Source organism: Pavona decussata, unplaced genomic scaffold (genome assembly GCF_977016875.1).
Source record: "Pavona decussata unplaced genomic scaffold, jaPavDecu1.1 SCAFFOLD_912, whole genome shotgun sequence".
Taxonomy (NCBI): Eukaryota; Metazoa; Cnidaria; class Anthozoa; order Scleractinia; family Agariciidae; genus Pavona; species Pavona decussata.
Genome location: NW_028145943.1, coordinates 890,345 through 1,033,936, shown reverse-complemented (window position 1 = coordinate 1,033,936; position 143,592 = coordinate 890,345). Strand labels below are relative to the sequence as shown.

General features: G+C 38.8%; 10 protein-coding genes across 20 annotated transcripts in view; 4 read left to right on the top strand and 6 right to left on the bottom strand.

Moving 5' to 3' along the window:
• LOC146448538 (uncharacterized) overlaps positions 1 to 5,300 on the bottom strand; it is an 11,406-nt gene extending 6,106 nt beyond the window's left edge. Inside the window, exon 1 of one of the 2 annotated variants that reach the window (XM_085102489.1) lies at positions 5,163 to 5,300. The gene's annotated coding sequence lies outside the window, so the exon portion shown is untranslated. Of the gene's footprint in view, positions 1 to 1,557; positions 1,872 to 5,162 lie in introns of those variants that run through there. The other variant, XM_085102487.1, reaches the window with a different exon arrangement.
• Positions 5,301 to 10,009: 4,709 nt separating this feature from the next.
• Positions 10,010 to 13,019, bottom strand: LOC146448537 (uncharacterized). The gene has a single exon (XM_085102457.1). It carries the CDS (start codon positions 11,611 to 11,613, stop codon positions 10,510 to 10,512), a length of 1,104 nt encoding a protein of 367 aa, XP_084958583.1. The 5' UTR covers positions 11,614 to 13,019; the 3' UTR covers positions 10,010 to 10,509.
• On the top strand, positions 11,295 to 38,310 carry LOC146448534 (uncharacterized). Of its 3 annotated transcripts, none has more exons than XM_085102455.1 (10): positions 11,295 to 11,411; positions 28,133 to 28,377; positions 29,523 to 29,715; positions 30,363 to 30,482; positions 31,167 to 31,229; positions 31,958 to 32,055; positions 32,573 to 32,770; positions 33,159 to 33,412; positions 34,526 to 34,719; positions 36,224 to 38,310. In XM_085102455.1, exons 3-10 carry the CDS (start codon positions 29,532 to 29,534, stop codon positions 36,454 to 36,456), a joined length of 1,344 nt encoding a protein of 447 aa, XP_084958581.1. In that variant the 5' UTR covers positions 11,295 to 11,411; positions 28,133 to 28,377; positions 29,523 to 29,531; the 3' UTR covers positions 36,457 to 38,310. The 3 variants fall into 3 exon arrangements, with proteins under 3 accessions (XP_084958581.1, XP_084958580.1, XP_084958582.1); XM_085102454.1 differs by lacking the exon at positions 11,295 to 11,411 and adding an exon at positions 24,074 to 24,214; XM_085102456.1 differs by lacking the exons at positions 11,295 to 11,411; positions 34,526 to 34,719 and adding an exon at positions 24,074 to 24,214 and having other exon boundaries at positions 36,224 to 36,385.
• On the top strand, positions 15,161 to 17,432 carry LOC146448536 (uncharacterized). Its single transcript, XM_085102569.1, has 3 exons — positions 15,161 to 15,253; positions 15,666 to 15,896; positions 16,559 to 17,432. The coding sequence occupies exons 1-3, from the start codon at positions 15,161 to 15,163 to the stop codon at positions 17,051 to 17,053; spliced, it is 819 nt and encodes a 272-aa protein (XP_084958695.1). The 3' UTR covers positions 17,054 to 17,432.
• LOC146448535 (uncharacterized) lies at positions 17,587 to 23,861 on the bottom strand. The gene is made up of 10 exons (XM_085102453.1): positions 23,503 to 23,861; positions 23,260 to 23,362; positions 22,355 to 22,525; positions 22,071 to 22,157; positions 20,611 to 21,551; positions 20,107 to 20,192; positions 19,549 to 19,656; positions 19,277 to 19,473; positions 19,019 to 19,087; positions 17,587 to 18,378 (listed from the first exon to the last, which is right to left on the bottom strand). The coding sequence occupies exons 1-10, from the start codon at positions 23,747 to 23,749 to the stop codon at positions 18,039 to 18,041; spliced, it is 2,349 nt and encodes a 782-aa protein (XP_084958579.1). The 5' UTR covers positions 23,750 to 23,861; the 3' UTR covers positions 17,587 to 18,038.
• Positions 38,311 to 46,986: 8,676 nt separating the features above from the next.
• Positions 46,987 to 76,608, top strand: LOC146448533 (uncharacterized). Of its 7 annotated transcripts, none has more exons than XM_085102491.1 (3): positions 46,987 to 47,140; positions 63,472 to 63,547; positions 73,599 to 76,608. In XM_085102491.1, the coding sequence occupies exons 1-3, from the start codon at positions 47,072 to 47,074 to the stop codon at positions 76,460 to 76,462; spliced, it is 3,009 nt and encodes a 1,002-aa protein (XP_084958617.1). In that variant the 5' UTR covers positions 46,987 to 47,071; the 3' UTR covers positions 76,463 to 76,608. The 7 variants fall into 7 exon arrangements, with proteins under 7 accessions (XP_084958617.1, XP_084958618.1, XP_084958622.1 ...); XM_085102492.1 differs by lacking the exon at positions 46,987 to 47,140 and adding an exon at positions 47,945 to 48,068; XM_085102496.1 differs by lacking the exon at positions 46,987 to 47,140 and adding an exon at positions 57,242 to 57,359.
• Positions 76,609 to 78,708: 2,100 nt separating this feature from the next.
• On the bottom strand, positions 78,709 to 97,201 carry LOC146448532 (activin receptor type-1-like). Of its 2 annotated transcripts, XR_014861042.1 has the most exons (6): positions 96,963 to 97,201; positions 88,447 to 88,761; positions 84,825 to 85,748; positions 82,973 to 83,106; positions 81,162 to 82,605; positions 78,709 to 81,098 (listed from the first exon to the last, which is right to left on the bottom strand). XR_014861042.1 is itself a non-coding variant. In XM_085102458.1 (5 exons), the coding sequence occupies exons 1-5, from the start codon at positions 97,027 to 97,029 to the stop codon at positions 82,381 to 82,383; spliced, it is 1,665 nt and encodes a 554-aa protein (XP_084958584.1). In that variant the 5' UTR covers positions 97,030 to 97,201; the 3' UTR covers positions 78,709 to 82,380. The 2 variants fall into 2 exon arrangements, 1 of the variants encoding a protein (XP_084958584.1); XM_085102458.1 differs by having other exon boundaries at positions 78,709 to 82,605.
• Positions 97,202 to 98,533: 1,332 nt separating this feature from the next.
• On the bottom strand, positions 98,534 to 109,899 carry LOC146448531 (bone morphogenetic protein receptor type-1B-like). Its single transcript, XM_085102541.1, has 7 exons — positions 109,620 to 109,899; positions 107,673 to 107,933; positions 106,440 to 106,554; positions 105,316 to 105,427; positions 102,910 to 103,576; positions 101,230 to 101,366; positions 98,534 to 99,515 (listed from the first exon to the last, which is right to left on the bottom strand). Exons 1-7 carry the CDS (start codon positions 109,675 to 109,677, stop codon positions 99,330 to 99,332), a joined length of 1,536 nt encoding a protein of 511 aa, XP_084958667.1. The 5' UTR covers positions 109,678 to 109,899; the 3' UTR covers positions 98,534 to 99,329.
• Positions 109,900 to 112,356: 2,457 nt separating this feature from the next.
• Positions 112,357 to 125,255, bottom strand: LOC146448530 (bone morphogenetic protein receptor type-1B-like). Its single transcript, XM_085102542.1, has 7 exons — positions 125,140 to 125,255; positions 121,768 to 122,031; positions 120,220 to 120,334; positions 119,817 to 119,892; positions 116,767 to 117,433; positions 114,555 to 114,691; positions 112,357 to 113,504 (listed from the first exon to the last, which is right to left on the bottom strand). The coding sequence occupies exons 1-7, from the start codon at positions 125,195 to 125,197 to the stop codon at positions 113,319 to 113,321; spliced, it is 1,503 nt and encodes a 500-aa protein (XP_084958668.1). The 5' UTR covers positions 125,198 to 125,255; the 3' UTR covers positions 112,357 to 113,318.
• Positions 125,256 to 126,015: 760 nt separating this feature from the next.
• Positions 126,016 to 141,252, top strand: LOC146448529 (uncharacterized). Its single transcript, XM_085102546.1, has 8 exons — positions 126,016 to 126,315; positions 129,175 to 129,318; positions 130,521 to 130,592; positions 132,352 to 132,451; positions 133,476 to 133,662; positions 135,301 to 135,495; positions 137,132 to 137,362; positions 140,875 to 141,252. The coding sequence occupies exons 1-8, from the start codon at positions 126,138 to 126,140 to the stop codon at positions 141,046 to 141,048; spliced, it is 1,281 nt and encodes a 426-aa protein (XP_084958672.1). The 5' UTR covers positions 126,016 to 126,137; the 3' UTR covers positions 141,049 to 141,252.
• The last annotated feature ends 2,340 nt before the right edge of the window (positions 141,253 to 143,592 follow it).

Here is a 143,592-nt window from a genome sequence, read left to right as displayed (position 1 = left end):
GTTATGCAAATTTTAAAAGGTTTTCAATGATTAGTCTTGAGCACTGTATACTGTATACTGACGAAAGCTGACACGAAAACTTTCTGTGCTATAAACAATAGTAAATTCTGCGAAGTCATGTCTTTTTAGCTGGATCTGGGAAGGAAGTTTGGCATGCTCGGCTGACTTATCTCCGAATTAATGCTGTACAGATACACAACGATTGGAAGCAAATAAAAACAAAACAATCTTATGAATCTATGAAATGCAAATAGGTGGCGGGTATTCTACGCTTCTGGTAACAAAAAAAAAATCATTACAGAAGCGTGTGCCTTTACTAACATCTGCCTGTATATAAACAGTTTTTAAAAAGATATAGGAATGAATTGAGAATACGTTGTGAGTGTTGCATTTGAAGACCAAATTTGCATCCGACATTCGCAGTCTATTTCCGCATTCAAGTAAAACCCAATTGGTGTTGATTCGTTTCATCCTTGAAAGCAAAATAAATTCACTAACAGGCCAGGCAAGCAAACAACTTAATCAACTAATGTTTGGAACAAGGCAAATTGGATTCTGAACTTTTTTTTTCTCTGGAAGGTGCTAAAATACAAGGCTAGTAATTTTTTTTCTTATTTCGAATAAATTTTGATGCTAAACCAAAATAAACCAGCGTACAAAAATTACAGAACAAATAAACAGTACTACAGGAAAATACAGTTCGATATCGGCTTCAGAATATCACAAATTTAAGGGATTTATTTTGAACAAATTCGTTCAGTGTTAAAAATAAACCAATTGTCACATAAAACACTAGTACTCATTTGAATGGTCGACATCACCAAAAGCAAGAACCACTTTGGTTAACCGAAGTATGACCAAGGGCACTGGCGTATAAATTAACTAAATGCTACAATAGTACCCTCAAAACGGTTCTCATTTTTTAATCACGTACTGTCAACATAACAAACTTGGCCATTGAATTACGTTCTCTAGAAGCATAAGGCACCACAGGAAATAACTGACTCAACAAACGGCCTCACACTATAATACGGAATTAATGCAGAGGATTTGAGCCTTTCAATTCACTTTTTAACAACCTCCCATCAGCGAGCGATGTCGATCAATTAGTCCGTGTAGAATTCTCCTTTTTCGGCCATGAACATTGGATTCTTGTGCTAAAATTATACTTTAACTTGAAAATTTCTGTTATAACCTTATAGATATTTTATTTGCGAGCGAGCAAATGGATGGCCAAACTACATAACTGTATCTTTCCGGCGTCCATCCGAGCTGTTGTACTTGAAAGAGTTCCGGCTTTTGTAATGTTAACAGCCGCAAAACGAGATACATTTATACCATAACAGAAAACAAATGTCAGTGCTGGATTATATTTCTAGATTTCCCAGGTTAAAAAAGACTGAGATATTAGTTCATCCATAATCGTGTACCTCAAACAAGCGACTTAAATGAAACTGTAGGATGAATTAACAACGCCACTCCATACTGAATTCGCTTTGAAGATTGCTGAAATGAGTTGGCCAGGAAATTTACGTTTCCACGTTTTTGAAAACATACCTTGTTGTTTGAGGGATACGGTTTCAGTCGAAAGCTCTCTTCACTCGCCGCCTCCTTAACTTACTGTCAGCTCTTTGACGAACATTTCGGCGTTTTTTGAATATGAATAAGTTAACGCGTTTTTATTGTTTTGTTTTATTGGCAGAAAGTAAGTGCTTCCTTTTGAAGGACAATATAATCTATTTTTTGCGCGCGATCTTAATGAGATAAAGTTGGGCTCGAAAACTTAATATTCCGAATTAAACTCACAGCATTGGCAAGATAAACGGAACCAGGAATGCATGACTCAAATTGAGAATGTATCTACAACAAAATTTATAACAGTTTAAATGATGTTTTTTGGACCTTTTAACATCGTACAAGTCGCTGCTATTCATTTGTCGGTCAATAAATTCGCAATACATAGTACCTTTTATATTTTAATCCGCAATAAAACATACCATTGGTAGCTTATACAAAGGCGAAACAAACGCTATGTTTACAGTTATTAGTATCCTATAGACCTTTAATGAACCTTGCTATTGAAATCGCTGTCGATGCTTCGTGAATAGTGCCAGTTCAGTGTTCAAAACACTCTGCCGAAGCCGTGAGGTAAATTAAATGTCGCAACTTTGACATGCTGGTTTCGTAGAACAGGAAAGACCTTAATATCGTCAGACTGTACTTTAAACATCTGCCCACGACTTTGCGAGACATCCTTGTTCTGCCAAAATGTATCAAGTCCCCTGATGGGGGGTGGGTGGTTATTTGTTGCTAAAAAAAATAATCTGACAGCCGTGGGAAGGGATAGAGTTTGAGATCGAACATTTCATTAACAATTTTTCTCAGTCTTATTTCGTTACTTTGGTTTTGGACTTAAAAGTCACTACCTTGTAGAAGAAAATGCTAAATACATGATTCGATACTTTGAGGAGTATACCGGGCCTCCGTGACATCATTATTCATTAACATATCCTAATTACAACCTTTGGAAAGATACTTTAGTTTATTTTTGAGCGATTGGCAGTTCATAGAACACTAGAGACTATGGAACATAAATAATTACTGTCGAGTACCACGTCCAATTCTCGCCGGACCGTCCCACTCTGATTGGCTGAATCACCCTTCGATAACAGCAATTACACTTCCCTTAAGCACTAATTCATATTGATGAATGTAACACAAGTCGATCCAGCCAACATTTTTTAAAATAATCTCATTTTAGAGTGATGGCTTTCGTGTGTCGAAAGTAATTACGTTTGCTTTACTTCGCTCTGTGATTGGTTAAGAAATCTCGCGCCACTTTTTCAACCAATGAAAAACAAAACAAAACCGAAACTAATTGCCGCTTGCTCGCCCACGATTTCCCGCGCTTTTAGCGCCAGTGACATGTATTTGCTTCGAGTTCTAATAGGCTCATTGCGCCGTTTGCGTCTGTAGTGATTGGCCGGAGTAATTACTTTAATTTAGTGTTAGATTTACGATACTCAATTAAAAATTTAGCTCCTCCAAACAAGTTATTTATTTGCAAATCAGGGACATCCAAGGAGAAATACTAAAAATTATCTCCTGTGTTTCTAGGTCGTTTTGTGTCCTTTCAAAAACGTATCTGTGTCAGTTTCACCTGTTCGGATACATATCAGCTGAAAATTGAACTTACGGTACACAAAGTTTTAGAGAATGAAAACCTGTTCCCCGAATGTATTGAGCTTTTATTGGCTTTAAGAAAATGCTAGCTGACCTTTCCTCAATAGCATTTGTAATGAAATATTTGCCCCTTCGAAAACGAAAGGAAATTTTTTTTTTCGGTGTTACGAAGTTTTGAGCTGATCATGACATTTTACCGAAGAAAAGGCTTTCCATTTTCTTTAAACTAAATCTGAATTTCTTCTAAACAGATATCGACCAAAATGAACCGCTATTTGAAACATACAAGTTATGTTGTCCCTTGACCAAATTTCATATGACATACAGAAATGAAATTTCCGCCGTGGTAAAACGACAGATGAGATATTCAAATTTTTCAAGGTATATTTATTTATACCAGTTTTCCTGTTTCATGTTTTATTCAATGTTATAACCTCACAGACCCACACATTTCCTTTCTTATGTTAATTTTCTTCCCGTTTTATAATTTTAACCATTTTTTCTTTTCTTTACGAAAGTGTTTGTTAAAGTCAATTTAGTTCTTAAAAGTAATGTCAATAACTAGTAAGGAAAAGATTGGTCATTTTCTTTTTGAAGGTTTGAGCGAGTTGGCGTTGCAATTTTGTAATATTTGCCATCAAGGTATAAAATAGTCTTCGTCATCAACAGAATTGATGTGATATGATTCCTATAAAACAAGGTTAGCATACTTTGTGAAAATATTGTTCGCCGGCGAGCCTTAAAACTCAGTCAGATTCTTTCTGCGATCACTTTCTCAAAACCAATGAAATTTGTCAATAGGACATTTTAGGTAATTTACTTTTGAGGGATTCAAGAGTGTAAATGTTTATACAGACAATTCAATAGGGAAAGATATTAAGTCTCGCTGTTATATTTTTAAATTTAAAAAACCCGCGCCAAACGGTTCCGATTACAGCGAATACTGCATGTTTAGCTCTATATTTTTGTCTATATATTGAATGTGATAATTCGACATGAGATCGCTGCAAGGTGTTTCCTTGGTGAAATCTCACCTCAAAACCTCGTACGTATCACTGATAATAATAATTGCTTTGTTTTCCGGTTGCGGAACAGAATGGCGTTAAGGGTGCGAGATAAACCCAGCTAGAAATTTCGGAAAGCTAACCATAGCTCCGAAATTCAGGACATAATAGATTTGGTTCGCTAAAATTTTTCTGCATCTTGAATATGCAGCTACGTAAATAATTCAAATTCACCTGTTAATTTGTTCAAATAACCCTCATAAAGATACTACAACGATCTTGAAGGCCAAGACCGGCATATTAGCTATTCTGATTACATCTCTTCGGGTAGATCTTAGAAAAAACAGTTTAAATTCAGGAATTGTTTAATTTTGTAATTTTGAATTAACTTCAGAGCCCCGGATCTCGAGAAGCCATCCAACTAGTCCATTAGCGTCCGTTGTTCACAATGCCTTCATTTTTCAAAATTAGACTTTCGATTTATCCTTTTTTACCGCAAATTCGTTTAAACAGGTAAACTGTGGCTGCGGTCAGCTTTAGCCCTTAGTCCGAAGCCACAAAACCCAATACAATCGAAATGACAGGTTTTTCAAAATTCGTAACGCCATCAAAACGTGTATTACCTATTAAAAACTACATGTCATTATCTTTTTTAAACTCGCAATTTATCAGTTACTATGCTACTACTTCGATTCGACCACTTTAAACTGAATCAATACAGATCACGTATAGAATAACTATATCTCTTCATTTAGTGCAGCCTTCAGCTTCGGTTAGACATTTCATGTACCTAGATAGAACTTCCATTTTTAATTGCGTTATTTGCTGATATGATGCGATATCAGTCTCATATATCAATTGAGACAGTTTATGTTGAGTTTGTTTTCAGTTATACTTCCATCATAATACAGTCATCGTATGAGAGAACTAGATATGTTGTTTATCATATAAAAAGTGTGAAGCGCGATTCCTTACCTTCGGTACCAACGAGCTCGAGATGGCTTAAACGATCCAAACCAATTCTACCAATTTTCAGTGTGAAGTGTTGCAAATATTGATTCTTTTCTCCGTCTTGAACCTTCGACAAACAATTAACATAAGTCTTTCATAAGCTGGGATATCATACTATTAATAGATAAAGGTTCGTTTCCTTTCATAACTGAGCTGGGATATCATACTATTAATAGATAAAGGTTCGTTTCCTTTCATAAGCTGGGATATCATACTATTGATAGATAAAGGTTCGTTTTTTTTTTCCAGCGGAAATGTGAGAGCTTAGCATCCGCACCTTTCGTAAGTGATATTTTTGTGTAAACGCTTTAAACTATAAAACATTTTTAATTATCCCCAACCAGAAATAGGCGGCGATAATTAGATTCCTTTGTTTGAAGAAAGGAAATTTCAGATTAAAAGCGAATCTGTCAAACAACATTTATAGACATTAATTTGGTTTGTGGCTTTTTGTAGGAATATTTACCGACTTGTGAAATGAAGAAGAAAACTTTACAACTTGAATGCAATTAGGCCATGTGTCATGTCTCCACAGAGGACGCCGAGTTTACCTTTTGAATTGTATGAAAAAACAAGCATGTTTAATAAGGAACTGTTTTCATAAGTCGAAGCTCAGTAAACTCACACGAACTATTTACTTTGACCTTATCCCCGGAGGAGATGGAGGGAGGGGGGGGGGGGGGGGGAGAAGAGGTACTCGATCAAGTTTTATGCAAGAAGGCTCTGCCCAGATGATTAATCTTTTCCTCTTTCGCATACCAACTTTCACGAAATTTTACCTTTTTTTACTTAAATAAAAGAAAACACACTTGTGCACCTACTTCTACGGAAAAGCAAAGACAGCGGAATAGAAATGAATGGTTAGTTTTTGCAACCGTTCGGTTCACCATTTATTTGGCGACCCTGTAAAATACTAGCTAAATTTTCAATTTTTGGATCCCGCAGGAACACTATACGTATAGTATTTCATCCGGGACCTTATACGGTTGTTCTTCGATCATAACACAGTCATCGTATTAGAGAAAATAAATATGTTGTTTATCATTAAAGAGAGTCCCTTTTGCCGTAGTTGGACCACTGGCTATTTGGATATATTATTTCTTACCTTTGATAGCAAACGAGATGGCTTTATATTAGAATGTGTCGCAAATACCCAAACTAACTCAACCAATTTACCAATATTTACCGACTTGTGAATGAAGAAGAAAACTTGAATGGAATTCAGTCAAGTGTCATGTTTTCCCGGAAAAGTTTCTCATTTTTCAGCTGTAGACCAAAAGTAATTAGTGAGAGTAGTCTCTATTTTCTTTTAGACTAGACAAAACAAAAGTGACACAGAGTTTACGTTTTTTATGATAAACAAGGAAAAAGCAACTGTTTTCGTACATAAGGTCAAAACGTCGCCTCCCATCGCTTGATTTTGGAACCCATGCTGCGTCGGCCACTTTTCTATAAGACCCTCTACATGATAATGACCCTTTAATGGTAACACAGCTGTAAACAGAAAAACGGTTCAATGAAGTCACAGCGATAAACAATCACACACCACCTACTGCCTTCAATTAAGAGAGTCGAAAATTCAAAAAAAAAGTTGGTTGGCGTCAGTCAAAGAAATGCTGTGGAAATTATTTACAAATCTGCCGACAAAATTTCAAGATAAGAGAGCCAAGAAATATGACAATTCTACCCACCAATAAAGAGAAATTAACTAGGCTGTTTTCCGAGACACTTGAAGCGAAGAGAAAAGGTTTTTTTTTTTTTTTAATTAATAATACAGTATCTTCTAAACGATGCCCTATCTGTTAGACAAACTGGCTTGGAAATCAACTTTGATAGAGTTTGATAAAGTCAGCAACGGATAAATTTGGCGCGGACGTCTTGGCAGTTTTTGTTGATCATAATTTTTTTCCGATTTCAAAATAATTTTGACGATTTTCTTTGACGTTCACCAAAACGCACCTTTATCTAACTCTCAGTGTGAAGATAGTAGGTGACGTTTTATTGTAAAAAACGCAAACAACGAGCGCCATAGCCGCCATCTTGGATTTTAATAGCAGAGGAACATTGGGGAGAGTCGAAAGTCTGACCAAGAGGGTGGGTATCCCAGCTCCCTGAGATTTTGAAAATCCAACATGGCGTTTACGATTAACCAAGATTCTGACACTCTCGCGTCCCCTGAAAAAAGGACTGCATTGCAGGCTAGAAAACAACTTTCGAAACAAATTCCTAAACTGGTTGTGTTATCCCATACTACGGTACAGTAATATTAGAAGGGTGGTCATTAACAAAAAAAGGTGTTCTTTCTTTCAGTTTTAATTTCCTAGTAATAAGCCATAGATTTTTCTTAATGAAGAACTCATTCTGTTTCAGTATTTATTACACCCATTTTGGAATCACTGGTGGTCCTTGCAATCTGATTGGCTCACAACAGTGCGATTTATTCACGAATCGCACTATTTTTTGCCCTAAATTGAATACCTTTTTTAGCCCATCAAAATAAAAAATGAAATAATAATAACCAATCAGATTTAATGGCTCACATGTACTAGCCAACTGTGTGCTTTCAAAATGGATGTAATAAAATGGTAATTGTACTTCGTGTCGTGCAGTTTTGGGCTGAAATGATACTTGTGAAATTAAAATCTCGCGTACGATTTCAGACCAAACTGCACTCCACTCAGCTCAATTACCATTACAAGTAATTTAATTCTTGACACCGCTTTTCAGTATTTCTGACCCAATCAATGCAAGAAAGGCCATCGCAGTCATGAACGCGACGCGACTAAGGGAGAAAGCGTTAAAAAAATCAAGCTTTCAACAATTCATCCTCCACAGGTATATTACAAACTCACAAAACGACGAGGGTAAGTGTTGAAGCCCTCTTTCCAGTTCAGTGACGCTCTGTTTGATATCTCGCCCTTTCAGCAACTACGAGATCAGACTTGGCCGTTAACCCGTCCCCAAAGCTGGTATTGAAAACAGGCGTGACAGGAATCAAGCACAATTGACATTTTGATAGGCACGGATACTTTTTACCTCTGTTAATGACCCTGGTCGATAGCACAATCGAGGAAATGAACATAAGTTCCCAGCACTTCAAGCAATATTTCTGTAGGACCAATTCAATTAACCCTTTAAGCCCCAGTAGCGATCAGCATGTTATTTCCCCCTACAATATCACTAATTGATGAAGCACACGGGTCATGAGAATAAAAGAAATGATCACAAAGATAAACTGCCGTGATTGTTAAACAAACTCTCCCAAGTAATCCTATAAGAATATGGAGAGAACAGTATGAAAAATGTGCACGTTGATACTGGTAATTTAAGGGTTAAGTTCACTTGTCTGTAGCTAACTGGGCCTTTGTACTGTTATACACGCACATGCAAACTCATTAATTATTTTAAAAATGAGTTCGACACTGTCTTAAACGAGTATTATTGAAATTACTTTTGAACAGTTTTACCGTGTTCTTGTTTTGTGTGTGCATACCAAATCAAGGGCCCCGCTTGTAAACTACAAGTATAAATTTTTAAAAGGTTTTCTTCAATTGTCCCCTGGAATCTCTTTGCATTACACAGGACGAAATCTGTATATTGGTGAAAGTATTCAGTTTTATTATTATTTCAATTGTTGTACCTTTCTCACGCTGTAGACTCACACGAACTTATCATAACAAAAATAAAGATAACATACAAACAGCGGTAACAAACATAATAAAACTTGCGCTGTCAGTTGCGCATTTTATGTAACTTGACGTTTCGGGTTTTTTTTAATTTCTGATAAAGCTACGATGACTCAAGAACAGAAATCTTTATAAAAAAAATAAAGATACTCTGTAATATTATAACGCTAATGTCTGTTTGTTTGCTTGGGAGTGGGGCTGATAATTACCTAAAGTTTAGGCTCCGCCTGGATAATTAAACCTTTCCCCTTCCACAAGCCAATTTTAACCAAAATAGAAGCCCTTTTACGTAAATAAAACAAAAAATTGTCCAGTCACATTTATGATAGCTCCATGGCAAAGCCAAAAACATAGTAATATATTACCTATCGTTACTGGTACGGTATAGAACGTCAGAAATTTACGCTTAGTTTTTGCGACCCTTCATAAGGGCGCGTGCTTTGACCTCTTCTGGAATGAGAATGAACACAGGACCTCACACAGTGGGAATGATCAGAATTATTGGAATTTAAACCAATAAACGACCGCGACCATTCCGAAGCATTTCGGAGCGTCTCCTCTTTTAGAATATTTCCAAGAAATGAAATTTTTAGATAAACGTGTTCTTATTTTACCGGTAAACGTTTCCGGGTTATTTTCAATTTTCAGTTAAGTATTTCTTTATGTATTTATTCAGTGCATCTCTGAAAACCTGAGCCAGTGACGAAAACACCCTGACTAACTACCATTTATAACACAATTCAAACGGATTCTGTTCTTTCTGGAATGTCATGGAGTAACCATTCTACGACTGATTTAGGAATGACAATTAGTATTTCAAACAACCACGCACAAATGCTATTCGTATTATCGCCTGCTAAACGCAAATGGTTCCCAAAAATACTTGCCTTAATTATTACCCTTTGGTCCCCAGCCTATTTCACTAACCTTTCTAATTTCGTAAAAAAAAACGCCCCCTCCCCCCAAATAAAAACAACCAATAACAACGTTCCTGCAAATCGTTTGCTGAAGGAAAAATCGTGTACACTAATACAAAGCTTTTGGTTAAGACAAAAACAATCGGGCACCTCCCCCACCCCCCCCCCCCCCCACCCCCACCGCCCCTTAAAAATGGTCCATCCCTTAGTTGCATAACACAGTAAAGAGGCTTTGTTATGTATCACGGTATTAAGAGCATCATGGGTAATCGGGGCGATCATCTGACATAGAAAACAAAAAGAAATAATTAAACTCCGTTATTTTTTCTCTTGCATTTTACGGCCATACATTCCCTGTAATGAAAATTACAGAAATATATGGGAAAAAGACCTTTGGGAATTCAGTAACTATTTTCTTCGCTGAAATTGAGTCTATCCTTTCTTTGAACGTGTGTTTTATGTTTGGACCGGAGAACGTTACAAAAACATACCTTCGAGAGATTTTTGGCTTTCAGTTCTCACACAAACCTTAACATTTTCCGCCATATTGTCTCGATTACCCATGACGCTTTTAACACCGTGATTGAGGTCTATTTCCTGCACTTTGAGTTTTCGGTGGCAAGCTACTAAGTGTTCACGCATTTTATCAGCACTGTAAACGGCAATCGTTATTTGCCGCTCAATTAGTTCACATCGGTAAAAAGCACATTAGTCATGCTTATACCACAAGATATCACCCGAATTATCAACGTAACGACAGTATCTCCCGGTCAACCACATAGCCTTGAAAATCGGGGTGTCGTCCCTGTAATAAAACTCACCCAAAGCTTTTTTCAAATACTCTGTAGCTTCGACCGCGTGATAATGAGGCATATATGAGAAGAGATGGTGAGCGATGTGAGTGTCTCCGATATGATGAAACACGTGATTCAGGATACCATAGTTACGATCCACAGTACAAAGGGCGCCTTTCAACCAGTTCCATTGCTTACCTCTGTAATGAGGAACAGCAGCGTCGGAATGCTGCAAATCAGTTATAAAGACCAGCCAGAAGTTAACAATGAGATACGGGATGATATAGACCTTCAACAACCACGTGAAGGAGTTGAGATACACCATGTATCCAAGAAAACCAATCCAAACCACCAGCGCAATGTCACTGATAACTACATCTCTGTATTCCCTGTCGCTGAATATAGGACTATTGGGATTGAAGTGGTCCGTGTGAGTGTGGTATTTTCTTCCCGTGACGTGAAACAGCAGATACGCAGGCCAGCCAAACAAGGACAATTTCAACAGACATAAGACGTTCCAAGCGGGTGAAAGGGCAGTTAGGGCTCCTTCGTTAAACTCGGCTTTCGTACTGGGTACAAAGACTTCGTCACGGTCCATGTCGTTAGTACCGCGGTGGTGCTTTGCGTGACTTATTCGCCACGAATGGTAAGGCACTAGGAGAGGCGTATGTAACACAAGTCCGGTCACGTCACAGACCGTTTTACTATCGGAGAACGAGTAATGGCCACACTCGTGAGCTAACACCCAAATCCCGGTACACACGCAGCCTTGACAGATCCAGTACAGCGGCCACAATATGTAGCAAGCCCATGATGGTAAGTAAGGATGGTTGAAATAACCTGTGCAGAGAAACAGCAACCAAGCCACGCTTACATCCAAAGCGACGTACGAAAACGATTTCAAGGTTGAACGCTCAAAACAGTGAGCTGGTATGGCGGCTTTTAATTCCTTCAAGGTGAACGGCGGGTCGACGGTGGGCCGAGGCTCCTTCTTAAGTGTCTCGTAACTCGCAGGCATTTTTGCGTCAAAACAGATTCTTACCTAAATCAGTGAAAAGACCGCGTCTTCGCCGGTGAGAATAAATTAAAGACGACTTTAGTCTGTGTTATAATGTCAGGTGGCTGCCCACTGTGGTCGCTTTTTTCATAAACTTTCCTATTCACGACATGTTAGCCAATCAGAATCGAGAAACTGCCCGCGTGTTTCTGAAGGTCGCGTGCATCAAGGTCGTTCAAGGTGAATCGTACGGCGAATAACCGAAAGGAATCGAGGTTATTTAAATTTAGTAATACTATGGAATAAAAGCGGCGAGAATAAGGTAACTAGCACACAAACATATTGATTTGAGCGTTGTAGTTTACGATATTCAGAAGTATTACATGAAACAAATAAATGAATGAATATTGATATTTTGCATTGCGTAACGAGCTGACAAGTGATTAGTGCGTGATTATTCAAGTCGCATCAGCATCACTGACAGCACTCGTTAACGTTTCGATCTGCCGTCGCTCTTAACCTTTTGGGTCAAGAGTTGTGGAAACAAAACGAAACGAAAACTAGGTAAAACACGAAAACTCAAGGAGCACCACTATGAGCTTCATTTAAAAAGTCAAACCGACGGATTAAATCCAAAGACTGAAAAGCTAAAAGCCATCTCGGCTCCGCGGCTGTAGAAAATTTTGGAATTCAGCATTACAACTATAGGACTATAGAGTCTCATTAACTGACTCAAGGGTTGAATGATTCCGTAGACATCGTTGGACTTCATCCGAAAACGCAACAATCAGGAATGATATCACAAAATTCATTGAAGATTCACGGTGTAGCTTTGAAAGAGCGAGGGTTTATATTTTGTCCGCTAAATGTGTGAAGTCTTAGTGGGCCACCTTTGCAAAACCAGGAATCGTTATCCACCCGATATGTTTTTGTTTTTTGTATGTGTTACCCACTAGAAACGGAAATAGCTTCTTGCCGTTCTTAGACTAAAAGTGTATTTTAAAAAGTAAATTTTCAAATTCTGTCAGTTCACTCATGGTTTGAGCTTCAATGCATTTGTCTGGTGGCGTTATTGTTGTTCACGTGTTCATCACGCCTACATGTAAAGCGCTTGATTATCCTATTCAACACAGCAAAGACGAAGATTAGTGAAAATCTTGGAAAGAGGCTACTTGACGGGAATTGTAAGGCATCGTCTAAGTGGTAGTTCTTTTCATCTCTCATTGTATTGAATTAAATAATGCCGTCATCACCTGATTTCGGCCGAAAATTCGTCCAATTTTACCGCTCAGATTGATGCTCCCGCGTGATAAGGGAATAGTTATCGCTTGATTATTTTATTGTTCTCAATACATAATTGATGCAATCCTTTCAACAGTGCAGGCTCTATCGTACGTAGTAGAGAGCATTAGGGTTAGAGCGAAAACAAAGGTCAGCGAACCCCTAAAAGAAAGGCAAAAAGAAAGGCGCTCCCTTTTCAGGGAGTGTCATGAAAGTTTGTTTTGTATTGTATAGATAGGGGGAGGGGAGGGGAGGGGAGGGGGAGGGGCCCTTTCAGCTTCCCAGTGTTCGAAGTTTCCACTGGCAGAAGCCCGCGAAAAATTAAGGAGGGGGGGTGGTGAGGAAAGGGTCCGCTTCACCCTGTGCAATCAGAGTGCCTGGTGAAAGGTTAATTTAAAGTAACCCTGATAAGAGACTGTGCAATAATTATCAGGAGGGGGGGGGGGGGGGGGCTGAAAAACGAGAGGGGGGGCATTACCTAAAATTGCTGCCAAGATAGGGGGGCTCAAGAGTAAAATCACTCATTTGAGTCAGGGGGGGCCTTAAGTTTTATTCGAAATGTAAATAAAGTTAAACGCAATAAAAGATTCTCAATACAGGCCTCATGATACTGACTGTAACAAATATCAATACGAACAGCTGTTAAACGATTATTGAAAAAATTCCATCAAAATGAAAAGATAACTAATTAATTTTAACCCTTCTTCTATTTAATTAAGCTGACCCTATGTAAAGCAAAAATCATGCACTTGTTTTTCAGCATCCCCGGCCCCCGTAAAACAATGGGAATCAAACGGATCTCGTAGACAGGCGTTGTCGGTTTTTGATGTGAATAAAAGTAATGTTTCTTCATCGACTGAATCGATTTGCTGAATTCCATACATCTCTGGCTCATAACAAAGTTCAACAGGCTCTCCTCCCAAGGATCTAAATATAATGCAAGCCCTTTTTCGTCCGTTATTTGAAGCGTTCAATCTCCTGTTCTTTGATTTTTTTTTTCTCTGCTCCTTTCTCTTTCTGGCTTCAGAAGTTTTGGATTTTGAGCCAATGTGGTAAGCACCCCGGTACTTAGCAAATGCTTTGTCTAAATCTTCAATCAAGCGGTCAACATCCTTCTCGATACCAGATGTTACATAATAACGTTTGTCATTATTGTAGCATGACAATATACAGTATATTACAGTATCATGACAATATAAAAGGTATGTACTTAAACGCATCTATGGTAATGGTGGCGGCGAGGAGTGAGTGCGTGTGTGTGTGTGTTAGTGGGGGGGGGGGGGGGTGCGACGTTATTTTTAACATAACAGAGGGGGGCTTAGAACTAATTTTTTAGTTTTGGAAGGGGGGGGGGGGTACTGTCTAAGTTTTTGCTAGATAACTCTGGGTTTACAGCCCCCCCTCCTCCTGATAATTATTGCACAGTCCCTAATCAGCTAATCCACCTTCGTTTTTCTTTCTTTCTTAATTTCCTTTTTTATTTGTTTATTTTTATTTACTTTTTTTTTACGCATGAGTCTGGCCGGGTTTGCGATCGCAATCCGTACAAACAAGATCACAAGCTGTCAGTAAACTGAACAAGTAACTTTTTAAGGATCATGAGACCGGTGGAGAACACCTTCATAATTCTTCAGTCTAATGTCGTTAAAAGTTTCATATTCAAAAGATTCAAAAGTACTCGTAAATGGTCGACAAGTCTTTCATAAAATTAAATTCAAGGCTGATCGGACAGCTAAAATAATTTTATTGCCCAATATACATAAAGGAGGCTTCAAATACATGAAATGAAAGAAACACATACGTTTATATATTGTTTATACGACTGCTTACGGTACTCCACCAAATATAAACACATGCAAAGATAATTTTACAACATCATAATGTCGGCGTGACAGAAACTTCCGTTATTCTTGCCAGAAAACTCAGTAAAATTTTAATCAGGTCAATGATTATAAAGACAAAAACCTGGAATGCTAACAATACAGAATATGACAGATCTTTTCGGCGAGTAAACACAATTAGCGACACAGCTGACAGTTCAGTTGGTATAAATAAAAGGGAAATTCCCTATCATAGCCTCGCATGCCGTAATTGGGCAAATTAAAACCGGAAGCGAATTAAAGGGTCCCTCCCAACCAGTGTGCTTTGCGGGCGATTGTTGTTGTTTTTATCCGGGACATTGATAAGAATGATAGAGAGTGAGCCGACATCTTATCGCGCTATAATTTCATCGCGTCGAATTCGAGTCGAATGATACACGTATAAACTCTAGGTTGAGAATTGAAGCATGTCCTCAATTCAAGGAAGACCATTGAATAGGTATGGTTCGATTATTCGAGAGGAATCCGATGACGAGATGCCACAACAAGATGATCTGGCTGTTAAGCCCGCCGCACACGAGAGGAAACGGCTGAGCTATCTGCCTCGCGAGGCATTTTGCTCAGCTCTTTCCTCACGTGTGCGGCGGGCTTTAGCGTCGAAACCCGCATGGTAAGTAGAAACTCGTTTTTTTTCTTCCTCGTGTGAGAACCCGCTTTTATGAGGAAAATATTGTGATTATAGTTCCATTTTATAGAGAAAAAAAGCCGTAATCCTTGTAGGTGACAATAACTGCAATTTAACTATGTATGCATGATGTATTGGTATGCTTGTTCTGCTGGAACGTTTCACCATTCAAGACTTTCGAAAGCAAATACTGTATTCACGTATCTCTACACATGCATGTGACTTGGTCTCTGAAATTTGTAGGCGTTTATTTTTGGAGATGTTTATTAATGCTTGTTCGCATGTAGACATGTCACTGCAAGAATACTTGCAGAAGAAAGTCTGGAAGGACAAGAGGTTGTGTTTGCCGTGACAACGGTTTGCCCTGTTCTGCGAACTGCGATTGTGGTCCAGAAGGAAAACCTTGCTCGAACAGGAGAGAGATCTCTTCCAATGCTCCAGCAGCTGTTGCTCGACTTCCTAGCAGTGCTTTTGACAGACATCAAGCCGCAGCAGCCAAGTCTAGAGAAGAAATTGGGGTAAGAAATGCTGCCGAGACAATGTTCATGATTGCTGTGAATAACAATGTTTCTCAACCTCAAATTTCTTCGCGAATTGTCAACAGTGGATGAATTTCTCTATAACTGTTCCCAAGGTTGCAATTCTTCCATTACGTTTAATCATTGCTTCAATCGTAAGCAGTGCATGTACGCAGTATGTATTCTGCTTTCCTCAGTAGTAGAAGTAACACTAAAAAACTATGAAAGACTTACTATTTTTTCAAGTGTATTGTTCCGTTTACTTTTTGAAGCCCTTTTTACTTCCTTCGTGTATTTGTTTTTGTTTTGTTTTTCTCTCATACCGAGAACGTATAATACTGCTTCTGTGTTCACAATGGAATGGTATATTTTTGGCCTATCAAAGTTTGTAGTGTGTTTTGGCACCACCAAAGGTAACACTTGGGGTCTTCAACTGGTAAATGAATCTTCACACTGAAACTCAGTTCGCTCAGTATGCTATGTTATATCTTGAAGCAGGTGACATGATCAAAAATGGGCTTTTCAATTGTAAGTTTCTTGCTTTGCTTGCAAAACTTCACTCACAAAATACTGGTAGCTGATTCCCTTCAATAGTTTAGACCCCACAATCATCCCCTCACTCGCAAAAGATAAACATCAATTTATTTTGATTATTTTTAAAGGTCTTCATTAGAACAATCACCCCAGAGGAAAAGGACCGTTTGCTTCTTGAGTTGCTGAGCAATGGACGAGGCAGTTTGGATTATGCAAAGAATTTGATTGCGGGAGATACAGCTCACCCCAACCCTGAAGGTCCACCCGAGAGTGAACCACCAGAGTGGTGTCTCTGTGGGGTGTGCAGACTTATGCCAACACCAGAAGAAAACAAATGTTGTGGAAAACGCACATGTGTGACCTCTTATGAACTGTTTCAGAACATTTGTATAGACAGGGAAGTGTTAACAGTTGCAATACGTGCAAGATGTGACATAAGGGTAGAGGAACCCGATTACGCATCTAATAGCTTTCCAAAAGCTGCATACCGCCAGTTTATTTTATGGCGTTTTGGTAAACTGGGCCGGGGAAACAGAAAAGTTTGCCCAGCTTGCACAGTTAGGATTGTAAGAGAAGCATACCAAGCTTTAGATGGACAGTATTTAGGATTTAGAAGATCATAGTATTGTTTAAGGACAGTGCCTACTAATACAGAAGTATTTTTGCACGGTTTATGACTATGAGGGAAAAGCAGATTTTAGCAAGGGCTATTGGAATCCAAATTGAAAATTGAGCATGGTTCCCCCAATTTTCTTTTTGGATACCAAGAGCACTTTCTAAGTTGTGTTTTCTCTGCATAGTTTTAAGCCACAGAAAAATATCCCTGTATTAGAAGGCACCACCCAAAGGAAACCCCAAGTATCTTGAGATGCGCAGAACGTGTGCACAGTACTAAAAGTTGGCACCGTCCTTAAAATTGCTTCCTTAGAGGACTGCCAGTTTTCACTTGAGTGTCCTGACATGAAATCCAAAAGTTGAAGTTGCTTATATCTACTACAAAGTTAGAGTATTTTAGGGTGCAATCATGGAAACCAACGATGACAAATACAATTTTTATCAGTTTCCAATCAAATCAATTATTGTTGTGTCTACTCTTGTTATTAATTATTGATAGTCTTCAAACTATACAAATAACTGATGTTCAGCAAACGCAGGATCACTTTCAGTCACATTTTATTGGAAAGCCATGTTCGTTCATCTTTTGGAATAAAATAAGTATAAAATTATAGTGTATGTACATATATTTTCATGGAACACACTAAGCTAAGGCAGAAAACCAAAGTTAGGGAACTAAAGCTATTAAATTTTAAAAACAAAAGATTAAGATACATGTACTAGGTCGAACAGATAAGGAGGTTAGGGTCTCTCTAGGGAAACTGTGATGCTATGTCAGTGGGGTGTAAAAACAAATGTTTTATCATTGGAATTGATAACTTAAGGTAAATTGGCCACTGTAAAGGGATTTGAGTGTTGATGTTTTGAGGTTGAGCCTTTCCTCACGCTCAAAACAACAGCACTTAAATCACTGGTGGCCCAATTTACCTTTAGTTGTCAACTCTTTTGATACACCAAACACCTGTCATGAATGTAAACGTTGCAGGCACACAATTATTCCTTAGATTTAAATCTTGAAAGCTTGGCCTCCACTAAGTCTTTTGTAGCAGGGGGTTCACGCATGGCTATCGTAGGAGCAAGGTTCTGTGGGTTGGTGGGAGAGACTTCTACATGACGAGCTATAGAGTTGTTGTCATCTGCACGGGCCTGGAGAATTTTGGAGAGGAGAATGTCCCAGTATTTATACTGTTTCTCCTCTTTCACGGGCACAACATGCCAATTCTTTGAACGCTTGCTGTAAACTCTCTTGTATCTTCCCTCGACCAACTCTCGAAAAGCATGGAAGTTATGGTCCAGTGCTGCAAGGAGGATTCTGTACAGGAAAATCTCATATCTACACAATAAATAACAATAGTTTCATTATTGATTTAAAAGGACACTCTAATCCTTCCTGCACATGAAAGTTGTTCAAAAATAAGGGACAGAGTATACCCCAATCCTTTCTGAAAAATATCTGTGCACATATTAGGGACTGTAGCACAAAATAATACATTGAATGATCTCCCTTTCTGTACATGACTTAAGGCTGGTAACAGATAGAGGTTTATTCTGACAGTAATGTAGAAATAAATCTATACTTATAACAGCCAATGTCATGTAACAATGTAATTTTCAGCTCTTAAAAGTTGTGGATTAAGAACAATACAGTTTTTAGAATATTCCTCACAAAAATGCAGAAGTACATCATATGAACAAAAATTATAAATGTCTAAAGTAATATGTACTGTTGGCAATTATAACAAAATTATATAGATTGATGTCATCAGTACTAGCCAGACACCAATAATGTCCAAATGGTAAAAATGTTGACTTCCACAAGCACTACAACACCATGATGATAATATAAATACATGTAGCATTCAGACCCAAAAACCCTTATAGAAAGTTTTCACTCTTTCATGTGCAAGCCCTGAAATTAGAGCTGTGTCAATGCTACAAAGTTTATACATATATAGCGTAATTATAGAACTTACGCAAATCCTATCCGTTTTGGAGCATACTTTAGGACCATGGAATTGAAGCTTTCTAACTTGCTTGTATGCCTGCAATTAAACCACAGTAAATACATTTTTTTAGCCCACCCCAACCACAGAGATCAACTCAAAGTTAAATCATTATCTTGGTGACGGCAGCATAAAAGAACCCAGTATTGTGCAGCTGAGGTTTCAAAATTAAATTCCTTCATAGGAAAAAAGATAAACAGATGTATACTCAACAAAAACCTTGATTACCTGAAATAGACATAAAACTTCAATGTCTTGAGCCACTGAGGGTCATAAATGACATCTCTCATAGCTTGTGCAGCTTTTGATTCCTTTGAGAGATACTCTTTTCCTTCCTCCAGTGGTGTCAGGGGCCCATGGCTGCACTGTCCATCAACCCATTCATGCTCATTACACACGTGATGCATAACTCCTAACCACATGTCCTACAACAAACACTCAAAAATAAATCATCTAAAAATAAAATTTCAGGGACAATTGCTACAGTCAATTGACCCTACCTTTAAGACTGTCTCATCTCCATTACAATTTTCAGCACAATGCCAGAAATGATTGCGAACTGGCTCAATCCATTGCTTTATCCCTTCACATCCTCTTGTCTTAGCTGCCTAAAATAAGCAAATCAAAGAAAGAAACAACTCTAGTATGGGTAAAATAGCCATGTATTCAGCAATAACTAGAAATACGTGACTCGCAAAACGTCACGAAGCTAGGGGTGGGTGGACAGTTGATTTCTACCTTGGTTGTACAGCAATCATTATTGTTATGAAACACCAACATTGGATCTGTTACTGTATCATATGAAAAGTAAATAACAAGCTGATCAAGTTACTAATAATAACATCTATTAAATACATGTTGTGGCTGAAATTTTCCCTGGTTTGAAAAATTTCAAACCAGTTTTAGTTTCATTTCTCCTCATCTTGTATTCATTATAATAATATTATTTTGGAACAAAGGAAAAATCTGAAAATCAATCTGGTTTGACCAAATCTTAAACAGCAAAAATGTGAACCACAACATACACATACAAATGGAGAAAGATATAATAATCTTACAGAACTCAACTTGGCTGTGAGCTTGCAAGACTTGTGCCAGATATCCAGAGAGTGAAAAAATTCTGACATGGATTCTGGATTCTGATCTAGAAAGAATAATAAAAATAAATTCCTGTCACCTTATAATCTTTTTACCCATTTCTCTACTAATAAGACAAGTGTCACCATTCAAGGATAGGCTGTAATAGGCATCTTGCCCTTCCCCCGTCCCCCTACCCCCTTCCTAATTAATTCTTGATTGGGACCTGAACCTTTCTACAGGCTTTTTGTCAATAAACCATTGCTTACATGGAAATAAATTGTTCAGCTTAAAGTATTTTTCCATGTCAGCCAGTTGAATTAATGACTGTCCCACACATTACTATTACTATTATTATTATTATTATTATTATTATTATTGTTTATGTTGAGAGTCATTGCTCCTTTGCAATTCAGATAATGTAGACAGAATATGTTTGCATGCAATACAATAATTTCATTAATTAAAATTGGTTTTTAACTAACCCTTCATGTCTCTCAGCAATTTTATTATTGTACTTGATGCATCTGTGACCACTTCCTTTATCTTTAATTTCTCAATGATCCTTTCCATCCGCCACTTTAGAGCCATCTTCTCCATCACTGTTGATGTACCCCCTGCCTCGCGTTTGTCAACAATCTCCAAATCGGTTATTATATCCAAGTACTGGTCCATTAATATGTATGCACAATACTTGGCAGAAAACCCAGGTGAGTCCATTCGTGCATCACCGCACAACACAAGATCCTCGTCTTGAAATGTCTGCCAAATTTGTTCTTTCATTTTCTCCCACAGCTCTTTGACAGCTGGTACAGCATGAAATGTTTGTATTCGGTTAAATGTAGAACTTGACACAAAGGCCAACCTCAACATTTTGGCCATCAGCTCAACCTTGTCAAAATTATTTCCTGTTAGAAGAACTGCTGATGACAGCAATACAGATGTAACAAACACCTTTTGGCCCCTCTTCTCAGTGAGGACTGAGGAGGAGTGCCAAACACCTGCATGTCCCTCTGAACATCTGTAGGAAACTGAGAGCACTCCTCCCTCAACACTATGTCTTATAATCTTCCTTTCACCACAGCATTTCTCCACTTGGCACTTCCCATTGAAAAGGTCAAGCACTTTAGTTGTCTCTACTATTACCCTTTCCTCATTTGCCATTTCAACATACTTGGCCAATTCATCATCGCACTTAATGACCTCCGCAAAAAGCTCTGATAATTCTTTTTGTAGCCTAGCATGAACATCCTCGTGACCTTGCATTTCGGTTGCCTCTTCTTGTGGTTCTCCACTTGGCTCTCCACTGTCACTTTGCACAGGGGCTGTCAATGAAGAATGCGCTGCTTGACTTTGGTTGGATGAGCTGTTATCAGCAAATTCTAGAAATGTATCAAAGGCGGTTTTTGTATGGCTGTCATCATATCTGTAAGAGGTTGACATGAACAGGTCTTAAAATTTTAAAGAGTAATGATAGCACACTATTTGTCATTCAGGACTTGGACTTGTAATGATGCAAGATAATGAATTTCTAAGACCAAGTCCTCTTAAATTTTGCAGTCAATTTTTTTTACTCATGTCACATTTGAAGGACAACAGTAATTATTATTCTGCAAATATATACTGCTGATTTTTTATACTTTTTACAGTCCTTTTGAATTGACCACAGAGAAAAAAGTTTAAAGGAAGTCTTCAAGTTCCAACAGAAACCCACAAGGGATGAATGAAAAAATGCACTCATAGCTTTTGAGTAAATTCAGTACACTTCTCCAAAAACAACACCAATGTAAGGACAAGACTTATTTCGACTGTAACTTCAATAAAAGAATACATACTTATAACCAAGTATCATAATTGGAAAAGTATCCCTCCGGAAAGGAAGAAGTCTCTACCCCTTATCGGTTTCTGATTCTATGAAAGCCCAAAAATATGATTCAAGACTCACACAGACATTGTTTCTTCATCACTTCTATAACCGTAACTTTCATTAGAAGTCTCATCAGCACTGTCATCAGAGGAATCTGTACTGGAACTGCAATCAGATATAAAATATGATAACAATACCACATTTCATAATTAACACATATTAACATTACATATTGGCTCTATGCAGCATCAGCCTCTTAGAAAGTACCAACCAAGTCTTCCATGTGTTCATGATGCATTTACACTTTTCCTAGAATGATAATGTAATTACAGCAGATGATGACAGTAATATTTAAAACCCACCTATCTGAACTCATATCTATCCCCTGGCCTTCGAATGGTTGACCCAATATGGTAGCGTATAAAGGATTAACTTTATTTAGAGCTTGGCTGATAACTGAAGTTTCCATTACATCCTCCTTGTGTGTCGACATAGATGCATCATTGCCATCATCAATCATAGTGGACGTCAAGCTACAAAAAACAAACCAAGAGCAAATAAACAAAGAGAATGCCTCTTGAAACTCAGGATACCAATGTATACAAAAGTTTGGTACAGTGAATCTTCTTTGACAGGTAGTTACAAATGAAGACACTGGTGCGTGACTGGAACATCTAATTTGGTGAGACTAGAGTGATGTTTACACAGGTGTGCTTGTCAACTTTGAAGCCCAGGGAGGTACTCCCTAAAATTTTCATGGCATCTCCGGCACATTTCTTGAAACCCTAACCCTGTTTCAGACAAAAAGATGTGATTTTTGAACCCATTTTCTGACCTGACCCAAAAATCAACAAGTGGTTTCAGACCTTCAAGATTAGTTGTGTCTCTAGTACAAAAGGTCAGCAACCCAGGAATGGCTTCTGTTTGTGTAAACATTGAGAAGTGCTTCAAATTCCCGATTTCAAACAGAGAAAATTAATTAGTATTATCTAAACAACATACCCAACTCTAGGACACACTGCACAAACCATTCCCTATTTATGACTAAAACTAGTCAATTTCCATACTTTAAGGCCAAAACATCTCAAAAACTAGAACCATGGGTGCCATACATACCTGTATAGCTTATATAAGTCAGTTTGCAAGAATATGCGGGGGGGGGGGGGGGGGTGCTTTGAAGCTACAAGTAAGAACATTTGGCAAAGATTTCTCAAGACTAGATCACTACAATGTATATATGTACTATTGATTATAAGGCAAAGTGTACCTTTCATTTGCTACGTTGCTTGCTACAACAGGAGACAAGGAAAGGCTAGTCATTGCTGCCATTTCAGCTTTTGCTGGTGTTGAATGGATAAGTGATCTCCTGCCTGAAACGCGGTATTGAAATAAGCTGATATATCCAAGACTCCGCACTCGAAATAATCTCCAACAATATTATAATTGTAAATAAATGACACAAAGGAAAAGCAATGCTAAATATACTTTCAACGCGAAACAAACTACTTACTGTTCGCTGCAGTTCTGTTCTTCTTGACCTCAGCTCCATCATCCATCCTCATACTTTCTTGTTCAAATTGCTTACGTTGGACCAAACTATGTAAAAGAAACTCCGCAAATTCGCTGTTGGTGTTTCCCTGAAAACCAAGATCAATCTTCTTTTGGTTCCAGAGATTGAACGTGCTCTGTCGCAACAGAATGGTCTTGTTTTTTTCATTCCTTGGCGGCCTACCACGTTTTGGCGGAGATCGCGACATTTGGCCCGACGTGCGACCACAACAAAATCGGGTTTTTTTGGCACAAATTAAATTCAATAGAAAAAAAATATATATATATATGTAGAAACTCTATAATGTAATGATGATCGGACCGTAAATCGTTCAAATAGCGCAGAAAACTGCCAACAATATATATGTAAAATGTAGAAAGCCTATTGATTATATAAAGATTGGGGCAAAAATAAAAATGAGAATGAGAAATGAATATAAGCGAAAATGGCCGCCACACGACTCAACGCCCGCAAAGCACAGTGGTTGGGAGTGACCTTTTAATGCGTGGCCACGTTGTCAGTCGTTTGTCAGCGTGGTCATCCACGGTCGACCTGAAATGGTTTAATAAGAAGTTTTAGGAAGTTTCCATTGGTGGGTTTCCGAAAAAAAAATCAATGGCTGCCGCAGAAAACGACCGTCATTGTAATTTCAGTGTTGAAGAATCCATTCATGGTGAGTTCTTGTAACACACGTATATTTGTTTTGAACATTGACCTGATCTCATTTAAAACGGTAGAAACTTTTGCACATTTTATTTTAGAACCAATATGTATTAAACTGCAAGTCAACGACCCTCAAAACATGTGTTCTACACTAGATATTTTTTGATATTGCAGAAAACGTTTATATTACAAACATGAAATTATAGACATTCGGTGTAATCTATACGCGAGAAAGCCGATCACGCCACACCAACGTTCATGACGAGTCATAATTTTTTCAATATTCCCAACTTTAGTTCTTTCTTCTTAGCAAATTTAGTGGATTCTGGAAGTGAATCGTTCGACCTTCTAATATTTGCTGAGTTCTAACCCCTAAGTTTTTAATTCGATAGGGAAAATGGTCTGATTCAGTAGTGTCTGTAAAACCACAGGTCACCAAAGCGTATGTGACACAGGTTACCATGCAAGCGTGATTTAAGAGTTTGTATGGAGTTAAAATTAAATCGAAATTTAGACAACAATATTCCCACAAAACTCACCAAAAATATAGTTAAGTATGAAAAACCTTACCCGGTGTGTTTTGCTGTGTTTTCAATGCTTCTCAGTGCTGCTAAACGCTGTTTAGAGCGGTTTATCTCTCAGCAGCTGTTCCACGTGCATCACTGTATTATGTTAATGACAAGGTAGGAAACTAAAAGTCGAATTTGAATAAAATTTGGCCCGTCATTTGAGGAGAGCACTTCGAAAACCTCGCTAAAATTTGCTTGAAACTTAAGCACTCGCCTAACTGTCTCTCCATGTGGCAAGAAGGATGATGTGCAGTCCTACCTGGGCAGATAATTTTCGGCGAAGTTTATTTATTGAGACACAGGCCTTCGTTGAAAACAAAGTTCATTTCAAATTGGGTGCCATTTTTGCCGCCGACAGAGCCGTGTCGCTGGAATGTTGGAACAAACTCAAGGTCAAACCTAGGCACGAGTACTAAAATGTGCCCAGCCGGGGAAATCCACGGGAAGCCTTTGGCACGTAACAAACCACACAAACCCCCTCCCGGCTAAGTGCAGTTCTGTACCAGCCAGCCGTGCTAGGCGTGACAGCAAGAAACGCCTCTCCTCCAACATTCCAGCGACACGGCTCTGTCGGCGGCAAAAATGGCACCCAATTTGAAATGAACTTTGTTTTCAACGAAGGCCTGTGTCTCAATAAATAAACTTCGCCGAAAATTATCTGCCCAGGTAGGACCGCACATCATCCTTCTTGCCATATGGAGAGACAGTTAGGCGAGTGCTTAAGTTTCAAGCAAATTTAAGCGAGGTTTTCGAAGTGCTCTCCTCAAATGACGGGCCAAATTATATTCAAATTCGACTTTTAGTTTCCTACCTTGTCATTAACATAATACAGTGATGCACGTGGAACAGCTGCTGAGAGATAAACCGCTCTAAACAGCGTTTAGCAGCACTGAGAAGCATTGAAAACACAGCAAAACACACCGGGTAAGGTTTTTCAGACTTAACTTTATTTTTGGTGAGTTTTGTGGGAATATTGTTGTCTAAATTTCGATTTAATTTTAACTCCATACAAACTCTTAAATCACGCTTGCATGGTAACCTGTGTCACATACGCTTTGGTGACCTGTGGTAAAACACAGACGATGTTTTGATTCGCGTGACTGGTTCGGCGGGAACTGAAGATGGGAGCTCGAGCCTCTCTTCCTGTAATCTACTTCCTTTTGTTGTGTGTGTTCTGTAGAATATTGTGACATCGTTGAATTCTTACACCTATTCCTTTGTCAGCTTAGCATAAGGTCATTTTCGTATTCTATTATTGCATCGGAATTAAAATGTATTTCTTAAACAACGCTGTGAAGTTAATTGAATTTGCATTTTCTTTCATAATATGGTAATTTTTTACGCAGCTCTGAAAAACAAATAGACGCGCCAAATATATTTTTGGAGCATGATTTAGTGGTATTTTTGCGTTTAAAAACAGAGATGATGTAGTTCGGAAAGCCTTGATCAATAATGAAATGTATGTTTTTCTTAACACAAAAGCCTAGAAAAACCAAGAACTAAAACTGAAATGAAATGCTTTCCTTTCAAACACAAACGGAACTTCATGTAACGGCGGCTTCCCGTCTGTAGGTTTCAGGCCAAGTGAACGCCTTGAACGTACGGTGTACATTTTAAAACTTTTTTCACTTACTTACATGCGAGTAAATTTATGCAAGTTACAGTTCAGATACAGTATCAGACATATTAAACAGGTCAATAAATTTCTCGGAAGGCCGGTCGCGGAGCTCAACAGGAAAACACCGTAATTTGCAATGTTTTCCGAGACATTTTTAGTACGGACCCGGCTTACGCCAGTAATGTGTAAATGAGCAGTTTTCGCTCACTTTTTCTCGTTTTACTTTTTATCAACAAATTGCACATTTTCGGCTTTTCCCAGCCTTTAATAGTATCTCTGCAGCAAACTGAGTGGAGTGAGAACACAGTAATATCTGATTTTAAAAAGTTTACAGTTTTTCGCGGCCGTTCTAACCTGGTGTGTTAGCGGCACGAAAACACACGCATATACTCATCCTTTCTATGGCTCATTTGAAAAATCAGGTCTGAAATTCAACAATTTTAAGTTACAAAGGAAGCCGAAGGATTTCGTTACCTATCGTTTAAACAGCCAGTTTTGTTATTTAAATGACTCAATTTTCGGGCATTCCCTTCGTTATGACGCATGCAACTTAATATTTACTCACTACTATGTTTGTTCAGTTAATTTGTTTTCTTGAATAAGAATGCCTGGATAGTAGACTTTGAAATTCTTTTTTTTTTAAAGATGAAAGGTCGCCGCATTTATGTACTTAACAGTTCAAAAGCAGTTGTGTGAAGAACGCCGACCTGAACAAGAAAAATCACCGGCTTCAGCGGGATTCAAACCATGGCGACCAACCGCTGGCTAAAAAGCCTGAGGACTTACGGACAAGATATTAACAATGGCCCTTTCCCGAAGTTATTGACTTGTACTAGTAATAATCAAAGATTAGGTAGATGCGTTCTATCGTTTTTTTTTTTTTTTTTTTTCGTCGATGGTTTTGTATTGACAAGAGGAACTGCGAGGAAAGGACCGAACAGCGATGAGGAACTGCGAACAGCTAAAGGCACATGGAGTGAGATCCGGGAATTCCGTGCCTTCATTACCATGCCAACAGTGACGGCTGCTCAATGTCGCGGCTTGCCGTGTGAGATCGAGGCCAAGTGTGCCAGCCACAACAAAATGGCGCCCAAACCCTGAAATCGCGTGGCATCACGGACCATCACGATCGATACCCTCGGGGAATTTGAAACGACTGGAATAGTATGCGTTCTCCTGATTGTCGAACGCAATAATTGAATTACTTTTTTCGTGAAAAGATTATAACGACGACAATTTTATCGCCATCTCTTCTTTGATCGGGTATATGAACTTGAAGTGTTCCAAGGTCCCCAGGGACCCGTTCTAAAAACAAATATTTCCGGGAAAGGATTGACTCCTAAGCCTGAGTACGAGAGAGATTAGGGCTCTGGGTCATGAGCTCCTGATACGGCATTTTTGGAAAAACCTTACAGAGATATATTGCATGGATGCGGGGTCTGAGTTATCTAGCATCAGAGGGAGGATGTTTTTAAAGACCATAAATGAATGGGCTACGGGAAAAACTGTAAACTTGCATGAACGGGGTAAAATGTATATTAATCAATCACCCATACTTTTCTGGTTGGTAATTTACTCTAAGGAGATTGGATTGTCTGTACTATATTTTAGAAGAGATGGTAGGATCATAACAGCCGTTCCTAAAAGCTGAAAACAAAAAATTGATACCGACCTAACTGGGCCCACTACTTCTGAAGCTTGAGTTCTGCTTCATCGTTTGTTTGTTTGTTTCTTTTTTAAGCTCCACATCCAACAACGAGCACATTCAGGCCAAACCGTGCCCGCATCGAGATCCTGCATCAGTGTCGACAGCTGTCAGACGACATTCAGTTTGGCCAGTCAAATGGATACCCACTCAACCCCTGTGTGATCCAGGTGCCCTTCCCCTACCTGGTAGTGCAGTTTGTCGTGGCTGTTAAGGACGAAGACACCGGAGAACTTTGGGACTGTAATTCGACACCGGAGATAACACAGCTATACCTTACGGTAAGTTTTGCAATACCTGTATCTACTGAAATCAAGGTATGAGCTAGAATCAAGCAGTGGGGACAGCAGAAAATGAGAACCTCTTGGATTTTATATGTATGTGAACACCTAATCACTGTTAATTTTTTCTAACTCCCCCCCCCCCCCCCCTCCCACTTTCCTGGCATTTTACTTAAGTTTGAGTGTATATTTCTTAAGCCCCATTCACACCAACAAAACATGCTTAATTAAACCGGGTTTAACAAAATGAAAATTGGTAACAGAAAGCTGAACCATTGGCTTTGACATAGGATTCAAGTAAACGTCAACTTATGCTTTCATTTGTGCTAAATCTGCAGTCTACAAAAATCCGAAAGCAGCTTTTATGAAGGAAAAAAATTTAATCTGTGTTTAACTAAACAGCTTTTAAACGTGTTTAAGCCTTGGTGTGAATGGGGCATTAGACATATAAAACTGTTTTGCACAACTTTAGTACTACAAAGACTGTAAATATTATTAGTATTGTAACACAAGATTGCAAGTATATTGTACTGTGACAAGCGAGGATCCTCTCTTGATTGTGAGCATTGTAGGTATTATTAGATGTAAATATAGCATGTATACTGTTAGTATAGTAACTATTGTAAGTATTATAAGTAGGGCTTTGTATTGTAATTATTGTATTGTGTGTCATATGAGGTTAATAAAAATCGTTACAAAAAAAAGTTGGTGAAGGTTGGGTTAACCACGCTTTTAAGAGATACGAAAAGGGGGAGGACAAGCAGAAAGGTACAAACATAATACTTTAGATTCAAATTTCCCACCCTACTCAGGTAAAGTTCAAATCTCCTTCCCCCCCCCCCCCCCCCCTTCCCCTCCACCCTCTGGAAGACCTTTCGCGTCAAAAGGCCTACTCCCCATGCACGGGAAATGTACAAATTCCCGGGGTTTGCCCGGGGGAGAGGCGGGGGAGGGTTGAAGCTTCGAAATGATCAGTGCATTAATTATCCAGTGATACTAATGTTTAGGGTGCCATTTTTCCGTCCCAACTGAGTCGATCCGAAATTCGAATTTCCGGCTGAGCCAACAAAGACCTTCCCAATAGACAATCATCCGTGATGATCCGTAAGGTATCCCTGTTCATCTTGCCCTTTGTTTTTCACCAGAGGGACGGAATGTTCAGGATTGTACCAGTAGTAGGTACTTGGATGTTATCACGGAAAGTGGATTGTAGAAACAAGGAGCTTCCACCCTATGCGGGCAATTTGGCTTTCATGTTGCCTTTCAAACGTGAAAAGCCCTCACACCACGCAGTTAGAATCAAACTGTGCAAGGGAACCACTGATTATGATTGTGAAGGTATTTACACTCAGTCTGATCTGCTCTTAAAGGGAACTTCAAACTTACATCAAATTAACATTAATGTGTGGGATTTAGTGTCCCTGTTTTTCAAAGCTTAGTTGATAAGTGGAGTTATAAAAACTGGATTCTATTTTCGCATATTCGCTTTTAAATTATGGCGCCGCCATTTTGGACTCCATGAAGTCATAGGTTGCCCAGTAATTCTAGACAAAAGAACTTGTTTATTTATTGTCAAAACTTCCACCCTCACTAATTTTAAAACATTTAAAATGAAGTTAATACAGTAGATAAAAAAAATCATAGTAAAATTAAAATAAGGATAGTGAGGGACTGCACAACTGAGGGCCCAGTTGTTCAACGCCCGATAAAGTTAATCCTGGATCAACGTGAACTTTCATTCGAGTTTAATTACTAATCGGTAAAGATTCTTCCAAAAGATTTTTCCTTTATCTTAAAATTAGGCTTTAAAACCACTTTTAAAGAGCGAGATGAAAACCTTGATTAACTTTTAATCGTAGATTAACGTTAATCGGCTTTCGAACAACCTGGCCCAGAGCTGGGCTCCATATTAAGTGCATCCATTTGTAATCGTTATTCACCGTCTGTGAGGCGTTGTTACTGTTGTTGTTTTGATTTCTCTATAGTCCTCCATGCAGTTCAGTTCATTATTAGTTCACACAAGAGGGGAACAAACCCATCCGACTTTCAGAGTGGAAGAACAATCACTGAGGTGGAAAAGCCGGTACGAAAGATACAAATGCAAGGTATCGTATTTGAAGATCGTTTGTTCACGCCCCAGCATCGCCAAAAGATTTCCTTTGGCTTCTGGTAATCTAGTACAGGGATTCCCCATATGAACTATGAAGAAAAGTATAGTAAAATAAGGATATGATTAAATTGGTCAAGCAGCGGCCATTTTGAATAACAATTACCCTTGGGCGCCTATCGCGAGGAATGGGACTAAAGTACATGTATAAGGTTCGTACTTATATTTGGAAATTTCCGACCGCTAGCCAAAAATAATTAATTGACGAGTTTCCGAGTGGTTTTTGAAGGAAACTCGATCCCAATCCTCACATTGGTCGACCGTGCGTAAATTATCCAAAATGATCACCGCTCGCATGAAAGACACCAACTTTGTTGTTGTATATTTTTAGTTTTATTTTCAGAATTGATATTACGACTCCCTTTGAGCTATAGCTAGTAGGTGTTCAAGTCATGTGACCTTATTTCCAGCTCTCTGTCATTCAGTTTAAAACAATTACCATAACAGAATGTTAATAGTGACTCCTGCAGTGATCAGCTGAAATCTCCACATTATACATGTTAAAGTTTTCTCTTTCAACTCAAGATAAATTGTTTGAGACTGCCTGATATTAACCGTGCAGAGTAAATGAAATTCAGAACAGCAGTCTAACTTGTTCCGTTGCACCTCTTTTCTGATTCAGGCGTGTTGGCAGGTGAACGTGGTCGAGCTATCAGAATGCATTTTCAAAATCTCGGCGATAACGGTTTGTACATGGATTTTCAAGTTGCTTTAAGGTTAAAGAAAATTAACACCCAAAATGAAATATGACACGAGAGCAAGAGAAAGGCTCTAATTATTACAATATTATATTGAGAATGATGTATTATTCAGTGAATGACACAGGCATACTCGGAAAAAGGAAATCCGAGTGCTCCTATCAGCAGTCGAACCTAAGATTACCTGTTCGGATGCTCTACAAAGCTATACCGCTAAGCCACAGGAGACTCGTGGGAGCTAAGGCCATTAAACTAGGTTCATGGGACAAACATCCTACATACTGCTAGTACTGGAATGTCAATGTGTGGCATATTCGCAATTAAATAAATATGATGGAATATTTTTAGCCTGGTAAATAAATGAGAATGATGTTTTTATTATTCAGCAGGCATCCTCGGAATTCGGAAATCCGAGGGCTCCTATCAGGAGTCGAACCTAAGAACTTCCGATTACTAGTTCGGATGCTCTACCACTGAGCTACAGGAGACTCGTAGGAGCTAAGGCCATTAAACTAGGTTCATTGGACAAATATCCTGCATACTGCTAAGATTGGAATGTCACGTGTGGCATATGCGCAATGGAATAAATGTGATGGAATATTTTGAGCCTGTTTTTTTAGTTGGTGTAAGGCAATTCATGCATGGTGTAGAACGTTCCAAAAGCCAAACTCGTTCTTGCAGAGCGAGTAATCGATATTACTATTTGTTTTCTCAGGTCTCTATGATCAATTTCTGAGAGATAAACAAAAGCTTGCTGATCGTCTGAACGGAATGGCGATCTTTCAAGACCTTCTGTTGGCTGTTCGACTGGAGGTAAGGAGCAGTATATATTAGTCAACTCAATGAGTTCCTTTAACCCTGTAAGCCCTAACAGTGATCAACATCAAATTTCACCTTGTAATACCATTGCTTATTCAACCCTTGAGGTCATGAGAATTACGGGTGACTATGTCATGCAGCTGAAGCACATGCGCAGTAGAGTCCGGTTGAGACTAATTTGCATACAACTCGTCGCGGGATTTTTGCTTTTCAAAACTATCGCAACAAACTGAGCTTATGTGATTACTGCAGAACGTTTGTAGATAAAATAAATCAGCTAACTTTCCGAAGATGGACGTAATTTAAACAGCTGAAAACAGCTTCTTTAAAAACTTGATCCAACGATTTCAAAGTGCTCCTCATCAACGAGCGCATGCGCCTGGGGTGGCAGAGTCCCTTTAAGTCGATAGACGCAGGCCTTATTAACTAGATGCAAATGTATTATGAATCGTTATTTATTTATTTATTTATTTATTTATTTATTTGTTTATTTCGTTATTGTCTCTTAAAGGAAGCAATTATATACTTTGGACAAAACAAAATGGAGGACTGTCTGGCCGCATGTAGAGACGTCTGCGCACGCGCAACACGTCATAACTCAGGCAACTGGCCATTTCTTACGGCAAAGGCATTTTACATCATCTCAGCTGTATACAGACAAGCCAAGGAATTTGAGCAGGCGAAAGAGTACATGGAGAAGTCCTCTGAGGTATTTCATTACCTATATACACCTATGCCCCCATCATTTACTGGTAAAACGTTAATAATTATTGTTAAGATGCAATTTTTCCACGAACTCCAGCCGTATGTGAACTCACACAGACAACGACGCAAGCAGCTTCGATTCACGAATTAATAACAACAGATTTGATAGGTCCATCAAACTGGCAACACAGCACTTCCTCTATATTACTGAATCATTTTGTCGCGGCGTGCCAATCGCATCCAAAATCTTGAAATCAACGGGTGCTACAAGTGACGAAAAGTCTACAAATTCGAAACGCGATCGTAGAAATATCACTTCAATATTGACTAAGAATCACATTCCATATTCTTAACATTAATTATTAAGTATTAATTTCGTTTTAATTTTCCAGTGCCTAGAACCTGCTTTCCTGAATGAGGAAACCGCGGTGAATAGGTACAACGTGGCAGCCCTGTTGGCAGAGAAATCAGCTGCCGTTGGCATAACAATCGATGAAGGATTTGAAGCGGAGCGACTCTTTAAAGAAGTGGCGGAAATTTGGAGGCAACAGAAAGAAAATGAGAGCATGCGCGACGTCATTAGGAGCTACAACAGAATGATCACGTTTTTTCTACAGACATCCCGAACGAAATTTCCAGATCTAAGGTATGTACAAAACTTCACAACAAAAGTATGGATATTCCGACCTAGACTGCGAGCGGGCGTTATTTTTCTTATAAGATCGGAGAGGGGCCCACGACCAGAATTGAGAATGGCAAGCAGAGACTGGAGCGAGGAGAAATAAACGAGAAGAGACTCTCCCCCAGTCTCATTTTAGGCTGCGAGAGCATCGAGTGTACATATAGCAGAAAGCCGCTACTGGTAAAGATGGCGTATACTCACCTTCGAGGAAGAAAAACTGACCATGTCATTCTCAATTTAGTCTAATCATGCGCCCGACTACCAATGCAGCTGCATTGTTTTTAAGGACTTAGAGTGCCCATAACCCCCCAAAATTTTTTCGCTTAAATAAATCTTTGCACCTGTTCGAAACGCATTGAGCCTTTTTGCGCCTTTTTTGCAACTAAATCTTGACTTTTTATAAGCTGTAAAAGTTACGAAATCTAGCCATCATCTGTCCCATGACCGAGCTGGTAAGGAGCATGGGTCTATTCCTTACATGACGTCACAAACTGCTTTGCATGCATTTTCACAAAGACTTAATACAATGCAAATCAGTTTGTGACGTCAATTCAGGAATAGACCCATGCCCCTTACTAGCTCGGTCATGGGACAGATGATGGCTAGATTTCGTAACTTTTACAGCCTATAAAAAGTCAAGATTTGGTTGAAAAAAGGCGCAAAAAGGCTCAATGCGTTTCGAACAGGTGCAAAGATTTATTTAAGCGAAAAATGTTTTGGGGGTTATGGGCACTTTAAGTGCTGGGAACATGGTTCTGTTGTTCGTTCTTTTATCCTCTCGACCAACCATGCTGCATGTAAGACTTAACGAACGGTGCAGGTCGTCCCACGCAGTTACCAGTGAGCACTATGACACTGTCTTTGACGGCTCTTTATAATTAGTTTGAATCAAAGTGCCAGGCTTTCCATGCGAATCAATCCTCGTCAATCTTGTTTCAGTCATGCAAAGAAAACATTTGGCAGCTTCCTTGCCCAACTGAAACATTTTTTTTCCGCGGAGCTAGTGTTTTAAATGAACTCGAGTCATTTGTTCTCATAGCATTATTGTCTTGTCTTGTCTTGCCTTCCCTTTAACAGTAAAGACGTCTCTGAAGTTAATATTACTAAAGCGGGCGACGCCATCAAAGAAGTTGAGAAGAACTTACTTTCTCAGTGTCCCAAGAGACTGAAAGCTACTTTTTTGATTGGCAAAGCCGACTACTACATTCGAAAAGCCACAAGGAAGGGAAACGACATAACGGATCATGAGAGAATCAGAGAATTCAATGAAGGTAACATTTATGAAAATTTCTGTTACTTCATACATTAAACCCCAGACATACTGTATGCATTAAACCTCGGACGCTTTTAATTTCGGACAAAACTTTGTCCGAAAATAAACCCGTGCAAAAGTTTTTGTTGTCCGAAATTTTTAACGTCCGAAAATTTCATTCACGGCGCTACATAAAGTTAAGATTTCGAAATTGTGGATTTGTTAGTCTACATTCGTGCAGTAGAGTAACATTGGTGCAGTAGTAAGGCCCATTTAACATCTCCACATTTTACACATTACTGAAAAATTAACTCTGAAAGCAGAAAAAAAAATTCAGCCATTAATGTTTCTCAGCTTCCTTCATACAATCATCAGTCACAACAATGCCCACGTTATCTTCACTGTTGTCATGTTGATGTCTAGCTAAACACTTTCAGAAAGGAACATTTTACGAGTGGTACGCCGAGGAAATTGCCAAACAAGTTGACCAAGGGATGGATGTCTACGCTATTGGTGTCAACAATAAATTGTCAGTGCGTGATGAAGCCAATACATGCCAAGTGGCATTTTGGCTTATACGAGCTGACGAAAAAAACAGAGACAGTAAGAAAAGGTTTCGAGTTGGCTGAAATCAAGGAAGAAATTAACGCGGTGAAGCTGAAGATTCCTTTGAGGATCGAGATTAATGCAGTTTACATCTCTCATTTTATGCATCTTTGTTTACCTTTTAAAAATTGTATTATAGTGTCCGAAATTTTGTCCGGAATTCATAAAAGTCAATCTGAAAATTGTCCATCTGAAGTAAAACGTCTGGAATTAAACGCGTCCGAAATTTTTGGGGTTTAATGTATTACTATTCAAGTTGACAACATTGTAACACTGCCCAAAAATGGTCATGGTGCACTCTATTCGTCGTCCGTACACATCAGACATCCTGCGATATACGTAATTTCGTGTGTCGGGGAGAAAATGGCAAAATAAAGATCGTCTCCTGCTGTTCTATTCTGCAATACGGACTGTTCTTTAATGTTAATCAATGTGTTGAATAATAAAACAATTATCCTGCTCAATCTGATTGATCAACAACAACAACAACACTTTATTAAAACAGACAGTTACAAGCTGGTTATATACCTACCCGCAAATAGCTAAGGCTAGTCGAGGCGGGTAGGTATGTCTATACTAAACTAAATACAAATAAATCAAAAAGTGTCAAAAAGATTTCAATATGTCAAAGGAAGGTGATGTTATGTTTTAAGCCTTGTGAATAAAGGATAGATGGTCTGGAGCATCTGAACTAGTAATCATAGGTTTGACTCCAGTTGGGAGAACTGGGATTACCTTTTTTCCGGGAATGCCTACAGGTGTTACTGACTGAAAAAAAAAACGTGTATCAAAATTTCAGTAGTTGTTACAAACTATCTAGCTAATAAGAAACTTTGTCAAGTTGCAGTTGTACAGTAAGCACGTAGCACTGTAAGAGACGTACTCCAGGAATCTGATGTTAGTTTATTTATCCACAGCCATTGCTGTTCTTAATGATGCAATGGAGATCTCCCAAGAGCTCAGGATGCAAAAGGAGATTGAGGGAATTGATGACCGGAAGCGTACTATTCGACTTCTTCAGTCTGCACGCGGACTTCAGCGATTGAACGAACGATCTCCCCCGGCTCCAGCTGTGCGCAATGCACCGGTGGAGGGAAACATTGATGATCTGGAAGAATTATTACGAATCTTGTTTCTTGGTGACAACTAGAAAAACAGATGACGGGAAGGACAATATACTGAGTAGTAAGATAGAGTGGTCACTCGCTTAGGACAGCTGTCTACTCAAGGTGTCTCACAACGATTTCAACATTTCTCAGCATTTATTTAATAAATCGACGGCACTGTAGTCTATACTCTTATAGACCATGAAATAATGTCATAAAATACTCAAAACTCAAGTGGAACCAAGAGCGGTGGGCAAGTTGTTTAACTGCCATGTTTTGAACATTTTGTGGCGTCATCATGGGTAAAGGCCGTAGAAAACACACACTGTAGGAAAAGGGCTCAGAACCACCTTAAATTGTCGAACCTTTAAGGTTAAAAGAGTAGTGTTTTTGATGCTGGAACCGTTGCTAATGAACGAAACCATTAAGGAGATCTAGATTGTCTAAACATTCATAGTAAAGAAAAAAAGAAAAAGAAAGAAAAACGCACACACACACACACTTCCATAGTTTCAGGTGTGGCTGGAACGAGAACCAAGTATCCATTCAGGAGAAGTATCCACTGATGAGGGGTTCAAAGTGTAAATTTTGTGTCTGGCTGGGACCATTATTGAGTGTACTTCACTTATGCATGTTTGAAAATGCAGTGTTTACGTATAAATGAAAACCGACTGTCAACTGTACAGACGGGGTTCACTTATAAGTGGCTATGCCGTCTTTGCGCGTGACCGATTCATGGCAGATTCCTGTTTTGGATCAACAAAAAATAACTTTCTTCCCTTAAATATCACGTTTTTTATATTATTTCCGTGCTTTCTTTTCATTTTGATCATTTTGATCATTTTGATTTTTCCAAGATGGCTGATCCAAGATGGCCGCCATTTAAAATCGTGTCGTAATTCCGGTGCCATATGACGTCACCACTTCCTGTTTTGGACCTTGGAGAAAACATCTTTGAAAGTTCTATCTATCCTTTAAGTTTCATTGTCATAACTGTTATACTTGCGAAGTTATGGAAGGGGTGCAAAATGCGTCCCAAGACAGGAAGTTTCTGTGTTTGTTGTTTTTGTGGCCTGTTCCAGGCGTTTAAATTGAAGAAAAGCAAGAGTTTTTGTGAAAACTGTTAGTAAAGATATTATTTCATGATCCTATCATTTTATAACAGTTTAAAAAAGTTCGTCTTCTCAGATCTAAAAGTCCGTTAAAGCACACAAGCTTTCGGTTCCATTACGGATAGTCGATCGAGCGATTGAAGTTGAAAATTGTCACGTGACATGTAATGATGAAGGTCACGCGACAAAATGTCCCTTTAGGGAGCTTGTAAAAAATCGTCGTAATCTATTATTTTTTATTATTCTTATTACTATTCTTAGTATGGATTAGTACGAAGATGTAAAATTTGTACGTTGTTGTTAACTTGTTATCGTTAGTCACTCATCTTGTATGTTTGTATTTCAGTAACGTAGTTTCGTCTATAATAATATATATTATGAAGGAAATAAAGGGAGATGTAAAGAATCGACCATAAGAGGACACAGAAAAAATCTGAGCCCCAGATGGGATTCGAACCCACGACCCTCCGGGTTCTTTGATCTAGAACACGGAGGGTCGTGGGTTCGAATCCCATCTGGAGCTCAGACTTTTTTTGTCCTCTTATGGTTGATTCTTTACATCTTCCTTTATTTCCTTTATAATATTAATAATGCATACTCTTTATAAATTAAATTTATATTACTTAAGTCAAATATTCGAAACTGTGTTTTCTAAAATTCTTAACGAACAAGATATATTTATAGTTTTGAAGCTACGAGTATAATGCTATTTCTAAAGATTACGCAGTAATTTTCTATCATAAGTTACAGAAGGTGTTTGGTGCCATCTGCTGTTGTCGTGGACAGCTTTAAGGACGGTGCCTTCTATTGTTACTGCGCATACGTTATGCGCATCGCGAGATACTCGGGTTTCCTATAGGTGGTGCCTACTAATACAGGAATATTTTTGCGCACCTTAAAACTATACGGAGAAAGCAGAACTTACCAAATGCTTTTGGTATCTCAAAAGAAATTTGGGGGTAACCATGCATTTTTCAGAGATAATTAGGCTTCAATTTAGGAAAAAATCCCATACATTGCTTTATATTTTGGCGTTTTTTAGAGATACTAATGTTTAATTATCTCTGAAAAATGCGTGGTTACCCCCAATTTTCTTTTTGGATTCCAATAAGCCTTGCTAAGATCTGCTTTTCCCGCATAGTAATAAGCCGCACAAAAATACTTCGGTATTAATAGGCACCGTCCTCAAATTTACGATAAAGCAAAGGAAAAAAAAAGGCATTTAAACCTACAGAAACGTAGTCAAAATTAATGTTCCTTCAAGGGAATGTGTGTTTTAAGTAACATGTCAACACGAGAAAGCGTGTTTCATCAGATATCCAAACACTGAGAAGTAGGTTGAAAAAACGAGGCGTGGCCGAGTTTTTTTTTTTTAACGTCTTCGAGGTGTTTGGATATCTGATGAAACACACTTTAAAGTGTTTGATCTGCCTTCTCAAATGATCGATAATGCTTGGAGAAATTCAAGGCTGAAGTAAGCAAAATTTTATGGTAATTAGGAACACATATCCAAATCACAGTCACAGAGGTGATTTTCTTTGTTTTCTTTTAATTAATTATTAATAAGTTTGATTTGTTGTTAAACGTAACTTGACGTTTTATCGCTGGATATATATTTAATGGGGCTCAGACCCCATTAAGCTTAAGTATGACGAAAAAAAAGTTAATAAAAAATTTCATTTACCATTACTGTAGAAGCCTAAAACATGTTGCGTAACTGAAGTTTATTAGAATTATCAATTCTAGTGAAGAGAGTTTCCTTTATAAAGAATTGTTTTCCTTTATTAAGAATGGTCTGTAGAAAATTGCAGTGCAACTTTAAAGAGTAGAGTCTACTTTGTCAAGTTATTCCCTTGTTTCTTTAATAAAATCAATAAAAGTTGATTGTCTTTTCTTGTTTTTTCATGATTGTCTGAAAATTTTATTTCATAGTCTCGCTTGATGGTCTGTAAGTATTTTTTTTTTTGTGCGAGTAGGTAATTGTTTCGCCTGAAAACAGGGGTGCGACCCTACACATATATATTTTCCACTACAGTCAACTCTCGCCTTGCGGACACCTCGCTATTACGAACACCCCGATAATACGGACAGCAGCTCAATCCCCGGCAAAAATAAATTACAGACGTTTGACTGAAATATATTCCGGCTATTATGGACTCTCGCTATTAAGGACACTAACTCGCGGTCCCGAGGGTGTCCGCAATCAAGGGAGTTGACTGTACTACACTTTATTTTAGGACGATGAATCCCTTTGCTACTGCGATACGTTCTGCGCATCTTAGAATGGTCCGAAAAGTTCTGATTTCTTAAGGTAGATGCTTACTAATTCAAAGGTATTTTGGCGCGGTTTCTCCAATTTGGAAAAAATTGCCATGTAGTACAATGTATGTTAACGCTTCAGTTTTGGATCGAATTATTGTTGCTTAATTATTTCTCTAAAATGCGTGGTTAACACTAATTTTATTTTTGGATTCAAATAGTTCCTGTCGAGATCTCTTTTTCAGCATAGTGATGAGCCGAGCAAAAATACCTCGATATAAGGCACCATCCTTAAGTACAGGTTGATATGTTGCGACGTGGCAGAATTTAAGTTCAAAGAAAAGGAGATACTGATTAATGTTATTTGTTTATTCTGCTGTCAGTAAAGAGAATAGAGTCAGGTAAAATAATGAAACCGACAACAATGTTACTTCAACGCAACTACATTTTGAAGTAATTTAGTCTCCCTCCGAGCCATTCTGTGTCTCGTCACACAACTCTCCTCCCCAAAAACGACTGCTCATACTCGAACCATATTCCTTTCCCATTTGTTTTAGCGGTCTATTGAAGGGGCGGCGAAGACTAAAAGTAATTATGCAAGTGGCTAAAATGCCATTCTTGCATGATTCAGCTAATTTAAGACAGGCCGTTTTGAACCACATTCCTTTCCCAGTAGTAATAGTTGATCAGCTTTTTACTTAAACTCGGTTAAAAATCTTCAGTAATGACAAATGTATTTTAATTACAAAAATTTGCAAAAATTAAAATAGCTATATAAAAAACTAATTTACAAGATGCCCAAGTGGAAATCGAATGTTTCAAGTGCGCGGTTGATTTCCTTCTTAAACTGTCCAATTGATCTGATCGCCCTAATACTATCAGGAAGAGAATTCCACAGTAAGGCATGCACCGCTATAGTTAAAGCTACCATTCAAATAGTTAGTAGGCGGCTTTGGTAAGTTTAACTTATTTTAAGAATCACGCAAGTCATAGTCTGTGTGTCGTTCAATGAATAATTCATGCCGGTACATTGTTTTTTGCGGTCTATAGAAGGGGCGAGTGAGCTTAGAAGTAATTATGCAAGTGCTTAAAATGCAAGTCTTGTATGATTCAGCTATTTTAAGACAGGCCGGGTTAAGTGTTCCAATACATCTGTAGAATAAAAATTACATTCACAAACATGATAAAAAAAACTCGTTCTGGCTGTTACTAAAGTAATCACGAGTTTTGAAAGAACTGAGAACTGGACTTTTTTTAAATACTACTGTTCATAATAATATATTGATGTTTGTGTTGTTCATTGCTCCATTTTCATTTTCATAATATATATTTCATAGAAACCTTAGGTAAAGACGGACAGCTGGCGTAAAAGGCAGTCGTTAGTTCAATGCCTCCTTCTGGCACAGTATTGTCTTGCTGCATTTGTATTGCACACCAAAAAGAGTATCCCAGTCCTTGGGAAGAAGCAAAATCGAGAGAACATTTGGCTTTTTGTTGCCGTCTGTCAGGCTCACAAATATCCTGACATGTATAAGCAATGCCACGCAACCTGCTGAGGGTAACAAGAGTTTGATGTGCCATTTCACGAATTTAATATCATTAATTTGTCATTGGTATGATGGTCATTAGCTATCAAAAGCTAAACTCTAACGGAGTTAAATGACTCTATGCAAAAGTGGTTAACGGAATTGAGAAAAAAGAAAAGAAAGTTGAAAGAATCAAACTAATAATCATTCGTTGGTCACTCTTTCTTCAAATTCTGGCAGCATTTGAAATGAACTTTTGAACTAACATAGTTATGAAAAATAATGCCATTCAAATATGAATCAAGAAAGAATGCTGTGATAACAAGCCAGTGCAGTAACGTGCAATAGCCTCTGATCAAGTAGTATACCCTCCATAAAGACAAAGAAACTAAAGAAAAAGATTTAGAGAGCAACAAAGGGCCTTTTACTCGTACCATAGTCCAAGATCACTTGTTAGTTAAGTATATCTGCTCTAACTAATTGCGAGGAGACAGTTTAGACTGAAATATCAACTTCTATTTTCAATCTGATGTCACTCGAGGCAAGTCGATTGGCAAAACGTTGTAAGATATACTGACTATTTTTACAAAGTATACTATCACTAATATATAATAAATATATCACACAATATAAGATTTCGTACAGCAAAGAAAACTCTCACGCAACAAGCCGCCGTAGATAAGTTATCATTAACATTATCAAAAGGAAATAGTGACAATACAATTATAACAAGCAATGCGGTTACCGTGCGTTCGATAATAAATGGCTTAGTAGCTTTGTACCGCTAAACTTGGTACACTGTTCACTTCGACAAATGTTCCCGGCTTTCAAGTCTGGTTCTTCTCATTTAAACTCTGCCAACATGGTTCACAATGTTTGTGATCGTGCAATTTGTTATGATTTGCATGATCTTGTAACCGATTGATAAAAAAATACAAAAGATTTACACGGAAGCGAAATATATATAATGGCCAATAGCGAGAGAACGTGTTTCATCAACTGAGGGTGCTTAATTTTGCGCTCTAAACAACATTTTTGTACCTCTCAAAATGAAGGCATTACTGTTTCTATCAGCTACGAAGGTTTGGGGTGAAATCTCACCAACAAAACTATCGATCAACTTGTTTCTCCTAGTGCTTCTGGGGCCATACGAACAAATATTCTAAGGAAACAAACCATAGGGTCCCCTCGACAATGTCATGATCAAGAGTCAGACTTCCTTGGTGTTCTAAATTTTCAGTCTGTGGAGGAAACCGCAAAGTGTTACTATTAGAATGAAACGTGTTTAGCAGTGAGTATTTATAGCAGGAAACAAGTTATAAATTGTAAAGAAAAACACGACACGAAAAACGCAATTACTGCGGTTGTAACGGCCTAAACATGTTTCTAAAATTGGAAAGTGTTGTGTTTTTCTTTAAAGTTATTTAGCAGTAGTATTAATTATAGCCTGCGAACGCAGACGTATTTCCGGCTGTCGCTTCTCTCGGCGGAGGAAAGCGACAGCCGGAAATACTTCTGCGTTCGCAGGCTATTTTAGCGCCCTTTTTATTTATTTATTTATTTATTTATTTATTTTTTTTTTTTTTTTTTTTTTTTTTTGGCAATGTGTGCATTTTCCCTCCTTCTTGCGTGCACAGGTCTAGCGTTTATAATGTGTAATTTTTTTCTCTGTCTTTTTTTTCTCCGTTATTTCATCTGTTAGTTTAATCGACCACAAGCTTCTTAAATTAGTTCTAGGCTTGGTTGCTATACTGTTGCTGCAAACGACAAACGGAACCAGTATAAAGTCAATATTCCATATGCATCACGCATCAAACCAAAGCTATTAATACTTTCGGCCCAGTTTATATATAGAACCAGCTGTTTCCTTAGACTAAAAACGCGATTAATTTGGCCACGAAACTTGGGGAAGTTAAAGAATTCTCGTGAAATTGTCTCCAGCAAATCCATATTGATCGTTTCAAAAGGTATGCATGTTTCAGAGAAAATGTAAGACGAATGAGATAAAAAATATTAGTGAAGTAACATACTTGCACGTTTTCGCTGCAATGACTCTGCCGTTTCGCATTTTCCATGCACTCCGTTACAGACCTTGTGCAGAAATGGCTGACATTTTAATATTCTTTTGTCTGCATTAAAATCAGCCCTACTAACCTCGTTAAAGGTAAACTATTCTTTTGATTTTTGAACTCAAGAACGAGATTTGAATACAAACAAAAGAATATTAAAATTCAGTCATTTTTGCAAAGGGTCTACATCGCTTACTTTTTGTTTTGTTTTCTTCATGTTCAAAGATAACCACGAAAAATTGTAAGATAATCCATGTATGTTACTGAAGTCGAAATGTCTATAGATTACGACACTGATCATTATATTAAACATTTCGGGTATCAAGCCAGGTATAATTTCTATATTTAAGAACAATAAACAGCAATAAAAGAGTTATTGTTTGTCCTTACTTTAGCGTTTGTTGGCAACTGACAAGAAGTACATAAGAAGTTCCTTACCGAAACTTCGGGAAAAAGAGAAGACTTCTTATTCGTGAAAACAAAAAAAGCTAAGTTTTTTAAGCTGTAGAACTAGATCTTTATTCTCAGTCCCAAATTTTCACATTCCAGTTAATTTATGAAACCACAAAACAGTGTTATTGTTTTCCTAAATTCAAACAGTACATAAGTAAAATGATGGGAAAGTTAAATGGAAATGGTATGGTAAATGGCCCTTGCATGGAAAATCCACAGAGTGGCTCTTATGTTCACTGTAGATCAGCTCAACGATCATTTCTCGGTCAGATGAAATTGGAAGTTGAAAATGTTGGGTATTGTGTGTGTGACGAGCGGAAAACGAGAGGACCCCAATAAAGACCCTCGAAGTAAGAACATGCCAACTCACTCACTCACTCACTCACTCATTCTCATCGCGCCCGGTGAGGCATAAGCTCGCAAACATCTTGTGCCATCGCTCTCAATCTCTCTTTCTGCCTTAATTCGCAGCTTCGCCCCTCGTGAGGCCCATCTCTCGCAGTTATAGGATGCGACAGTTCTCCGTTGTGTTGTTTTTGCCCTGGCTCCCTGGTTTTCTATTCCTTATGGGTGGTCACCTTTATGGCTTTATGAGATATGCGTTCCTGAGGCATTCTTATAGAACGTGGCCTGGCCAGCACGTCCTGTGCTTCTTTATTCCATAACTACAATGTGGCTTCCTGTCATGTTCAAGGAAATGACATACCAAAGACCGGGCTCAACACAAAAGTGACGCCGAGTCCGGGAATTGAGCCAAAGCCACATTGGTTAGAGGCGAGTCCTCTAACCACTGCGCCATCCCTGCTCGCCTTAAGGGCGCGGTGTCTCCTTTTGCTACTGTTATACGTTTTGTGCATCTCAGTGGTCTGAAAAATACAAGTCATTTCACGAACAGCACTCAAGTTTCGTTGTTCACCTTTTCAAAAATTCAGGTAGATGTATACAGTTACGTAACGCTCCAGATGGTTTCCTTTGCGCTAACTAATAATAACCAGTTGATCCAGCCTCTAAATAGGTTTTGATGTTCTATGCGTTTTCTATTTGCGAACTAGCCCTAGTTGTTCAAAGAGCGGACAACTTTATCGGCTGCGAAACAGTCGCCATCCGGTTATTGAAACGTGTAAAAACTTTACGTACAATATGATCGTGAATAAAACAAGAGTGCATATGAAATCATGTAAGTATAGTTCTGTGTGGAATCTTTATAAGTGTATTGTCTAGGGTATATTTGCTGGGTTGAACTGAGCAACTTGTCCACGAAATAAAGTCATAATTCACTGTTTAAACAACTCGGACCAGGGGCCCGTTTCTCCGTATTTCCAATACTGAACTTACCGGGCCCGATAAGTATATTTTTAAATGCTTTTTTGCTGACTACAGGCATGGTACTTAGCCAATGTTTTCATGGAATTTATAAAGATTTTAAAATTTGGCATTCAAAGCTAATAAAAATTGACTTCTGTTGAGAAACATTTATCACCAAAGACACTTTTCGGGCCCGGTGAGTTACCGGGACTTTCGAGAAACGGTGGACCCCTTGACGGAAATAAGGTATGTATGTATTGCATGTTGGCATGGATCACTGTGCTATACGGGAATAAAATGTTCAGGAGTGAGTTCCCGTTGCAAGGGAGGCTGTGAAAAGGATATTTTTTGAACGTACGATAAGGCCTGAGTTCTCCGTAACACCACACCTACGGGTGTTTTAATCACAACTAGCTGATTGCCTTTGAAGAGCCACTTTACCGCGCGGGACAGTGCTTTCTAATACATAGATATTCAGATTTGCGCGGTATATGAATCGCGCGGCGGGAAAAGCAGACCTTTGCAAGAGTAATTGAAATTAAATCTAAAATGAAAATTGGGGTAAGTCATGCACCCATGTTTCAAAGATATTTAAGCAACAGTAATTCTAAACAGCTTTTAAAGACAAAACAAATTATGAATTTAAAATAAGAGAAAAGAAGCTTAATTATTTCTGAAAAGTGCGTTCACTTAATTTTCTGTTTGGATTCCAATACCACTTGGAATGCTAAGACCTACTTTTCGCACTTAGTCATTACAAGTAACCGCAAAATACCTTGTATTACTAGGCACCATCAGTATGGTTCAGAGAGAGAAAAAAAGACTATGAAACTGGCTTTTTTTCGCGGTAAATTGGCAACTTTGGAGAATAAGCATGGCTTGAGCGGGCTCATTCTCAAAACTCCGGGTAGACATGTTTCCAGGAGTAACAAAAGGGCCAAACCCCATCCCGGCAGCAATTAACGTTTTTTGTAGAGCACGGGATGGTGACCTTGCATTGTTTTTATTTTGACCTGTTACCAAATATCAGGTCATTTAATTTGTGATATTGAAACAGAAAAAGGTACTGAGCTTCTCCTAAACCACAACCTTGCACGGCCGACTAAGTTGTCGGCTTAAAGTTAAATTAATGCTAACAATTCATCATCAAGTGTCCGTACATTAAACCAGCCAGGCTGCTTCCAACTAACTGACTGACTACCTTATTTGATCAGAAACAGTTCACGATGTAATGAGATCCCTCACGTTCTTAAATTTGTACGTGAACGGAAATCCAGCGCGTGTTATGCAACATTCTTTTCAGTGCCGTCTAACGAACCAATCAGATATGGTTATTTAGGCAACACGTGCGCGTGGTCGGACAAAATATTGGCGGGAATTGCGTAGGTAGTGAACGTACAAAGCTGCGCCGGTGTCGACTTTTCCCGCGCATTCCAGTAGATTGCGATCACCATTACTCTAAACGTTTCTCAAGAGCTGAATATTTTGGCAAGAGAAACATCAGTTATAAATAGAATATTGAGAATTCATTTAATGGTTTGGCAGATTGAGATTCCGTGTTGCTAAGTATGAGGAATATTTATTAATAAACCTTTGCCCCGGACACAATTTGCGTTCAGCTAAGTTAGACCGTAGGCTTGATTTAATTAAAATAAACCACAACGGCAGGCCGACCGTAAAATACAAGTCTCCGTTTGAAACAATAGTTGGCAAAAAACATTTCTATTGTCAGGAGCTACGGGGCTTGAATATAAGTATTGGCTTTCATCAAGTGCGCGATCAAAGGGAATGCTAAACACGCGGTTTACGGCTGCAGGGCAATATCAACAAGGATGCTTCTTATGCATCCAAACTTCGTTAAAATCATTGACACTGAGCTTTGACGAAAGAGCGCATTGAGTCGTGTTCACTGGTGTCAAGATTGAAAAGTTCAAGATGAGGACCTGGTTTCGAGGTCCGCTGCTTCCGAGCAAAGCGAGTTTCAAACTCAGCCGAAAACAAAAGGTAGGTCTCAAACGATTATTTTGAATTTCGTGCGAAAAAGAGGAAAACTCAAGCGTGAATTGTAATGTTTACAGTTTGTCGTTCATGTACTCGACACGTTCGAATTTGAAATCACGTTTTTGTGACCTCGTGTCGCAGAAAAAAAAAACAAATTAATGGATAATACAATTTAATTTAGATTAAACACAGACAAGGTGACGATGTTTGAGATCGTAGAATCTGTTTTAGGCGCGCCGTGTTGGTGAGAGCCGAGCGGATTAGCTACCGTCAGAAGTCATAATATGTTAGATATTGTTAGCTTGAGATTATTACGAGGTACATATCAAATCGCAAATGCTATAAAAGCGCGATCGATGATAAGTCTAGCAATTTCTAGCATATCTTCTCGCGCACGGATTTACTCCAACTGTAAACAATTTAGCTAATGGAGGAGTAAAAAAATCACTTCCTTTTTTATCTACACTTTCATGGTATCATCAAAGACTGACAGTACTTTGTAAGTTTTTCTTTCTTTCACATGAAACTAACCATTAATTTGAAATTGGCTCCGTTGGTTTTGGAACGACCGTACAAACTTTACTTTGCAAAGAAGTCGTTGTCGACTTCCTTTCTTTGTACATCTTTCAAGGAAGGAATTGTAAGATTCGAGCTTGAATCGCGGCCGTCTTGGCTGACTGCTAATAATTGTTCTTTTAATTCCTTCACAATAATCCTTTTTCCTCTCAAGTTTCAATCCGATTAAGACAAAACGCCCACACATTTCGTGAAATAATCAAACAAAAATGCTCGTCCGTTTTTCATGTAAAAGTCGTGTAGTGGTTAAAATGGTCGGAAGCATTGATTTTATGGAGCGCAAGTCTAAACTGCAAGTAAAATTATGAGAACTGTGATTCACAAAATGGGGTGGCTGACATTTTGCCTAAGCCAGGTAAATTCCCTTTTTTATATTTGACATAATATTTTTATATTAGAAATACATAAATAATCATTTCACGGTTTATTTTCCACAAAACATGTTCATAAATAAGCAAATTCCACAAGAATCTTTAATTGCTGTTTTTCTAGTGTATCTTTGTACTACTGTATCTCATTTTGCATTTTACACGACAAAAGCATAATTTGCCTTTTTAAATTTAGTTAGGTAATATTCTGAAACAAAACATCAGAATGAAATATCGTACATTCATTAACTGATCTGGATCTTTGCTGTTAGTCTATTTTTATCAGTCTATGGTAAGAAATATTCGGAACATTTCAGTATTTGCGAAAACTCAATACAGACTACACTTAAGAAAGCTGAAAAGCGCTGTGACTTTAGTAACTCAACGCTTCGTTGGTCACAGCCAGAGGTAGGCTCCTGATAAATCGACTGCTGTTTCGTGAAATCGCATATAATTCATGTTTCTTTCATGAAAGACGAAGTAGTTGTGAAAAGCTCTCGGCCACTAATGTAATATCTTTGCAAGAATGATTAACGTTTTCCTATCGAGAAAAACATGCTTGAAAATTTCAAGTTTAGGAATGTATTTATCAGCGGATCTAACCGATAAAAGCTCTCTATATAGGTTTTACATCAAGGTCACCCTTAATGATATTACTCTTTGTTTTCCCCTGTTACCAAGGTTACCCTTAATCAAAGCATTTCCGAATTCCTTCGGTCATAAATGCGGTGCCCGAAAAATGTTCCCAAATTAATCAAAAAAGAAACATTTTCGGGCCAAAACTTCTTTGAAGAACCAAGATCGGCAAAATTGTGGTAAAAATTGAGTGCAAAACAATACAGGCAATTAGTGTTGGAGTTATATTTGGGTTATTTTCTGTTTATTTTGAGGATCAATTCATAATTGCTTTCTTTATGGACGTTTGCAACATCTGTGGTTTGCTGACAAAAATACAACAGGGATTTAAAAAAGACTTGCTTTGTTTAGTCGATTTTATCTCATTCTAAGCTAGTTTAAACTAAACACAAGAATGCGAAATAGTAATAATTGCAATTCGAGATCAATAGCTATTATCAACATTTTTTTTACGATATCTTTTATTGAAAGCATTTTAAAGTAAGTGTGACCGTGTTTAATTAATTACCCATTAATTTCAAATTCTAATAGAAAAACCTCTCAAGCCTAAAGTTCAGAAATCTTAGCGATGTCAGAAATGAAGTTCTATAGCCATTAACCTTAAGACATATACGTGCTTAATTGATATTCAAGTCCGTGAAACGTGCCAAGGCAATCATTCAGCTCTCAAAAAGTGCCTTTTTTAGGCCACCAAAGTAGTTTCGTTTCAGCTTTTCAGGATGTTGTGGACGAAACCCTCAAAAGGGCAATTTCACGGAGATTCTTGTCAAATCTTCACAAATACTTGACAAAGTATCTTCCTTCAAACATAACGTTACTCTTAGAACACTGGGAACAAATGCTAAGTGATTTTCATAAGGATTGAACAAACGATTCTCGGTTTTTAGCTATTTCTCCAAACTATATGGTCAGAATTGGCCAATTTTTTAAAGTTGCAACCTATTTCCATCTTAGACAGCCATTTACTAGCCGGGTAATCGTTTACAAAACTGAACCATTCTTCCATCGACTCAAGCCGGTATGTTTTTGGCCATTCAATGCGACCCTAAAAAGAGATGACATTTCCCTAAAATTAAGATATGAATCCAAAAGGAAGCTAACTGAGCTGTGTAATTCCTAATGTACGTAAACAAGTTGCCGAGGTGGTTCCAGCTCTTGAGCCTGCATGAGACAGGATTATAAAATCTTATCTTTCAAGTGTTATGACCCTTAAATAAGAGTGGAAAATGGCAAGATTAAGAATGCAAGACATATTTCTGCGATCCTGAGACTTTCTGAGCCTTCGAAAGAATCCAAGACTCCGAAGAATGAGAGATACCGAACAGTTCCTTTCAATGTTACAACTTATAATGCAGGAACCAGGAAATTGTGACTATCAAAATGAAAGCTACCGCTAGTAATTCTGTACAGTGGCGCTGGAAAAATACAAGTTGGGAATATTTTCTCCATTTTTAAACTTTAACCTTCGAGTCGAAGTGAAATAATTAACTTGACGAATGTCGATCAGTTCAGATGGTTGCCGGATGCGTACCTCAATTAAAAAACCAAGCGGAAAGCTATTTTAATTGTCCAAGTAATTATTTTACTTTCTTGGCACCAGCGATCCTAGCAGAACCGCAGTATAATTTACCGCAGCCGCGTGTCACGAGTTTAGCCTCTAGCTTGAAATTCCTGAGAAATAAATGTTAAAACTCCGTCAATGGTTTATCTACGACTAAAAAAGCTTGCAGCTGAATTAAAAAGTATTTATGTAAACAGACCATCACACGTGAAACTAGTATGTGTCGCAGAGGACGTAAAAGCTTGGACCATTTTCTGTCTTGCAGAATTTTCTTCCGTAATTTAGCTTTAACCCAAACATTTAAGAAAGCAAATTGCCGACTAATTATATTTAGAACAATGGCCGCTGCTATTTTCGTGTTAAAAACAAGATATAAATAAAAAGCTGTTTAGAAGAAACAATAACAATTAAATTCTTGAACCAGAACGTACTGATTACCCTTCGCTCTCAGTACAATTATAGAATTCAATTAAATTTGAAGTATATCTGGACAATTATTCAAAGCAGCGTTCATGACACGCAAAGGCCGAAGAACCTAAACTTAAACCTTAGTTTCCTCAACCATTCATTCGGAAGCTTTAACCGTCAATACCTTTACAGATACATTGACTTCGATATTAATCTCTGTTATGTTGAAAAAGTTCTTTATTATCTTCACCTGTATAATTGACAAGATAATCGCATTGGGAAAACGTAAACTCGTTGTTGATATCTATAAGAAACGAATGCAGAGTGGGGTGAAGGTAATCGTATTTTGCCCCGATTTCTGTTGACTTTTAGATATATTTCCCCTTTATCTGTCTACCGTGAAGGAACGTGTTGGAGGAAAGAGGTCACCGTTAGTCACGCTAGGTCACGTAGCTTAACATCAGAGGAAGCCCCTAATCGGTCATAATTTGAATGAAGGAACCTGCTTAGCAGCACGATGGACTGAAAAATAATCAATATTGAAGGAGTGATATTGAATTTAGCATTTACGGAAGACGAAACATGTAATTTTACAGTATCAAAATCCGGACACGCGACATGATAATTATGAATTTTGTTCACGTTCAGGTTAGAAAATACCTTAAATTAAAACTTGATTAAAACCTCCATTAACCCATCAGGAGGTATTTATTTAAAGGCCTCGAGATCTTCTAAAATTTATATTTTTAAACTTCTTGCAAAACCCAGAAAAACAAAACATGCTTGCACTATAAAGTAACCTTGAAAGAAAAGAAAAAATGATTTTTTATGAGAGTTGAGTTATTTTTTATCGTCTAGGCTGATTATTTCCGTCATGGATCGAAATACAACTGAAATATTTGTCTCAAAAATTCGCCAAACAAAATAAGCAGCTAATTTGTAAAAAAATTATCTTTGCAAGTTCTTTTTTAAAAAATAGGATTCCTAAACCACCCACAATGTTCCATGCAAACCCACAAATGTCCCCCTTTGATAAAGACTTAGTTCTCACAAAGCCACAAAATATATATTTTTTGCATTTTATTAACTCGTTTTTGTTACCATGGTGACTGGACAAATCAGGCATAAACAACACTTAAAGTTTTCCTTAAACTTTAACTTTCCCTAGCTGCCAGAGCTTGAACCAGACTCTTTGTGCCAGTATCTCAGACAGTGGTTGTGCTCTAGTATTGAGACAGACTTGAAATAGAAAGACGATATTTTTAGTTAGGGATCTCTTAATTTAGTAGGAACAATTATGATGACACTTTCAATCTCTAGTGAATGACCAACTTAAATACCTGGAAAAGTGATCACTTAAATATAATGAAGACTGACCTCGTTTATTGGACAAGTGATCGGCTCTACAGAAAGGTACTCGCGTAGGAAGATTCAACTGTATTCCAGCTTTGTTTTGTTGTGTTTGCTTGATTACCAGATAACCAACTAATAGAGAATTGTAAATTCCTATTTGTCACTTTCTTTTACTAGAAAGAAAAACAAAAGAATATGTTGAAAAAGACCTGGTATATTGAACAAATGATCTCTTAAAAGAAAAGTAGTCACTTCTAAGGGAAATTCAACTCTTTGATCTAATATAGAATCAATACCTTCCTCTGTTTTGTACTTTCTTTTACTAAAACTAACGAAAAACTGAAGAAAAGAATTGGTACTTACATAAGTGACAGCTTTCGAAAGGTGGTTCCCAAGGAAGATTCAACTATATTCAAGTATCGTGTAATCATGTTTGCATGGTTTCAAGGGAATCAACTAATATAGAATCAACACCTTCTTCTGTTTTGTAATTTCTTTTATTAATTTAACGAAAAACTGGAGAGCGAAAAAAATGGTATATTGGACTGAAGTGATCGCTTACGAAATGTAGTCTTGTAGAAAGATTCAACTGTATTCAAGTTTCGCTTAATCATGTTTGCATGGATACTAGATAATCAACTAATATAGACTCAAAAACTTCCAGTGTTTGTACTTTCTTTTAATAAATTTAACGAAAAATTGAAGAAAAAATGGTATATTGGACAAGTGACCGCTTACGAAAGGTCAGTCCCGTAGGAAGATTCAACTATATTCAAGTCAGTTCGTTTAATCATGTTTCCATGGCTACTAGGTAATCAACTCAGTACTATAGAATCAAAGTCTTTTGATTTGTACTTTCGTTTACTAAATGTAACGAAAAACTGAAGAAATAAATGGTATATTAATGTTGAACAAGTGACCACGTACGAAAGTTTGTCGCTTACGAAGGTACAACCGTACTCAAGTTTCGTTTTAAAATCCCGTTTGCATGGTTACTGGATAATCAACTAATATAGAAGAAAAACTCCCAGTGTTTTGTACTTTCTTTTAATAAATTTAACGAAAAACTGAAGAAAAAATTAAGTGGTATAAGTAGGAAGATTCAACTCAGTTTATCCAAGTCTTGTTTTGCTCTGCGTGTTTGCATGGTTACTAGGTAATCAACTAATACAGAATAAAAAACTTTGTTTCGCATTTTCTTTCAATAAATTTAACGAACAACTGAAGAAAAAGATTGGTATATTGGACAAGTGACCGCTTACGAAAGGTTGTCGAGTAGGAAGATTCCACTGTATTCAAGTTTTGTTTTGTTATGTTGTGTTTGCATGGTTACCAGAAAGCCAACTAATATAGAATCGAAATCTCCTGTTTTGTGGTTTCCTTTGCTAAACTTAAAGAAGGACTGATGAAAAAAAAAACTTTACGTTGGTATATCGGAAAGAGATTATTTGAGAAAGGCACTCACGTAGTACGATTCAACTGTCACAAGGTTTTGTTTAATTGGGTTTGTATGGTTACCAGACAATTATAATCAGCTAATATCGAATCGAAATCTCCTCTTTTGTACTTTAGTATACTAAAATTAAAAGAAACTAAAGAGAAACTTGGTATATCAGAAAAGCGATCACTTGAGAAAGGCACTCGCTTAGGGAAATTTGTTAAACATGTTTACTTGTTTACTGGCTTAAATCAGCTGAGAGTTTTCTTGTTTCGATCGAAAAACTGCTTTGCTTTTATTGCCCATTTCACAGTTGTGCGCTTAGCGACCTGGTCTTTGAGTTGAATCGAGGCTGAGGATGACTTTCTTTTGAAACAAACTCAATCCTTTTCAAATCTTTTTCAATTTTTCAATCCTGCAAAACTATATAAAAGAAACCAACTTACTCTTAACTGACTATTTTTGCTTTTTAAGAACCAGCATTTGCAATAAGAGTGTGTTATAATAATTGGAATAATTGGTTCTTATATTGATTGAACACGGACAAACGTTTGCCAGCATAAGGCCTATACGGCTTATTTTAACAATGTTGGTTTAAAACCTTCAAATAGGAAAGCTGAGGTACCACGATTTGTACTTGAAATAATCGATCATTTGTCTTGTGACGTTCATTTGAAGTTGTTGTTGAATAACTGAACAGAACACTGTCTAAAAGTTTACCTTTCAGCATAAGGCCAATGCGGTTCATTTTCAGTTATACAATTTTAATTGAGCTTGAAATGACAAGCTAAAAAAAATCTTGCAAGCTTCAAAGAGGAGAACAGATCTAGAGATTCTGTAACTTGAATTGGAAACGTTCGATATCCGGCTTTGTAACGTTCCTTTTAAGTTGCGGATCATTACTTAACAGTAGCGTTCTATTGTGGTTTGCCGACGCAACATAGTTTAAGCATTTTGATTTGTGCTTGGCTGGTCAAGGCATAAACAACTGAGGTACTAAATCAAAAAAATGAATTACGAACATCTGCAAAAGCTGCCTAAACACTGAGACATACGAACAAAAATTAATCAGTAACACAGCGATTCAAACTTGAGAATCTCGATTGTTATTAACATGCAGTTGCGCTCTACTCGTCAAAGAAGATTTTAGAAAATGCGTATCTCCGTCTTGGTAGCTATTGTCTTATGATTAATTATTTCGATTAATTTGTGCAACACATCGACCTTTGGATCCAGAGTATTATTTTGCATGCATTTTCAAAAATATTACCCTCTACTTTGAAGTGTTTGCTTGCAACGAACCATAAATAACGACTGAACGTTCCATTGGCTGTTCTTAATATATCTAATGGTGTTTTTCAAACCTAGAATACAACTGAATTCTTATCTTGCCTAAAAACAGTTCTATATCTATAGCGATCACATTGGTATTACGGCAATCTTCGAGCTACGGGAAAAATGTTGTAATTATGAAATACAAGGGGCCTGTTGACTACATATGCAAAAATCTGAGAAGCCATAGAAGGTTGAGAATGAAAATTAGGAAGCAGTGCTTTTTGGAAAACGTTCAACAAATGCCATCGCTGATCCAAAGTATTAAGACAAAACCTCCCATTTCCATGATGTACTAATGGTGTTTTTCAAATGTAGAATACCACTGAATTCTTATCTTGCTTCATAATGAGTTCTATATCTATAGCGATAACATTGGTATTACGGCAATCTTCGCGAGCTAGAGAAAAAATGTAACGATGAAATAAATAAAAGAGGCCTGTTGACCACATATGCAAAATACTGAGAGATTTGTCATACAAAGCGGAGAATTGAAATTGGGAATTGAAGCATTGATTATTTTTAAAAAGACACAACAAATGTGATCCAAAGCTTCAGGAAAAACAACAACAACAACAAAAACTCCGGTTTTCGTGACGTACGACATGCCTGTATATTTAGAATAAATATCTAGATGAAAGAGGATGGCGTCTCAGAGTCCAGCTCAAAAATATCGTATGCTAAAACTTCACGTTAACTACACTGAACTTAACCAGCTTTCAGCAGTCCTTGTAAAGGTGATGGGCTTGAATCTCGTTTTAGTTAAAAGTTTTATCTTAACTAATATTTGTTCCCAGTATGGTTACATAACAAAGATCACATTCATTGATTCTTTTACACAATGTTCATTTTGATTTAAAATACACGATACCTTAAAAAAAATTTTTAGTTCTTGCATGGTTGAAAACAATACCACCTCTTACTCCTATTATAACCAGGGATTGATTTAATAAGTGATCGCGTGAACATTTAAGAGTGGACTTCGATGAATGCATAATGTTGAACTTCCAGACACAAGGGTTTGTTAGACAGCAAATATTAGCACTACACAGCCCAATACCACCTGCATGTGTAAATTTTACAAATTCAAGTTAGAAACCTCAGGGTTATGAAAAATGTACACACTAATTAATACAGAATTTATATTTGGTTACGTAATATCGCTACTGCACTGATGTATCCTGCCAGGGAATTTGAAACGAAAAAAATACCTTTAAAATAAGAGCACAACAGGAAAACAACGCTAAATTGTTTCATAAACCTCGTACAGCGAATAAATAGCCACACAGTCAAAAGCCTTTGCTTGGATCGAGAGTGAACAGAACGAAAGCTATCTCCAGAGATAACTAAAGGTGTGAACATCCGTCAGGCTCCGTGGCTTTTATTTTAATGCATGGCCACACTTCGGGGATTGATCCACCAACTCAAAAACAAGAAACTCCTTGTATAGCACAATGAACAGGCAATGGTAAGATTTACCTTACAAAGCTGCATAACAAAAAGCCTCGTACTAACGTACCGTAAAGAAACTTTCATTTGAATGCAACAACTGATAAAGCCTGACTACAGGAAATAACTGCTCAGTGGCTAAGTTCTAGCCAGTATTAAAACTAACCGATTCCCTGGCTTCTAGACATGAAAGCAATGAGGACCTGATGAATGAACAACCAAATTGTATACTTATTAGACCATTGCAAAAGAATTGAAAGCAAATCGTGCGCTCAAGTGATAAGGGAATAATTTGAAAGGCAGACAAAAATCGAGAAAGCTTGATTTAAAATCAGACAGGTTATTCATGTCCAATATGCACTGCGGCTCGTTGGTTTCGTTATGTTTTAACTCGTAACTAGTACCACTCGGATTTCCATCCCACGTCTCCTTGCGAGCGATGCTTCCAATCCCAGAATACTTTTTTGGGGGGGAAAGAAACCGTTGAATAACTTTAGCTATGCTCTGAAAAGAATCTGCTTTTCAACTGATTAACCTTTCACAACTCGTTTTTATCAAACGCTTTGTCTTGAACCTGTGCAGTGTGTGATTGTCAAAATTGCCGGCCGAGCATGTCGTCTTGCCGCTCTGCATTGCCGTGGAAACCCGGTTTCCGTAGACTGAGGCGATCGATTTGTTAAAACTTCAAGGTAAACTGCTTCATTTTTTCATGCCAGTTTTTATAACAATTCCCCCCCCCCCCCAAAAAAAAAAATGCCTTTTCAAAATTTGGGCTCTCTGCATTGTTCTCTTGGCTGATCACGTCCCTAAATCTCCCCAATAGATCTGATTATTCATTATTATCTTACGAATGACTTGGTGTTGACAACTTAACAATAACGGGATACCTCATTACTTCCTAAACCACTTATTGCTTTGTCTGACAATCACGTCATTTTAATTTGAAATTCAAGCAGTCGCTGACCGTAGCAAGCTACTGAATGCCAAGTCATCTCTTCTGTTCGTTAACCACGTTTGCGTTATAATATAATTTTGAAAACAAAAAATCGGCATCTTCGGGGAATATTGTTCAACTTACAAAGTGTAGGCAGTTCAGTTAAGGTAAGCATGATCATAAGGTATACAACATCCTTGTGGTTCGAAACTTATATTTGCAGATCTCAGTCGCTCATATGTAAACATAAAGGGTGATTGAAACTGGCTCAGCTTAAATTTCTAAGGGTTTTTTATAGACCAATGTAAATAACATAAAACAAATGTAAACTGGTTAATTTAGAGACTACAAACTTGATACAAAATTGACGTTGTGCAATATTTAACAATTAGATTATGAGCTCGAAATTTCTATCGAGTGGTAGTTGACGAGGTCGAAGCCCGAATCAACTATCACGCAGAGAAATCGATAGCGAATAATGTGATTGTTTTAGTAGAAAATACTAGTCATTCAAAACTTAACAAGACAGGTTCACGTTTGTAGCAGTCACGCTACGCGCGCAGAAAGAGAGTGAGTAGCGTAGCCAATAAGAGTACAACATTCGTGATAGAACGATAGTAGATTTATACTACAGGACTGTAAATGATCCTAAATGACAAAAATTTGTTCTTACGAAGCACGTTAAGTTTAAAATTTCACAAAATTTCCAAATGTTGTTAATGCTTAAAACATGAATTCTGAACAAAGTACAGCATCGTCATGGTTGTGCTGAACACTTTCGTTTACATTAATTAGACGCACGGATTCATTGAGGTGAATCTGGAAATTTTGACGCGTTGCAGAACAGCCTAATTTATAATGTGTAATTCAGCGTGGTACGAAAACTGTGATTCCTTGACAGTTCCTGGCTGCAGTAGTGTTGTTTATTATACTGTTCAAGAGCGCTCTACCTTTTCAGTAGTCTGTGAATGAAATCCTATAGCTGATAACCATTCAAAGTGAAGCTAGTGTATGATCAGCACTTTCCTGTGATATTGTTTGTTGTGCTTCTGAAAGCAACAAGTAGTTTTAACGTTTAAGCCTGAACGGATGAAATCCCAGTAAATTGTGGCTATCTGAAGCAAAACTATTGAGAGAAACTTTGCATTTTACTGTAGTGGAGTTCCAGTTTTAACTTAAACCTAGATGTAAACTTCCTTCCGTTTTTTTGTTTTGTTCTTTTGTTTTTTTTGGCAGGTTGAGAAGGTTAAGGACCGGAGTCAGAATATAACTTATGCCTGCTTAAGTTAGTGTCCTGATGAGTTACAATTGATCGTCATTAGTGCCAAAACTGGGAGGCAATCCGCGCGATCGTGTGCTTAATGACGGTCATTAGAAGAGCAATTTTCATGCTTCTGTAACTAATCAAACATTTATTCGCCCCAAATCGACAATACTCCCAAAACAGAACTTGAGCTTTATCAGAGTATACAAGAACGTCTCTTGTGTTAGAATTTACGTTTTCTGAGAATATTGTTAAGGTGAAAGCTTTTTTTTTTTTAAAGTTATAAACTTACAATCTTTGTTCTTGCACTGGTTCGCTTTGTGGAACAACCAGACACCTAACAGACTAAAATAAATTTTAATGAAGGGGCAAGACCTTCATCTGTAAACTTCACTTGAGTTCGAATGAGTCAAACGCTGAGCACCCAACTAAAAGCTATCGAGCAGTACTTTGCTACACTTGAATCGAACGAATTCAATCCCATTTAGATGCAGTGACCTCTGAAGGAAATCCATACTGAGCAGCACTTCAATTCTAAGCCTGTCTATTAAGTTGCATGGGGTTGTTTTAAATTTTGAGACAATGGCTAAAATCTTTAAGTGTAATCATTCGTGGTGAAAGCAACACGCATATTAACGTCAAGTGATGCCACAGTATATGTTAACACCGGCGTACCATGTATTCGCTTCCTTTCACGTTGCAAAATGTTTTTCAGTTACAAGTTAGCAGATCTTTTACTAGGCGACCATTCCTTAAAGGTCTCTTTTTACAACAAAATTATGACATCATTGCCACCCATCCGGTAATTTACAATTTGCTTTAGAAAAAATAGTCTCGGCCGATGACATTTTCGAGCAATTAAATATATTTCACCTCAGCCTATATATCCCATTGTTTAAAGCTAATAAGTTAAAACAAACTTTCAAACACTTGTTTCCTTTTAACATGTCGGAAGGCGGCAACAAGTTTACCAAAAGTGCCGTTGTAAGTGTCTTCCTTAAAGTCTTCCTTTAATTTATGTTTGGTTACAGTCGCTGTTGTTTGTGAATTTGTTTTGGGTTTGTGGTTGCCGTGATATTCAACTGAGTTTTTATACACCATTCGCGCGCGGGCAATATCGATCGCCTAGCTGAACCGAGTCATTGTTTTCCATTGTCTTTGCCCTTAGGCCCCCTCGAGGGCAGTTTGGCGCGCAGTTCTGTTCATGACTGGCCTTACAAAGGCGGCATTCCAACTGAAGTTTTTCTATTTGTTATCAAAGTAACCCTTCGCGTTACCAAATTCAATACGCCGAGTCAACTATAATACAAGTCCAGAGAATTTGATACTCATCGAGAAAAATAACCACTTGGCTAATTGGTAGTTTACTATATCTAAAGTCAAGTGAACTTATATCTCGATCCTTCTGGAATAAAACAGCCAGATTTGATAGTTTTCCAAATTCTCATCACCTGTCCACCGGGCAGTATATCTTTATCGAAAGGAGAAGTAAAGTGTTGAGCTTTTATCAGTTTTCGCGTCGGGACATGATCGATTATTACCTGGAAAACCATTTAAAATAGATACAAAGGACTGACTCCAGGAGAGCTAAGCGAAAATTAATTTGCTCCATTTAGCAGAATAATCTTCTTTAACAACTGAAAAGCTTATTGAGTTGCGCACTGGCTTTGTTCAATGCCCGTGGGACAACATTAATAATTATTTCAGCCTCAGAAGCCTTTGTCGATGCTGGGAAAGCACGACAAAACATGACCAAGTCGTAATAATTTTCTCACGTACTCAACGACTACGGCGGCTTAAACCGCCCTCGCAATCCTACCGATTACTTTGTAAGCAATCGCACAAATATGTTGTGTTGGAGTGATACGGAAGCTGGAATATACTTTCGAAGTGGTCTGCGCTACCTTAATTGGGAAACTAACGTCATAGATTTTCATGATACCGAAAGCTTCATATCGATGGGCAAGCGACTCTGAAGAATAATCAATTGCAAGCCTCAGGGATCGCGATCAGTTTTAAGTTCTCTTGTTCACGTATAGCAAAAGATAAAGGAGTTATTTGGACACTGGACGGACGGTATGTTACCTCTTAGTTTGTAGACTATACCTTATTTGGTGAAATGCTTCGCAACTAGTTCGTTATTGTGGGTTACAATCAGTGAATGAAATCTTGAATTGCAACCATTCAAATTACGAGTTAAATGAAATAGCTTAGCAACACTTTGGACGTGCATGGCTTCCTGAAAACAAGAAAATTACGATTTGGGGGGTTATCTTCTCACAGACAGTTTAAATTGAAAAGCAAAGAGTAACTTCCTTGCACCTTGCTAAACCAATGTTCGACTTCATATTTTGAAAATGATAAAAAAACTTATTATCGGCTAATTCGTGAAGCCAATTTTAGATTCCTTGTCTTGAAAATGGGCTTATTCTGATTACGTTGTCATAATATGAGAGTGTTGGAGAAATATATGTTGACACCTGTTTATTCAGAGAAAGTCGGTCAATTTAAAACTTGTGAGCCGATTATCGTCTTAACTGAAGCCTTGCTTTACCGAAGTTAACTAATCGTTCAGGAGGATTTTGCTGTTTTATTATATAGTTAAAAAATTTAAGCTGAGTGCGATGATAACTTCCGTAAACAAATGATGTTTATCGAACTATTCCAGTTTCGAAAACATCCGAAACTTTCGTACTTGCACGTCAAGATGCCGAAGCATTGAAGGCAACAATCAAGTGTCGATCGACATGTCAGATCTAAAAACGAACGAAAGCACAAGTTTTCAGCTGACAAACAATGTTTTCGAATTTGTCTTTCAAATCAACGTAGAAAGCAAGTTGCCTACTACAACATGTAAACGCCTCGTAACAATTAAAGCGAAAAAAAAAACCCATATATTTGAGTTAAGAAAAAATGCCGACTTCATTCGTTAGCTGAAATAAAATGCTTTCGTGTCACAATTTTCAAAATGATCTAATGAGTTATGATACAAATCTAAAATTTTGCGGATATTGTACATCCCTCAATACAGTTCACGTCTGTGGCATATATTGTAAAAACAGTCTGATTAGCCGTCTCTGGGGCTTCCAATATCTTATTTCAGCACGTCAGTTCTACGAACGTCGGAAACCATTGTCGGTTTATTTTCGAAACAAACGGGGGCATTTCCGTGTATTGATCCATGCAATTTTGTGAGGCCTAACTTAGTATGAACAATTTATTGTTATCGTTAATTTAATTAATCATTGATAATTAGGTACAACCTGTTACTTGAGGTGAAAAAAGCGTTTACTGGATAATTATATTTAAGAAATTTCCCATGATCACGACAGCAACTTTTACCTTTTCCTACGCTCGCCTTAACTTTCTTCGAGAAGGTACAAGAAATTCCGGGTCATGGTTGAGCTTAAACTTTTCACCCCACCACAGCGTAGGAAAGTATCAACCCTTTACACAGTAAATTATATTAGAACTGCCTCACTTTAATATCTGATCCATAGACTCAATAATAAGGGACATGATTTCTTCCACAAGCTTGACAGTCCGAACCTCAGAACCACCTTGCACAGCATAATAACATCATCACAGGAAAGGCTGTATCAGCAAATATAGAATCAAGGGTTAAAAGAACCTTATATGACAGCAAAATAAACAAAACCACGAGAAAGTGCTGTTCAGTAGCTTTCGTTTGAATGGTCACACTTCAGGATTTAATCCACTAACTCAAAAGTTAGAACCACCTGATAAAGCATAATAAACGACACCACAGCAAAGTACAGTTTAGTAGCTTTCATTTGAATTTCACACTTTAGAATTTCATCCATAGGCTCAAAAGGTAGAACCGCCTTCACTGACAGCATAAGAACAGGAACACAGGAAAGTACTGCTCAGTAGATTTTTTTAAGGTCACAATTGGAATTTCATCGACCACAGACACAAAAGTTAGAAACACCATGGAAAGCAATAAAGTACTGCTCGATAACTTACATTTGAATTATCAGTTACATCAGGACTTCATTCAGATTCAAAAGCGAGAACCACCATGAACGATGCAATAAATAGCAACACTCGATAGCTTTTAATTGAATACCTGTCGTCACAGGAGGACTTAGGAAGACTTCATTCACCGACGGCTTGAAAACCACTTTGAACGAATCTTGATTTGCTTATATATAGGAGTGAAATGGCCAAAGTGACATTCTGAATAATGCTTCAAATTGGCAATGCAAAATAATCTGGACTTTTAAGGCAGCAGGGAAATTCCTTTAGTTAAAACATTTACCAGAATGTAGTCTTATAATTAGAAATTGTTTTATTGTTTCCCCTTGATGCTGGCAGAAATCTGGTCAATTTTGGTGCTTGTCCTTCTCGAGGCGTTTTCTAGATAGCAGATGACTAAACTAGAAAGAACTTATAATTTTAACTCCAAAAATGAAGTCAATTTTAAAAAGAATGTCTTTTCAGTGGGAGGTATTTGAACTTCAGTATTTAACTCCAAATCTGGGGTTGACATTATCCTAATCCTTACATCTTTCAGTTTACTATGTTTATGAAACTTAACCTTTATTCAAATAGGAGAGTATTAAATAACCTATTTTTAGAGTTATTCACTCAAACAAAATAACTCCCTTTTCAGGAGTTGTTTAAATCTTCTAAAAGTAATGTGATATACTATTTTCTATCGCATGGACGTGACTGAGGGTAATAATAGTAATAACTAAAATAACAAAAGAAACAGTAGGACAAAGATTACGCAGGATTACACCAGCTTAAGAACGCAGAACATCCTAAACAATATAGTGAAATGATTGCGATGCTTTGAGATTATTTAACAACTAATCATAGATTAAATCGAGAAGGGTATAAAGCCCGCAGTCTACAAAGGAAATCTTTTGTATCTCGAATGAGCGAAACTTCAAGCAGCGACAACTGAGGCCAGACTGCATGGTGTTCTAAAGATTAGGAGTATGAACTGGTGCAAATATAATTCCTGTTGCTCTCCATTATTTTCGCAGAAATCTAGCAAAAGAAAAAACTCCAAAGACAACATGGTGAAAGTCGAGGAGAATGGAACTGCCGTGGAAACAAAAGGTAATTATAGCTTAATTCTCGTTAGCTACGACCCAGAGACACAAAGAACAGTCTTTAGTGTTTTTTATGATCACTGTACGAAAAGATTGAGGTTACTCCCCAAATCCACACTGATGTGTTTTTGTCTGAAAAAAGGAAAACTTACTTTCCATTTCTCCACACGAATACGCATGGAAAATGCAAAGGTTTTGAAACCACTTACAGACTGGAATCTTTAAGAAAAATCAGGCTTTTGAAAACGCACTGGTAGGTGGATGGCGAAAACACAAACTTTTTGTCACGTCTTGTCACACGAAACTGAACGAACAAGGCCGGCATCGGAAACGCAAAGCTTTAGCAAAAAGGTACCGGACAGAGCGTGAGTCGGGTACACTTGTTGAGGGGGAATTATTTACCCTCAAAAAGACAACCTCTAGGAATTTAATCAGATGATTTGCTAACAGAATCACTATAATACCGAGTATATGAAACTATTAATTTACGTAATTTAACTTCAACACTTCTCTACCTGTTAGGTATAAGCTGATAGTCTTCTGTTTAGGAACCTGTCCAGTAAATAAGCGCGATTGCTTGGACTAGGTTCGTAACAAAACTTTACTTGGAGGGAAATTGTATGTCAAGTTTAGAACACGTTTTTCAGGTAATTCGTTTCATGTGCAAAATCAGTCCAGAAAATCAAAACACTCCTCCGAGGGTTATTAAAACTAATTTCAACTGAATTGTTTCATTCTTCTTAAACATCTTTTAAATAATAACCAACACTGAAATGTTAAAACCGTCGAGAATTCTTCGATGGAAATCGGAACCTTTCGTATAATGCTCGGGAGTGTCGAACATCTCTGTATTAGAATTTACACTGTGTAACGTTTCCCGAGTGTTTATAAATTCTTCTCGGATCCCCTACGAAACACAAACGAATTTTTGAGCAACATTGTTTGATTATGTACAAATTAAATCGCATTCACATCCATCTTGAAATATCACAAAGGTTTATTTTGGTGCTTAGCAGTAAAAAAAAAAAAAAAAACACAAGAGATAAATCCGAAAATGAAATTTTATCCAGGCACGTTTTTAATTCTTGGAGCACGTGCATTCGCGTCTCGCATTGTGACAAATTTAATCACCAATAATTGCCGAGTATATTCAATGATTCAATCTTTTGATTGATATAACTGCGCCGTCTCATTGTGGTTGAAACAAAGGAAATAGTGAAGTAATCAAAGAAAATTATTACCAGCATATTAATCAAAGGTTTTCTCTTATTGTTTTCTTTGTTTCTTTTCTTTTCTTCTAAAGAAGTCCAAGATTGGTTGAACATAGTATTTAAATTAATCGCTTTACGTCACAAAACCGTCAAATATTCCTGAAATTTTACTTCGCTTCTGTCCAAAACATCGAGATCTTTCTTTGTAAATATGTACACATGGCATAACTCCGAGAACGATTTCACGTGTTTCGTAAACGTCACCGGAAAATAACATGGTTTGTGACCGCATCATAATGACAAGTATGTTTTGCGACGCTCTGTGTCAAGAATTGGTAAGTTTCAAAAACAGCGTCTCACTGATCAAAGGCTGCTTTATATATATTAGCGATGCTTCGCTAAAGAAATGGCTTGACACATGTTCTCTATTCTACACTGAAGTAGCAGATCATACGATTTGGTCGCTGTTATTTAGTCAATTCATACGAAAGCGCGTGAGTAGACACGAACTGAAACCATGGTATACAAATATACTCTAAAGTATTTAAACTTCGGTTATGATCTTGCTAGGCCGTGACACAAAATTGAAATCATTTAAGTTTCAGAACGATATGATATTACATCCAGAGTTTACTAGCAATCCACCAATTATATAGAACATCTTAAATTAGTTGACACGAATACATGGACCACATTTACCATCATGGAATAAATTCATATAGATGAAATCTGATACAATTCAGCCTATAATTAACGTAAAGTTTAATTAAACTGACCACGAACACAGCGATTTCAGTGACAAAAACTCAGTGGAGTGTCTTGGTGACGCCAATATATCACACAGGTGCGGTTAGATTCTGCTAACAGTAAACACGAGATTGCTATACAAAGCCAGCTTTTGTTGCGTTAAATACTAACTCATTCCCTTATTACTGCTGTTAATTGCATGATTTGCGTGAAAACGATTGCAGGCAATGTGCATCACTGATCGAATTGATTATTGGAGAATATTACTATTAATGAGTTTTTGACAGTATTCATTCTCTTGACTAATTGTTAAGCCTTGAAGACAATAGACTTAGAGAGTCGTATCATCTCTTAATGATGTTCGAACATTTAAAGCTGTGGATTAACATTAAATAGTTGCGTGCAACCACTCGGAGAACTATTGAAAAATAATTGATTTAGGCAATGGTTGTAAGAGAATTTGTCCTAAAGGGGGGACTTAACCTAAATTTGAATGAAATTTGAAGAGGTTTTAAGAAGGGATAGAAGAAAGAAAATGATTTTTGGAACACCAAAAGACGGTTGATACCCACCCAAAAGCACCCCAAGTTGCTAGTGGACTAACTTGGTGTCCGTCTAATAATTATTAACTACAAATTCCAATTTTAAAACTTCACTCACTAAATTGCGATAAAACATTTCGTAAAAACATTATAAAAAGGTTAAAAAACACGACGTTTCGATGTACATTACATCATTATCAAGTGAAATTAGAAATGCAAGTTTGCGGCTATAAATACAAAAATGGACAATAGATATTAATTAAAATAGTAGCATTGAAGATGCTACTATTTTAATTAATATCTATTGTCCATTTTTGTATTTATAGCCGCAAACTTGCATTTCTAATTTCACTTGATAATGATGTAATGTACATCGAAACGTCGTGTTTTTTAACCTTTTTATAATGTTTTTACGAAATGTTTTATCGCAATTTTTTATAGTCAAATGTTTTTCTAAGTCTTTGCTTCTTCGTTCACTCACTAAATCTTCAATATTTCTTATTTCTCTTAATTTTACCAATCCTTCTAGAAAAACTATCTCCTCCCAAATATACCCAAAAATCACCCAAAAATTCACAAAACACCCCACAACATAGATTCACGGTATGAGCATAGAGTTTTTGGATTGCTTGAAACGTGAACGAGATATTTCCATTAAAGCCATGTCAAGTGGCGCAAAAATGGCGTTTAGGTTGAGTCCCCCCTTAAGAGGTGAGAGCATGTCTGGGGTGTACTCCCCGATATAAGCGTATATACTTATGTGTGGCACCAAAGGGTATATGTATGGTTTTAGAGCCATTTTGGTCCGAACGTCTGAAATCGGGTATCAATTTTAGCCGGGGCAAGTCTGAAATTGGGTATCGAAAAATTGCAAATTTTGGTCTGAAACAGGGTTAGGATTTGAAGAACCGAGCCCCACCCCCCTCCCCCTGGGTTTGGTTAGCCTATAATTGCTGTGATTATGTGGTCGTTGACAAAGGCGCACAGGAATTCATAGCGTTGATATGCAAGCCAGTTGATGCAGATTTGCATTTACTGTACACAACGCCTGTGTACCCGTTTCAGCTCAAAAGGATTAAGGCTTGATTAGTTATACACAGTAGGCTTCATAATGTTAATACTTTCTCCATAATTCTCCTAAACTTTAGGTTTTTTGCATAAGACATCGTGAGAAGAATTATATATGTTGGCTATCCTACATTCTGGTCAATATACATTATTGGAACACTTGGCCCTCTCCTCCCCTCCCCTCAATATTGAGCTAAATTATTAAACAGTTCAGGGAATGGAAGTCATTCAGTGTATCAACATTGAGGGTCGCGGGGAGGGGAGGGAGACAAAGGAAACTGATCCATAAAACATGCGGAAGATTTAAGCACGGGCGTAGATTGTAACCCATCTTTCTATGGCTTTTTCGCGAAGTTACAGAACTTTGTGTGGATTGGCCATTTAATATTTTTCCTATGAAATAACCGGCAAAATCGCTTAAAATTTTACCCATCTAAAAATATTCTGACTGTTTTCGACAACAATCAAGCACCCTTAATTTTAATTAATTCAAATAATTAAGCGGCCACGATTTAAACCTACCTGACAGATGGTTAAAAATGCTTTTCTGAGCGGATAACCGGAATATAATCTTGACTTAAAAATTTAGTGGCCAAACGGGTTTATACTGAAAAAAAATTGTCAGAAAATATAAGAAGATCTACAGACAGGGGGCAGAAAAACCTTACTGTCCTCATGAATTATAGGTCTGCTGATTGCTCGACTTCCAGGATGTCCTATATATGTGTAAAGTCTCCGTCACAGTTGGACATTGAATATTTCTGTTGACAAAAAAGTACTATACATTGCCCGCGGCTTTCACTCTGTTTCAGCGCTCTGTGGGATTGTTTACACAAATCAATTTTATTCACTCAAGTCAACATCAAAACAATACAGTGTTGTGAGAAACAAATCAAACATTTCAACGTCGTACGGGGTTATTCAAAGCTTCCCGTATAGCCGCGAGCCAGCTTTGAATATTGCAACTTCCATGTTTACCAAAATGAGATTTCCGCTTTGGGAAAGGAACAGAAGGCAAAGTGAGAAAACACGGTACTCGAGGAGAGAAAAAATCGATCAGGATTCATTCAATTCGAACAATGGTGAGAACTACAAATAGATGTTCATTAGCATTTATTGTTGATCGTATTTTTTCCTGCTCAACAGCTCACATTGTGAAGGAACACCAAGGAAGGATAAATCCACTGTACCACTTAACAGCGAGAAAATAACGATCGAAAACAGAAAAAAAAATGGTGTTTGCAAAAAATTAATGAAACCTTTCTTTATTTCGACGCGCCGACACTTTCTGAATGAACGAACTGCTTGCATAGTTTGGTTACCACATATCTAGGGAAAACAATCTCGGAAGATTTTTGCACGGCTTGAAGGCGAAACCGGACTTCATGTTTGCAGTCCATAATGATATCTGTGCACAGCGATTCCCTTCGCGTGTCATAGATACCAGTGGAATCTAAGCGGGGTGCTATTAATTTCTTTCTGAAGTCTCAATAAGCTTATTATCGGATTAGCTGCTAATAAGTTTACTTATTCGGTTAGTTGACTGGGTGACAAAAATGAGTACGAGAGCAATTGGTCAACCAACTAGAATCGCAGTTAGGTGAAGACCGACGCTCACAAACCACAGGATCTCCATCAGTAGTCATTCATACACGTGGTCGAATAGAGACAATGTGAAGCAAATTTTCCTGTCTGACAGTTAACAACACAACAATCATTATTCCATAACGAGTCTCCTCCGCTGGGTACACATTCAAATCAACGCAGACAGGATTGACGATCAGAGGAAATTGTTTGAAAATTCTCAGTAAAAATTTAAATGGAGGAATCTACGTTTTCAGTGTGCGGTCGACTGAGGGAGTTCTCATATCGTCGCGGTCGTTGATCATAATTTCATTTCGCGTACAACGTACCCTCCGATCCGGGGGCGAGGAGGACTATTTCGTTTGCCACGCGCAAACCACCGTAGTGAAAAGTTTCAGCGCTAGTTCACTGACTGGAAGCAACAACAGCTGCTATGCTCTGTTTAATGCCTTCTACAACAAATTTACTGTTAACTACAACAATCTCAAACAAGTTATGCCGACGCACAAATGAGAGCCACAGGTTCATCATTTTTGCCTAAAGTCACGGGCAGATTTAACAGACAACTAGATCAGTATTTCATTTTCAAAGTTCGTCTCACAAAGCAAGCCAATTCCGTAATGGATTTACATTTCAAAAGCGTGGCTACGAGTGAGCATAGCTATTCTGGTGGCGCTGCTTAAAAGACACCCTCTTCGTTTCGCGGGACGTACACTGAGATGAACCCTGAATGAACCCGTCCCGTAGGAAAGCATAATTCGAGATTCGAAACTCGGTGCTTCGCGGAACTGTTTTCCAGCGCCAATTTTTTTAGTTTATACGGAGATAAATTCCCAGTTGGTTATACGAGTCTATAATTTCTTCAAAAAAGAACTAAGACTCTCCGGCCGTAAGTCTGTTTTTATGAAGTTCAGTTTGTGACTTTTTTGTCGCTCGTCGCTCATGTTCCGTCAAGTCTAATTAAGAGCTACATTGTTTTGACATGCAGATCCTAATTTCTCTATAAATACGATTTTCGGTAAAAACAACGTTTTCGGTAGCTTTTCCACAAAAAATCGTTAATTTGTGAGGATGAATTACAGATTTAAACTTACTGTCACACATTTATTTAAGGGTCCAATACTTCAGAGTGACATTTTTCGCCCTCAGGGGTATGAGCTGTCTATAATTTTAATTTAACCAAAAAATATCTATTCTACTAAAAATAGATAACCCGTGTTGGTGAACGTGAGGTCACTTTCAACAGGTGAAAAAAAATTACATGCCAATCAGTAAATTTTGATAAACCGACTTCCGACAGACAAATCAATTAATTGGTATTTCGATCGTAAGAATATGAACTTGAAATTTCTCGAAAGTTTAAATTGCAATGTTTTGCATTTACGAACACGCAACGCAACGCAAAGCATATAAATTCCTTTTGGGCTGCCACCCGTTGTTTCCACTTACGTAGCCTCGTGCATCGGACTTTCCACTGCAACAAAACTAGATTAATAAACAACTTTCTACTTATAGTTTATGGTGTTTTAAGCAAAAACGACGGGCGCACGAACGTGTCTTGCTAAACCCGAACGCCCACGAAGGTCCACGGTAACCTTGACCCCTAAAAAAGTAAGAACGCTGAAGTTAAAAGCATGAATTTCAAATTATTTTGTAAAACCTTGAAAAAATTAAAAAGTGACATGAAAAAGAGCTATTCTTTATCTTTCATCTCAATGGCTACATCTCAGTGACGTTTTCAGTCGAGAGTAACGAAAGTTGGGATCACCTCGCCACAGCATAACCCCTGCGAAGGAAAGCATTGATCAACAGTCATCATTTACATCAGTGGTCACACCTGAGGATTTCAGCTAGAGATCCCGACAAATTAATGTCTGAACTTAGCACAGTCAAGAAGAAAATTCTACTCAGTGGCTTTCACTTGATGGGTCAGATTCTAGGACTTCATTCTCAAACTCAAACGCTAGAACTACCATGTACAACGCAAAAATAGCACCACAGGAAATTTCTGCTCAGTAGCTTTCATTTGAATGGAAACGTTTTAGGATTTTATCCACAGACTCAGTCATGTTATCAACACATTTAAAATGGCTTACGGTTTACCTTTGCAAGTGTGAGGGTTAAATAATAGCTTGACAACCAAAACAGTGCCGCCAAACGTTCATTAATTTTCCGGCGTCCCGTTGTCAGCTATTATCGCCCAGCAAATCGAGTCACGTGTTCCAGCAGGTGGCAATTTTACTTATCAAAACAGTTCACGCAATTTAAAATGGATCTCAGTGCCTTTCGTGAAATACTGCATATACATCTAAATAGTGGTTAATATCGCCTCAAAATTGACTTGAATGCCGCGTTAATCGGTGTTGTTTACGTGCTCAAGTAGTTACTTCGAGGCGGGCTGATAAATGCCGTATTACACAATTTCGATGGAAGATGCGGATTCTAACAAGCTGCAAGTACCGAGTAGGTGGCTTTTCTTCTAATGTCATTATTTTAATTTTCTTTGCATTTCTATTCTATACGCTTTTTAACCGTGGATCTCCTTTGCACAGGCATTAATTTTCTCGCACAATGAGTGTGTTTTGGTTTGTTATCAACCAGCCGGTTCGCGTGCAAAGAGTTTACTAGCCACGGGGCTGGTTACCTAGAATTCGTATGACCGCAAAACTACTGATTTCAACCAAATTCGATAAGTCTTTGTAGTCTTGAGATAGAATACGAAGATCAAAACCCTATTATTTTGATTGCTACCAATTATCTTCGTTTTCTTGGTCGCCTTTTTTTCTATTTATATTTTTTGGTTTCTTTACAGCAACTTTCCATCTTTCCTTCATATTATCCACACTGTCTTAATATTCAAATTTTTTAAGCCTGTAGTAGCACCGTGCAATTTAAAAACAAATTGTTGATTAAATTAGAGAGCTCTGTAAAAAAAATAAAGTAAAGACAGATTCCGGATTAATAACATCTCTGGCTCACCTAAACTTTAAGTTTATAATATATTTTTTTATAAATCATGTTACCTGAATTTCGAGAAGTCTTGATTATACAATTCATGTTGCATTTAGTTTTAGTTATGTATTCTTTCTCTTTGTGTATATCAAATTCTAGTTTTCAGTTTAGTAATATGACAACGAATTTAAACAAAATCGAATGCTTAATTAACAAATTTGTAGCGAAATAAAGTACCCCGAAATAACACAAAAAAAATGGTCGAAAATAATAACTTTGGTTGTCTCGTCGCCTTGTTTAATTAGGCATTCTGCTTACAAGAGGCTGCAGTGCTAGCTCTTATGACTTATTAGCCAAGGCTTTAAACCAAAAATATTTCCTCTTCCTTGCAATGCCTGAATGTTTTTGTTTAAAACGTTTACTCATGTGGGGAAGTTGAAACTATGAGGAAGAACACGAATTACGTAACGAAACTCAATCATATCTTTAGCAAGTCAAACATATCACGCGCGCGGAATGAAAATCACCACGATCAAGACTTCTAGAATATGCTAACTTTGTAAATCCCTGTCATTCCGTGTTAGGAAAGTTATACAGCAAATTGCATAACTGCATTTCGCCATATCACGAAAATGTGCTGGACGGCAAGTATGCGATATTTGAAACCGGGGAATATTTAAAGCGCTGCCATACAATTGGAATAAAACTTGTTTTAGTAATTATTCACGCAGTAAATTCAGATATCAAAAGATTAAATTAACTCTATTTTCAAGAGAAATAAAAAATGCTGGATAGGAAGTAGAAACAGGAGTTACGATAACACATTTTTCGGAATGTTGTCGTGGGCAGATTTGACCAACGTTAACGGACCAATGCTAGGATATATGCCTCTTTTAATCCCACGTATCTATGAGCGCTAAGTGTTACACCAAATTGTATGCCTCCAAGAAAAGAACGGGCTCCCTCGATTCTTTATGCTGACAAAAGCATCGAGGGTCCTCGAATATGAAAGCGATGGCAAAATGAAATGAAATATGTGAACTAAAGCCCTCCAGATAATTTTCAATATCGTTAACGCATCCAAATTACATAATTAACATTAATAAAATATAAAAAGAGTAAAAATAATTTTCAAAGTTCCTCAAGCATTAAAAAGCGAAAATGAAGAAGTTCATGTTTCCGTCTAAATTGTCAGTCCAATCATTAGCAGTTTGAAAGAAAAATGCCTGCTTCCTTCAATTGTTTCGAACGTGGGGTAGATGGATAAAATTATCATTATTATGAGCGTGGATATTGGTGAATACCGGCTATTACGCTTGATACTGAACTATAGCCAATCTCTCCAGATACATAGCTTTTGGATTGCAACAATGCAGTGGAAAATCATCCTTTTTACAATCTTGAATGTGTAGGCCTAGCCTTATCTGCCTCAGTAGTAAGCTTCTTGGTGTTTGATCAGGCAAAACCTTTGCAACCTTGGTTTGAAGAATATGTAAGGTGCGCCAAGAGGGTGCACCGGTGTTTTTAGACAAGGGTAATATATTCATAAACAAAGACGATGGTACGAAATCCCATAATCACTGTGTTCTGTTAGTTACCCGCCGGGCAATGTTCTTGTTTTTTTATTTTCGAGGCGTTATTTTTGCGTGATCTTTGGCTACTTTAAGGATATGAAACCATGTCCCCTTTATATCCAAATACACGCCAACCCTTCCCAAGAGATCCAGGAGAGAACATGCAGTAGAGGCAAAAAGAGTTTCTAATTCCGTCCTCCAGACGTTTCTTAGCGGACTTTTTCCTGCATGATTAATTCGACTTTTTCTTGTCTCAACTATCCTGCCAATACCCAACCCACACACACACGCACCCCTTGTGTGGTTCACAGCATTGGCTACTTTGAACAAGAAAAGGATAAAAACTGTGACTTACCATCTTTTTATCTCTTGTCTTCTAGACATCCCGTCATCTTCATCACCACAGGGTGCAAAACACATGACACTGCCTGCAAGCAACAAGGAGATGGATCCGAAGAGGGCTGCAGCACTTTTGGACAGACGCCGGGTATCCGCATCAGTCAGTGAGATACGGGATTTATACAGCGCCCTCCAAGAACTTGTCCCAGGGAGTGCGGCATGTTCACTCTCCCACCGGGCACTTCCGGAGCAAAATCCCATGGGTGTTTCTTCGAGCCCCAGTTCTCCAAGGCTGCGGCGAAGAAGCCCGAGCAATGACACAACAGAACGCAGTTTAGCGCGGTCGCCTACAAGCGAGGAGGAATCTTTGCGAGTAAGAAGACTGCTTCCAGTTACTCCTAATTCCACATCCAGCCTTAAAATCAATCAAGCACTTGACGTGAATGCCAATCTAAATATGCCAAAAGGCAAACGCACACCTAATATGGATAGGCGCGGATCCAGTGGCGAGGTTTTCCTAAGCATACAAACCGGTCAAACAGGAAAAGCATCGCCTAATTTGGGCAGGCGAGGATCCAGTGGGGAGGTTCTTCTGGGAGTGCGAGCCAATCAACTAAAATCACACAAAAGTCCTCTTGCGATGGTGAGAAGTGCCTCTAACCAAGACCTTTCCAGGACAGCACAGAATCAAACCAGACCAAAAAGTCCGAGCCCACTTAAAGTTGACAGACTTGTTAGTCCTGAGGTGCTAGCAAGAAGAGGATCTGAGGGGGTCCTGCTCACACCAAATATGAACAAACACGGTAAAAAGCTCAGTCCCCTCAAAATGGGACGAAGGGGCTCCAGTGGTGATATCCTGTCATCGGAAGGTGGCAGGACGGTCCAAATACCTCCCAGTCCTTTAGCGTCACCGCGATATGACGGCATGTTTGACGTGGTTGAGACGCACTCTCAAGGCCCAAGTGCTGACTCGTCTCCAAGACGAACGTTGAAGAACGCACTTGTCAAATTTTCCAACTCGTTCAAAAAGAAAACTCCGCCAGCCACCCCGGAACCCAAGGAAATATCAGCAGAGAACAACGAGGCTGCCAATCAGTCGGACGTCGTAGATGGACCAGCTAGACCTAGGAAACTACACAGGCTGGAGAGTCAGATGGACATGTTGCTTAATTCATTGAATGATCTCGAAGGGTCATCCAAGGAACCACTGCATGTAAGTATGAGTGACCCCCTCGGACAACTTGATCAGCGCCGCGGAAGTCTGGGAGCGGAGATGCAAAAACTGTTGGGAGCTCTGCAAGAGCTCTGTCCAGGATCGGACTCAGATTCCCCCGGCGAGCTTGAGACGCGTTCGAGAGGTGGGTCTGTATCAGTTGAGCGAGTGCCTGTTGAACGCGAATCTCTTGATCAACTGGAGGCGTACTTTACTGAAAAGCTACGAGACGCCACAAAGGCAGAGGCCCAGTCCAAAACGCCATCAGAGAGGTCTTCGGAAAGCGAAGCCCCTCACTCTGACAAAGAAGATGGCGAAGTAAAACAATCATCTTCGGCGTTGTCGAGCAAGAAAACTTCCTTGGAGGATGGAAGCCTGGATGAGGGTATCGACCTTGTCGATCATCCTACGGAAGTGATTCCGAACGATTCCGAAGTGAAACGAAGGCGGTCGAAAGAAGATCGAGACGAGTTCGCCAACCAGGTCAACAGAAAACTTCATGATTGGCTCGAAAAAGCAATGACGTTAGCGCAACAAGAAAAAGAAAAGCTTGAGGCAAGTGGAAAGTTAACAACTTCCGAGGGCGAAGAACTTAAGTACGACTCTCTTGATTCTGATGAGAGTGACGGCAACAAAGACAAAGAGCCTAAAAAACTCAGGCGGAACCTGTTTAATAAGTTATCATTACTTCGTCGTGGGGACAAGTCTCGAGCGAAGTACAAGCATCGAAGAACCAGGTCTATGCATGACATGACAATCTCACTTGAGAGCGAACGTCAACAAAATGACGGCGCAGTTGTGCAATCTGAAAGTACAACTGAGCAAGACGAAAGAAAATCGAGACGCCCCAGTACAGTTACCAGGTCAAGATCTTTGTACAATGTCGGGCATACACAAAACAAAAACCGAACAAAGGATGTGAAGGAAGCAGAGGATGTGCCGGTGTCTGATAAAGACCTTGAAACGAATCCACCAGACCCAATGCCGAAGCAAGAAGTGACTCAACGGTCACAAATAGTAAACAGCTCCAGCAAGGACTTCGACAGCTCGGCTAATGTTGGGAAGGAAAAGCCAAAAGCGAGCAACACGCCGAGAGAAAAACCGTCGGAGAATAAACACGTTAAACGCTCCACGCCGAAAAACCGATTGCGTCGTCTTCCGACGGACTTGCCAATTTTCTATTCGCCAGAAGCAGAAAAGCCTTGTAACACCACACCAGACAGCACAAAACAAACTGACACTCAAATCCCTTCGCAAAACAGAAAACAACTGTTTTCTCAAAATGGCGTCATATATGCTGGAATGGAGGACAGTTTCTACACCGAAAAGACGGGTGGAGATATCAAAATGAAAAAAGCAGACAGTCATGCACTGCCTTATCCGCGAATACTCGTGAACGAGAGCTCCAATTACTTCTTTGGAAACAGGATCGAAGGGGAGGTGACTCTGGTTTACCCGAGTGCGCAGTCGCCACCTTCTTCTTTGCGACGATTTGCTTCTATGGACAGCTTCTTAAGCTCCAAAGATCTACAAGATTGTGAGGCACCTGAGCCGAATGGCACTAGTAACCATAGTAATGAGTTACTGCGCGATGACATGGCCGAAAATCGTTTGTTGAGAAGAGTGAGCGATGACCAGTCACTAGGCCGCTCGCCACCGTCTCATGTTTGGGACATGGAAGTAATTATCTGACGTTATCAGCAACTTGAACAAAACTGGTTTGGGCATGTTCTAATGCTTAGCAACTTCAAAAAAAGAAATGAAAAAAAAAATTAACACTTCAAAACTAATTGGTATTTTACTACTGCAAAGTTTATATGTACCGACATCTTCCTGTATACAGTGTCATTATCGAGCTAAAATCATCTGACGATATACAGCTTCAGTTTTATTTTGTACATATATTTCTTTAAAATGTACAGGGAAAAAATAACCGCTAAAGGAAATATTACATTAATAGGTCGTTTAAATGAAAAGTTTTATTATTAAAACAAACAACCTTTACAAGGTTCAGAAAAAAAGTCTAAATAGACGACAAAATTTAACAGGACTCGAAAAGCTCAATTGCTAAGGATTCAAAGCCGTTCACTTTATATTTGCAACCATAACTGCCACCGTCGGAGACCCATCGGTAGATAATCGGAAGCGAAAATTCTACAACGGAAGGGGTTGATCAGCAGAACGAACGTTTTGCAGAGGGGAAAATGCACTATCTCTCTTGGGTCTCCGATTGGAATCAAATAATATCAAACTATAATTTTTTGGCCGATTTTTGCAAAAGTACATCTGCATATTGCTATTCCTACGAGTAGAACTCGCTTTCTTATAACGTTTATAAGGATATTTTGTGTCAGACCTGTTTTGTACTTTTCTTAATAACATTTATCCGGTCAGAATCCAGAACTGAATGAAACAGAAATAATTTTCTTTAAAATAAAAATATCGATTAACGTTACCTGTCAAAGGACTGATTGATTAATTGATTGATTGATTTAATGTCTGACGGATTGACTGACAGACTGACTGCCCAGTTACCTGGTTGACTGACGGACTGGCTGGCTGGCTGAATGAATGACTTACTGACTGACTGACCGACCGACCGACCGACCGACCCAGGGGAGGGGGGTACTTCATATAAATGGGCTTTACTGGGAGACTCCTGGCACAAATTACAACGCAACGAATACGCTCATCGTGGAAAAATCATTTGGTCCTCCCCCTCTCTCACTAAACATTTTATTCGGGGCTAAACCTTTGATGCGGCAGTCAAAATCAAACAGAAATACCTTTTGCAATGAAGACAGTTATCAACCATGTTGGCTAAGTGAAAAAGATGAAGAGAGTATCTGTGTGGTAACTCAGGGTGTTTCCAAGGAGAATATGACTCCTACAATTTAGGCCCCGGTTGTTCAAAAAGCGTATAATTCTATCCTGTGGTAAATCGCTGTCCAGCGGATAAAATGTACTCAAACCAATACATTTCGTCCGCTAGACAGCGACTCTTCCGCTGGATAAAGTTATCCGCTCTTTGAACAACTTGGGCCTGTAATACAAGGCACGTGAAATGCCGTTTTGCACTGGATGAAATGAGATAACCGAAGAAGCGTTCTCAAGTCAGAAAACTCTGTCCTCTCATTGCCAACAGGAGTCAAGCCCTTGGCCTTGCAGGTGCCGCTTGGATGCTTTACCACTGATCTATGGGATACTTTTGACTAGTTCCTGTACGGCTTTCTCCCAGGCTCTCACGGTCAATTTGTTTCGGTGACGCATCCGAGAGTTCGGCCTCTTTTTCGCACGGACCACGTGACCCGAAACTTATTGAGGAGAGAGGGCTGGGAGGTACTGGGCAAGGGAGAATCCAAGTGAGCAATGTCCTACCACAATGCGAGGCTTAATAATGTCAACAACAAGAAGTAAGAAATGAGTATGTTCGGTGCAACTTGGATGAAACTGATTTAATAAATAAGCAAGCTTTCGAAATGAACAACTCAAAAAAAAAGTCGGCGAGTTCCCACCATACTATATAACTAGCTTCAAATGCGATGTTATGTCCTATCCTAACCCACGGCAGTTCAAATTTGATGGAAATATATTGTGAATCCAAAAAATAATCTTTAATTAACAAGGTCATAACAAACAAAGTGCCGAGGCTCCATTCTTTTTTTTTTCCTGGACGGTTTTCGACGACAATAAACTTTTCTCCAACTTCCTTTTCCACTCAAGCGCATGAATGGGCTGCGGTAAACCGTCATGGAGCTGAAAGTGGGATGGGGCGCTGTATCTTGCCCTAGTTCACTAGCTTCCTGGGGCGAGAGGGGATTAGGAACGGACTGGAGCCCACCTTAGTTCACAGGCCCCCCAGCCACTGTCATGAAAAATGATTTGACAGTGAAGGCCTGTAAAGCAGCGGTACAGGAACAACCCGTTCAAACTATGCAAACAGTAAGTGGCGATGCTGTGTTTAATCTTATTTCGCAGTATTACAAATTGTGAACATACATTGTCTATAGCTATTTTTAGAGCTCAAAGAGCTGTCTATAAAATAATTTTCATTTTCCCTCTTGAGAGTATTATGCTGTTTCAAATCAGTCTAACACTTTTGAACAATACCGAGTCTCGGTAGCATTGGTTTACAAAGGCTAAAAAACAAATCAAAGTAACAGACAAAGCTTCAAGGCGGACAAAATGAAATTTGCATAATTTACCATTAGACGGAGACAAAGGAGCAGATAGCTGGGTCAAAACTATAAAGTTTCGTTCTTGTAAAGTTTGCAGTTTTGACTTCTTCCTGACCCAACTTTCTGCCCCTGGGTCTCCGTTGATGATAATTTACATGCATTTGCTTAATTAGCAAACACATTTGCAAACAGTTTTTTTTTCCACAGTTAGACATTCATTTACATATGTTTGACTGGTAAAGAAAGGATAACCAGCCCTGTTGTTTTGGCCTAGCTCCAAGACTAATCGTACTTCAAACAACCTTTTCGGTTTTTGTACAAATAGGCATCGCCACCAAATATACACAAAATGCACATATTATACAATTAACTTTCTCCACAGTACATAAGTTGAGAGATCTAGAATCGCGTTTACGGCAAACGCGAGATTCACGTTTGTTTTCTTGAAAAAATTAGACAGTATTGTACACACATCTAGTTGAGAATAGTGCAAAATAATTCTGACCTTTCATGCTAACACAATACTGCTCAATTTTACTGAGAAACTGAAAACAGCGAGCGGCAAATATAGGGTTAACATGGTCACGTGGTCACTTCTGCCATTTACAGGAAACGTAATTCTAAATTTCTCTGTTATCAACATCACCAACTGATCGATCGGCTTGGCCGAAAAAAAAAGGTAGAATATTTCAAGGTACACTGGAAAACAAATAAGATCAGAAAATGTAGGAGGGTGGTCGCAGAAAATCACAGCCCCTAATATTGAACTGCGCTTATGACTGCCTATAGCCCAATAAATTTGTTTATCATGGGAAATACCGTGGCATAATCAAAACATTACAAATGTACTGTACTGAAAAACACCATCAAAATAGTGTTTTTCAGTCTACATGCAGCCCAGATTGGACAGTGTGCCTGATAACCCTATTACATGGTAAAATATTGTGTGTGGGAACCCATGATGTATGTACAATGAAAAAAACAAAAAGATGATTGCTTGAATGGAGACATATGAGCCATTTACAGAAAAGACAAAAAAGTGACACAAGGCCAATAAAAAGTGGTGTGATACTGACAAATTTTTGCAATGAATTAGCCCAGTTTTATGTGTCGTTGAGGGTCAATAGCTGGTTTGCTTTGCCGCCATGTTGGTGTACGAAATAAAAGAAAATTTGTTCACGTAATTTGCATTAAAATGGGTTTTAGCTCCCAGAGGAGAAAAATCTTATTGTTACTATCCACCAACATGGCCGCCATGACGTCACATGCAAACCAGCAATACTTGTTTCGGATACTTCAGAATCCATCGTCCGTTCAGGCCCTTGTGGACCCAGAATGGTCACTGGCCACAAATTCAGTATTTCTCTGCAAAAGTTTGGGTACCACACCACTTTTAACCAGTCCCATTACATTTTTTCTTTGTCACATAAACAGCTCAGCAATAATACATGTAACTATGAGAACACTGAATGTAACAGGCTCATCCAGTATGACACTGATAAAAGAGGTGCCTTCTGCCCAGTCTCCTCTTTTCTATAAGGGAGCTCTTGGAGCACGAGCAATCATGGGATGGTTGAGCTAAGGTTTCTCGTGGGCCTTCTGTGAGGCCCTCCCGCTCCTGCAGTCCTCTTTCACTGCAGTCCTCTCCCATTTCAGGGTTTATATCCTATCCTGCGAGAGCACCATTGTAGGATTACCACAAAAAATATACAATGGGAATTAAAATTTGCATGAGTGTATCGAAGGTGGTGCTCAGATTTCACTGAGGAAGGCTGTGTTCCCATTACCCCTTTAAACCCTAACAGTGGTCAGCATCAAATTTCTCCTTGTAATATCAATGCATATTCAACCCAAACTCATGAGAATTCAGGATATGATCACTCAAAGGTGAATTTTCTTGATTTTTGAATAACTTCTCCCCACTACTTTTATAAGAAAAGTATGGGAAAAGGATGGGAGAATTTGTTCTTTGATATTAGAGGTTAAAGGTTAACAAGAGATTGGCAATTGAATACCTGTTGCCAACATGGCTACAATTAAAATCTCCTTGCACTACACATCTGAAAATGCTACGTTTAACCTGTAAAAAGTTCCACATCTAAGAGTTTCTTGCACCCTTTTCATGAAAAAAGAAAAAAAAGGTCCTCATTCTGGGCCCGTATAGTCTGAAATGTCAGCTGGGTTAGGGGGAGGAGACGGCTGACATTTCAGACTAGAGCCTGTAGTTTAAAAGCCGATTAATGCTAATCCCCGATTAAAACGTAACCCAGGTTTTTATGCCGCCCGTTAAAAATGTTTTCAAAAGCTAATTATTAGTTACTGGTAAAGAGAAGTCTAAGTCAGATTTAAAGGACTAAAATCTTTTGGAAGAATCTTTTATTAACCTTGAATCAAAGTTCACGTTAACCCAGGATTAGTTTAATCGGGCTTTGAACAACTGGGCCTAGACGTCAAAACTCCAGGCATATGCAGCATTAAAGGAGCATTGTCATGGCAATTTGACTTTAGTTTGCTTAACACTGCTCAAGTATTTGACAAAGAACCTTTTTTCTAACATGACACAGCTCTTAGAGCACTGGAAGGAAAATATTGAGTTGCAATCCATTTCCATCCTAGCAATCTGCGGCCAGACATAACTGACACCAATTCCTTGCACTAGTAGGGTTATTGTAACCATAGTTTACTGTTTTCAAACCATTATTTTAATGATTGTGGACATCGATTCAAATACTTTTTTTGGCTATTCAAAATGACAGCAAAAATAGGTGACACTGCCCCTTTAAATCAAATGGAAATCTATCGTGTAACGTGTGAGTGCTAGAGTGAGCAACTCCCCTGTCATGAGCTACAGGTACTAGCCTTAGATAAGAAACACAGGGTTGTATTGATTACCAGAAACAAAGAAAAACTCTTTGATCCTGATGCAAAAAGATCCATGGTTTGATTCCCTGCCTATAACATCACTAAACACTGGTTGTTTAAATTATGCCTAAACAGGCCTGTAAATTTTTAACTGCTGGTTAATGCTAACTAGTACAGTGCCCAACTCTTTCTGTTGATAATGTAAGTACAAATACAAGACTAGTTATCACTAAGGCATGTTGTGGTCTTCATACACCAAAATGCACTATTTTAGGCTCCAGAGTTAAGCCTTTTCTTAGGGAGCATGCACCCAGTCCACCTACAGACCCACCCCTCCAATGCTTACACAAGTCCATTGATCCACGGACCAGCTTCCAGTAACATTGGACCTACTGTACTTTCACAAATACAAGCCACAAGGAACATCACAGGCCAGTGAGGTCTGAAGACATGACTTCCAGATCAGGTCGTCAATGAGGCTCCAACTGACTCGGCTACAATCCACTAGGCAGCAGGTCAAGAGAATACACTGTACAAGACTGCGTTCACATGTACAAGTGTCCAACACATTTATGCCTTGATGGTGGTGCTGTTCTTGTCACTGCTGGTCTCAGGGATGTGAATGTTCACATCTGAAATGATTGCATATTCCTCTGATAAAGCAGTGTTTGATGGAGCTGGTTTAACCATTTCCATCAGCTTTGACAAGTTCTTTTTCACTCTGAGTGACGACAGTCGAGCTGGTGCATTTTGCTTCCAGCAGTCTTTCATCATTTTAACCATAGACTCAAGAACCTGCAAACGAAGACCTGGACATTAGTTTTTCCATTTACAACAGCTTCTCTATTACAGTAAACTCTTGCCTTGGGTGCACCCCACTGTTAAAGACAGAAGCTGAATCCCTGGCCAAAACTACAAAGACATGTAGGGAAATGACTCCAGCTATTAGAGAAATGCAGACACGTCGTGTGATCCCAACCACTGCATGGTAGAATTTTAATAGAGGTTGGGGATTAAAAACATGTTTTTTTTTACAGTGTATAGTATGTACATGTAGAATGAAACGAAGAACAACACTTACTAACCTGTAGATGGAGACAAGATGCAAAGCAACAAAACCATAAAATAAACTGTTAAAAAAATATGAAAATGGATAACTTACACTATTCTCTGACCACCTGTTTGGAACAAATGGTCTTTTCTGCTGTTCAACAACAACCTTTTTCATGTCCTCTACTGTTGGCTCTGCTGGCACCGTGTCTTGAAATGGTAATGCATATGTTTCAAGTATCTTGCCTAAAACAGATAAACCACAATAAGGTAAAGTTGGTCAAAACACTCTATGGCCAGTAAGTTGTCTTAGCCTGAGACAGGTACTATTGATAGGCCTTATCACAATTTTCATCGCCATTTTGACGAGTAGGCAAACATGTCTTGAAATAACAGTGTTTGTATGGAAATCTGATGTCAAATAATTTTCATAAAACATTGCTTCTGAAATATTCATGAATTGGACACTTTAGGCACTATATAAAAGATTTTACAGAAAATGACTGAGGAATGTAGCTGTGCTAGAAAGCATCTAGTTGCGTTTTGACATTTCCATACATTTGTCTCTATAGCGAACCAGCCGTGAACTGCTACTAAATATAGTTCGCAGAAAAAAAATACAGGGAAATGTATGGAAAGTTCAAAACACAACTGGATGCTTTCTGGCACAGCTACATCCTTTTCCTAGTACCAAAAGTTTCCAATTCATGAAGCGATGTTTTATGAAAATTATTTGACATCGGATTTCCATACAAACACTGTTATTTCAAGACGTGTTTGCCTACTCATCAAAATGGCGTCAAAAACCGTGATAAGGCCTATATATTGGACTGATTACTTAATAATAATAATAATAATAATAATCGAATATTTATTCAGGATAACCCTTCAGTATGGAATACTGTTATCAACGGGGTCCTGTTGACTAAAATTAAAAACTTACAAATAAGAATTAAAATATGTAAAAGCAAAACATGCACTAATTTAGAACTACAGTAAAACTTTACAGGTAAAAATCGTCTCAGGCTTTCCTGAATAAAAATTTAGAATTAATGTTTCTCAAACTTAAAGGCAAAGCATTAAATATCGAGGCACCTAAAAAATAAACACTACGGAGTGCAAAATCCAGTTGGGCAGTTTTGCTGCTTTCCCATTGTGTCTACTATTTAAAGCGTTATAAATGATTCCATCGTTGAAAATAATTCTTAAAAGGAGAGCATACAGTTCCATTAAGGCACTTAAATACAAGACAGCATGCTTTCTTTTGTAAAAAGTTGTAAATTGTTAAAAACCGAAGATCACAGTTCTACGGACTGCATTTCGGGGAAATGATTTCGAGGCTTTGTTTCTCAATGGAGCGGATCATGCGTTTACGGGATTCCAAACAACCAAGACTGTTACATGTATAGCCGCAATACTTCATGATACTGAAACAAAGTTGAGCTATGGCGAAGCAGACCAGCTGTATGAGCCTACATTGTAAGTGCTAGGCCCACAAGGCCAGAGCCTAACTAGATTTCTGTAGCATGAAGAAAACAGGAGTATTGCTAATTACTCCCCCCTGGATGGAAAGCTAGTCCATTGCAAGGTTACCCCCCCCCCCCCCTCCCAGCAGTACACTGTATGTTGCTGGTAGTACCCTTTAAACAATAGGGCGAAGAGAGACAATATAGTCTGAGCAAAGTTTTTTGTCTAAGGAAACAACACAACAATGAAGAGACCAATCTACATGTAGCCTTGCACCATGGACCATCAGATTGTAAGTCTGATAAGCTAACCACTACTAACACCACCTCACCTCCACATACAACTTTACCTAGATAGAGATACAGAGACTAGATGGGAAAATAAATAATCCAAATTACAAAGCTACAGTACTCCACCCCTTTCAACACTTACACTCTATTACATGAAGCCTTCCCCAAACACATAGAAATCAGCTTACTGTAATTTAATTTAATTACCTTCTGTTAAAGTTCTTCTGGTAATCTCCCATAGCACAAGACCAAATGAATACATATCAGCTCTTTTGTAAGACTCAAATGATTTCACCACTGTGTCATCCAATATTTCAGGGGCCATATAGCGAGGTGTGCCTTTGCGCTTGTCCTTTAAACTGATCTTGTCTTTCCATTTGTCAACGACAGCTAATCCCAAGCCTCCAATTGCACATGTGAGATTTGACTTCACTAAAATGTTCTTTGATTTGAAATCACAGTGTGCAATTGAAAATGTTTCTTCTTTTCGATAAATTTCACCATGCAAATGACTCAATCCACGGGCTGCCGAGAGAGCTAGTGAGCACATCTCCTGTATATTGACAGTTCTGCTGTTAAGGAGGTCATATAACGAGCCACTCTCATGATACTCCATCACAATACAGCTGTGAGTGCCGTGATTCCACGCAAATGCACAATGAGAGTGCTGGAGTCTAAGGATGTTCTGATGGTTACCGACAACATTGCTGATGCTTACTTCATTGTTAAACCACTCCACCTTACTAGGGTGGAACAGTTTAACTGCCACATCATCTCCATGCCACAGACCTCGCCAAACCTTCCCATACCTCCCTTCACCAATCACTTTGATGAGGTCTAGATCCTGCGCAGCCGTGCGCTGAGCAAACGGGTGAATGTCTGATTCATTCTGACATGACCAGCACTCTAGCACTGAGCCAAGCCTTCTTTTGTGACATGTATCTGATTGTTGCCGAACATAACTGAGGTTTGGATACCTGCCTTTTCTGAGTTGGCGCTTCTGTAGATGCTTGAAAACGAGGTATATGATAACAATAAGAACCACTAGCACAGCAATTGGAGAAAAGATGCTTAGAAAGATGAATTCTAAACTCTGATCATGTTCCACACGGCTCTTGCTTGAAGAATTGGCTGTTTGGAAGGAAATGTTATGTACAAGCAAGTTAATTGATTCCTTGATTATTGGTATCTGAAAGGGTTTAATTTGTTTCAAGATTGCCCACTCCAAGTACATGACGATTGTACATGTACACTGTAGGCAATTCAAGTCGACTGTCTTAACCCTGCCACTCTTGTGACAAGCCGCTGAGAAACATGGATCCTCAAACATTAATGTCCCTTTCAGTAGGACAGAAGCTTTTAAGAATTTCCTTTTTTGTTCAGGATTGTGCCAAATTGGAATGAACTACCTCTTAATATTAGGGACTCGAGCACCTTGTCAGTCTCCCGTAAGAACTTGATTGCCTTGTTTTGTAATAAAGTTAATGCAGTTTTTTTGTAATTGTAATTTAAATGTGGCTAAATGTAATTTAGGCAAAGTTAAAATCAAGGCAAGTGCTGGTCAGCGGTGCCCGCATGGCTGGGACATGCGGGGCGGCCACCCTACTTTGCAGGGGCCCCTGGGTTCTTACAGCTCACATGTTTGTGCCAATTCATTTCGCATCTGTTCACTTGCCGGAGCTTGTGCTGTCTAAGTTTGTTGCTCCCAGTCCCTCCCACCCTTTGGTAAGTATGGTTTGTGGTGGGTGTGGTAAGTATTTTTATTTGTATACTTTCTGTTTTATCTCCACTGATCTTTCAGTGTGACAGTGCCGGGTGATTGCCGCTCACAGGGTTGCCATGGTTTCACACCTTGCTTAGCTCACTTCACCTGTGGCACCACCAGTCTTTCAGGCACCAACCCCCAAGCTCATCCACTAACGATGAGTTTAATTTCTTTTTGTGTATAATATTTAACAATTATTCGCCGAAGGCGAAGTAAATATTGGTGAATATTCACCAATATTTGCTGAGCCTGAGACGAATAATTGTTTTAGTGTAATTACTCAGGTGATTATCAGAGAAAAACAAGTACCGTCCGAAAAATGTCGATTTTGTTTGTTTGTTTCAAATCGTCACGAGTCAATGAACAGAGACGAGCAGTCTGCCGATAACATGCTCAATCGAAATCACATGCGCAATCGATATAAAACTGCACACGGCCTCGAGCAGAATGTCAGTATTCTTTAACTGCCGCTTCATTGAGACAAAGCACTGGCTTCTGTGAATGAATGTTGGGTTTCTCCGACCCGTTTACCAAAACAGATGGAGATGAACCAGGCTGCTCGGTGTAAAACTCGAGCCGGGATCACAAGTTTTAACGATAGCATTTTATTGCACAATTTCTTGTTGACATGATGGCTTCGCTGGTTAACGGACGTTTATAAATTGCCCTCGGAGATAAGCTGCTTCAGGTAGGAATTAAGTCATTTGTTGGCTTCACTAAACAAGTACACGGTTGTCGCAGATGAAAATATTTTGTTGTGAGGCAGTGACTTTAGATGGTAGTTGAGAGCCGCTCGAACCGACAACAAACTACATGTAGTTTTCAGATTATAAAAACTGTTTTCTTTTCTCGCCACTGAAACGTAAAACTTACAGAGACATTTATTCATCTTGTTACTTCCATGCTTTTAAATTCTGTCTTAAACTAATTTTGTTTGTGAAATCATTCTGTTAATAAAGAAAATCTTGCTTGAATTTTACTTAACTTGTTGTCTTAATTTTAAGTAATCAAGATTGACAACATGCAATTTACAAGGGTTTTTTATTACAATTGGCAAAATTTTCATCTCTTGCCTTCGAAAAGTATCACCTCGGACTTAGCTGCATCTTTAGTGCCTTTCAAAATTGCATTTTCTTTCATCCTATTTACTTCTTTTTCAGACATGTCAACAAATAGCTAAGCGGCCACTTTGAAAGTTAGTGCTCCCGCTATAATCACCTCGTGCGAGGTGATTGCAGCAGGATATGACGCAATCCTCGACCAATCAGATCAACAGAATCTCTATAATCACCTGAGTAATTATACTAAAACTAGTTATTAGAGACTATCTAATATGATATAATTATTTATTCCAAGGAATCTCGTATTCTGGTTTAAGCTGACCTCAAATTCATTAGACTAGTCAAGATCGTCTCATGCAATGTGATGCAATTTGGAATTTGATTTACCGGTAATAAATAAATAAATAAATAAATAAATAAATAAATAAATAAATAAATAAATAAAAACAGTGTTTGTGCTTCGTTTTGTTATAAAAAAAAATGGAAATCTTGCCCATAATCATTGGTTTTTATTACAAAAGAAGACTAAAACATCACATGCTCTAATTTCTCAGACTCATACATGTAGCAATGTCACTACTTTGTCAAACATACAATTCTCGATGGAGAATAAAGAAATGATCAGTATTAGGATAAAAATTAATGTCTTGATGCTGAAAGAAATTCTCCAACTAGTACTTAAAAAATAAGGAGATGTTCATTGAGGAGAATTCATGTGCAAGTATTAACATATATATTGGGATTGAAGAGGTTACAGTGCGACTACTTACTTAAAACTGGCTAATCAGATCACAGTTTGATACGTACAAACAGTGAATCATTCCAAAATTTGGGGTTTTCACTGTTGTTTTTCGTCTACTCGTGCCTGGATCAATCAGCTTTGGTTGAAATTCCTTGTTCTTGTCCTGCAATCTGATTGGCCAGATTTGTTTAAGTGACCCTGGTAACAATAGTCACACTGTAAGAATCCTGCACGCTGAAGCATGAATATGAATAAACTTACTTGGTGGTTCTGTCGGGAATGGAGGTGTGTTGTTCCAGTTACACAAATTGCCCTCGCAACAACGGATGAGGTGTTGGTCGTTCTCACAAATAGCCTTAAAGTGCATCTCTGTGTCAATGCAGCCTTTTGTCACAACATATTCCTCCTTGCTGTCACGCTTAAGCAATGAGAAGCAGCTGAGTTTTGCACTGCACCTCCCTTGAGATTCCTCACAATCAGTGCAGAGGCAATCCATGTTTGATGGAGGTGATGGAAGTGTAGGCATCTTTGTCGCATTACCTTGGGTTGTTGGCAGCATTGATGTGTTGGTTTGCCCTGCAAATCAATTGTCATTCATGAAAGGAGAACAAGAACAAGTCTACATGTCTACGTGTTGATATTGGTGAATAATTAAGGGTTAAAATAAATGTTATCCTCGTCAATTACACTGTTAATAAATCTCAATTTTCATCTTCTAAAATTAGAATGCACGCATAGATTTGATGTCCTGGCTGCCTATTGCCATGCAGTGACAATTTCAGCTACATTAATGATGCTAAAAACACAACAGACTGCTCTCGAACTTTTTCTGACACAATTAACAATGAACTAACAATAAAGATAGCTGCAGTTAGAACCACAGGGCGCCCACACAAACTATGTGACCGTTTGTATTTTGAATTTATAGATGCAATGTATGGGAATATCGAAAATCCTCGTATTATCGTACTAGATTGCGATAGATATTCTCATTTAACATCAAAATAAACGTAGTTTTACCTTATATGTTGTGTGTTGTCATTCCTGAGCCTGAAGACGGCGATTTTAGCCATTTCGAAGGGTTCGGCGTTGAACGTTCACTCAAGCGTAATAGAAGAGTGAGAAGGGAGGAAAACTTGTTTTGAAAGGGTTCCAGCGCCGGAGCGATTTTTCCCCCAAAAAACGCATCGCTCCGATTTCAAACTTCACAGCATAAAGGTCAAAAGATTTTCGATTCTTCTCGTACCTTCCAATCCAAAATCCCTCCAAACGGCCCGGAGCTAGTCCTCGAAGAAAATCAAAATCCCACAGTATTCGAACGAGTGGAATGCGTAGCAAAATGCTTACGTGCCAGCTACAAACCGTCCCGCTAATTGCCCCTTTCTGATTAGACGACGTTAGACAATGGCACGTAAGCATTTTGCTACGCATTCCACTCGTTCGAATACTGTGGGATTTTGATTTTCTTCGAGGACTAGCTCCGGGCCATTTGGATGGATTTTCGATTGGAAGGTACGAGAAGAATCGAAAATCTTTTGACCTTTATGCTGTGAAGTTTGAAATCGGAGCGATGCGTTTTTTGGGGGAAAAATCGCTCCGGCGCTGGAACCCTTTCAAAACAAGTTTTCCTCCCTTGTCTCTCTTCTATTACGCTCGAGTGAACGTTCAACGCCGAACCCTTCAAATGGCTAAAATCGCCGTCTTCAACCTCAGGAACGACAACACACAACATTCAAGGTAAAACTACGTTTATTTTGATGTTTAATGAGAATATCTATCGCAATCTAGTACGATAATACGAGGATTTTCGATATTCCCATACATTGCCTCTATAAATTCAAAATACAAACGGTCACATAGTTTGTGTGGGCCCCCTGTGTTAGAACTCCATCCTTGGGAGCAGGGAAAGTGCATAGGTGAGAGCACTCGCCTCCCACCAATGTGGCGCAAGTTTGATTCCCTGACTCAATGAATGTGGGTTGAGTTTAATTGTTGTTGGTTCTTGTCCTGGCTATAAGAGGTTTCTCTTTAGGTACTCCAGTTTTTCTCTCTCCTCAAAAACCAACATCAATTTTCTAAATTTCAATTTGATCTAAAAAGTGTCCCCAGTTGCTGTTCTGCACTAAACACATTGACACTTAAATAAAGTGATTTATTTATTTATTTTATTTATTTATTTACTTATTTATTTAATTAAGCCTAAAAAAACAAAACAAAAATAGTGCAGAACTGTACAGGTATGTGGCATATACACTGTATCAACAAGATGCAAGTTCCCATGAGCATTATTCGGTAAAGTTGACTATGTTTTTTCACATTTACCTGAATAGTTCAAATGTTGTGACAGTTGACAAGTCTGTTTGCAGTCTTAATACAATCTATATTTTCAACTCTTAAAACTGGCCAGTGGGTGATTGGGCTACATGTACTTTTAATGTGACTAGCCCAACTAAAAACCTGGACAACAAATAACTTTATGACAACCTTGCAAGTGATCAATATGATCAACACATCTCTGCCTACATCATTCCACAGCCATTAAGAACAGGCTATACACACAGAAAACAAAAATTGTACTGTGTTTCTCACTGCAAAGATTCGGCCATTTCACCAGTTAAATTTGTTTGACCCTTCCTGTAGTTAATTTTTACATTTTGTATTTCACTCTTAACAGTAACGAATTAGCTCTCTTCGGCTGCAAGTACATGTAGATGTATACTATAATTAACTGTGGATAAATAAAGACTTTGTTCACATTTAGTAGAGGGAACTAGAGGGAGTTATATTCTCCCAGCTATTAACGTTGACAATAATAATTTAAAGTTGTTCATTCATTCACTTTAACTTCAAAATGGAATTTCACCATCAACCTTGTTGACAGGTCTATTACCATATATCATTTGTAAAAATTTTCAATATATGAAATTTCAAGTCGTGTAAGTTATACTGTGTGGGATAATTGTGGCAAGACTATGCTAAAAAATGAATGTAACACAATTTCGAAATGGCCCCAAATCTAAAAGGGTACATTTCAACAACAACAACTTACAAATACATGTACCAAACTGAAAAATTTCATCATCCATTGGCTTTACTGTTTACACTGTACCTATAATACTGTAACACAGCACTGCGTAAAATTCAAGTTTCCGAGCTCACCATTCAACATGCTTGCTTCAAATCTTAACACTTGCTTTGAATGACATTGTCTTAGTCTTGAAAGCTCTCTTTGTGGTTGAACGTCACCAATGAGGTGTATTAGGCTGACTTTATTTTTAATTACTAATCTATAGGTCCTTGCATGCATACACGAACTAGACAGAACTTTTTACACTTACATTGAATGTGTAAATAATATTAATGATCAATCTCATGCTATACTGCTTGCATGGTTGTATCACATGTTGCTCTTGGTGTAAACATGCAATACATAATACAAATGCAACAGTGACATCTTGTCTAAAAATTCTCCACATTGTACTATGTGAGGAAGAACATGTAATGTTCTGTATCAGAAAACAGGTGTTGCATGTCACACATCTTAAAATCCAATTAAAATGAATTAGATTATTGGTAATTGAATTCCCTAATTGGCATTTTAAATTTTAAAAGTTCTTTAAAGCTCAAGTTTCTGATTACAATTTTACATTAATCGTCACATCATCTTTGTTCACATTGCCTTTTAAGTGATTAGTCATACATGTAAGACAAGTTCCTTGAACAACAATCACTGGTCATAACAAATTTGTTAAGAGAGCACCCACCTTGTCTGACCTAGGGGGGTTATCGAAGACACCACCTACAGTACTGTACATGTATCTCATGAACATTACCAACAAAATTTTATTAGCTGACACAGAAATACTCAGCTAGCAAGAGTCAACATTGCTACAGTGTAGATAAACAAGAAAAGTGAGATTTGAATTCACAGTTTACTAAAAAGTCTTTGTAATGCTAAAAGTACCAGACAAACATGTTTTGTCTCAAAACCACGCCACCACTAGTCAACATTTTCAGGGTTCATAGAGTAGGCAAAACACGTAATTAATAAGCTTGCACGCCTAAAATTTGCCTCCTGCAAGGAGACAGTGCGTCGGGGAGAAGACTAAAATAAGACACAAAAGACCTTTCATGGTCAAGTGCCATTTCAAATAGTCTTACAAGCTGGCCAATAAGTCCATCCAACAGTTAAGAATAATTTAATCTCACAACTTGCTATCAATCATTAATTTCTTTTAGTTAATTTGTACACTGTACTTACTTATTTATATTTTGAACTGCAGGAGAAAGATAGAAAAAAGACCCTAAGCTTGTAGTTATTTAGGCAAGTTATTGTTATAAGCAGTTGAAATTCAGGCTTGAACAGGATTCGAACCCATGACCTCTGCGATGCCTGTGTGGTGACCTACCAATAATATTGTCATTGAGCTATCAAGCCAACTGGGAGCTTGTCATAATAATTATTGTGAATTTGTAATGTACCCCAGGAGGATGAATAAAATAATGAAAATGAATATATATGAACATATATCTGAACTGCGGGTGAAAGAGTAAATAAAAGAAAGCCCGTTGCAGTTATTTACTAAACTAAAAGTACCTACAACCTAATTTTTCATACTTCCTCATCAGAATCTACACATCTCTCAAAGACATTTCACGAATTCAAAAGAAAAAATAATGTGATTTGGCCAAAATGCAATTTTAAAATGAAGTTAGAAAACATTCAAATTTGCTGCCCTTTTGGCTCACTACTTACAATACAATACAATACAATACAATACAATCATGTACTTTATTGACACTCCCCTGGTGGGGCTTTTCAGTGGCAATGCAATCAACATTTACAAACATACCTATAAGAATATTTAATTATGTAATATACTTAGTCTTCTCTCAGTTCAGTTTTTAGTCTTCTCTCAGTTCTCACAAAGATTTATTTCTCCCCTTCAACGAAAGTACCTTCCTATAATACATGATCTTCTGTATCTGATAATTTTTATATACAAAGATCAAGGCTTGAGATAAAAAGACAATCTTTCTCTAGAGCCGGTGCGAAGATGTCGAATGAGCTACCAACAAAGCTCCGGGTATTACCTAAATCGCTGTTCAAAAAGATAATCCAAATTGTACTATTTAACATCCTAGAATCTGAAGACTTGTATGACGATTTTGAATCTCTAGTAAAGTCAAATCACAACTGTCATAGTTGTATATTACTGTTTTGCCATTCCTTTCCTTTCTACCCTATTTCATGTTTTCCTCATCTTTTCTTCCGTGTTGCCTCTCTTTTTTATACTGGCCCGCGTAGATTAGCTTTACTATCTGCGGCTCCAGGAAATTGTACATGGATATACAAACATGTATATTATACACATCTAATAAAGTTCAGTTCAGTTTAGTTCAGTTGTTGACTTCTGCAGTCGGAAGTCCCACAATCTGGATCATTATCTGGATCACAACTACTGTAATCCAGATAACACTGAACTAGTTTAACTTGTCTGGTGGGACTTGAAACCCAGCACAGACAAGGAAATGTCAAATCCACTGAGCTCATGTTAATTCTCTGGTGTCGCACGGCCACTAAAAGTATTTGACCTCACCAAGAACAAGGCATTTTTGTTTGGTCATCTGCATCTGTTCAACCAGACCTATTTTGCACTTTCCAACAAAAAAACTCAAGACACTCTTCAAAATCTAGAGTCAACTTGGAACTATCACAAAGGCAGACCATGTGAGAATTGTTTTCGCAAATTTGTCATCTGTCTATCTGGGAAGTACTGTATTAGGCATCGAGAACATCAAATTTCATGTAAATGAGGCTGTGAAATAATTCTTGACATCTCACCGGATATTAATGGAACTCCTGGTCAGAACAAAATTAATTTCTTGCAAGCAAGCAAAGCAGACAGCCAGTTTTTTTGTCACCTCGCACATGGCAGGCTACGAGGTTTATGCACAAGAATCACACTTTCACTTCCTTTGTACCTCGCAAGTTCAACTTTCTGACAGTCACATCCCGCTGCCTAAATTTCTGGAGGAACACTTGTAAATTAAAGATAGAAACTTTATTTTTACTTGTTACAAACGTGGTCCTTCTTGAAACTTTAAGGCGAAAGGTCCAATATTATTTCGTAGAAATTAACAAAAAAGGTAGAAACTACAGCTGTATTTAAAAGGTAACATTTTCAACAATGAATATATTATTTTGTAGTATCGCCATGTAATCAAAACGTTGATATTGGCATTTTGCATACATAATTAATCAATCATGGAGTAAATTTATAAATAGCATTTGTTTTATTTTAATTCGTAAGCCAAGATGAACACAATGTTTGAATATTAAGCGAGTTACCAAATCACGCCAAGAACACTAAGTGTAATTATAAATTCAGTGCTAAAGAATACTGTGTATTAACAAAGAAAACTATAAAATTATGAAACACATGTATGTATGCCTGAAAAGCTATTTATGACCCAATATCATTGCCCACACGTATGTCCACAAAAGATTTAGCAAACCACAAGTTTACAAAAAGAAATTAAAAACTGGATTGACTAAAACATCAGCCAGCTGGTAACAACTGCTTAATTAAATATACATATTAATAACTGTTTGCATTGTACGAGGTACATTAAGAAGGCTGTTACGCAAAAGCACTGTGTGTGCTCTTAAAATCAATATTGTTATGCGGCTTCAGTTTCCCAATACAATTTCAGAGGGGAAAAAATTGCCCTATTCAACGTTAACAATACAAATTAAATTTGCTTGAATAAAGGTTTCTACGAAAGGCCAAACAGGAACTGAATTACAACAGGTATTTTCTCACTGAATAGGAATATTTGTTCCACTCTTCAGAACAGTATGACTGTTGACTGTGAACAAAACAAAATAGATCAAAATAGGTTTGCTGTGTAATGCTAATGAATAATTGCCTTTGCGGATGAACCCTGGGAGAACATAAATTAACTGATTTTAATTTCACCTGTAATCGCGACAAAACAAAATCTGTTTTGTTGTGACTAACAAAGGTGAACACAACTGTAAAATTTTAAAATTTTATGGAGGGTGGTTCACAGAATTATCTTCTAGATTGGTTCGGCATTATTTATATTACAAAATGTGATCTTCAGATAAGCCAAAAAAAGACTTCCAATTTTATGTCAAACTGTATGTATGAAACTCACAATGATTTCAATACATTTTATCCTAAGGGTCTTTCAAATAATCTAAAAAAAAATCCATCTCAAAAAAATTTCAGTCCAATTTCTAGGGCTTCACAGTCTCAATTTTCTTGCAGAATGCCATCTAGGAGCCTTCACTTCTTTTATTAGACTTAGAAAATGCCATGCTTCCACTAAAACTACAAGATGTGTCATTTTGTGGAGTCTTGAATTTCCAATTTTGCCAACTGTTATGTTTCATTTAAGTCGAACTGAATGCATTTCATGGTTCAGGCAAAATTCAAATCAGCGCAGCTGTGTTTAACTTTTAGACTATTCGGCTCTTAAGGTTAAGTGTTGTTTTTGTGGCCATTGTGCTGGTTTACAGTTGTTTGCCGATTTTTAGCAGTTTTTCAGGAGCGTGGATTAAATTTGATGTAAATGGAATGTGACATAGTAAATGAAGCCTTACCTGTTTTGTTCTCCTAACTGGTTCGTACAGTGCTTTAATAATAACTAATAATTTTCAATGTGATATTCTAAATGTGATCCCATTGAAACAGCGTTTTAAAACCAGCTTAGTAGGAAAAGGAGAAAACAAACTTCTCATTTCCTAGAGCAAGACAAAGCAGTTTTCACAGACAATCGTTATTAACCAAATCACACAAAAAACTATAAAGCACCCCTTGGAGAGATCGAAGACCTCAGTCTGAAATAAAATTAGCTGGCATAGTATTATTCACAATATTAAAATTACAATACACGCTCACAAAATGAGCGCCAAGTAAAATAGAGTTACAAATCTCGCGTTGTTGTATCGGGTGAAGTTTCGCACCAGAGAACTACAGTAGAAATAAAGAAGTGTTAAGCTGCAACTCTGACTCATAATGAATATTTTCATCGACTTTGAGAACGCAACATAATAATTATTGAGCTTATATCATGTGACAAGGAACTCCGACGTTTGAAATGTAGGATTGTAAAACAAAGTGCGCTTTTAGATTAAGGAAAAGTAAACAATACAGCAAATGCATTTTAGTCCATTTGGACGAGATTGCAATCTTATATTGACGACAGTTCATCTCGACTTGACGCGAAATTAAGCTTATGCTCACCGATCAACATGCACGATTTGGACATTTTTGCATCTTGTAAAACTAGTTAAAGAAATAAACGTGAACATCGGCTACAACTGGTTCAGTAATAAGCCCTACGCTATAAATGGAAAATTTTATAACCATCTTTCCCGGAATAAGCTTACGGACAATTCAGCGGCATAACTGATTCCAGCGTCTGGCCCACCGTCTCGACAGCCAGAGGCAACGAAATTGTCTCAATGTTTTACTGAACAGTATGAATACAGTCGCCCTAATTTCATAGTTTTCCCTCGAATTCTATTCCTCAGACGTCAGCAATGGAATATTCTGAATTTGTACATCGAATATGACACAAAGCAAGATTTCTAGCTCATCATTATTAAAGAACATAAGCTCCATCAGCTCAAGTATTGCGCGAAGTCAACTCCAGAGAGGAATGTCTGGCAAAGTATCAAGTAACTCGAACGCAGCAACTCAGACGATCGCATTCGCTATCAGTAATGTACAACTACAGCTTACCTGTAAAACATGTAGCTGCCTGAAAAAGGGAAACGACGATAAGAACGACTCTTTTGGAGGTAAACATCTTCCTCAATTCCGCCCTCCAACTCGTTTTGCTCACATATGTTTATGGAGCACTTTCCGAAGAGTTATCGATTATAGCAAAGCTCGGAAAGGATATGATATACGATATAAAGTCTGATCAACGACCGAAGTCCGAAGATTGATTGCTCCGCCTCGAGCGCGACTCCCCGTTTAAACAAGGCTGTAGTCCTCGGGTTACCTTAAATGAAATTGTTCGAGTTATCAAATTAAGCAAGCACTTCACCAAACTTCCCAAACCAATCTGTTGTCATCTGTCATCAATACGTACCTCGTACCCAGATCTCCCAAAGCAAACGGTGCGAGGCAGAATAACGCTGGGGACGAGAGGGAGGGGGGGATCTCGCAAAACGATCCGTAACTGAAGAAATACCTTCCAGAGACTTTCTTGAAATCAGGCCTATTTGTCCCAAACGTGGTTAGGGTTTATGCGTTATTCATGACATTTTTTTTTTTTTTTGGTTTGTTATTTAAATTTATTCTGAAATTATCGTTACGGGAACTGAGTAACTCAGTTCTTTCATTACTGTGTTGTTTATGCTAGATTTCCGCCGCTCGCTCGGATCCCTTCGGAGGAGCAGCGTGGAATCCGTGCATGGCAAACAAGCGAAATAATTAAATTCGGTGATGCAGTAAGCTACGTTTCAATTCAAACAGGTTTCTCTCAGAAGAAAATCGTCACAGCAGTAAAAAACAAAAAACAAAAGGCCTAATGTAACTTGGATATTTCAAGCGGTTCAAAACTCAAATAGAAGCCATTTCAAAAACACGACGCAACATTTAACTCATTTAACTTTGGAATAGGTTGATTGCACGTTACGTCATGGTGGCCGGCCGGCGGTTAGGAACAATAAGATTTTTCTCCTCTGGGAGTTAACTACCATTCTTATGCAAACTATGTGAGCAAATTTTTGTTTGTTTTGGCACCAACATGGCGCCAATGTAATCAACCTGTAGGTGGTTTGCCTTGCCGCCATGCTGGTGGACTAAACAAACGAAAACTTGCTCACACAGTTTGCATAAAAATGGTAGTCAACTCCCCGAGGGGAAAAATCTTATTGTTCCTAACCACTAACATGACCGCCATGACGTCACATGCAAACCATCAATACTTGTTTCGGATACTTCAAAATCTATCGACAGTTCAAGGATGTTTAAAGTTTTTATGGCTATATATAAGGCAGTTTACAAAGAAGTGTAGAAAGTTCCAAGTTCTTATTCTATTTTTTTTTTGTCTTTTTTTGTTTACCTCCAGAGAAGTGATTTCTAATTAAACATTTATTCGGAAGAAAAAAGTAAACTTTGCTACTGAATAATAATAGATTGAAATGACTTTAATGTTTATAACAAATATGGTAATCGTGAATGATAAACAACAGCAAGTCATAAACACAACATCTGTAATTTAATTTATAATACTAAAACTGGGGCGGATCTAGCGGGTGGAGGAGGGCGGGTGGAGGAGGGCGGGCGGGCGGAGGGGGAGGGGGGGGTTTCAGTCGAAAAAATCTTAGTAAAAAATACAAAATAAATAAAACAGGAAATAAAGCCTTCGTAATTTGATAAAGCCACAACAGAAAATTTGTCATTTATTTTACCGGTTGGAAACGTTCGTTGTTATTCACGTTTCTTCACGTTACTGTTGTTTGTCACTGTTCAGCATCATAACCTCAAATGTTTCAAAGGATATCTACAGACCTCCATGACGACTGAAAGGCTATCTGACTTGGCACTAATAAATATCCATCATAAGAAGCCTGTAGATTATGACGCTGTAGTTCAGCGATTTGCAGAACAATTCTCGCGCAGAATACTACTCGTGGATCCCGGTTTTTATGAAACATAAGTTTGTAAAGCATCAGCATGAATTCAACTCCCACGACATACATAGATTTGTTTATATAAACTACGACGCTCCTCGACAAGTGTTGATCTATTTTATCAATTTTTTTTTCATTTCGACACAAAAGTTTGCTTAAATTCCAGTTATGAAAACCCTTTGGTTTGCTCCCCAGAATGCTGGAAAACGCATTTCTGAGGGGTAAAATTTCTATATTTTCCGGAGGCGCCTCCCTCCGGACTCCCCTAGGTACTCCGGCCTTCGTTGGTCGTTTCGAGCCCCCCCCCCCCCCCCTTTATAAATCCTAGATCCGCCCCAGAAGAAATCCTCCAAACGCCAGAATGCAATTTGATCAAACTTTATAAACGCTAAATATGCATGTATGAGAAAGTGACGGGAACGTTGAATCTTCATAATTATCATACGACTCTTCTAATTTCTCGCTATGCTGTAACAGCACCAGCTTCAGAGCAAGAGTGGTCGTTCTTTGTTAGGTCACACGGTTGATCTGTGAGATCCATAGATTTCTTGAGCTTGCTCAATGCCTTCTGAACTCTCAGCGCTGCCAAGCGAGCTACAGGATGGTTCGCCCAACACCCTGCCATCAGCTTTGTCATGATTGAGAGAGGCTGTTGACGAATCAGCAGATTATGGTCAAAATCGAAACCGCACAATTTGAAATTTCACTGTCGCGTTTTTTAACCTAACTACTTCCTCACATCTAATTGGTTTAACGTACGTAAATAAAAATTTAGGGACAATTTTATCTCTCCACAACCTCAAGACTGTGATCAAACCCGGGAAGTTAGGAACCCTGCTGCCTCGTCTAATAAACCCCGCTTGGTTTTTCTCCTTCCTTAAGCTCCCGCTTCTCGCTCGTTCCCATGCTCTGTCAACTCGTATTCCGTTATAAAAAAGAGACGAAACTGTGGAGGAGGCACCCCACGTTATTGTTTTGCTTGCTTGTTGTTTTGCTTTTGTTTACTTTATTTTGTTTGTTGTATTGGCGGGTTTTATTTCTCCCGTGAACCGACCCTACGATCTCACAAGAAAACGGAAGAGCTGTGAGAAAGTTAGAGATATGTGGAAAACTCGCTTAAATGTAAGAAGCAGTAAACTTTGATTCAGTTCTCGGCATCCCAATTTCCTTCCTAGGACTTTACGTCCAGGAGAATTTTTAAGGCTCCGCATGCCACGATTTTCCGAAGTTAAAATTAAGACACACCTTCGGGTGTTTTGGCCAATTTTAAGAATTCTCGACCTGACATTACAATCGCAAGAGGATCTCCACCCGAATACAAACGAAGTACTACTTTCTTTACCAGCCTAAACTGTAAGCATTCCCTCTCAATTAAGCAGGTACTTTCTTTAAAAGTTAAATAAAAAATACTGACGGCAGACTGATCCCAACGGCGGAGGTGACGAGCGTGATAGAATAAACAACAAAGGCTAGAATAACTGAAATATATTTGTTTTTGCTGAATGAAAAAGAAAACTTGTCCAGCCCCCGAGGATGGTTTGTATTGCAAACCGAAATATCGGGCAAAATTTTTTTTTTTTTAAACAAATATATTTCAGTTTTTCTACACTTTGTTGTTTATTCTATCAAGCTCGTCACCGCCGCCGTTGGGATCAGTCTTAACATTTCGTTTCTACAACTTCTCCACTATCTAAATTTAGGAACCAAACCCATGTCATTGCAAGAATGCTCGCCGCACCCGGAGAAAACAAGGTTCTGCTAGAGGTTGTCCTTGTCGGGGAAATAATGGACTGTGTACCGAAGCTTGTCTTCGTCTGAGCTCCAAACCAAGCAGCCATGACGCGAAGTTCGAATTGCTTGCGAAGATTCCCTTCGCACGAACCTTTCGCCAGGTTGAGAAAATGCGATTTTCCAAATACATATCATGGTGATTTGCTCTCCAATATTTTGATTGATTTCTCCCGTTATTTTAGCCAACGCAGGCGCTTTCTTCCGTCCGATCCATACTGTTTTTAACCAAATGTGATAAAATAATATCATAGGATGAGCAAAAGCATACTCAGAAACAGGTTTTCAGTAAAAGATTGAAAATCCAATAAAACAATGGGAAGATTGAAGCGATTTCTAGATGTATTCGACGCGCACTTTTGATGTCAGGTTAAGGTGGACGCTTTTCAAACTGACAAAACTAGTGTCCAGGTCACAAAGCTTCTGTGCCCCTTTAAATAAAGTCATTTAATTATTTTATTTATCCAAAAACGACTGCGTGCGAGGCTATATTTCACCTGGATTTATCCACAAAAAGGCGAGTTATCTCAATCTTACCCTCAGCCATGTGAGCTGGGTATGGTTTACACTCTCACCTCATCTTGGTCCCATCTCGACGGTATCGACGGCCGCCTTTTTTCTGTCAACACAACTTTCTTGACTTCGTCAAAAGAGGGATCGCAAGGTAGCATATCAAAATAAGGCACTTGATACTCCTCACAAAGTCCAGTTTCTAAATAAAACAAAGAGCATACAGGTAATTAAACAGGTTTTCAATGAAGTGTCGTAACAAACAAACACAACAAAGTAAACAACACAATAACACAAGCTGAACTCGACGCAAATAAGAGTCACTGGCGTAAAGCGCGAGAAACGCCTGCGAGCAAGTCATGCAACTGGTTTTCTTTTGACTTCTAACGATTAACAAAGTTACATGACGTTTCTTTACCAATCACAGAGCTTAGTTAAGGGAGGATTTAACCTAAACGCCATTTTCCCGCCACTTACCATGGCTTTAATGAAAATATCTCGTTCCCGTTGCAAGCAATCCAAAAACTCTACACTCATCCCGTGAATCTGTATTGTGGGGTGTTTTGTGAATTTTTGGGTGATTTTTGCGTATATTTAGGAGGAGATAGTTTTTCTTGAAGGATTGGTAAAATTAACAGAAATAAGAAATATTGGAGATTTACTGAAGTTTTAAAACTAGAATTTTTAGTTAATAATTAATAGACGGACACCAAGTTAGTCCACTAGCAACCTGGGGTGCTCTTGCGTGGGTATCAACTGTCTGTTAGTGTTCCAAAAATCATTTTTTCTCTTCTATCCCTTCTTAAAACCTCTTCACTGAAATTTCATTCAAATTTAGGTAGAATCCCTCCTTAAGCAACCAATCAAACGCGAATAATTTCCGCGCACTCTCATTGGACGAAAACGCCACGTGGTACAAACTCGGACGGCGGCTTAGGCTACCAAACGACATATGTCGACCGATTTGACGTCCATCTTTTATTTTTTTACTTGAAAACGGAGACAAATGGTTCAAAACACAGATTTTTAAAAATGCTGTCTAAAGGTGGAGATTTAAGAAAACGGGATTCATCATTTATATGTGGACGGCAAAAATGGAGGTTTTCTAAAAAAAATGATGACGTAACAACATCGATAGGAGTCACTAGAAAGTGGCGTTTCAGATCGTTTTCAATACGGGTAATACGGGTAACATTTTCCTGCAACTTGTCGCACAGCAAGGACGTTGGAAGTTGCGACTGTTTGTTGCCTGTATTACCTCAAATTTTCATGTTGCAAAAAGTAGAAACCAACATGAAAATTTGTTGCGCGCGAAAGTGGTAATACGGCCAACAAAGATTCGCAACTTGCGGCGCAGCATTTGTTGTGCGACAAGTTCCAGGAAAATGTTGTCCGTATTACTTGGTCTTTACGTGTGGACACAGAAACGAGTGAAGACAGGTGGACGAAAAATATGCGTTTTTTACATCTTTGTTTTCGGGTATTAACGATTTAAAAGGATAGGTGTGGATGGGGCTTTTGCCAATGATCAATTTGAATTTGTTTACTGACAATCAAGTGCTGGCCATTTTGATTATTTTGCCTGGCTAGACCTCTTGTGCATATGAACGACGAGAGACGTAGTCGTGACTGGGCGCGAAGTTCCGCCTTACTGGCCTCCGCAAAAACGGACTTTGAGAAAGTCCACTGAGCTGTTGTTCTGCATGTTAAAACCAACTATACGAGTGGACAATTAAACTGCTTACCATCAGAACTACACCGCCTTGCGATCTCCCACAACACCAGTCCAAAGGAATAAACGTCCGCCATCTTGAACGCAGCAAAGTTTTTATAATTCAGCATGTTGCCTAACACTTCAGGCGCCATGTATCTTTTCGTCCCTACTCTTGTATCTCGCTCGGCGTCCACTTCTTCTGTTTCGGACGAGTACTTGACAGCGAGTCCGAAATCTGCGAGGCAACAAGTTAGGTTTTCCTTCACAAGGATGTTCTTGCTCTTGATGTCGCGATGTGCAATAGGAGGCTTGCCCTTTGTTCCTTGGATTTCTGTATGAAGGTGAGCCAATCCTGTCGATGCTGACAATGCGAGCTGGACCATGGTCCTCTTGTTGAGTGCGTGTGATTGCAAGAAGTCATAGAGCGAGCCATGCGGGTGATAATCCGTGATCAAGTACATGTGTGTCTGCTGATTTCTACCAATAATATCCGCGGCGATAAATCCGAGGATGTTTTCATGATGCAGCGGAACTGTCTCGTAGATTTCTGTCCCTCTCTTCCAAGAAGCTTCACAGTGTGAAAGGAATATTTTGACTGCCACATCTCTATCGCGCCATTTTGCCTGCCAAACTTCACTATACCGTCCCTTACCCACGCTCCTCACCAGGGACAGCTGCTTGGCAATTGTTCTTTGTACCTTGAAGAAATAACAACAACAATAACCTTAGTTATATTGCTGAAGCTTTTCCCGCCAAAGCGCACGCATTTATTGGCTAGTTCATAGTCACATGACATCTTACAATAGAACTGTTTGCCGCCAAAAGCCCATGAGCGTGTAACATGGCGACAACTATGACGTCAGAGGGTAACAGGGAACTGTCAACCGCGAATGTTGACCGTTTTTGTTTTAAACGTTTGATCTATTAAATTAATTTCTTTGGTCCCTCGCGAAACGAGTTAAATATTTTCCCTCGAATCTCAATGATTTCCGAGACAAAACATTGCACAGTGGAACCTCTCCTTACGGACACCTCTTTATTACGGACAGTTCACTTGGTCCCTGAGAGACCGAAATCCATATAAAGCCTGCCTCTCTAAAACGGACACCTCTATAATGCGGACACTTATTCCTGTCCCCTTGGTGTCCGTAATAAAGAGGTTCGACTGTACTAGTATTATCAAATACGTGTAACCGGCGCCAAGCGCGGGAAAACGCGTGCGAGCAAGCCACGATTGGTTTTGGGTTAACTTCTCATTGGCTGTGAAAGTGGCGCGAGTTTTATTAACCAATCACGGAGCGGAGTAAATTAAAACCGCGCAAACACGAAATACTTTGTACTGAAAACTGCGCTACGAAGTGTCGTGGCCTAATTCGTAATTCCAAATCGACGTGAATTGTAAGTAAAGTGAAACCCTGACATAACGAACCTCATGACAAAGTCCTCGGGTATACGAACTATACCCTATATACGACCAAAGTTACAGTGAAATGTATGGAAGAGATATAACGAACCCCACTAGAACGAAACCCCCATTACAAGAGGCCCAAACTTGAAATTTACTCCCATATAACGAATAGATGTTATCACGTGACAATTGTTAAATGTGAAAAAGATCAATGCAAGAGATATGGAAAATCTTTAATCCATTACAATCCACTGCGAAATACTGCACGCTTCGGTCAACAGCTTATCATATGCTGTCCATGGACAAGCGCTATAGTCACAACACACTGCGTTCGATTATATCGACTTTTGAAAAGTGTCAATTAAGTATTAGCCTGAAACCCTGGTTTCTCAAAGATTTCGGTCGTTTTCCCACAATAGTATAGTTTCGAATTCGCCAAGACCGCTGGATAAAAAAACAAAAGACGCATTTATACAGGGTTAGCCTATATCATTATATTACGTAGTTATTATCTTTTTTTTATATTGTCAAACACTTTTGTTATGAGCCTATGGCTCGGGGGACTGGGAGACCAACCCCGGTGTATTTCACATTAAATAAATTACTTAGTAATACTTACTTACTTACTTAATCTGAAGCAAAATATTCACAAATGTTAGCAGGAAAGTGCTGAATCCTCAAATAAAACAATACACAGAGTTATGAAAAGTTCATCTTCTCACTGGTATTTGTGAAATCAATATTTTTCTTCAGGTTGAGGCTAACCCTGTACAAATGCGTCTTTTGCGGTCTTGTGGTGAATTCGAAACTGGAATACTGATTTCGTCATTTCGTTTATAATGAACCCCAGCTATAACGGAAACACTTTCCCAGTCGTTTGGTACTACGTTAACAGTATCGGTGTTCCACGGTACAAAGCGGGAAATAACAATCTGTTTCTCTTTGATTTTCTCAGGGAGGGAAGTCTTGAATTGTCATCGTTGCGTTCCATCTTAATTTTTGAAAGTGCTTTGTATATTACATACTTACGAGAAGAGGTAGTCCTGCTCCACTACCAGCACTCTGGTCTAGCAAGTCATTCCTACCCTTTTCTGCATCAAGACGTACTAACGAAGGGTCATTGTTGTGGGATGCCCTACGGCTGCAGGAACAGAGATCATAAAAAAACAATTTAAGTGCATGTTTTAAAGTGCACCTAACCCCAAAATGTTTTTTTCTCTTAAATAAATCTTTACACCTGTTCGAAACATATTGGGCTATTTAGCGCCTTTTTATAACAAATCTTGACTTTTTATAGGCTGTAAAAGTTACGAAATCTAGCCATCATCTGTCCCATGACCGAGCTAGTAAGGGGCATGGGTCTATTCCTGAATTGACATCACAAACTGATTTGCATTGTATTAAGTCTTTGTGAAAATGCATGCAAATTAAGCAGTTTGTGACGTCAAGTAAGGAATAGACCCATGCTCCTTACTAGCTCGGTCATGGGACAGATGATGGCTAGATTTCGTAACTTTTACAGCCTATAAAAAGTCAAGATTTGGTTGAAAAAAGGCGCAAAAAGGCTCAATGCGTTTCACACGGGTGCAAAGATTTATTTAAGCAAAAAAAAATTTGGGGGTTAGGTGCACTTTAATCTGTGTTTGATTTATCACTGGCAAATCTTTGAACCAGTTGAAAATGTACAACATTTGGTTATCAGATGCAGCCGCAGATGCCTTAAATCACAGTGTGACGCGCCTTACTGTGGCCACCCAACAAACTTTTTTTTTTACAAGTTAGCCATAAACTACAAAACGACATGTTTTCAATAATTCGTTGTTGTGTCACTTGCCTGTTGGACTTTGCAAGGAGGCGTGACCGTTAATCAAACTTGCATACCCTGATTGGCTAACTTATGAAAAAAGGTAGTTGGGTGGCCACCAATAGTGTCAATCATCATGAAATTTCTCCTTTCAACATTACTACTTAATCAAACACACAGGTGATGAGAATACAGGGAATGATCACCATAGACAATGTCTTGATGATGAAATAAATTCCCCCAACTTGTACCATAAGAATATACAATAAACAGACAGAAGAATGTTCATTTTAATACTGGGGTTTAAAGAGTAAATGAAAGCAAAAAGCATGATCAGAGGATTACTTACCGGTGCCAAAGAAAGGCAAAGATTATAATAAACACGATGAGCAGAAAAAGTACACCAGCCGTCATGAAAACTTCTTTTAAGAGGAAGGAATCTGCTATGCTCGTCGGAGATCCATCTGAACAAAGAAACAACAGTAAAAGGAATCTGAAATAAGGGGGAGGGGCGGCTGGGGAGTATAGGTAGGGAGGGGTGTGTTAACTTTCAACTTTCAATCATGTAATCTTCACCAAAGAGTGATAGGGAAAGGGAAACTAACATGTGTGCCACAGGCCACCCACACAACAAGAGCTAAATGTAGTTTCTGCAACATGAAGCAACTAAAAGTATTGCTTAACTCTTAACTCCCCCTGTGCAATGAAATGCTACGAGTCCATCTAAGGGGTTACTCCAGCGGTATGTTGTTGGCATCCATCCTCGTTCCCAGGCCTAATAGCACTTGTTGAACAAGCCGAGCTACATGAGGACTACTGGGGATGAGGTTGGCTGGTACCCATTTAATATACACCTGATTGAAAAGGGGCAATTAATTCCCCTTTTATTATCACAGTAATTGGAAATTTTGATGTTGTCCAGGTAACAGAAATCCACTGACACTGCTGGAAAGAGTACTGTCACCATAAAAATGCCTGCAATTTATGGAACTTCAATCAATCACTCAAAAGGGAAATTCAGATTTGACTAGGAGTACGAGATTGAGTACGAGTAGGAATTTCCAAATCTAGTTTGCATGGTTTAGATAGCTGCTTGTCACACCAATCTTGTTTCTGGGGTCTTGTTATATGCTGGTAGACAATGGGAAGGAGCGAGAGTTCTGGGGATGTGACTGATTTGAAATCTGAAAGTCATATACTCGCACTTCATCACGCTCTTGTAGTCAAATCTGAAGGTCACGTTAATCTTTATTACAAGGTTAACTACCACTTTTTAAGCTAATTACACTGGTTAATTACAAGGTTAATTACCACTTTTTAAGCTAATTACACTGGTTAATTACAAGGTTAATTACCACTTTTTAAGCTAATTACACTGGTTAATTACAAGGTTAATTACCACTTTTTAAGCTAATTACATTAGCAATTAGTAGTGATAATGTTAAATGCGAGGCAGGCAATGAAAGGGAAAAATTAAATTAATACTGACAATATATTGACGAGATAAACATACACTTAATGAAGAAGCACAATATTTGAGAGATCAAAAGTACGTGCCCATCAAATGGGCAGCTTTACTTACACTTTTTTTCTGTTGGCTCAAGCATGGCTGCCGTAACATTCATGTTGCAGAAATTTGTGTCACAGCAAATCACCGCGCGATCAGTTCCAGTTTGACATATTATCTCCCTGTATGCTTCGTTTTTTAGGCAGCCTTTGGTAACCTCCTTCTTTCCTGGCCCTTTACTGTCTTGTTCAAGTAATGAGAAGCATCCAAAGTAGGTGGTGCACTTTCCTTTTGTGAGCTCGCATACTGTATTTTCACAGATACACTCTATCGTGCCTGTAGACAGGTGAATAAGAAAACAAAGGTGTACTATCATGTTAAAGTTTAACATAAAAAAATATTTTTATTGAATATTTTTCTGCGCCTTGCAATAGCATGCAGACTCTGAAGTTCAAGATTCAACCAACCGTTACGCTTTTCACTGCCATCAATCACTGCAATGGACCTCTTAGGAAACAATAACGTTTGGCTCAAAAGCATCAAAAGGTTCATGTTTTTGCTCTGTGATTGGCAGATTTCAATCCACTTGCTCAGTTTCTGTATTTTTATGCCCCCCTCCCCCGCCCCCCACCCAGTTATCAGTGGAATTATGATTGACAGCAATAAAATACGCAAATCATTAGCTGATTCCATATGTTGTTGAAAGGCGCAGTTTCGAATATTTTGAAACATGGTTACCATAATTATTTTATATGTATTACTTAAAATAGCCGTGGTGCTTAAATACAATTTATTTTAAGACTTTTCAATGACACTTATTGAGGGTGACATTTTTTTGGTGGGGTGGGGAGGGTGGTGCACATCATTAAAGAACTGCATTTTGAAATAAACCATGTTAACTACTATTTTTTACTGAAAAAAATTTATATTGACAACAACCTCACATTAAATGACACTGCCGTTCATTTGCTGTCAGTTTAAAAGTCAAACCGTTACCTCCACATTTTACTCTAACAATATGCAAATAAGGATTATTCAAGCACTCAAGTGTTCAGAATGTATGAGCACCAATGTTGCTGGGTGTAACACAAGCGAGCTCGAGAGCGAGGGTCGGGTTGAACTTTAACATAGAAAGTGTTTTTATTCACTGGATATTTTAACAAATATTTTGAAACATGGTTACCATATATAATTATTACTTAAAAATAGCCCTGTGGTGCTCATAAAATTTTTCAACTTCTCAATGAGACACTTATTCAGTAGCCTGCGTCACAGACGGACTATACCGTCTGTGAAGCAGGCTACTTTTGACGAGTAGGTAACAGGCCTGAAATAACAGTGTTTGTATGGAAATCCGGTGTCAAGTAACTTTCATAAAACATCGCTTCTGAAAAATTCATGAATTGGGAACTTTTTGTACTAGGAAAAGGATGTTAAGAGAAAAATTGGAGGGATGTAGCTGTGACAGAAAGCGTCCAGTCGTGTTTTGAACTCTCATACATTTGTCTCTAGCTCTATAGCGAACCAGCCGTGAACTGCTACTAAAAATAGGTGTTTTTTTTCCCAAAATCCTTTTCCTATTGCCAAAAGTTTCCAATTCATGAATTTTTCAGAAGCGATGTTTTATGAAAATCATTTGACATCAGATTTTCATACAAACACTGTTATTTCAAGCCTGTTTGCCTACTCGTCAAAATGGCGTCGAAAACCGTGGTAAGGCCTATTCCAGTGTTGTTGGACTTCATTTGGTGGTGGTGTGTACTGTAGTTTTTACCTCCCTTTGTCTACACCCTTTGTTGCCACAAAAGAAAATAAGATCCCTCCCAAACCAAACAAAAGAGATATTTGCCAAATAAAGCCACCCTGGCACCTTTTTAGAATTTTACCACGTTTTCGAGCGTCGAAACATGCTGGAACTGTCAACTCGCGTGCTCGCTCTGACTAAACAAAGCACGAATTTTGGCCATTTTCAAGGAACAATTGAGCTAAGCCACCGAACATTTATCAAAACATGGCACTTACCTGAAGTGGACACTGTAAAGGTCTTACTTAATATAAAAAAGAAGAAAATCTCTTTCATTGCAGCTGCAACCTTTTTGGCGCAAACCGTGCACAATCCTGACGTGACGCAAGCAGGCCTGGCACTAGCAAAAATCGCGGGCAAAGTTTCATTTTCGTCCCCAGAGCCTCTTGTCCCTCTTAGCCGGCGGGGCGGTTTAGAGGGCCAGGAGGCTCTGAAGACGAGAATGATAGGGTTTGTATTAAAAGACCTGTTCCGAAGTTCATAAAGTAACTGAGCCCTTGTTGACACATTGTACAAATTGCGGGCTGAATTGCGCAACAAGTAGTGAAGAAATTAACCCCATCGCTTGAAAGTTAAGATCGCATAAGAATTCGTAAGTTTGCCAACTTTGGTTACGCTTAATTGCGTAGTCACCGGATGTGACCGGTCAAAGGTCGCCCAAATTCCACGCAAATGTCTCCAGTTCTGATATGGCGTCCCCCAAATCCTAGCCTAGGCGCAAAGCCGCACAAAGCCGCAAGCGTTTCCGCTTGTGCGTTCTTCAAGTTACGGGAAGCAGAAAACTCCACGGAAGCGCTTGCTTCGCAGGTTACCCAAATTCATAAAGTCTCTAATTTTTGCAATTTAGCAACAGAACCTCAAACTTGGTAAACTGACTAATTTTAACACCTGCTTTATTTGATTTTTTTTTTTGTGATGGACTCCAATGTCTGATTAAATAACAATTTAAAAACTTGTACCCAGTCTCCATTTGAACTTCGGAACGGGCAATTACAGAAAAATGTACAAATGAGTTACCTCGGTCAGCGACCGTTACAGCCTGAATCCGAAAACGGCTAGGAATTTTACGCGAAAATAGCATGCACTTGCCCCTTACTGTATTCGTAGAGTAATTATAATAACTCAAGATTCCTTTCCAGAAAGATTTTACTTTGCGCATAGCCCCATACATTAATATATAATCTTGCTGTGCGGAAATCTTGTCCTTATATCGATTCTGGGGACCAATTCTATGAGTTTTTTTCTGTTTGTTTGTTTGTTTGTTCGTTTGTCTGTTGTCAAGGTCAGTCCTTTGACTAAGGGACTGGTCATGAAGTACAAGGGTGGGGGGGGGGGGGGGTGGGCTGTGAAAAATTGCGGGTGGGTCACTAATTTTTAACACGTTAAAAGGGTGGGCCACGGAAAAAAATGCACTGCATTAGGGCTGGGTCGTGTTAAATTATTCACATATCACCACAAACGTTAGTAGAATCTGCTTTTCAATAATATATCCAATTTTTCACATTAATCCAACTTTATATGACAACAGGAATTTACATATTATATTTTTTTCCATTTATGTACAGTCTTTGTGTTCATAAACCTTCACTTATATCATTTCAAACATCTTTTTAAACACCTTCTTCTACAAATCATCTTTAGTCATCTTCACTACTACCATCACCCTAAGAAGCATTATCATCCTCCTCCTCCTTCTCATCATCATCATCATCATCATCATCATCGCCATCATCTATAGCACCCAATACAACTTGTGACACATTTGCTTTGATTGTTTCAATAGAATCTACTGTAAATTGACCTTTACTTATTAATAGTTTTAGCCAGCGACCATCTCTCTTTTTTAAGCTGTTAAGGCCTATCGCACTTCAATGATTGGAGGTTATCACATCACCTTAAAGATGACGAGTGACTGATTGCGGAGAACACTCTCTCACAATTTTTCTCTGCTCTTTCACGGCGTCGCTTAATGGCTTTTGTTTTTTTTTTTTTTTTCTTTCACTCTTCTCTTCTTTGAGACAAATGTTTCTTTTGCAAAAGGATACATCCTTTTGTGCTTTTCTTTATGGGCCTCTGCTCTAGTCAGAGTCTGATCAATGTTACTCTCCAATTCCGCAATCGTTCCCAAACATTTTTCATTAAAACGATGCCCACACTCTTGCCCAGTGATGATTTTCCCAGAGCTTTTAGTGAACCGCTGGGTACTCTCTCGTCTGGATGCTACTCTTAAACTTCTCATATTTCTCCTTCAAATCCTGAAAATTTTTAATCTTACTATAATTGCTTGGCGGTCAGTAGGTTTTAATGGTTTCTCTTCTGAATCCCCTTCTGGAACTGCTGCTTGTAATGACATGGCTGACAGGTGGCAGTGAAGGTCATACTGGCGTCTGCCTTCAGAATGAAATTTTTTTTCACAAAATCTCGTGCATTTCTTGACCACTTCCAATGGCATTGAAAAAAAAAAAGTAGGACATCTTCATTACGAAATTTAGCTCATGCCATGAATCTCTGAATAGCCTGGAGAATAAACTAACATGTCAAGAACCTTTCCATTGACGAATTAAACAAACTTGAAGAAAATGCAATGGAACGAAATGCATGGTGTGTTGCAAAAGATGAGACTGAACGAATACAAGGGGAGCCAGGTCCAGCTGGAGACTTTGTGCACTCCTTCGTCACACCTCAAAGAAAAGACTAATTTTTTTTTCAATACTGAAAAGCTCAAGCAGAATCTTAACAAAATGCGTACTTTATGTTCCCCATGTAGCTATCCACATTACTGATTTTAGTTGAGGGGTGGGTCACTAGGTTCTTCTGTGCCACTCCAGGGGTGGGCCACTGCAGTTTTGTCAAATAACTCGGGGGAGGGCCACTGAAAACCAGTACGTTAAACCCCTGTACTTTATGACCGGTCCCTTATTCGGAAGATGAAAGTAAACTTTGCTACTAATAATAATAGATTGAAATGACTTTAATGTTTATAACAAATATGGTAATCGTGAATGAAAAATAACAGCAAGTCATAAAGACAACATCTCTCGAAAACAGGTGTTCTTCTTTGGAAAAACAGTAAATAGGTTTCGTCGCGAATAGTCAGATTGCTTTATTGCTAAAAACTGGGGCGGATTTAGCGGGTAGACGGGGGGGGGGGGGGGGTTGGGTTCGGTCTAAAATCTAAGTAAAAAATACAAAATAAGTAAAACAGGAAATAAAGCCTTTGTAATTTGATAAAGCCACAACAGAAAATTTGTCATTCATTTTACCATTTGGAAACGTTCGTTGTTATTTACGTTTCTTAACGTTACTGTTGTTTGTCACTGTTCAGCATCATAACCTCAAATGTTTCAAAGGATATCTACGGACCTCCATGACGACAGAAAGGCTATCTGACTTGGCACTAATAAATATCCATCATAACAAGCCTGTAGATTATGACGCTGTAGTTCAGCGATTTGCAGAACAATTCTCGCGCAGAATACTACTCGTGGATCCCGTTTTTTATGAAACATATGTTTGTAAAGCATCAGCATGTATTCAACTTCCACGACATGAAAAGATTCGTTTATATAAACTGAAATCCTCCTCGACAACTGTTGATCTTTTTTTATCAAATTTTCTTCGTTTTGACACAAAAGTTCGCTTAAATTTTAGCAATGAAAACCCTTTGGTTTGCTCCCCAGAATGCTGGAAAACGCATTTCCGAGGATTAAAATTTCAATATTTTCCGGAAACGCCTGCTCCGGACTCCCTTAGGTACTCCCCCCCCCCCCCCTTTATAAATCCTAGATCCGCCCCAGAAGATATCCTCCAAACGCCAGAATGCAATTTGATCAAACTTTATGAACGCTAAATATGTATGTGTGACAAGGTTACGGGAACGTTGCATCTTCATATCATACGACTCTTTTAATTTCTCGCTATGCTGTAACAGCACCAGCTTCAGAGCAAGAGCGGTCGTTCTTTGTTAGGTCACACGGTTGATCTGTGAGATCCATAGATTTCTTGAGCTTGCTCAAAGCCTTCTGAACTCTCAGCGCTGCCAAGCGAGCTACAGGATGGTTCGCCCAACACCCTGTCATCAGCTTTGTCATGGTCGAGAGAGGCTGTTGACGAATCAGCAGATTATGGTGAGAATCGAAACGGCACAATAGGCCATTGTACAGTTGTGTGCTATGTGACCTGGTCTTGGATTGGAAACGAGGCTGGGGGTGACCTTGTTTTAATACAAACCTCACTGCTTTTCATATGTAAATGCAAACTAGTTAGCATAAGAACAACATGATCTACATATGAAAAGCAGTGAGGTTTGTATCAAAACAAGGTCACCCCCAGCCTCGCTTCCAATCCAAGACCAGGTCACTAAGCACACAACTGTAAAATGGCCTATTTGAAATTTCACTGTCGCGTTATTTAACCTGACTACGTCCTCACATCTAATTTGTTTAACGTACGTAAATAAAATTTAGAGGCGTTTTTATCTCTCCACAACCACAAGACTGTCCCTAAGAATTCTCGATATAACACTACAATCGCAACAGGATATCCACCCGACTAGCTACAAACCAAGTACTGCTTTCTTTACCAGCCTAAACTGTAAGCTTTCGCTCTGCCCTCTCACCAAAACACGTACATTCTTTAAAAATTTAAACGCAGAGAAAGTTGAAATTAAAGTTGAAGTCTTCTATTTTTCACGGGATTGCATGCGATCTCTAAAGTTTATGTGTAGCTATTTTTGTTTTCTTTTGCGCAAACTTTTCAAATCCCGCTTCTCATCTTACCTTCTGCGCAGTCGTTTTCATGGAAGTGGTGAAAAGGAGAGTAATACGACTTCCTTAAAAACTGCGTTAGAGGCTACATTACACACAATTATCCCCTCCCCTCCAGAGACTCCTTCATAAAAAGGGGAGCGAAAAGTCGGAAATGGGAAGGAAAACGGAAATGGAAAAAAAAGGGGTGCGGGGGACGATCCGCGCTCCTTATTATTTCACTCTCTCCGGTCCCTTATAAGTTATTTGTCTCCGCTCTACCCCCGCCTTCCTCATCAAGCGCCAAAAGAGGCCTCTTCGGAGGAGAGAGCCCAATTATCCACAAGAAAGGACGACTGATCTTAAGCTTACCCTCGGCCAAGTGAGCTGGGTATGGTTTACACTCACCTCATCTTGGCGCCACCTCGACGGTATCGACGGCCGCCTTTTTTCTGTCAACACAACTTTCTTGACTTCGTCAAAAGAGGGATCGCAAGGTAGCATATCAAAATAAGGCACCTGATACTCCTCACAACGTCCAGTTTCTAAAGTAAACAAAGTGCATATAGGTAGTTATACAGGTTCTCAATGGAGTGTCGTAAAATCAAAGTAATTACTGTAACAAACACAACAAAAGTGAACAACACAATGACACAAGCTGAATTCCACGCAAATACAAATCAGTGGCGTAAAGTGCGGGAAACGCCTGCGAGCAAGTCATGCAACTGGTTTTCTTTTCTCTTCTAACCGATTGACAAAGTTACGTGACGTTTCTTTACCAATCACGGAGCTTAGTTAAGCAACCAATCAAACGCGACTAATTTCCGCGCACTCAACAACAACAACAACACACACACACACTTTATTAAAACAGACAGTTACAAGCTGGTTATATACCTATCTGCAAATAGCTAAAGCTAGTCGAGGGGGGTAGTTATGTTTATGCTTAACTAAATACAAATAAATTTGGTGTTTACAACAAATTGACTAAAATAAAAGTTAAATAAGTGGTAAACAAACGAGTGACGGAAAAAAAAAAGGATTCGCTAGCTGATAGAAATTAAAGGATTGTTACAAATTTACAAGCTTTTCATTATTTCAAGAATTGAAGAAGGAGTAAGGTAAGCATTTTCTTTTTTTAAAGTGTTGATTAGTATTTCATGTATTTGTTTTTTGAATAATATTCTGTTGTCAGACTTTCTAATATTATCCGGTAAAGAATTCCATAGCCGTGCGCCAAATCGAGAAAATGAATTCTTTAGTTGATCAAGACGTGAAGACATGATATAAAATTTGTCGGCGGTTGCTGACCTGGTGTTGTAGGAATGTATATCTGTGACATGTTTACATAAATTTTGAATATGAACAGGTGCTAGTTTGTTTTGGATATCATACATTAAACAGGAAACAGATTCGATATAGAGAAAATGAACAGGTAGGATGTTAAGGTTAATGAAGTAAGGAATAGCGTGTTCACTTTTTGTAGAAAAGTTCATCAAAAGTAAAGCTCGTTTTTGTAGGAGGAGAAGCTTTTCTAAGTTAGACTGAGAAGCTTGACCCCTTGAACTAATTCCATACATGACGTAAACTGACGTGGTACAAACTCGGACGGCGGCTACCAAACGACATATGTCGACCGATTGGACGACCAACAAGAACAACACAAGAAGTCACATTTGCAAGTCTTCACTTTTTCAATCTCTAAACCTACAATATAATCAAATCGAATATTACGCAGAGCCAACACGCATGTGTTTTCGATCTTTTTTTTTTACTTGAAAACGGAGACAAATGATTCAAAACGGAGATTTAAAAAAAACTGTTTAAAAGTGGAGATTTTATGAAATCGGGATTCATCATTTACATGTGGACGGCAAAAATGAAGGTTTTCTAAAACGATGACGTAACAACATCGATAGAGGTCCGCATTAGAAGTAGCGTTTTAGAAAGTTTTCAATCGCTTAGGTGTGAACACTAAAACGAGTGAAGGCACACGTGTGGACGAGAAACATGCGTTTTTAAAATCCCTATTCTTGGGTATCGAGAGCAGGGATGGCGCAGTGGTGAGAGCACTCGCCTCCCACCAATGTGGCCCGGATTCGATTCCCGGACTTGGCGTCATATGTGGGCTGAGTTTGTTATTGGTTCTCGTCCTTGCTCCGAGAGGTTTTTCTCCGGGTACTCCGGTTTTCCCCTCTCCTCAAAAACCAACATTTCCAAATTCCAATTCGCTCTGGATTATTGTCAAGCACTTTATCATGGGCCTCTACCTCGGGAGATTGCGTAAGCTCAATCCCCGTGCTATTGACATTAAATAAATTGCTTTAGTTTACTTCAACAATTTTAACGATTGAAACGGATACTCGTGTGAACGGGGCCTTAGACACTGATCAATTTTCATTTGTTAACTTGCAATCAAGTTCTGGCCATTGTGATTTGACTAGCTGTGTTTTAGACTTCTTATGGCGCCGAAAGTGAACCGGCGGCAACCGACGTAGTCGTGACTGGGCGCGAAGTTCCGCCATACTGGCCTCCGCAAAAACGGACTTTGAGAAAGTCTACTGAGCTGTTGTTCTGCATGTTAAAACCAACTATACGAGTGGACAATTAAACTGCTTACCATCAGAACTACACCGCCGGGCGATCTCCCACAACACCAGTCCAAAGGAATAAACGTCCGCCATCTTGAACGCAGCAAAGTTTTTATAATTCAGCATGTTGCCTAACACTTCAGGTGCCATGTATCTTTTCGTCCCTACTCGTGTATCTCGCTTGGCGTCCACTTCTTCCGTTTCGGACGAGTAATTGACAGCGAGTCCTAAATCTGCGAGACAACAAGTTAGGTTTTCCTTCACAAGGATGTTCTTGCTCTTGATGTCGCGATGTGCAATAGGAGGCTTGCCCTTTGTTCCTTGGATTTCTGTATGAAGGTGAGCCAATCCTGTCGATGCTGACAATGCGAGCTGGACCACGGTCCTCTTGTTGAGTGCGTGTGATTGTAAGAAGTCATAGAGCGAGCCATGTGGGTGATAATCCGTGATCAAGTACATGTGTGTCTGCTGATTTCTACCAATAATATCCGAGGCGATAAATCCGAGGATGTTTTCATGGCGCAGTGGAACTGTTTCGTAGATTTCTGTCTCTCTCTTCCAGGAAGCTTCACAGTGTGAAAGGAATATTTTGACTGCCACATCTCTACCGCGCCATTTTGCCTGCCAAACCTCACCATACCGTCCTTTACCCACGCTCCTCACCAGGGTCAGCTGCTTGGCAATTGTTCTTTGTACCTTGAAGAAATAACAACAACAATAACCTTAGTTATATTGCTGAAGCTTTTCCCACCAAAGCGCACGCATTCATTAGCTAGTTCATAGTCACATTACATCTAACAATTGAATTTTTTGCCCCCAAAAGCCCATGAGCGTGTAACGTTGCGAAAACTATGACGTCAAAGGGTAACAGGGAACAGGAAACGCAAATGTTGACCGTTCTTGTTTTCCACGTTTGATCTATTTTATTTCTTTGGTCCCTCGGGAAACGAACTTAATTTTTTCCCTCAAATCTCAATGCTTCCCGAGACGAAAAATTGAGATTCCCAGGAAATAAATTAACTGTTTCCCCCGAGAACAGTCATCAAGTGTTTATTATTTGCCATCGGCAGTGTTTACAGCACAAGTACTAGTGGGGCGGAGCATTAAACTTCACAAAGAAATAATTTAAATTGGACATAACAGTTAAGAATCGCAACTGGTAGAAGGTAGACCAGTTACCAGGTAGGCTAGTTACAAGTTAGTGTAGTCAAGGAGTTGAACGCGGGGCAACTCCAGCTAGCGATCAGAGCGGGACTGAGTTGAAGCTGGGACCTCCAGATTTCAAGGCCGTCGCCCCGCGAACCGCTCAGCTACTCTGCCTAGCTCTGAAACGAACAAACTACAAAAAAAAATTACAAGAGAAAGCGATGGAAACCGTTTGTGACGAAAGAGTAACAAGCTGACAAGCGTCAGGGTCCGGTTGCATAAAGCATCTTAAAGGGAACCTCTACTCCGAAAACAAATGAACGGGTAAATTAATTTGTTGGAAATATTGTCTAAATTCTAAATTTTAGTTTAAGAAGTAGAAATAACATTCAAGTGTGTTTAAAATTAGATATGACTGTCGCCTATTTTCCCTTTAAATTTTCCGGGCTCCGCCATTTTGGATTTCATGACGTCATTGGGTTGTGTGAAACAATAGAGCAATCGTATTACGTCATGAAATCCAAGATGGTGGCACCCGGGAATTTTAAAAGGGAAAATAGCCAACAATCATATGTAATTTTAATTACACTTGAATGTTATTTCTACTTCTTAAACTAAAATTTAGAATTTAGACACTATTTCCAACGGTTTACCGTCCATTTGTTTTCGGAGTAGAGGTTACCTTTAAGATAAGTGGAAGTTTCCCAGTGTGATTGTAAAACGCCTTTAGCTAAGTGATCAAATAGCCCTTCGGAACGCTGAGAAGACTGACACTTATCTTAAGATGCTTTATGCAACTGGACCCATAAGTCCGAAAATATGGCCAACTGTGACGAATCTAATTCTTTCACTCCCGAAGACAAACAAAGTCATCTGAGAAATTCGATTCTCATATACGAGTCTTTTCAAGTAATTAACTGAAAGACGCTGAACGGTGTGGTTCATGTATCTTTTGAAGTCACTGGTGGTGAAGTCCTGAATGGAAGTGTGGCTTTTTAAATGGAAACCATTAACCATTTCGTCTTTTTCAATGCTAGTACTACTGTTTGTTTGCAACATTTTTATATCAAAATTATCAAATTATTCCCATTTTCAAACTTGATGTATTCTTGCGAGAGAAACGGGTAATAATGGAGTTTTCAGTGAGTGTTGTAACACCAAAACCAAAGTAATTAACCTGACCAATCGCAACAGATGTGAACTGAGCAATGAACCAATCAGAATTCGAAGTAAATACGTGTAACCGGCGCCAAGCGCGGGAAAACGCGTGCGAGCAAATTAAGATTCGTTTTGGTTTAACTTCTCATTGGTTGAGAAAGTGGCGCGAGTTTTATTAACCAATCACGGAACGTAGTAAATTAAAACCACGAAAATAAGAAATTCTTTGAATTAAAAACCGCTCTATGAAGTGTCGTAGCACAGTGAAACCCGTTTTGCCACAATAGTCCAGTTTCAAATTCACCAAGACCGCTGGATAAAAAGACGAAAGACGCATTTATACAGGGTTAGCCTCAAACTGAAGCAAAATATTCACAAATGTTAGCAGGAAAATGCAAAATGCTGAATCCTAAAATAAAACAAAACACAGAGTTGTGAAAAGTTCACCTTCTCACTGGTATTTGTGAAAAATCAACATTTTTCTTCAGGTTGAGGCTAAACCTGTACAAATGCGTCTTTTGCGGTCTTGGTGAATTCGAAACTGGACTATTTCGTCATTTCGTTTATAACGAACCCCAGCTATAACGAACACACTTTCCCAGTCGTTTGGCACTACGTTATCAGTATCGGTGTTCCATGGTACAAAACGGGAAATAACAATCTGTTTCTCTTTGATTTTCTCGGGGAGGAAGTCTTGAATTGTCATCGTGCTCGCTCTAACAAGCCATCGTTGCGTTCCATCTTTTTGAAAGTGCCTTGTAAATGACAAACTTACTAGAAAAGGCAATCCTGCTCCACTGTCTTCATCAAGACGTACTAACGAAGGGTCATCGTTGTGGGATGCCCTACGGCTACAGGAACAGAGATCATAAAAAAACAATTTAAGTGTATATTTTAAACTGTGTTTGATTTATCACTGGCAAATCATTATGTAACCAGTTGAAAATGTACAACATTTGGTCATCAGATGCAGCCGCAGCATCTAATTTCTCCTTAAGCACACAGGTCAGGAGAATAAAGGAAATGATCACCATAGACAATGTATTGTTGATGAAATAAATTCCCCTAACTTGTACAATAAGAATATACAATAAACAGACAGGAGAATGTACATTTTGATACTGGGGTTTAAACAGTAAATGTCTCAAAGCAAAAAGCATGATCAGAGGATTACTTACCGGTGCCAAAGAAAGGCAAAGATTATAATAAACACGATGACCAGGAAAAATACACCAGCCGTCATGAAAACTTTTTTTAAGAGGAAGGAATCTGCTATGCTCGTTGGAGATCCATCTGAACAAAGAAACAACAGTCAAGGAATCTGAAATAAGGGGGGGGGGGGGTACAGGTAGGGAGGGGTGGGTTGACTTTCAACTTTCAATAATTATGTAATCTCTACCAAGGAGTGATAGGGAAAGGTAAAGTCACATGTGTGCCACAGGCCACCCACACAACAAGAGGTAAATGTGGTTTCTGCACAATGAAGCAACTAAAAGTTATGCTTAAAGGGGAAGTATCACACAAATTAGCTGTCATTTCAAAACCTCAAAATATTTGTCTGTCACCAGAAACAACGAACTAATTGTCAAGTTTGTTCTAAATTATCACTCCAGTGCAATAAAACTGTCGATTAGTGCCTCTGAGACAGAGACAGAGTAGGCCGGTATGGATTGAAACTTGAAAAATGTTAGGCTAATATTTTTCAAGTTCTCGCATTTTTGTTTCCAAAATGCACTGGAAATGATCACGAGTTGTTCCTTTCAAGAAATGAGTTGATTTCTTTCCTCTCGTCATCCTAGAATTATTTGGCAGGTGATTGAAGGTCTGATTTCATCATTTTTAACAAAAGATATCAAAAACCCCATGATACTTCCCCTTTAACTCCCCCTGCAAGTGGCAGTGGAATGTTCAGTGGTACCCATCCTTTTTCCCACAAATAATAGCACTTGTTGAACAAGCAAAGCTGCCTGAGGACTATTGGGGATAAGGTTAGCTGGTACCTATTTATACACCTGAGTGAAAAGGGACAATTAATTCCCCTTTTATTAACATGCACAGTAATTTGAAATTATTATGTTGGCCAGGTAACAGAAACCCACTGACACTGCTGGAAAGAGCAAGTTCTGTCTCCATAAAAATGGCTGCAATTTAGGCCTGGGAGGGGGGAGGGGGGGTCTCTCAGATGAAAGAGGCAGGGGATGCTTGTCGTCTCACTTAGGGCCGCTTAGGGATGTAAATTTCAGATTTTGGTCTCACTTTGGGGTGTTCTGGGAAAAACACTGTCATATTTAGCAGTGAAGGTCTCGTTTAAGGTTGCATGCAAAGAAATACAAAAATATATTTGTCTGTGTTTTAAAATGGTCTCTTTTAGGGGTTAAAAAAAAAACTTGGGCCACGCCCAGATTAGTCTCCTTTAGGGGTTACATTCAAAATTTCCGACAGGCATCCCCACCCCTTTCATATGAGAGTCCCCCCCTGGTAATTTATGGAACTACAATCAATCAATCAATCAATCAATCAATCAATCTTTATTACATGGTTACCACTTTTCAAGCTAATTACACTGGACCAGTAATTAGTAGTGGAAGCTAATCGAGGCAGGCAGTGAAAGAGAAAAAGATTAAATATACAATATACTGAAGAGACATAATACACTAGAAGAAATGAAGAAGCACACTTACACGCAAGAGATCAAAAGTGCCCATCAAATGGGCAGCTTTACTTACACTTTTTCTCTATTGGCTCAAGCATGGCTGCCGTAACATTCATGTTGCAGAAATTCGTGTTACAGCAAATCACTGGGCGGCGATCAGTTCCACTTTCACATACTATATCCTGGTGTGCTTCATTCTTAAGGCAGCCTTTAGTAACGTTCTCCTTTCCTGGCCCTTTACTGCCTTGTTCAAGAAATGAGAAGCATCCATAGTAGGTGGTGCACTTCCCTTTTGTCACCTGGCATACTGTATTTTCACAGATACACTCTATCGTGCCTGTAGACAGGTAAATAAGAAAACAAAGGTGTACTATCATGTTAAAGTTTAACATAGGAAATATTTTTATTGAATATATTTTTACTGCACATTTCAATAGCATGCAGACTCTGAAGTTCAAGATTCAACCAACCGTAATGCTTTTCACTGCCATCAATCACTGCAATGGACCTCTTAGAAAACAATAATGCTTGGCTTAACAGCATCAAAAGGTTCATGTTCCTGCCCTGTGATTGGCAGATTTCAATCTACTTTCTCAGTTTCTGTATTTTTATGCCCTCCCCCCCCCCAACCCAGTTATGAGTGGAATTATGATTGACAGCAATAAAATATGCAAATCGTTAGCCGAGTCCACACGTTGTTGAAAGGTGCAGTTACGAATATTTTGAAACATGGTTACCATAATTATAAGAAAAAAATTATATACTTAAAATAGCCCTGTGATGCTTATACAACTTTTAGACTTTTCAATATGACACCTATTGAGGGTAGCATTTTTTTGGTGGGGTGGGGAGGGTGGTGCACTTATAAAAAGCTCATTAAAGAACTACATTTTGAAGTAAAACATATTAACTGCTATTTTTTATTGAAAAAATATATATATTGTTATAATCCATCAAATATTTTCGCTCGCGCACGATTGGTCTAAATGCCTCACGTGACCGAATATACCCCAACTAAAACTGGGGAATATCCGATGATATTCCCCAAGTGATATTCCCCAATTTCAAAAACTTCAAGGCGCATCAAGTTTACAATTAAAATTAATGTCAAGATGGGGGAACGGTTCGCTTTTGCGACAGAAGGAGAGATAAACCTGCTGGTCGATAAAGCAGTATCAGAAAACAACATACACTCTAAACGTTTTTGACGGTAAAATGTTCTTAAACGAAAGGTTCAAATACTCAAGCTCGTTGCTACATGTTGCAAAAAATATTTGAAGGATAACAACCACAATAGCCTCCATTTGGCTTTAAAAATATGCTCAGATATTTGTCCTTGGACATTATCTGCTCCTTGAAGCTCACAGTTTTCCTCGAGCTTCGCTTTCGGAAAACTGTTCGCTTCTCGGAACATGCCTGCAGACAAATATCTGAGCATATTTTCGCCCCAAATGGACGCCTTAAATTAAATGACACTGCCATTCTCACATTTGCTGTCAGTTAAAAGTCAAACCATTAATACCTCCACATTTTAATGTGACACTCTGCAAATAAGGATCATTCAAGCACTCAAGTGTTCCCAATATATGAGCACCAATGTTGCTGGGTGTAACACAAGCGAGAGCGACGGTCAGGTTGTGTTTTTATTGAATATTTTAACAAATATTTTGAAACAAGGTTACCATATATAATTATTACTTAAAAATAGTCCTGTGGTGCTTAGAACATTTTTCAGCCGGCTTGTCAATGAGACACTTATTGAGAAAAAACATTTTTTGGTGCGTGTGGGGGGGGGGGGGAGAGCGGGGTGGGGAGGGTGCACTGATACAAATCTTGAGCATTAAAGAACTGCATTTTGGGATAAAGTTAAACATAACTAATATTTTTACTGAAAAAATATTACAACAAGCTCTGATTAAATGACAAATTTTTTTGTCATAAATGTCTCACTTGCTATTGGTTTAAAGCAAACCATTGCCTCTATCTTTTACTGTGACACTACGCAAGTAAGCATTATTCAAACACTCAAGTGTTTTGAATATATGAGTGGCATTATGTTGTTGGGGTCAGAAACAAAGTGAGAACAGCACTAGTTATTATTTTTGTTACATGTTTATATCTTTTCTTGGGGAGCAGGGAATGGCACAGTTGTGAGAGCACTCGTCTCCCACCAATTTGGCCCGGGTTCGATTCCTGGACTCTGCGTCATATGTGGGTTGAGTTTGTTGTTGGTTCTTGTCCTTGCTCCAAGAGGATTTTCTCCGGGTACTCCGGTTTTCCCCTCTCCTCAAAAACCAACATTTCCAATTTCCAATTCAATCTGGATTATTGTCAAGCATTTTATCACGAGCCTCTGGCTCGAGAGATCGCGCAAGCACTCCCAGTGCTATTGACATCAAACTTGAATTATTATTATTATAAATTCTATTATGTCAGCTGCTTAATCTGGGGCACTTAACTTTGGAAAGACCATTTTTGAGTTATTATAAGCTTCAGTGTGCAGGTTTTACTGGTAGATCTATATTTTTGGGCGAGGAGGGAAGAGTATGGGGGTGAGGGGTTGGGGGATAAGATGAGAGTCAAGAGAATTGAGGGGAAGGGGGTAGGGAGGAGAGTAATTATTGAACGTGAGGAAGATTTGTCCAACACCACTATTAACACATTACAACCACAAACTCAGTTTGAATTAATAAGGGTGCCAAATGTAGATTGCTTTTATATGCGTGGTATTCTGTACACATCACCAGACTCCATTAATGTCAGTAGACATTCCACACATGTTTTTAGATAATCCACTTGCATTATCAAAGTACATCTTATTTGCATCTTGATGCAAACAAAACAAGACAAAAAAAGTTCCCTCTTATCATATTGCTTCACTAAGGTAGTTACTAACAGTATGTTTTAAAAACACAAAAATTTGGCATCTGTCTGGTGCCAAGCTATGTCCAAAGAGGAGATAGCTTCACTGAGGCGGGTGCAATGGGGGGGGGGGGGGGGGGGAGGGGAGGGGTTCGACAGAGCAATTGGGTTTGATTTTGGGGTGTATATATATTCATTTCTCCAGCTTATAAGTATTAAATTACGGAATATTCTCGACATGCCAGGGGACGTTTCCCTCGAGCGATGTTGTCAAAAGAAATTTCAGTGTTGTTGGACTTGTTGGTGGTAGTGTTGTTGGTAGTGTGTACTGTAGTTTTTACCTCCCTTTATCTACCCCCTGTTACCACAAAAGAAAATAAGAACCACCCCAGACCAGCAAAATTTACTATTTACCCAATAGAGCCACCCTGGCACCTTTTTAGAATTTTACCACGTTTTCGAGCGTCGAAACATGGTGGAACTGTGAACTCGCTCGCGCTGACTAAACAAAGCACGAATTTTGACCATTTTTAAGACACAATTGAGCTGAGCCACCGAACATTTATCAAAACATGTCACCTACCTGAAGTGGAAACTGTAAAGGTCCTACTTAACATAAAAAAGAAGAAAATCTCTTTCATTGCAGCTGTTATTTTTTTGGCGCAAGCCGTGCACCATCCTGACGTGACGCAGCGCAGGCCTGGCACTAGCAAAAACTGGCGGGCAAAGTCGCGGGTCGCGTCGTCGTCGCGGGGAAACGCGCAAAAAGAGTTTCATTTTCATCCCCAGAGCCTCTTGTCCCTCTTTATAGTCGGCGGGGCGGTTAAAAGAGGGTCAGGCGGCTCTGGGAACGAGAATGAGAAAAGTCTTTTTCGTATAGCCCCATACATAAATATATCATATTGCTGTGCGAAAAACTTGTCCTTGGAAAACAGCGCTTATGTCCAACCTCGTTCCCAGGGCCCTGGGAACGAGGTTGTGCTTGTGTCGATTCTGAGAACCAAATCTACGAGTTTTTTTTCTTCTGTCTGTTTGTTTTTTTGTCTGTTGTAGTTGTTTGATTAACTGTGACTGCGTTTTTATTAAAAAGATACTGAGGAAAGTCTTAATCAAATCATTTTTTTAATTTTATTATTTATTTTTTGCAATATTCGAATTTAAAAAAAAGCTTTATTGACGGTATCACTTCATTAAAAATGCTCTTCCAGTGAGCGTTTACAAAACAAATGCAATGTTCGAATGCGCGCGCATGTTTACAAGGCTGGAGCTGAGGGTTTTAACTTGATGTTTTGAAGTAAGATAATATTTTTCGACTTATAATCTTATAAATTTAACTTGTAACCCATTCTTTAACGTCTCTCCCTGAACTCCTAATATTTTCGTAAATTGAAATAAGAGAATTGAAAACATAGGAAAATAGACAAACTGACTTCTAGCTATGACATCACAAAACTAATGAACTAATTAGCGGGGACACGGAAGCGATGGATTTTAGGTATAAAAAGCCCGGCTATGCTGACCAAATATTATAATCAAAAATGACCTGAGAATGTTCAAGGGATTAGCTTTTAAACTTTTATAATGAAGCGAAACCGTCGGAATGCCTTCGCTCTCAGCAAGAAGGAGGAAATCACCCCGGAGCCTCCCCAGTTGGAGCAGGTCTTTGGTGTGGCACCATCAGAAGATTCCGTGGAGCTAGATCATCACGCAGAGGACGACGAAAAGCCATTTTCACACTTAACACATGAGCAGATTACAGGTAAGGCAATGAAAGCCAAAGTTAAACTGTCTGCAAAAAGCTGGCATAATCAGCTTATCATTTACTGAAGACCCAGGTATCGTTTGTTTGGATTCGAACCCAGAAATCTTAAAGGGGAAGTATCATAGGGTTTTTGATATCTTTTGTTAAAAATGATGAAATAAGACCTTCAATCAGCTGCCAAATAATTCTAGAATGACGAGAGGAAGGAAATCAACTCATTTCTTGAAAGGAACAACTCGTGATCTGTTTAGCGCATTTTGGAAACAGAAATGCGCCGAGAACTTGAAAAAACATTAGCCTAACATTTTTCAAGTTTCAATCCATACCGGCCTATTCTGTCTCTGGCCAGAGGCACTAATCAGAAGTTTTATTGCACTGGGGTGATAATTTATAACAAAGTTGACAATTATTTCGTTGTTTCTGCTGACAGACAAACATTTTTGGTTTTGAAATGACAGCAAATTTGCGTGATACTTCTCCTTTAAGTAGGTCGAGTGTAATGGTGAAAAAACGAGCATGAGTGTTTTATCGGGTTTAAAACCACGAGGCGCAGCCGAGTGGTTTTAGACCCGATAAAGCGCGTGCTGCGAGTTTTTTGAACGGCTTTAAAACATTCTTGGAAGAGCGTGTGTCAACAGAGTTCATAACAATTATGCTTTTGTGAACGTTGGAAATTAGCATACGAGAAAAACACTGCATACTAATGAGGAGTGTTTTATCAGCTGACGAGGAGTGTTTTAAAAAGTATATCAGCTGATAAAACACCGCGTACTAATAAAGAGGTGCATCGATATAAAGTCACTGCACATGATGTATTATCGACCTTTTGATAGGTCAATGGGCTTAGAAATTATTAATGTGTTTTTGAAGGTCAGAACAGTCAATACCTCAAACAGACGATCACATCAGACTGACAACTGCAGCTCCTTACACGGTTTTACTGTCCATAAAGTCCAAATAACAAGTGAACTAACGTGCGCGCCGCCATCCCAGTACTCTGGGGGCCGTTTCTCGAACGTCCCGGTAACTTACCGGGCCCGATAAGTGTCTTTGGTGATAAATGTTTCATAACAGAAGTCAATTTTTGTTAGCTTTGAATACCAAATTTTAAAATCTTATGATGCTATGAAAATATTGGCCAAGTACCATGTCTGTAATCATTGTGTAATCGGTGAAAAAACATTTAAAAATATGCTTATAAGGCCCGGTAAGTTACCGGGACTTTCGAGAAACAGGCCCCTGGGTCACAGATGTTTTTTCAGTACAGTTTCTCTTCAGAGAGAGAGTTGAGTCGCTCTGCAGATCCTTTTCGCCGCTTCGCTGCTCTATTCTGTTTGAGGAGAAACTCAGAGAAAACATCTGCAACCAGGGGACCGCTGTGGTCATACTTGTATGCTGCCTGTGAGTGCTTCCGCACTCTACCGTCTCAAAACCTCAAAAACGTCCTTTGAAAATATAATTAAGCCCCGGGGCCAATGTTCGTTAATTTACTTTATAGTATATACCATATACTACTATTATTACTACTACTACTACTACTACTACTACTACTACTACTACTACTACTACTACTACTACTACTACTACCTACTACTACTACTACTACTACTACTACTACTACTACTACTACTACTACTACTACCACGTTTAATCCATTGAAGAAACTCATGCAGGGTATTCCATAATCTAGCTGTTGTGTTTTATATATTCATATTTTTTTAAAAAACTGGATCATCGTATAATACAATTATTGCCGGCTTTACGGTAATGGGATATGAGCCGTTATACCATGCCTGAGAAATAGCGTCCAAAAAATTGTCTTCTGGTTGTTCTTGCAAAGCTAAATCAGCAGGATATACAGTTGAACCTCCCATAAGCGACCAGCCATAATGTCAAGGATATGTGGTCGCTTACGGGAGGTGGTCGCTTACCAGAGGTCAGGCCACAGGGAGTCTGAATTTTGGGTAATTTACATATGGTAATTGCAGAGACCTAACCCTTTTGCCAGTGTTTATCAAAACCCAAAGTAACAACTTTTCTTTAGACTGCCTGATTTAGGAGCAAACAGTAAACGAAATTTTTGCAATGTTACGTTCCAAGCGTAAAACATCTACAACTTTCGCGTTTGTTTGTTTGTTTGTTACATAATCCAGCTGACGTTCTTTATCGCCACAATTTTTCTGTCGAGTAATACAAGGTACGTTGAGAGAGTCATCACCGGTCATGCATATTTGCATGCTATTTACAAGATAAGAGAGTTTCTTTCCTACAAGGGATTCAACCTGATTAAAGTTTATTTCAGTGTACACTATAGTCCATGTGTATGTTATCAATGTTATCTATTTCGGGAGACACTTCGGTAGCTTCGGCTGTGACATTTTAATGCGGCGTCCGTTGTAATGATGTGGGCCAATATGTTACAGCGACACATTTTGCAATTTTCCCCCGTGAGAGACACAGCAGATTGTGTGTCAAGTGGTCGCCTACGGGAGGTTAAAAACAATTGGAAATTTAAAAAATCATCTCTAAAAGTGGTCGCTTACGGGAGGTGGTCGCTTACGAGAGGTGCTCGCCTACGAGAGGTTCCATCCATAGTGATTTGACTTGAAAACTATTGGTATTTTGGAAAAGTAGTCGCTAACGAGAGGTAGTCGCTTACGAGAGGTGGTCACAAAGGGAGGTTCGACTGTAGTAATATTCTTGTTTTTTTTTTTTTTTGACAAAAATTAAATATTCCACTCGCGCTTGTTGGATATCAGATGATTATAGCCAACTCGGAGCCACGCTATTAGACTTTAGTGAAGAGTTCTTCGTTTTCGATTTTTCCTCCCACTAATCGCCTTCATTACCCATCAGCCTTTAGGGAGGTGTTTGACCTTTTTGACAGTAATGGCGGAGGAACAATAGACGCGGAGGAGTTAGACTTGGCGCTGAAATCCGTCGAAATTCACTTGGCGCAGGAGGATCTACATGAAGTCCTGTCTGCTATGGACAAAGATGGTAAATAGATAATTATGGATTATCGTGTAAATACTAGAAGTCTCTACGAATAGTCTCTTACTTCGCTCAGAGATAGTGGGGCCAGCGTGCGAGCGCGCGCGAAACTGTCTCCGGCCCGTCACTTCTCCTCGAGGGTGGCGATTGCCTCGCGCACTTTTGTTCTTTAAACGCCCTACCATCTCTGAAAAAAAAATAAGGGAGTATACTCGTAATCTATGCAAATATATAACACTAACACCCCCTTCAGTAGAACAAATCGTCGCGGGGGGAGGACTCACATACAGAAGTGACGGGGTGATCGCCGTACCTCTAAGGGATGAAAATTCGTGGTTTGGTACCCTTTAGGGTGCTAAATATAAAATGACATGACTTCCGTTAGAGGTATGGTGGTACCTTTTAGGGTATTGGGCCGAAAAGTTCGAGAAGAAGTAAACGTCAGTCAACTAATTTCGTAACAAATTGTCCGGACCACACCCACAAAACAGTATTCGGGTCCCTTTTTAAAGTTCTTTTCAAAATTTCTAACTATCACCCCAGTCACTCTTATATGGCAGTCCTCCTCTCCGGTTGGTCGCCGCCGTCAAGGAACACTGGGGATTCTGGGTACGAGATTGACTCCCAGTTGCCCTGATAGCTCACTTGGTAGAACACTACATCGGAATCACCAAGTCATGAGTTCAAATCCCCTTTGTTCTAGGAAGTATTCACAACTCAAGTTGCACTCAGAATTGAATCTCGTATCCACAGTTCACGTATATGATATTTGATATATTTTTACTTTCACAACAAGCTTTGCGCTACATTGCCTCTCTCCAGTCAAATGTGCAGATGGGTACTTCCAAACGTTTAGTGAAAGATCGCAATATAATATGAGTGTCATCCAGGGGAAGGACATAGCTACATCGTGATCCAAAACCCGCGGGACTAACAGTTGTCCCGGATATAATCCCTAACAGCCTCTCGGATTAGAATAATTCCCTCGCATAGGCATAAATTTCTTGAATCGAAGCTGCACTCTGTAAAAATTTAGGGCGTTCACCTCTCAAAGAAAACTGTTGTGTACATGTAGCTTTTGCGCTGATTTATTGTGATTTCGCTTTTTTTTTCTCTGGGGCTAGCCAGAATTATGTTCAGCGCGAGGAAATGCGTCGTGGATCTTGGTCTGTTTTCTCTATTAAATGTATGTTTCTTGTCATTTGCAGGCAATGGTGAAATCGATTTCCAAGAGTTTCTCAACTTGATGACCAACACAGAAAGATTTTTAGAGGGATTAAGTGAGTGGAAAATAATCGTCACTATTTGTCCTCTGTTTGAATAGGCCATTTTCGCGATGGCTTTTCGTGTTAATTAAGGTTTTTGCTATTTGAACCCTACATGGATTACAAAATTTAACTAAGGAAAAACGAAATGAATTAAGGTAGTTGTCGTACAATGATGCTGTCGTGAAAATGGCCTATATAGCCTTTGGGTGAAAATGTTACAGTTTCTTTCTTTCAAATATCACCAAACCTCGTGACTTTCCCTAACATTCATCTGACAGGTGAATTAAGGCTTGGGCCTATATTCTCTTCCCGGAAAATTGAGGGGGTGGCGTAACTTTGTTAGAATTTTAAATAACACAAGATGACTTTCGTATCTACTTGACAGCAATACAATACAGAAAATGAAAATGTTACAGAGGTCATGTCTTCTGTCACGTGACCTTCCAGGGCTATTTTTAGCTTAAAATTCTTTGGTCTTTCAGTTTTATACTGTTAATAGTATTACGTTTATCATTTTCATGCTTGTCAACTTTGACATAGCTCAAATTAAAGGTACGGATCCGGAAACAATAACGATTTTTTTGGGAGGACTGGGCACTAATACAAAATGCCGGGGTTTTTTTCACAACTAACCAAAAAATTCAATAATTTCCAAGCACAGAATTTTTAGCTTTGCCATTGTTACCTTTCTGGTACCATTACAGTCAATCCAGGTCACACGTGAACAGTAATTCCAAGAATGAAATGAACATTCGAATTTCTCTTTGTAATGTCCGACGTGTGAATGAAATGTTGGACATCTCTCTGGAAGTGGTTGCGAAAAAGACGCATTAACTGAAGAAAAGATTCAAAATACTTGGGAAACAATTGTTATTCTTGAAATATTCAATTTTGCAATGTAAAGAAAAATTCATAGTTTTTTACTGTCAATAAGCTAGGGAAATTTATACGGGAACTCTGAAATCTCGTTGGCGATTTTGAAAACTGACATGTAAATTTCAAAACTCCGTTCAAATTTCAAAAATATCGTTCACGCGTGACCTGGGTTGACTGTAACGGTAAATCACCATCAGTATAAACATTTTCCATTTTTGGTCGAAAGTTTTGGGGCATTTTCTGGCCGTACTGAGTCACGTAACCTAATTTGCATACGCCACACATACCAAAATAAAAAGATTTGCAAACCTACAGGTAAGTCTTACGCTCTTAGGATGTTAAGACGAAAGCCTTAAGAAAATAGACCACCCTGTGACTCTTTGGTCCACAGAACTGCCGGACCCATGCCTTAATTTACTTGAGAACTAGGAATTAACAATTCATAGGTCATGTATCTTAATGTTTCAGTGATAACGAGATTTTGACAGCCATGGTTTTCGAAACTTGCTTCTTTTCTTTTTTGCACATTTAGCGTTTCTTTGGTTTGTTATGATATTTTAGTCAATTTGAACGGTTTCCTAAGGTTTGGAGAACTCGAGAAATCCAATATGTCGGCTGTCAGGAGCCGTGGGCTCCCCGCAGTCCTAAAAAATTAATATGACGTCATCTTCCCAGTTCGCGGACCTTCAAGGAAACAGTTTTAAACGTACTAGTTGTATACCCAAAAAGTTTCCTTGTAATAGGCTTAAGACCCTTGAAGCTATGGAGTGGGAAGGTGGGGGGGGGGGGGGGGGAGGGGATGATTAATTAAAGCGTCCTCCTTCCTTCAATTTCGAATAGCGAATAGAGATAATTGCTGTTCACCATTGGTGTTGTATTTTTCTTTTATTTTAAGCAACTGTCGGGGAAAAAAGAAAACGAGAGCATCTTCTGTTTGAAGCCTTAACGCAGTTCATGAAGAGGTCCGCTCTCCATTCACTTAACGAAATTGTCGGGTAAGTTAGAGTGATTCGTTTTCAAGCTGTTGTAGACAGTGTTTTCAAACATGTATTCACCTACTGAGTTTCGCCCTTTACGATTCTAGATAAGTCCCATTATGATTCACGTACCAGGGGCACCCAACGACAATTTTCTCTCAGATCCTTTGAAACGTTATCTAAGGCGATCTGGAGTGGCTTTAAAGCTCTATAAGTTCATTTTAGGCAGCGCTATAATATTTTTATCTGTTCGGTCATTCTAGGGGAACTTGAGTCTTTTCGAAATTAGTAGGGCATTTTTGTCCATTTCCCGAAATCCTTAGGTCTTATTTCCTTTCCGAAAATCTTAGCTGACCTTTTTTCGGTACCCGAAACAACATTTTGATCAATCCGAAAACACTAGGCCTTAAATTTCCCATATCACGAAAGTTCGTGGTGAAAATTCTCTTTAGAAAATTGTAGGGTATTAAGGGCCTTCCGAACAGATAATTTACCGAAACGATCCGTTTGGTGCCCCTGACGTACCTCAATTTTCCTTTTATAATTCGCCCATAATGATTCACCCATTATGATTATTCCGTTACATAATTTTATCATTTTCCGTTCTTTCAGAATCTGTGGTTTAGTATTTTAGTAGATTCAGTAGTTCTGTTCTTATTTGAAACCCTGATGAGTTAACCGTGTCTAAATCAAGTTATTCCATTCAATTCAAACATAAAAAAATGAACACGCAGTGTCATAAGAGGAGAGGAGGGGGTGGGGAGGGGGCAACCTGCGAGAGAAACGTCTATAGGGGTGGGGGTGAGAAGTGGGGTGTCCACGGTGGTAGGATGTGGAGCAAAAAACGAAAACTTGGCAAAATTGCGTAATATTTCGCAATGGGGAGGAACTGAAAGGCGCAAAGTGTGGGGTTATGGGAACCGTTGGATGAGGGTGGACTGAGATTGAAGATTACGGGAAGTGGTAAGTTCGTATCCACCACCCAAGGAAACCAGCGAGTTATGTAATAAAGTGACTGATAGTTCCAGCTTTTCCGTCGCAGCTTTTACCATACGAAGTACAAGCGCATCCAGGCACCTCATGTTGTTGGACACTATGCAGCAGGGGCTCGGCTCATAGGCCTGACCGAGAACCAACTGAGGAGGCACATGGAGAGCCTAAAGGCCAGGCACGCAGCTGGCGATAATAAGTCCCCGTATGCTGAGCCGTTACACATAGTTTTCGGCAAGGTTGGTAAGCTACTTCTAATTACCACCAAGTCGCCAGAACAACCGACTGTAGGGTCTCAGAAAGTCTTCTAATTCTGATACAAAGAACCATTCTTGCGTTACACCTGCACTATCGCGTCAAAGGGGCGTCAAAGTTTACATGGGGTTTACCTAAAAGCGGGAATCCGGAATGCAATAAATGAAAATTCGTCGAAATGTAAAGTTATTAAAGTCACTTGGGGAACAGTTATTGCAACTCTTGAAAACTGATTATAATATCAGTCAGGAGCCCAGTGAAATTTTCAAAAGTCTGCCTAAGATTTTAATTGCTGCAGTTAAGTCTATGGCGTTTATTCTAAGGCAGTCCCTTTAAAGTGTAAAGCTTTAAAGCACACCATAACGACACTTATCTGTCGTATCATTGGGTTCCTGACTGACGTTATAATTTTTTAAGAGCTATAAAAACTGTTTCCCAAGTGACTTTAACCTCCTTGAAATTTTCATGTCGACGAATTTCCATTTTTTTTCTGGGATTCCGTAATCCAGCTTTTAGGTAAACCCGTTTACATGCACCTTGAGAAGTTGAAATTCATCCAATGAGCTAACAGAAATCGTAACTGCTAAGATGCAAGTTTTGAAAGAAAAGGAATAAAACCGGCTTATTAAAACGACATAATTTCAAACTTGCAGAATTTTCGGGCGTTTGTATGGCTGGGAGGCAATGTTTGAGTCTCAGGATAAAATCATTAATGTGATCATCTAAATTGAAAACTGTTTAGGAGTACTTTCTATTTGTGAAGTAGTTTTGCAGTTTATTGGCATAAAGTTTCCTAACTTGGGCCCGGTTTAGACGCCGTACTTCACTTGAGCAGAAATTATTTTTCCTGGATGAATTGATTCAGACTCCGAAATTGATTCACTGAAGCATACTATGACTGAAGAAATTTCGGATTTTGTAATAATTTATACGTTTGATTCGGCTCATGTTAAGTACGGCATCTGAGTCAAGGGCGATCCACAGCCGTTAATCCCGGCAGAGCCAGACGGGAAAAACGGCCGGCTACGCCGATCCGAATTAGATCGGCCGTTTTGAATAGGCCATTTCCGAGTTGCTTTGAACCTCATTATGAAAGCAAAGCTAAGTGCAAAGTTTTTATAGTAAACCATTTTCACCGTCATTACAACCACTCACCGAAGCCTTTGCTGAATTAAGATATGGGAGACGAGATTTTGCAAAGATAATGGGTCGTAAGACAGAGAAAGGAAAGGTAGGACGCGTCGCCGAAGGGGAGGTGGGTGGGTAAAATAACATTCTGAAATCCTAGAAAAAAAACGGTGTTACTTGGCGAAAAGGACCAAAGAGCATTGACTTTAAAACACCGAGGCGTTACAAACATACCAGCGTAGCGCGCAGGGTAGTTTCGCGGTTATTTAGACAGTGAGAATAGTGAAAATTAGGTTATTCATATGCAAAGAAAACTAATTTTCATATGAAAAGCTCTGCACTTAGCCTCGCGTTCACAATGAGCTTTGCAGCAACTCGGAATGACCTATTGATTCAGAGCCGTACTTCACATGAACTTAATTCGCTGGATTCGATTCAGCTCATGCGAAGTACGGTGTCTGAACCGGGCCTAAGTGGTTCACCTTTTGTTATAGGTTGTTCGCAAAAAGCGTCCCCAAACCAGTGTGAAAACAGGGGTCATTCCACATGAGAAGGAGAGTGCATTGGCAGCGTTCTCCCAAACCCGCGGCAAAATTCGCCTTAAATTTGGATTTGGCAGATCAATAAACGAACAGACAACTGCTTCTACTACGAATCTGAGCAGTAAGACTCCAGTAATACCAGGCAGAGTGAGTGAAATATCAAAGTTTAGAAATGAAATACATGCATATACATCATAATACATACACTTTATTTGGTAACGTAGGTTTACAATCTGGCAGCCAAGGCTGATGTGGGCCTGCCTAAAGTAAACTAACGAATTTACAAAAAGAAACTAATAAATGTGTAACAAATTGTGTGCGCATGTGTATTATGTATGATTAAGAAGAATAAAAGGAGATAGATCATTAAGAATAAAAATTAAGCCAATAATAATAAAAGGAGCCATTCTTGATCATAATGAGGGAACCTTCAGTTTATCGAAGCTAAAGTCATCGATGTTTTTTTTTTTGAAGGTGTTGATGCTATCACAGTTCTTGACTTTGCCGGGGATAGTATTCCATATCAAAGGAAAAGAAAAGCGCCTCCGAAAACACCCCTCCCCCCCCCCCCCCCCCCTCCATTCCCTCCCATCTTCTACAAAGACGATTATCAACTTCTAACTGTTTCTTCTTCTAGAAAGAGAGTATCAGGTTTCAATTTGAATTAACTTTTGTACAGAAAGAGGAGGGAGAGGGAGGGGGAAGGAGAGGAGGAGTGGAGGATGGGGGAAAGGGGAAAAAACTCCAATAAGGTACCGGAATCTCAATTATGGGCGTGGTTGGAATTCCTTTCCACCCCTAAACGGTACCATTTTTAAATGAGACAAAGATAAAAATCAGGTGACTGGCAAAACGTTACCTAAAACGTTCTGATATACTAGCTTCGACTCAGTAACCATTCTCGTCCCCAGAGCCGCCTGGTCCTCTTAGCCGCTGGAGGCTGGGCACGAGGACCAAGAGGCCCCGCCGTCTAAGAGGGACAGGAGGCTCTGGGGACGAGAATGGAAAGATACCGCGATAGCTCACTATCGAAAAACAAGTAGATCATTAACTGTTTTCTCTCAACCACTTTTAGCTGTCTTCATGGTGCCAATGGATATTTCGTGTGTGTGTTTTGCGTTCCTTTTTCAGTCGTTGCAGAACTCGTGTGATTGCTTCCTTTAATCTCGTACTCAGATCTCTTATGGTCAGGAGAAAGATTAGTGAAATCTAAGTACGAAATTAGGTTTTACAGTGCAGTGAAGTTTGCACTGCCGCCATGTTGGTGCCAAAACAAAAGTAAATTTGCTCACATAGTTTGCATAAAAAATGGAAGTTAACTCCCAGAGGAGAAAAATCTTATTGTTCCTGCACACCAACATAGCCGCCATGACGTCACATGCAAACCACCAATAGGCCATTTTACAGTTCTGTACTAAGTGACCTGGCCTTGGATTGAAAGTGGGGCTGGGGGTGACCTTGTTTTGATACAAACTTCACTGCTTTTCATATGTAGATCATGTTGTTCTTATGCTAACTAGTTTGCATTTACACATCAAAACCAGTGAGGTCTGTATCAAAACAGGGTCACCCTCAGCCTCGCTTCCAATACAAGACCAGGTCACTAAGCACACAACTGTAAAAATGCCTATTGACCGCTAAATTTTCCTTCCAGAGTGCTCGCATCTTATTGAAGCCATGTATGTGCATTGCTTCCTTCCTGTATTTTCTTGATTTATGTAGCACACACCGTTTAACTATTTGTCACCTAGAATAGTATCCATGTCCGTTCAAATATTTTCAGCACTCCGTGAGCCCTGCAGGTCAACTGTTGATTCCGCGTCAACCGTGTTACCATGGAAACAGACGGGAGCGGCCCAGGCCTCCACTGAAGAAGAACGGTTGGGTGAGCCAGCGGTTTAAACCATTTCCAGTGGAACTTCCAAGCGTTGATGTCAAAAGAGAAAAGAAAGGTGATAAACCAGAACAGAGCAAGAGTCTGACCTTTGATGATCTGCCCAAAATAAGAGATAAGGCAAGTACAGGAGAAGAGAACGGTGAAAGACAAGTAACAGAAGCCGAGGCATGCAAGGCTGAAACTTCGTAAATGCAACCGTGGACAGCTGTTTCGTGCTAACTGGCTCTCGCCAGTTAGGTGACTTCTTGTTGTTACACTGTACTGACTAGAGGCAGGTAGCTCGAAACAGCTGTCCACGGTTGCATTTTTGACTCTCTATTTGGTCTCTATTATGTCGCTGTCGCGTTATTTAAGTTTCCGACGCAGTATCAGCCTTGCCTACTTCAGTTACTTATGTTTATTTCTGGCTGACTAAATCTTTCACAGGACTTGCGTATATCAGCAGCATTTTCATTCGTTGGCCTTTGCCGCTTATTCCCTACCATGACAACCATTTGCGACTCCAGAGCTCTTCCTTTTTGCGCATGACTGACGGCGGCGTGTATGACGTAGTCAAAGCCGAGCGGCTCTGGGTCGAGAATGCCATGACGACTTCCTGCGCGCTTCGGCATTCGCTAAATGAGACCGTCTTCCTTTAGCCTCACGTCCAGACCAATCACATGTTCTTCTAAGTTAGTATGAAAATGTATACTTTAAAAGGTTCCGTCACTTGTCGTCCACGCTAGCGCGTTTCTAGTTAAAATTGAAAACTGTTACTTGAGAGAGATGTTTCCTTTACTACTGCGCATATGTTCTGCGCATCTTAGGATGAACCTCTGCTTTTTAAAGGGGCAGTGTCAGTATGAATAGCCAAAAAAAAAAAAAAAAACGTATGTTACGCCGCAAAATGTAATACTAACGCAAAATGTGATAAGAATCGCCGCCTAATTTAATACTAACGCAAAATGTAATAAAGTATTCAACGCAAAATGTAAGAACTTTTCTGACGCATAACGTAATAACGCAAAATGTAATAACTCACGAATGACGTGTCTGAATAGTATTTCGAAATCAGTATCATGACTCAGTGTACGTTCACCTATTCATAAATTGAATAACTGGTGTACAGATTTTATTCTCAACTCTTAAAAGTTTCAGATCGGGGGGCTGGTGTTCTCTTACCGTATCTACTAATCGTGGCGCCTATTTTTCAATTGCCACACCAACGAGTATGGAATACGATCGAAATTGGGACCATGTCGAGAATCGCTGCAAAATGTAATATTAACTATATATACTATTTCAGGGATTTATGGCCGTGCTAGAAAGCGTACGTCCTCTTGCGTTTTCCACACATTTGTCTGTATTTTTTCTCTAAGAACTCGGGCTCAACAGTTCATAGCCGGTTTGGAAAAACATTTACAGAATACGACTGGCTGCTTTTTCACACGGCTAAATCACTCAAAATGTCTAATTAAAATCCCTTGCATGAAAAGTTCTTACATTTTGCGTTGAATACTTTATTGCATTTTGCGTCGATGTTATTACATTTAGCGATAATATTACATTTTGCAGCGATTCTCGAAACGGTCACAATTTCTATCGTATTCCATACTCGTTGGTGTAGCACTCGAAAAATAGGCGCCGCCCTCCAAAAAACGCCTCACCCCTCAATAACAACGCGGGCGCTTTTTCGAAGCACATGAACGCTAGGGTGGAAGATTACGAAGAGGGTTTCACCCTGATATAACTATACAGTCAAACCTCTCTACAACGGACACCGGGGGACATGAATTAGTGTCCGTATTATAGAGGTGTCTGTTTTAGAGAAGTAGGCTTTATATGGATTTCGGTCTCTCAGAGACCAAGTGAACTGTCCGTAATAGAGAGGTGTCTGAAAGGAGAGGTTTCACTGTGCCCGATTCCGATCTACAGAGTTTTTAAACTGAGTCTCTTCATTCCTATTATGCATTTTCTTATCCAAAAGAGACTGTTCTGAATAAACGTAGCACCATAAAAGTCACATTTTTAAGCCGGCCACAATAAGTAGATACGGTAAGAGAACACCAGTACCCCGATCTGAAACTTTTAAGAGTTGAGAATAAAACCTGTACATCTGTTATTCAATTTATGCATAGATGAACGTACATTGAATCATGATACTGATTTTGCGTTATTACATTATGCGTCGGAAAAGTTCTTAAATTTTGCGTTGAATACTTTATTACATTTTGCGTCGATGTTATTACATTTTGCAGCGTAACAACGTATTTGTTTCAATGGAATCGTTAAAATAATGGTTCAGTTTTGTTAACAACAAACCTGCTACAGCACAGAACCTACTATCGATTATGTTTGCCTGCGGATGGCTAGGATGGAAAAGGACTGCAACCTCAAAAAATTGGCCAATTTTTTCAAGTTCTTCCTGTGTATTTTAGAGAAGTCGCTAAAAATTAATTGTGGTTTGTTCTTCCTAGGAGAAGAACCTTAATATTTTCTTCCCGGTGTTGTAAGAGCAATTTCATGTTATAAAACAAGTTCTTTGCCAAATACTTGAGCAGTTTTGACCAAAATACAGCAAAATTGCCGTGACAGGGCCTCTTTGCGATGCCAACTAATACAAAGCTGAGAATGATGTATTAATCAGGGAATGACACAGGCATACTCGGAACTGAAAAAATCCAGGTGCTCCTATCAGGAGTCGAACCCAAGACCTTCCGATTACTAGTTCGCATGCTCTATTACTGAGCTACAGGAGACTCGTGGGAGCTAAGGCCATTAAACTAGGTTCATGGGACAAACATCCTGCATACTGCTAGGATTGGAATGTCATGTGTGGCATATATGCACAATGGAAATAATGTAATAGAATATGTTAAGCCTGGTGAATAAATGAGAATGATGTATTATTCAGTAAATGACACAGACATACGGGCATACAAAGCTGTTGTTTGTTGCGGTTTCATGACTATGCTGGAAAAGAAGATCTTAGCAAGGGCTTTTGAAATCCAAAGAGAAAATTGAGGGTAATCTAAAACAGTCTTCACGAGGAAGGTAGAGCAGCTAGCTTCTTAAGTCTCTTTAAAAAGCATATCAATAAATGATTTTCCGGTATGCATCGATCGAACTTCTACAGAGCAAATAAGTAAACCAGTTAAGGACGGTGCCTACTAATACAGAGGTATTTTTGCGCAGTTTGTTACTATGCGGGAAAAGAAGATCTTAGCAAGGGCTATTGGAATCCAAAAAGAAAATTGGGGGTAACCACGCACTTTTTAGAGATAATTAAGAAACCACAATTCTAAAAACTGCTAAAATACAAAGCAATGTAGGGTTTTTTTTGTTTTATTTAATTGAAGCTTTGTCATCTCTGAAAATTGTATGGTTACCCCCAATTTTCTTCTTAAATACCAAGAGCACTTGCTAAGTTCTCCTTTCTCCGCAGAGTTTTAAACCGCGCGAAAATATCCCTGTATTAGTAGGCACCACTCATAGGAAACCCAAGTATCTCGAGATGCGCAGAATGTATGCGCAGTGACAAAAGTAGGCACCGTCCTCAATAGAGTATGTAAATTCTCTACATTTTATTTCCTGATATTCTTACCGTGTCTACATATTGTATTTAACTGAAAGTTTTCTTCCTTTACCAGGTTGCCCAAGCAAGGGAGGTCCATTTTAAGAGACTTAGAGAAACAAAAAGTAAAGATAGCGAAGAACATTGGAAATCCCTAGGTCCAAACCATATCGACTCTGACGTTCTTAGGAATTACTTCAGGCTCGCATTCAATGCGTACACTCCATATGTGACCATCAACTTGGCCTGAAATTGCTCCCATAAAAACGTTATGTGTTTTTAACGGCATCAAATGAATCTACCTCTTAAGCGAGGTTACAAATAAGCGGCGAAACATGTGTTAAGGAATTTCAAATGTTGGCGAGATTGTCAGGCAATGGGGTTCCTCTCGCAAAAAATAGTAAATAATTGTGGATATCCTGGCCTTCTAAAATAAATCAACCTATTTCCTGCATCGGCGAGTGTTTTCATGTTGAATTTGAATATATGAAACATACTGATTCCAACTGCAGGTGAAAGATTAAATAGAAGAAAGACCCTCGCAATTAGTACGCAGCCTGAAAAAAATTAAGGCCTAAATTTTTTCAGGCTCTCTTTTCGCAACTGCGAGGGTCTTTCTTCTATTTAATTTTTTTCTTTTTTGTATATTAAATCTTCTCGCCTGTTCTTACCTGCTATAAAAAGCAAAGTCGACAAATTCAAGAGTCAGTATGTGGCTCCGTCCACGTTTACATGGGTTGCAGAATAGACCAATTTCAATATATTAAAGTTCTAGCTTGGCTACGAGGCTTAGGGGAAATTAATTCATCAGCCTCGTAGCCAAGCAAGAATTTTAATACCTTATTATAGGAATGTAACGAAGTATTTTAACAACGCGAACAAATTCTGCGCGTTATAAAATTATCGCGAATTTTCGAAAAGTTATTTTTACATGCATTTAATTAACGCGAATTTGTATAGTAACATTGCGCTTTTCACAAGACAAAACAATGTGCGACAACAAAACTCGCGATTAAGCAAGAAAAAGGCAGTAATAAACACGACCGCATTGCAGTCGCTGGGCAAAAATTATTGCCAGGAACCCTATTCCCTTCTACTGTCGGACATTTTCCAATAGAACTGAGCCGATATACCTGGTATGCACTGCAGAGAGGAGCTGACATAAGAGGTGATGTCAAATCTATTAGATACAAGCCATCTAAGCTTATTCATGGCGGTCTAGAAATTCCTATTGAGGTGACTGTAAAATGAGAAGACAGAAAGGCGATGGACATTTTGCACAAGAAAGTAGAAGTGAGCTATCCCCTTGGAGATAACGATCGTTACATTGACGAATCTAAAGACATTTTAAAATCACTATTGAATGACAAATTTTCGTGTTGCAGGAAGTAGACGCTCTTTCTACTTTTGCGCGCGGAGGTGGTAATACGGCAACAAACAATCGCAACTTGCAATGCAACATTGTTGTGCAAAGATAGCAAAAAAAAATGTTGCCCTTATTACTTGGCCTTAAAACACTACAGGTCGCTTGTCCGGTGCCTTTCAGTTGTTTTATTTCAAAACAACCACGAAATATTGCTAGATATTCCTGATTTTATTTTGTAACAAACACCAGAAGACGAAATTTCTTATGCATGGTATAATTAGCAATTATTCCACGAGTGCGCGTTGGATATAAGATGACAGATAGTTTGCTATAATCATCCGATGTTCAACAAGAGTGAATGCACTAATTGTTTTTATTAAAGGGAGGGGTTCACGGTTCTGCACATGTGCATGAATCTAAATGCTTTTTTCTCTTTCTTATCAACTTTATGGCCTTAAAAATCTCACTCACATGTACTTCAGTAATCACATTCTATAATTAGTCCAAGCAAAATGACTGATGACCAAAATTCACAGAAAATGCTAGTGGATTGTAGCTCATTGAACTCATATTGTCATATTGTACTCATATTGAATTTAGCGTTGACCCGTAGGATCTTTTCCACGGTTGTTGGTTTTACAGTTATTTGCATGCGAAATGACGCAATCATTTGAAAAACTTACGACCCGAGTTACCTATTCCCTTCCGAATGGTTCATAAACAACGAATTGGGTCATAGCGAGCAAAGGCGAAAAAGTATTTTGATTCATGGACATGGGCAGAACCGTGAACCCCTCCCTTCAAAAACAATCAAGAAATATTGCTATATTTGGCTGATTATTCTTTGCAAGAACGACCAAAAGACAATTTAACGGTCTCTATTTCTCGAGCATAGTATAATGGCTCGTATAGCATGGCCGCTAAGCCAATCAAATCGCTGGAATTACTGTATTTATTCGATTAACCGCCCACCCTGGAATAAGCGCTCACCCTGAAAGCCCAAAAACTTATTAAGCCCCCACCCCCCACTCTCTCCCAACAAAAAAACATTTCTGTACTAGCCTAGCGCAAAGTAAGAGGAGCATCAGTTGTGTTCTAAATATTGGTTTTAGATACCGTAGTTAATGAACTTTTATATTGTTTATGGCTTGTTCATGTTAGCTTTTGCATTTTGTTTTGTATTGTTGAGGCGAAATAAACTTGTTATCCCTTGTTATTCTGAAAATATTGGGAAAATAATAAGCGCCCACCTCGAATAAGCGCCCACCCTCATGGGCCCAACATTAAATAAGCGCCCAGGGTGGTTAATCGAATAAATACGGTACATTACATGTACACAATGATCCAATTTTTATAATGGCTGATAGAGCGGTTTTCAATTGAGTGTCGAAAGTAATTTCGCGATTGCTTTGGTTTTGCATTACTACG

Bases quoted from the DNA above. Each gene is read 5' to 3' on its own strand.
- LOC146448537 (XM_085102457.1), bottom strand. From the start codon at position 11,613: ATGCCTGCGAGTTACGAGACACTTAAGAAGGAGCCTCGGCCCACCGTC.
- LOC146448536 (XM_085102569.1), top strand. From the start codon at position 15,161: ATGTCCTCAATTCAAGGAAGACCATTGAATAGGTATGGTTCGATTATT. The intron at 15,254-15,665 runs GTTAAGCCCGCC...GTTCGCATGTAG, and splicing joins CACAACAAGATGATCTGGCT to ACATGTCACTGCAAGAATAC. The intron at 15,897-16,558 runs GTAAGAAATGCT...TTATTTTTAAAG, and splicing joins AGTCTAGAGAAGAAATTGGG to GTCTTCATTAGAACAATCAC.
- LOC146448535 (XM_085102453.1), bottom strand. From the start codon at position 23,749: ATGTCGCGATCTCCGCCAAAACGTGGTAGGCCGCCAAGGAATGAAAAA. The intron at 23,363-23,502 runs GTAAGTAGTTTG...ACCGCGTTTCAG, and splicing joins GAACAGAACTGCAGCGAACA to GCAGGAGATCACTTATCCAT. The intron at 19,474-19,548 runs GTAGGGTCAATT...TGTTTGTTGTAG, and splicing joins GAGATGAGACAGTCTTAAAG to GACATGTGGTTAGGAGTTAT.
- LOC146448534 (XM_085102454.1), top strand. From the start codon at position 24,157: ATGGCTGCCGCAGAAAACGACCGTCATTGTAATTTCAGTGTTGAAGAA. The intron at 24,215-28,132 runs GTGAGTTCTTGT...TTCTTTTTTAAG, and splicing joins TGTTGAAGAATCCATTCATG to CTCCACATCCAACAACGAGC. The intron at 32,771-33,158 runs GTATTTCATTAC...TTAATTTTCCAG, and splicing joins ACATGGAGAAGTCCTCTGAG to TGCCTAGAACCTGCTTTCCT.
- LOC146448533 (XM_085102491.1), top strand. From the start codon at position 47,072: ATGAGGACCTGGTTTCGAGGTCCGCTGCTTCCGAGCAAAGCGAGTTTC. The intron at 47,141-63,471 runs GTAGGTCTCAAA...TTATTTTCGCAG, and splicing joins AACTCAGCCGAAAACAAAAG to AAATCTAGCAAAAGAAAAAA. The intron at 63,548-73,598 runs GTAATTATAGCT...CTTGTCTTCTAG, and splicing joins AACTGCCGTGGAAACAAAAG to ACATCCCGTCATCTTCATCA.
- LOC146448532 (XM_085102458.1), bottom strand. From the start codon at position 97,029: ATGTTTACCTCCAAAAGAGTCGTTCTTATCGTCGTTTCCCTTTTTCAG. The intron at 85,749-88,446 runs GTAAGTTTATTC...CCTTCCAAACAG, and splicing joins ATTCCCGACAGAACCACCAA to CCAATTCTTCAAGCAAGAGC. The intron at 82,606-82,972 runs GTAAGTTATCCA...CTTCGTTTGCAG, and splicing joins ACAGGTGGTCAGAGAATAGT to GTTCTTGAGTCTATGGTTAA.
- LOC146448531 (XM_085102541.1), bottom strand. From the start codon at position 109,677: ATGAAAGAGATTTTCTTCTTTTTTATATTAAGTAAGACCTTTACAGTG. The intron at 107,934-109,619 runs GTAAGTGCCATG...ACCTGTCTACAG, and splicing joins CTTTACAGTGTCCACTTCAG to GCACGATAGAGTGTATCTGT. The intron at 99,516-101,229 runs GTGAGAGTGTAA...ATTCGTCAACAG, and splicing joins CGAGATGGGACCAAGATGAG to CCTCTCTCAATCATGACAAA.
- LOC146448530 (XM_085102542.1), bottom strand. From the start codon at position 125,197: ATGAAAGAGATTTTCTTCTTTTTTATGTTAAGTAGGACCTTTACAGTT. The intron at 120,335-121,767 runs GTAAGTAAAGCT...TTCTTTGTTCAG, and splicing joins TGAGCCAATAGAGAAAAAGT to ATGGATCTCCAACGAGCATA. The intron at 113,505-114,554 runs GTGAGTGTAAAC...ATTCGTCAACAG, and splicing joins CGAGGTGGCGCCAAGATGAG to CCTCTCTCGACCATGACAAA.
- LOC146448529 (XM_085102546.1), top strand. From the start codon at position 126,138: ATGAAGCGAAACCGTCGGAATGCCTTCGCTCTCAGCAAGAAGGAGGAA. The intron at 132,452-133,475 runs GTAAGTTAGAGT...TTTCCGTCGCAG, and splicing joins TCACTTAACGAAATTGTCGG to CTTTTACCATACGAAGTACA. The intron at 133,663-135,300 runs GTTGGTAAGCTA...CTTTTGTTATAG, and splicing joins TACACATAGTTTTCGGCAAG to GTTGTTCGCAAAAAGCGTCC.